This window comes from Hermetia illucens, chromosome 1 (assembly GCF_905115235.1).
Source record: "Hermetia illucens chromosome 1, iHerIll2.2.curated.20191125, whole genome shotgun sequence".
Lineage (NCBI taxonomy): Eukaryota > Metazoa > Arthropoda > Insecta > Diptera > Stratiomyidae > Hermetia > Hermetia illucens.
Genome location: NC_051849.1, coordinates 185,780,439 through 185,902,334, shown reverse-complemented (window position 1 = coordinate 185,902,334; position 121,896 = coordinate 185,780,439). Strand labels below are relative to the sequence as shown.

General features: G+C 39.9%; 4 protein-coding genes across 8 annotated transcripts; 3 read left to right on the top strand and 1 right to left on the bottom strand.

Annotated features, from left to right (window-relative positions):
- Positions 1-3,888: 3,888 nt before the first annotated feature.
- On the top strand, positions 3,889-68,285 carry LOC119661637 (alpha-tocopherol transfer protein-like). 5 transcript variants are annotated; one of them, XM_038071060.1, is made up of 8 exons: positions 3,889-4,098; positions 4,159-4,231; positions 38,387-38,615; positions 66,957-67,048; positions 67,114-67,267; positions 67,377-67,681; positions 67,742-67,892; positions 67,962-68,285. In XM_038071060.1, exons 3-8 carry the CDS (start codon positions 38,417-38,419, stop codon positions 67,997-67,999), a joined length of 939 nt encoding a protein of 312 aa, XP_037926988.1. In that variant the 5' UTR covers positions 3,889-4,098; positions 4,159-4,231; positions 38,387-38,416; the 3' UTR covers positions 68,000-68,285. The 5 variants fall into 5 exon arrangements, with proteins under 5 accessions (XP_037926988.1, XP_037926989.1, XP_037926990.1 ...); XM_038071061.1 differs by lacking the exons at positions 3,889-4,098; positions 4,159-4,231 and adding an exon at positions 4,738-4,882; XM_038071062.1 differs by lacking the exons at positions 3,889-4,098; positions 4,159-4,231 and adding an exon at positions 4,756-4,894.
- On the bottom strand, positions 46,579-47,902 carry LOC119661638. The gene is made up of 2 exons (XM_038071065.1): positions 47,764-47,902; positions 46,579-47,490 (listed from the first exon to the last, which is right to left on the bottom strand). Exons 1-2 carry the CDS (start codon positions 47,803-47,805, stop codon positions 46,747-46,749), a joined length of 786 nt encoding a protein of 261 aa, XP_037926993.1. The 5' UTR covers positions 47,806-47,902; the 3' UTR covers positions 46,579-46,746.
- A 6,510-nt stretch (positions 68,286-74,795) lies between the features above and the next one.
- Positions 74,796-75,904, top strand: LOC119660388. Its single transcript, XM_038068916.1, has 3 exons — positions 74,796-74,926; positions 75,107-75,433; positions 75,605-75,904. The coding sequence occupies exons 2-3, from the start codon at positions 75,308-75,310 to the stop codon at positions 75,818-75,820; spliced, it is 342 nt and encodes a 113-aa protein (XP_037924844.1). The 5' UTR covers positions 74,796-74,926; positions 75,107-75,307; the 3' UTR covers positions 75,821-75,904.
- Positions 75,905-83,777: 7,873 nt separating this feature from the next.
- On the top strand, positions 83,778-93,952 carry LOC119646484 (achaete-scute complex protein T4-like). The gene is made up of 2 exons (XM_038046939.1): positions 83,778-84,007; positions 93,551-93,952. Exons 1-2 carry the CDS (start codon positions 83,857-83,859, stop codon positions 93,850-93,852), a joined length of 453 nt encoding a protein of 150 aa, XP_037902867.1. The 5' UTR covers positions 83,778-83,856; the 3' UTR covers positions 93,853-93,952.
- Positions 93,953-121,896: the final 27,944 nt, after the last annotated feature.

Below are 121,896 nucleotides of genomic sequence, written 5' to 3'. Positions count from 1 at the left end.
AATGGTGGCGATTTCGTGAGAAGAAAGAAGAAACGATCTCACGCGATTACCGACCATTACGAATGTGGAAGAATCATGGAACCAAATGAAAGACACGGTCCACAAAGCTGCCTCTGAAACCCTCGGGGTCACCAAGCCGGGTAAGCGGTACATCAACCGAGATACTAGGCTTTGAAATGATGATGTCGAAATGAAGGTCCTTGAAAAGAAACACCTCTACCACAAATTTATCGACGATAAAATGCTGCCTAATTGGCAAATTAATAAGAATGCCATCCGGGAAGCAAAGAAAGCAGTCGCTGTCACACGAGTGAACCATTACAAAAATGTTTACGATAAACTGGACACTCGGGATGGCTAGAGAGATTTGCAGCAGATTTCAACTGAAGGATTTACTCATCCTCCACTGCCCCATTCATTGCCGACATTTGGACCAGTTCCACCTGTCAGCGCAACCGGGTGCTCAGAGGTGGCGGTGAGGAAGACGGGGCGGCAACCCTGTCGGGCAAACCAAAACCAAGTGGCCGAGCAGAACCTCCATAGTGGTAGCACCGGAAGACGCTATACTCACTTTGGTTTGCCGGCCGTCGCAACTGAAGTCGAACAGGCAATAAAAAGAATGAAATCGGGGAAAGCCACAGGACCTGATGATATTGCATTTGAGGTCTAAAAAGCGAAAGGCTTGGAACCAACAATGTGGCTCAGTGAATTGTTTAATCGAGTTATTCAGGAAGGAAGGAGACCATCTGACTGACAAGAAAATACCACTGTTCCAATATGGAAAAAGAAAGGTAGTCCAACAGAATGTTCAAATTACCGTCCGATCCGGTTACTTTCCCATACCATGAAGATTTTTTGAACGCATTCTTGACAACCGTATTCGCGAAATCGTTGAAATAATCGTGAATCAAGCCGGATTTGTCAAAAACTGCGGAACTACTGACGTAATACACGCTGCGCGGTTACTCATGGAGAAAGCGTTGAGTTCTTCTGGCCACGATCCGAAAAGTAAAGTTCGAAGTATGACGGGTGTATCAAAACCGCTTAGTGTCTCTGTTGCTGTTCTTCAAGGAAACGCCCTCTCACCATTCTTCTTTGTTCTTGTTATGGACATCGTCGCACGGGATATCCAACGTTCAAAATTGATCTCGAGCAACTTGTTCAAAAATGGAATGATCGCCTCATGCAACACGGTCTCAGATTGAATCTAAACAAAACTGAATTTTTGACGACCGATCCGAATGAAACAGACACAATCACTGTCAGCGGCAGATATCTGCCCAGAACTGAGCGATTTAAATACCTCGGATCAACGCTATCAGCCAATGGAGAACTGTGTTATGAAATTGCTTCAAGCATTAACGCAATCTGGATGAAGTGACGTTCCAAACTGGTGTTCTTTTTCAATGTCTCAAATCTAAAATTTACCGCAATGTCGTCTGTCCTGTCGCCCTCTATGGTTCTGAGTGTTGATCAACTATAAAAGACAATGAACGGCATCTTGCGGTAATGGAGACGAAGATGTTGCTTTGGACTAGTGACATGACACGTTTTGATCACATCCGAAATGAGGATATCCGCGATCGTTATGGTGTTGCACCGATCGTGGAAAAATTGCGAGAGTGGCGTCTTCGATGCTATGGTCAAGCAATTCGTGCTAACGAGAATTCACTTTCCAAGATTGGTTTGAACATCGAAGTCGGTGGTAAACGACCAAAAGGCCGGCCGATACAACGGTGGCTTGATACGCTGGATGGGGATTTAAAAGCCTCGAGACTGCACCCAGATGAGACATTCGATAGAGCCAAATGGTGAAACCGATCACGACTTATTGGAAGTGTGGCTAGGCCAACCTACCGAGGCAAGCAGTCCCCCAGAGAGAGCTCTCCGTGTCGAACAATGGATCGTGTGGAAAATTATCTCAATAAAGTGACATGTCTTTAATTAAATGAAATGAGAAACGACCAAAAGGAAGTCCGAGAAAACCAAGCAAAATTTCCGAATATGAAAATCAATATAATGCGCTAAAAGCAAAAAGAAACGTTAAATTCGGTTAAAAAAGCAAATAATGTCATCAGACATTCAAAAAAATAATGAATTCTGAGGACTCTTCTATCCCTGTTCGACACTCTGATCCATTCCCGCAAAACTCATTGATGGCCAAAACCCCAAATTCAAAATTTTGTTTTCATCCTGTGCGTAGAAAAAATCCTGCCCACAGTGTTTTTCAGTGGAGAAACGTCCATCGCCCTGCTCTCCCTTCGCAGAGTATTAGATAAGCAAAATCAAGCAAAAAGGTATCGCATGAATTCAATGTTGCTTGTTTGGATTTCGAAATCAAATGGAGAATAATTCATTGAGGACGAGACGTAACTTCAATCCGACGAAGAAGAAAGAATATTCATTGCAGGCAATCAGCTACGAAACACTAACTTCCAAATATAAACACAAGAAACGTCCAGTTCTTGAGGTATACTACCGAGGATAGGATTGAAAACTCTAGTCTACAAGGTTATAAGGGAAACTGACGCAAAGGAACACTTGCTCCTGGCGAAAAAAACGTGAAACCTAAAACTTGAAAAATGAAGTTAAGTGCACAGCCGAGAACAATGCTGAGAAATTATTGTATTTCTATTCCACAGATCAAAACGAAATTGTGAGCCAGAATAGGCTATCTTCCCCTGGTTCAAATATTCGAAGCAAACCATTGTTTGGCCCCACATTGGGCGCCATTTGTAATGACAAATATAATTGGGCAATGACAATTAGCAATTGTTTATAAATTCAAATTGAATTTTTTCAAATGAAATTCGATCCTTGTGTTTAGGGGAAAGCGACCAATTAGTTAGGTTTTCTTTTAAAAAATCATTAAGTAAGTAAGTAAGTATTTCAAATGTTAAATGTGGGATATAAAGGGATACCGGGATAGGAATTATGGAATTGAAAGGGGTAATTAGAAAACTATGGAGTATTATAATAGGAGAATATTATATATTATTGAATGCACTCTCCTGATAGATTGACCTTGGGAAAGTCGAATGACGTACCATCCATGCCGCAAAGCCGTGGATACTACACATTTACACCAGCTTTGTCTTACATGCGTCTTGTCTGAAACGCACAGTTCTTAAAACTATCCATAGGATTACGACGCCTAGGCGTCGAAAATATCCGTGGGAATAATTTATCGTGTCGTGTTGTGTCAATGTATAAGGCATCACTATGAGGATCTATTGTCGAAGTTGTCCACTGTTCTTCTACTTTCGCATATTATAAATTACTGTGAATTCTCTTCTTCCAAAACGCTGTTAATCTATTCAAATAGTAGCAAATGTACTGAAGAAGGGCGTAAGTTGCTCCTGAAATATATGTATGTGCATAAATAAAAATTTATTTTAGTTAGAGGGCTACGGTTTTATTCACTATTCAAATATAATTGTGTAGTCTAAAACCAATTATTTCTTATATCTTAATCAGATTCTTTCTCTAAATTTTAGTACGCGAACCAGAGGTTACGCGCATTAAAAACAGAGGGAATATGCACACCTTTACCATGTCATTATATCACAAACAGCAGATTTCAAGGTAGGTTAAACTTGAACTGCTTTTGGAGTATTACGACGATTCGAGCTGAGACTGATTTTCGAGGTGATTTTACTTTCAACCCAACCAAGCCATTTACTAGCCAATAGACGAAGCCGGACGGAAGACTACTCTTTGGGAAAAGTCGGCAAGAAACCCGAAAACATGTTTACATTTGAGTTGCTTTCGTGGAATCGCACAACCTGAAAACAATTGCAACCATTTTTACACCAAAACATTTCAAGTCAGTTAGGGGTGACTTGATTTGCGTGTCTTTGTAGGTAGACTCTCGCGGAAGGCCCAGTTGCGTCTAGCCTTGTTTTGCCTTGGATCAAAAGACCACGGCACCAACGGCTTAACAGTCAGTCATTCGCGAGTTACCTCACTGAATTGTTAATATACACAAGTGTGGTACGAGCTGGATCAAATTGTGAAATAAACTTAAGTCCAAACCTAAATCGTCACTTAAACTTTGAGCCGGCGTAACTCGAAACCGCGAAGACTCAGTGAATTTAAGTAATTCTTGTGTACATTATATATTTTCGGACTTTCGACATTTTTTCTGTATCTCATAAGGTTGTGAAATATTTACGGGATTTTCAACATTTTCCCTCAAATTAAGATAATTTTGACGAGGCATTTGTGAATGGTTCGTATTAATTTTATAATCACTTTAGTTTTCTGGTAAAAGATATATGGGTTGAAAGAAATACGGTGTACGGTGAACCTCTGTATATTGAATAATCGTTGAAGTTTGATTTCCCTTACTTATTCACCCTTAATGTGCAAACACCTATATCCTAATGTGGGTAGTAAAGCTGCAAGAATTATTTCTGCTACGTCTTTGTTGCAGAATTGCATGACACTCTATCCAGGAGTGTTGATATCGCTCTTGAAAATATGAGCACATATTTATGGTAATATATGTACATATGCAGCACCAATGAAATTCTTATAAGCATATGGTTTTGCAAAAACAAATTTGATGAGTTGCAAAGTTTTCCAAAGTTTTTATTTCTGGTTTTCTTTCCTTTTATTTCATTTACAAACAAATTCTAGATTGTCATTTCCGCACAAAGCATTGTAGGCGATAAAAATCTTCTTAACGATAGTGATTCGCACAAAGAAAGTGGTGAAGGAAAGATATACGAGCATTTGTACTTGGCAGTGCTCAAGTTTCAGTCAGTTTTTGTTCTCATTCAAATCAGAAAGTATTTAGTAAGCATAATCAGTGACTGACTCAATATTTCCACATTGAGCTAGTAGCCTATACGCCTATACTCGATACCAGCGTTGCATTGTAAGATATCACGTAGGACATAATATCGAATTTATTTATTTATATTTTAAACTGACATTGTAATGCGAGTGAGTATACAATGAATCGAAGACATAACGTGTAAAAAATCAATTGGCCGTGTGCGTGTGTGTTTATTGTATATTTTACCAACTTATTCTTATTATCGACGGTTTTAAATGAGCGCCCTTCGATATAGTCGTTAGTTAATTGATTTTAGAAAATAGAAAATCCACCAGAGGTCATCAAAAAAAGTTCATTGAATTTGTGTTTTTTATTAGCAAAACTACAACATCTTTCAGCAATGGAAACTGACTTTACTTTTTTGTAATAATTACTATTATATATAATATGTATAACGAAAACCTTCAAAGGGGAATATTTATATCAACATTTTCTGAAAACAAATTACGCCTTTCCGAAGTAGATTTGTGACTATATTGCCCCAGCTTATTCCTGATTATTTTATAACTGAAATAAATTGTTCGTAACTAACAATTTTGCAGCTCAAAAGATGCAAACATTCAAATGGGGACAGTTTTATGTAGCGAATTATCTGCATGGAAAAATAGTTAATTAGACGATACACTAAAGGCTAAATAGTTAGTGATGCTATTTACGGAACTTCTCTAATTCCTACCTTCGGCACCATCTTTACGTTCAATTTTCAAAAGCTTTCCAAATATGTGCATCTCAATAAAAACAGTGTGAAAATAATTGTGAAAAACTTGCATAGCCACGGAGACAGAGCCATTTAACTGAAAACTTTATCTCTTTGCGGAAAGCCATATGTACCTGTTTCTTAAAAACCCGTCAAGCCATCGTTACCAATCTTTTTTTCTGTTCTATTTGATATACTTAAATATGTTGATCTATTTTATAAAATTCAGTGCAAAATAAAATCTTAAGTATCCTAGTAAAAATTACATTTATTTGCGAAAAAGAACCTAAAGAGTGTAATAATCCATTTTATATAAAAAAATGTCAAGATACGTAACGATGTTTCCAAGCTTCTTTTCGGGCAAATATGCATAAAGGTGGTAGGTTTCCCCATAAAGATAAAGCCCCTCATCTTAAATAATTCCAATTCCGAAACTATGCAAGTAACCAAAGAAATACCCGATTTTCTTCTAAAATATTCATTCGAGTTTAAACTAAGTTAAAACAGTAGATAAGAAAATAACCAAGAATATCGGAATCTCATAACCCTCCCATCCAAGATAGACCACAATGATTACTCCATTGCATTTAAATCGATCGAGGGTGAAAATGAAAATCAAATAACTTTCCCCTTATAGCTAATAGACAGGTTTTCCTAAACGGTGATTGTTATTCTGGCGGAGCAAGGTGATGCCTAATTCTGTTGTAGAATGAAAATATACTGAATGAAATGCTAGATGGTCCAAGGCCCTACATAATTTTATCCGCTCCACATTCTGAGGAATTGATTTTCAATTTTATCCGACAAGCAAACCGAAGTGACAACTACGATTTTTTAATCTGCTGGCGACCAGAGATGTCCAGTAAAGAATTTGTCGATATTTCTCCGATCATTTCATTTCAAGTGACCTCTTGGGGAATTTCACACAATTTAGTTTCTGAAGTTTGGTATATGGGAATATATGCAACAAAAGCCACATGATTGCTTTTCCGGCCCAACCAGACTGAAGTGCTGCCAAGCTAAACATGGACAAAAGGCAACATCCAAAGTCTTTTAACGTGGGGGGCCGTGCAAAAATATGTTGCTATATCCTCGATTGTCCCGTTCTAGACAGTACAAATTAAAAATTTAAAACAGAGCCCGCTAAGTCAAACTATTCCGAACAGGACTATATGGACTGTAGCATAAACTGCAAGGATGAAAATTTTTTGCATCTCCTATATAGTCCAGCCCTTAGAGTGTCTTCAGGACCCTATGAGAACCTTTCAGGACATTCCGTTTTTGAAATCATAACTTGGAGATTACCAAAGCTCCATGTTTGCTTCATATTACCCACCAATCGGTCTTAGTTCGAGATTTGTTTTCTTATTATAGTTCAAAGGTCCAACAACAGTAATCGATTGTGAAGTGCACTTGTTCTTCCTTGAGAGGTAGAAGTAGAATGGACGTATATCATCAGAACTGTAGGCAAACCAATGTGGTCCTACAATAATTTGACGTAATCATGCTTCAAAGTTCTCAGCGGAGTACACTTACAATATGGATAACAGGTTTCCACAAAGCCATACATTAGGGCTAGGATTTGATGAAGATTCTTACATACCGAGTTACAACGGCAGCACGGAGTATACGTGCTGCTCAACATTATTCAAGCAGATGTTATGGGCTGAATGGTCTCCTCTTCACAATTGCATGGCCTAGCAGCTCTATTGTGCATTTTGTTGTTTAAACAACTACCCCTACTCAGCTGCTGACAAAACAAACTTTAAATCCATGTTACTCCATGGTATGACGAAGGTATTGATTGCAATGATTTTTTATTCTGAATAGCTCAGTTCTCATGAATATCCCGACGATGGTCAAATTGCCCCAGTAACATAGATTTGATAATTGCTGCGGCAGTTGATGTTGCTTGTAACGCCGAGTTATTTGTATGTCGTTCAAATTCATGAATTCAATGGGTGCATTTTCCACATTATCGAGCTACTGAGCTGGACAACGATATGCAGGAAGAAGCGAAGTTGGCTTTCGGCTTTGCCTAATTTAACACCATTATTATTTAGTACACATATCAACCGTCTTTACAGGGCGTACATAACCGCGCTTTTCTCGCCTAATTTGCCTTTCGCAGTTTGTTCTTGATAAATGCAATCATGGAGTTGATCGTATGTCAGTCCTCCTCATATGCTATCATCCTTTGCAGCAGATTTTCTGGTACCAGCACCTCTCTTAGAGTCTCCTCTAGGTTTTCCGTGCGTCCACAAATCTTAGATAGCGGAAGAACACGTGCTCTTCGGAAACTCTATTGCATCCCCGATATCCTCTATAACACGTGAAAACTGGGTAACATTATAATTAATCTCGCCGTGCCGTCTCTTCAAGAACTCATTGGTGGCAGAGATGAATCTGTATGTCCGCCAACCCTTTCCCGATCATTCCCAATGCTCTTGATATCTATTTCGAGGTTTCTTCCTTTCGGCGTTCATCCTTTGTGATAAAGAAAAGGTAGACTTCGCGTTGAATATCTTCGTCATCTCATCTGCCAAGATGTCAATGGACATCATTCCCGAGAAGACGAATGATGCATCGTTTGAGACAGTCCTGGAGGCAGAGCATACGTTTAGGGCTGCTTTTCCGTAGACTGCACTCAGTTTGTTAGTGTTAAACGTGACCTGTATTGCCTTTCCCCAAACTGGAATTGAATAGAGGAGGATCGAACTCCTTACCGATTACCGATCGAACTCATTACTCTAGCTATAAGCAACCTGGAAGCATATCGTGGCCCTTCTTCGTTCGGTATCATCCTTGCCAGGGCCACACTTGCCGTGGATACTTTGTAATAAGTATACTGCACGTGTTGCTTATAACTAAGTGTCGGGCCCGTCGGGAAAGTGGGAGTTCATCGTGATTTACTCTTTCTATGTAGAAGTTTAGGGGAGGTCTCCATATATGCAAAAGGAGGGTGTAAGTTTTTCACCAAATATAGTCTAGGGTATCAAAATTAAATAAAAAGTAGTACGATTAGTACCTTTCAATGCTCTTTAGTTCTGGCATTTAATGTAAAAGGAGGAGGGCGGGGCCAGAAAGTGATAATATAGACTATGATATAAAGCATAATCATACCAAGTTTGGTGGGAATCACACTGCTACTAACAAAGTTATACTAGGTCAAAGTTGTAAAGTGAATATTTTGACATATTATAATATATGCATATATATTAGGCGCTAGGTACAAAAGAAACAAATGTTCACTTACATATTTTTATATAAGAAATACACAAAATCTTCCATACCCTTACGGTTTCCCGACTTGTTCGTGGGGTTGAAGTCGTATTAAACTACGGAACCGTGTCAGCGTCAGTTCAAGCCTTGGCTAGTTAAGCGAATTTAAACAGGGTTATCAGAAAAATGGCGTGCTGGGTTCTACCTTTCATTGTAGGTACGTTTTGTCCAAGCTTTGTTCCCATGATGTATCCACGGATCCTTGGGTGTATCTGCCTTTCCTTTAATATGGATGTGAGCCCTGCTGAAAGTAAGGAAAGATCCACAAATTCAAGAGAACTTAGTAGTTATTCAAACAACAAAAGCAACAGTAGTAATAAAATATGAATATTAACCGCCGGAAATCTAGTTAAACTGCAATTAAAATTCCAATAACTCAAAATAAAAAGCGAACATCGTGAAAATATTATATATGCCGAAAAATAAAATGGAAGCAATATTTAAGATGCAGTGCACTCTCTTAGTGACACGCGGATTTTCAGGATGTTCAAGGGGATGGATTACCTCTTCAGAAATACTATCTTAGTGAAAAATTACCGAAGAACATGCGTGCTCTATTTCGAATTTCGTAATCTATCAGTATCATATGTTCCAATCAACATAACAGTGTAATATCGCTGAATTTTGCACACTCTCCCTCAAAAAGGATTCGATTTCAAGCCGAAAAAACTGACCCCACTTTCGGCAGTCTTCTTTTATGGCTTAATGATATAAGTCGTCTTATCTGACACTAGCCTTCCAAAGGTAAATTCTTGCAATAATATTCTGAAGAATCCTTCGCCAGTTTACCATAATAATAATAATTTAGACCAACAATTTCCTGTTTCCTGTTTATTTTTATGGCCATCCTTTTTCCTGGACCACCCTCTTTCATCTCTTTGCGCCGTCAATTTCATAGCCACCCAACCATCGAACATATTTACTTGTAATCTATTTAATTGGTAATATGTGTTATGTACAGTCACATAGCATAACAACAACAAAAAGTACACATATAGTCTTATTGACAGCAACTGACAAATTAATGTATTTCGGGTGGTAGGTAGGTAAGCTAGCTATCTGTATCCGAGAAGCCCCACCAGTACTGTTGTGCGCAGTTTTGGTGCCACAAACTTCTGAGATCACTACTGTGGTGTTAGCAAGGAGGGCAGGGTTCAGCCGGTTTAGATCTTCCGAGCAAGCCCATAGAATTCAGATGGTAGTAACCAAGTAAACATTTTTGCAGTAAAATTGTTTGACCAAATGATTAAAAAAAGATGAATAACTAAAATTAATTTTGAAATACAAAGTGCAAAGGAAATAAATTTTTAAATTTAAATTTTAAGTTTTTATAATTGTAGACTTAAGAAGGGCGGAAATAAAGAAGGGATGCGGGCCAAAGGAAATCATAAAAAATGTATCTTGTAAGGAAAGAGGAGAATACGGACAATTAGACAGGGGACTCTGAAGTAATGTAATGGTAATATCCTTTGTAGGAAGGTAAAGCGTCCCACAATCCGCATTCAAAGATGATCTCTTTCAACTTCACAATATTCCAACACTCAACTAAAGAAAACTATTTTCTTTTCCATACATTTTTTGTTGATGTTCTTCCATAATTTGGATTTAGAAACATAGAATAAAATTTGGAATTTTAAAAATTGTCCGCGAACTGAGGAAAGGTAAATTTGAAATCTCCTATTTCTATTTGTACATGCATATGTAGCTTTAATTGCAGATATTCTATTCGCAAACATATTGCTACAATCCTTAGTTTTTTCAAGTGTAGAATTTTTAATAACTGTTAACAACTAAAGTAAAATGCAATCAATTAACTCAACTGAAACTAAAATTACACGGCTATGCAGTAGCAACCGAGAAGAAAAGTAAAAAATTCGTTTCGGAACATTATTACAATCAGTTGCCATTGAATATTCAACCGTGAAATACGTAATATCTAAGGTTAAAGTCGAAAATCAGTGTTAAGTTAAAGTCAAAGCCTTGATCGTACCATCTCTTGAATTTTGGGTCTATGTCATTGTTAGGTACATAATTAACTTATTGATCTTGAGATCTATGCGGTTTTTTCAGTCCTCCAGTGTGGAAAAATTTGAAACAAGTTTACTTCAAATTATAAATTCAATCTTGTATGATGCTCATATCTCCTCCGCGGATATGTACGAGTATTTGCAGATCCGGTTTGTTTTGCTGTCTGATTCGGTTGGCAATAAAAACTTCTGAATGAGAAAAACTGGTACTAAAATAAGCTTCGTAACCGTGATGGTGCGCAATGGGGTGAGACATAATTAGCACTGAAGTTGGATGAGGCATCATCGACAGTGGAGTTCTGGAGTAAAGCTTGTTTTCTGATTGTCATTGCTTTGCTTACATTTGCAAAAATTGCAAAATTAAATTAATTCTGAATCTTCTTTTATTGATTTTTTACGTGATTTTATGACATGTCTTCGAGTCATACCGTTTGGTTTTTTGAAAAAAGTAAGCTGGTAATAGAAAATTATCCCCATTTCCTTTAAACCTAGTCTATGTCAATAATAGTCTGATGTCAATGTGGGACGAAAACCTATGAATAATTATCAAAGTTCATCCATGTCTTCAGCCTTTGTCTCGTTCACAAGCGGGGTCGGTTCGTCGTGATCGGTTTCGCCATTTGGCTCTATCGAGTTCCTGATCTGGGTGCAATCTCGAGGTTTTTAAATCCCCATCTAGCGTATCAAGCCATCGTTGTTTGGTCGTTTACCATCGACTTCGATGTCCAAATCAATCTTGACAAGTGAATTCACATTAGCACGCGGATATCCTCATTTCAGATGTGATCAAAACGTGTCACGTCACTAGTCCAACGCAACCTCTTCGTCTCCATTAGCGCAAGAGGCCGTTCATTGTCTTTTATAGTCGGCCAACACTCAGAACCATAGAGGATGACAGGACGGGCGACATTGCGGTAAATTTAAGATTTAAGACGTTCGATGATACGTCGATCACAAAGAACACCAGTTGTAGAACGCCACTTCATCCAGGTTGCGTTAATGCGTGAAGCAATTTCATAACGCAATTCTCCACTGGCTGATAGCGTTGACCCGAGGTATATAAATCGCTCAGTTCTGGGCAGATCACTGCCGCTGACAGTGATTGTGCCTGTTTCATGGGGATCGGTCGTCAAAAATTCAGTTTTGTTTAAATTCAATCTGGGACCGTGTTGCATGAGGCGATCGTTCCAATTTTGGACAACTTGCTCAAGATCATTTTTACTATTAGATGCTAGGAAAACATCATCTGCATAAAGCAGTGTATAGGGAGCTGGACGTTGGATGTACCGGGTGACGGCAGACTCGGGTCTGATCGCCCTGATTGGGCCTTTCGAACATTCGCCTACTGCATCACGGCCGCCAAACCAAAATGAGTACAGCGTCTCCCGGTGCCACCACTATGGAGGTTCTCCTCGGCCACTTGGTTTTGGTTTGGCCGACAGAGTTGCCGCCCCGTCTTCCTCACCGCCACCTCTGAGCACCAGTTGCGCTGACAGGTGGAACTGGTCCAAATGTCGGCAATGATTGTGGAAGTGGAGGATGAGAAAATTCTTCAGTTGAAATCTGCTCGAAGAATTCTCGCCATTTATCCGTTGCGGCTCGACGGTTGGTAAGCAAAGTATAGTTCTTGTCATTAATACAACAGAAGTGTTCGATATCCTGTGTGCGTTCGTGTTGGCTTTTAGCAAGTCGATACAGATCTCTCTCCCCATCCCGAGTGTCCAGTTTATCGTAAAGATTTTTGTAATGGTCCCCTCAGGTGACAGCGACTGCTTTCTTTGCTTCCCGGTTGGCATTCTTATAAATTTGTCAATTGGCGTCGTTATCGTCGAGAAATTTGTGGTGGAAGCGTTTCTTTTCACGGACCTTCATTTCAACATCATCATTCCAAAGCCAAGCATCTCGGTTGATGTACCGCTTACCCGGCTTGGCAAGCAGCTTTGTGGATCGTGTCTTTCATTTGATTCCACGATTCTTTCCTATTCGTAATGGTCGGTAATCGTCTGAGTGAGATCATTTTTTCTTTGTTCTTATGAAAAAATTGCCACCATTTAATGCGCTGTGGGCCAGTGCGTTCCTCACGCTGTTTTATCGGTGGCTTAATTCGCAGGACGGCAATCAAAGGCCGATGTTGAGGTGCGACGGTCTCATAGGGAACGACTTTTCAATCAGTGAGGGTGATAAAATGTCGGCATCTTATGAGAATATAGTCGATGATATAGTCGTCAGCAAATACGTGGCAAGCCTTTTCATCGAGAAGTTGCCAGAAAGCGTCTTTCTCGGCATCAGGTCGACCTGTCTGTGGGGCGTATGCTGTGAAGAATTGAATAGTGCGATCAGCTGATATAATGGTCAGCTTCATCAGTTGATCATCAAATCGTTTGACTTCTTTAATGGTATCACCGAAACCCTTTGAGATGGCAGTGCTGACACCATATTGAGTGTGTGGGCTACCAAAATTGAGAAGTTTGTAGCTATTTTTACCGCGTTCACGTTGAATGTCGCAGCTTTTGGCACCAGTCAGGTTTCTCGCAGAGTGCAGATATCAATGCGCCTTTTTCGAAGGGCTTTTGCAAGTTCCTCGGCCTTTCCAGTTAGGGTGCCAACATTTAGCATGGAGACACGTATTGGTTTGTTCGTTTTGTTCGAACTAACTTGCTTACGTCCCGACGCCGCCCATGCGTCAAGAACCCTTGCCCACTTCTTGACAGGACCGGGGCCCGTCCTGTCGTGTCGACTGAGGTGGACGCCCTAGCATTTTTCCGAGGCTTATCACTCAATCCAATCATCTTGTTTGTAACGACATTGTATGCATTTGCTTGGTCGGCCTGTCGCGGGACCTGTCACCAAGAGAGATCGGGGAGGATTTAGCATAGTGGAATAACTCAAACTATACTCTATTTATTTCTTTCCCTGATCTCAGCATATTTTCGTTTTACTGAAGATAGTACAAAGTACGTTGGCTCAAACCCTCCTTCTTTACCTGGGCTTAGGACCAGCATACTAAGTTAATAGCATGGCGGAGTTGCGTTATCCGGGAAATAATGTATAAATAAAAGCGCTCATGAACTATTTTGTCACCCTAGACTAGAACATTATTTCAAATTTTATATCCAGTTTAGTGAGAAAAAAAAATATGATTTATGTTGACGGAAAAACTTGGAAAATCCGAAAACAGAATGTCCATAAATAATTTAGCCCCACTAAAAACATGTAGCTGCTGAATAATAGAAATTCAACAATCTTAAAAGTAGTTTATGATGACAATCATCATTGTAATGCGTCAAAACACAGAAGACGGAAAATATTGAACTATCAAATTTGAAAACCTCTTGATCTTTTACTGAGGTCAATTCCATATGGTACACCTAATAGAATCCGATAAGTATAGTATATAGAATTGACCTCAGTAAAAGATAAATAGATTTTCAAATTTGGTACTTCTATATTTGTATATTGTACTGTCCGTGTCTGGCAACTTTTTCCTTCAATTCACCAAACATGTTTTTACATATGGTCTAAAAGCTTGTCAAGTAATGGCCAAAGAATTGGTTTTAGAATTACTTATTTGACTTCTTTATAATTCCAAAGATTTGTTGGGATTAAATACATTAAATATCTAAGAAAATGAAACCAAAAATTAATCCGAGAATTGAATGAAGGAAATTATTTTATCTTAACTGATCTGAAAACGAAAAATCCCTAATTTGTATGCAAAGTCTTCCACATGTCATCAACTTCAGTTTAAATTATATCATAATTTTTATCATTTCCATACACGGGGGAATTTTACGTTACCTTAACTTGCGTCATTGGATAAATTAGTTGATCTTTTCTCAGAATAATTGCAAATCATAAAAGGTATCCCGTTTTGAGAGTTTTTTTTTTAAAAAAGCTATCTGTGAACAAATAAAGTTATAATTGAAAAAGGCAAAAGATCATTGCACTACAAAATTTATTCGCATTTCGTTTGAATAAATACTGCGAGTTGTGTATCGTTGAATGGGAATAAACCAGCAGCTGTAAACCAAGTTAACTACTTTTTTTCAAGTCCAATGTTTACAATTACATTGTGTAAAAATTTATGTTAATTGCTATGCTACATGCCCCCTAACAAGGAATTCGTAAAGCAGAAATATAAATAATGACAAGATACTCACCATTCCTAGATTTATTCATATCGTCATTACAGTGAGTAACCATAAGATTAATTTTGTAAATTGCTTGAAATTATATAATGGATTACTTCGAAGGGTAATTTTGAATTCATTGAAATGCAGGATTTTTCCTAGTTGCGTGTTTTATAATCACATCGCTATTAATGAAGAATTGCTAGCTCTGCAAATTATTCAAATTATTCCAAAATTTATTTAAAATGATGTGATTTCTCTTGTTTGAGAGAGAGTAGCCCTTTGTTAAGATAACATTGCATTAGGTAATAAAATAATCACTTCACGGTAACTACACAATTATTCCGAATGCAATAAATCGGAAGCACGATTATATGTTGTCTTTTACAAATCTAAATCAGTAAAAAATAGATTTTTGAGTCATTTTAAGAGCACTTGCAGTGCTTGTAATTTTATGATAAATATAAATAACGCTATCCTTTAAGAGAATCATCAACATTCTTGTCGGGGGCCGAGATTTGAATCCAGGGCTAGAGATCAAGTAGTATCCGTTATGGTTGAATTTATCACTTATGCCCTTTGAAAAGAATCCAATTCGATTCAAGTATTATAGAAGTACAAGTTAGATAAACATTGCAGGTAATTGTTCCGTGATTAAATGATGCTCCAAGAATTACTTCTCCTTGTTTCATTGTCTGTCTGTCTACTGGTAAGTTTCAAAGCCTATCGCTGACTTCTGTCATATGGTTACCTGAGACTTTTACTCGCTAAAAAGACTTCCTTCAGTTGCGAGGTGCGACTCGCATTATTTATCGAGTTAATCCGAAGATCCTCCGTCTTCAATATATTATGAATCGTTTTCATTTGCTATTTCTGGAGTCTTCATAAACGCGCGCGCTTAAAGATTGGGTTAGGTCGTAGCTAACTTCCGTCGTTTAATCCTGTGATTGAAGCCTCCTTTTGGGGGCTCATCTCATATCTTTTGCCTATCTGAAGTAGCTTCAGTCTGTGTTCTTTGTCAACGATAGTTGTCGGACGCGCTGACTGCATATGTTGGGTCATAGAAGCGTCGACTCTTGTTCGCTGATGGGTATCATGCTTGCTAACATACACGGTCGTTAATTTGATGTTTCACATTTAGCGTAGGATGTTCGCAATGCACCTAATCGGTGTGAGCTGATAATGTTTTTCCTATTTGCTTTTTTCCCCAATCTGTGTGTAACAGGGGCAGTACCCCCACCTTCCATTTTCTCAGATCGGAGAACTGTGACTGTGGGAGGAAGTCCTTGTTATCACCCTACTAATCGACAATGGGATTCTTTGGGTGAAGAACTGGAGAGTGTCTGACCACAGATTCTTCTTAGATCACAGTTGGATACTTTTAAGTCTAGATCTCGCCGCAGAGGTCTCCAACCCTTTCAAAGACCCCAGGAGGATCGACTGTAGAAAATTTAGACAAGTAATTAAGAAAAAACTCTACTGTGCGCAAATTGGCAAGACTGGCACGACAGATGAACTGTAGTCAAAGACCGGGACTCCGGAGAAGGTATTCGATACCGCCTTTAAAGTCTCGTACTCTGCTAAATATAGCTAGAAGATCTCTCTAGCCTCACGAAACTAACCAGGGAAATCTTCAACATCTGCTACAGCCATAAATATTGGCAGCCATACAATGACTGCCTGAAGAAGTATAAGTTGGCCATCAAGACCGCCAAGAGGCGGAAAGTATCCTTTCTTAAAAAGTCGGAATGCTCCTGGATGGAATCTTGTGGTGAAGACTTAGAGCTGCTGTTTCAAACGCACTTTCCCGCCAGCGAGGAGGATTGTGATTCAAAGTCTTGCTGGGAGGGTTTGCGACCACCCTAGCCGTGCGTGAGTACCAAATCGGTAATTACCGAGGATAAGATCGGCTGGGTTATAAACAGCTTCTCCGCAAATAAATCTCCGGGTCCAGATGACATAATGGCAGTCATACTACAGAAGCCGACCCCGCTTGTGAAAGGGACAAAGGCTGAAGAAGAAGAAGACTACACAAGCAGTAGGAAAAGGTTGTGCCGTGGCTTGTTGAGATTTACCAGAACTGTATCTCCTTAGGATACGTCCCACAGTCCTGGAGATGAGTCCCACAGTCCTGGAGATGGTTTTCATATCGAAAGCGGCAATGCGCGGTCATGAGTGTACAGAAAACTTTCGACCAATGAGCGTCACCTCTTTCGGGTTAAAGAACCTAGATCGCGACTTGGACATCCAATTAAGGGCGATAATGGAGAGAACGTCTTTCTCTAAGTCCCAGCATGCCTACCTCAAAGACAAATCCACTGAAACTGCTCTCCACGAGGTAATTGGCACGGTTGAGCGGCCACTGCGGTACAAGCAGTATACCCTAGCTGCCTTCGTGGATATAGAGGGAGTATTCAACAACAGTTGTACCAACCAAATTTGCACCCTCTTTTCGAAAGTATTGAGAGCCTGCTTAAACTTAAGACAAAATGGCGCTACTTGCTGTATGTAAAGGGATCCACAGACCACAAGTTTTTAGCAATTTTCGTGACAATTGCGATCTCATTTCCGGTCGCCTTGGATGTTTGTGCTCGTATTCGTGCCGTCCCGTTGCTAAAGGCTTATCACATGCACAGCATTAAGAGTGATGATAATGAAACTGAAACAAAGTGTCATTGAAACCTGAGACTATGTGGATGCCCTATACTCCACAAAGGAGTGATCAGAAGTACAAGGACTTTAGCAAATTTCTCTTTAGTGTGAAAATAACATGATCATGAAATAGGAAATAGGAAAATGGAAGCTTCCATTAGGATGCTTTCACCTTAGAAAGCACATATCGGTTTCTGACAAAGTTGCGATCAACATTCATACTAGTAATCCCACAGCCTATATAACACTTCTATCAGGTAGGCACCATTGTCAGGGAAGTATCCATATTTTTATTTTCAAAACTCAATTCCTGCCAAGCGCTACTAAATCTTCTGCTAGAAACCCAGCATTGAATTTTCCTCCTCCTATTTATATTGATTGTATTTTAGTCGACTTTTTAGGAATACACAATTTCTTCCATTGATAACTCAAGATGGACCACCTCATTCCACAAAATATATTTTATTTAGTTATACTCCAATGTTTAACTGTTTTTTGCTCTTCTGAACTATCTTAAGTTACCAGGATACCTCCAGGGATGGAAAACTTTCCAGTGCCTGTTACTGGGTTGCCAAGAAATGTATGGTCATTTTTGCCAGGACGCACTTGTGTAACCTCATTACTGTAGAATAATTGCACTTCAATTCGATGGTGATCCACAAACTGTTGCTTGTCTAATTAAGAGAATTAGTTACGAGAGCCTCATATAGAAGTTATAATCACTAGCCAACGATGCCAACGCCTTTTTAACGGTTTTGAATTTGATTCTCCTTAGGAATACTAGTCCTTTCTTAGCTTAAAATGCACGGAAATGTTAAACCTTTCCGAAAGGGATCAAGGGGTAGTTTGTCCCATTCTCTGCTGCTTGAAGAATTGAAACTGTTAGACCGTAAATAAGAACACATGGAATCTCGATAAAACTCTTCGTACCTGGAGCGCCCAGGAACATTTACATTTATGTGACTCTTAAAGAAATGTATTTTTATGTGTTACTTAACTATCTGTGAAATTATGTATATATTATATTACATTGTGTTTTCGTCCTTATTGAAGTGCTATAAACCTTTCAACGCCAATGAAGTCTGACTCATATTACTTTCAAGATAACACTCAACTCTGCAAGTGCATTTCACATTTACTCCTGTTAATGCGCATGATTTACATTTGTCATTCTGTGGAATTCCTTCTTCAGTTTCATTCTGTCAAATATACAATATATACTTTTAACAGTTGTGAATGGGAAATTGCAACTGCTTGGAAAAGAGGAAAGGCCATGAGTGGTTATATACGTAACTAATTATATTGTGTTGGTGAAAACCTATAGCTTATACTTTGTAAGTAGCTTATCTATCATATTAATTTTAACTGATGGTGAAGGGATTTTTCTGATTGGGAGTAGATTTTTGCTCCTGAAGTGTTTGATTTGAGTACAAAGTTATATAAACAGCATTGTTAAGATGATTCTTCTCGTTGACTGAATAATTTCATTAGAATTCGATGTATTTCATTAATACAATAATTGAGATCACATGTTAGGAATAGAAGATGAGATAAATATACATAAGCAAATGTAGGCAATCAATTCGATTAAAATAAGGCCACGCCGGCTCAATGCAAAAACTGCACTTTAAATAATACTTCTACTGGAATATTGGCAAGTATTCTCACACGTACGTACAATGCATGTCACATAATAATAACGTCTAAAGCTGAACTTAATTTCATGCAGCATAGATTGCTCCATTCAGGCCTATCGCAGCCATACAGTTGAGTCATTTGATAAGAAATGTTTGTTCTAGTAATTGCTCATCTAGATTATTTTAGCCCTTCGCTAATTTCTGGGTTGGAATTGGGGGTTAATCTTTTGTTTTGTGGCTAGTTTTGAGTGCTTCGACATAAATAATCAGAGACTCGTAAATTCTAGTAAAATACATTTAACGTTGCACAGGAGAAATATTTATATTACTTTGAATTCGAAAAAAAAGTTTTCAGTTTTATAGTAAAAGTAGAAAGTGTTCCTTTTTATAAACCATCGAACTTTATAACTACAGTGAAATTTGCGTAAGATCACTGTTTGAAGAAGTAAAAGAAACTTGTAGTGTGTTCTGAGAAAGTGGATACAATGTGAGATGATGTTCACAGTATTTTAAAATGTGATTTCTGGTTTGAATAGATTCAGATGAGACGTTTTTAGCAAAAGAAATCATCATCTTATTTATGAATATTCCCTATGAATATTTCATATTTTTATTTCACTTCAGTTTTAAACTCCATAAGTACTAACTAAGATAATAGTAGCAACATAAATATGGGAGTACAAACACACAAATTGAAAATTACCGAACCTTGTGTCTAAAATGTGCACACGCTCCTCGACGACGGTAGCGAGGTTCCTCAGAATGTTCGCTTTATACAACTTGAGCGGGAATTCCAACGTTATAGTTTGGACATTCAGGGCCTAAGCAACGTAAAATGGTGTGACTCTGAAAAGTACTCATCTCCCTCTTGCGACGACGTGCTTTTGCACTCTGGAAAGCCCAGCGGTAGCAAGCGCGAATCCGGTGTCGGGTTGCTTTTGAGGGCTACCGCAAGGCGCGCTCTCTTGACTTGGAAGCCAGTTTCTGACAGACCTTTACCTGCAAGATGGCGGTCCAGGTTAAGGAGCAGCACCATTTTACAATTGTGATTGTGATGGATGACCTGAATGCCAAAGAGGGCTCTGAGAACACCTCGACCGGACATGAGATAGGGAAACAGGGTTTTGGAGACCGTAGCGATAGTGATGTGAGGTTATTGGATTTCTGTAACTTCCATCACCTCGTCATTGGTGGTACATTGTTCGAGCACAGAGCCTGCCATAAGGTCAGTTAGGATTCAACTGCTCGATACAGACATAAGTTCGCCCACTTTGCGATCAGCAGTAGATTTATGAGTTGTCTTCTTGATAAGCGTAACAAGAGGGGCGTTGACATCGACCTCGAAAAATATCACTATCTGATGATCGTTTATGTTCGCTTGCGTGTTGGATTCGCCACTTCGCGCAGAGTTAGAGCGCTGCAACCCCTTAAGTTCAACATTGACCGCTGGTATGATCCAGCTGTCGCTCGACAGTTGGAAGGTGATCTTGCTGATCAGACGGCAAATATACGGGGTAACCCGCCTGAGAATATTGATGAACGTCAGGCTGCCATCAAAAATGATCTTTTCTCGGGTACTACACTGGTTGTCGGCCACGTACGGGGAAGTCATAAGATCTAACTGATTGCGGAATCGTGAAAACTGCTCGATAAACGGAAGGGGCTGAAGGCTCTATTGACCGCCGCCCGTGATCGTAGGAGTAACGCGCTCAAACTCCGAAACTGATCAGTGAAACTGCAAAGGAAGCAGAACATGGCGGTGGAAAGAACACTTCACCATAGTTCTTAACGATATCACATCTGGTGAAGTTTTTCCTTTTTTTAATGAAATGGCTAATCACATGCGGATACGGACTGTTACTCCAAGCAGAAGAAAAATCATTTCGACCACCAATGCTCTCAAATGGAATGAAACGGCTGGACTTGACGGTCTCTTCCAGCGTTATTTATCACTGAACCCTTAAGATGGGAGGGGGGGAGAATCCGAGATGTTTCCCAGAGAGTGGAAGAACGGGATGATCGTTAAGGTTCCAAAGAAGGCAGCCCGTTTCGGGAGTGACAATTGCCTCCGCTAACATAATGGTTAAAATAATCCTTTAACATATCAAAAGCTTGATCGACAGAGAGTAGGCCAGTTTCTTTTAGAACAGCGCGCGGACTTTAGATCTTTGCCGCGTCTGCTTTTCATTGACTTCGTGAAAGCTTTTCATACCTATGAATAGGGAGTGTGTCTGGAGTGCTCTACACAAGAGGGGCATTCGAGAGAAACTAATAATGATTATCATAATGCCGCTAAATGTCACGTACTGCACCGAGGTAGAACCTCAGAGGATTTTGAGGTCCAAGCAGAGTCCGTCAGGGCTGCATGCTGTCACCGATATTATTTCTTCTTGTTATCGGTGATGTTCTCCATGATACCTTGTCCGGAAGAAGGGGAGGAATTCAATGGGCTAACTTTTTTGTTGTTTTGTGTGAAGCCTTTAAGCAGAAAGGCAGCGGGTCTTCATTTGACATCCCTATGTAAGTTGGGTTTATAGTTTCAAAAACTTCGCTTTCGCTTTTGGTTTCTACCACGTACGCTATAAGGGTTCATGGATCGACCATTATTTTAGGTACCCCTTGGACTTTGAAAAAAAAATTACGTGGTGTTTTTTTAACTGGGATTGGATTACTCTAAAAATGCATATTTTTGCGTGAGTAGTAACTATTATCCTCTGCAGGTCTTCCTCCCAGCATCTTTTGAATGATTTTTTCAGGAATATTTCTTCATTCCACTTCCATTCTTTTAATTTAATGAGTATCTCCATTTAAGATAAGCTGTAGTTTACAATAATCATCGTTGTGCGGGACACTCCTATTGGATCAGGGCCTTGAAACGTGTTAGGGCACTTCAGTCAAGACCGTAAAGGTACACTACATGACTACAGTACACTATAGGCACTCATTCGCAGTTGAGTCCATTGGTATCGTACATCCAGTTACAATACAAACCCCTCTGCCGTCAGTGAAATTTGAATCACAACCTTCCGCTATGATAGCCTAGCGCCCTAACCACCAAGGTGTGCGGATGTCATTTGCTTTTATATTACTTAGAAAAAAGATAATGTATAGCGTATAGAATTATGGACCTTTTTCGAAATGTTGATTGATTTCCTTCCCCCACTTAACAACAAATGTTCATTTAAGTCCAATTTTTACATAAATTTTACACTCCCGTAAAATCATTACAAACTTGGCCTGGAAGAATTTAATTTTCAAGGTTAAGCCTTATTAAAATCAGCTGCCTATCACGCACATTCCTCAGAAACGGTTACACCTATTGATAGACAATTTCATGAAAAGGTTGTAACTGCGCCTCCCCCCCTTAAGTTTACCCTATAATTATAAAATTTTACAGTAATTAGGCTGTATTATAAAGCATGATACTACGAAGTCTGGTCAATGTTGTCTCTTTTGTATAAAATTATTGTAACACAACATGTTGAATATCTATATCACACAAAAGTGAATAGTAGGACTGATTAACATAAAAATTACGAGCTGCGTACAAATAAAACAGTTGTATTTGAGTGCACAATTGTTTTATTATTCTTACGTAAGAAATACACAAAACCTTTCATGCTTGAAGTACCGAGCTTCCGACTTGCGACTTGTTTATTACTTCCATTAAGTCCATATTTCGATAGACATTTTAATTAGCTCAAATAAAGCAAACAAAAAAGATTCGCTAGAAATATGTTCAATTAAAAGAATGAAGCTATAGAAACTTCGTATGAAGGATTTCACTTCTATATTTCTACATAGAAGCACGAACATACGATTAAATTTATTATCAACTGCACAGTAAAGCTAAAATCTAGTTTTCCTCTGAAAAATAATATTGTCTAGTCTGCGTTGTTGTCTGCTGGTTTTTATACCATTTTATGACATACATATAGTATGTATGTGCATCCAAGCAATAATACTTTATATGAATTAATATTAATGGACACCGGTTAATCCAGTTGGGGAAGTTTTTTAAAAGCATAAAGTTCGCTTGATTGCATTTGGACATGCAGGAAATTTTATATCGAGAACAACAGATATAAGATTTCCTTAATATGTATGGTTACTATTGGAATCTTTATCATTTGCTTTATCGAGAAAACCAGTCTACATTCTCATAAATATTAAACGAAATTTGTCCCGTTCACAAGCGGGGTCGGCTCGTCGTGATCGGCTTCGCCATTTGGCTCTATCGAATGCCTGATCTGGGTGCAATCTCGAGGCTTTCAAATCCCCATCCAGCGTATCAAGCCACCGTTGCTTAGGTCTGCCTTTTGGTCGTTTATCATCGACTTCGATGTTTAGACCAATCTTTGCAAGTGAATTCTCGTTTGCACGAATTGCGTGACCATACCACCGAAGACGCCTCTCTCGCAACTTTTCCACGATCGGTGCAACCCCATAACGATCGCGGATATCCTCATTTCGGATGTGATCTAAACGTGTGACGCCACTAGTCCAACGTAGCATCTTCGTCTCCATTACCGCGAGACGCCGTTCATTGTCTTTTATGGTCGGCCAACACTCAGAACCATAGAGAGCGACTGGACGGACAACATTGCGGTAAATTTTAGATTTGAGACGTTCGTTGATACGTCGATCACAAAGGACACCCGTTGTGGAACGCCATTTCATCCAGGTTGCGTTAATGCGTGAAGCAATTTCATAACGCAGCTCTCCATTGGCTGATAGCGTTGACCCGAGGTATTTAAATCGCTCAGATCTGGGCAGATCACTGCCGCTGACAGTGATTGTGCCTGTTTCATGGGGATCGGTCGTCAAAAATTCAGTTTTGTTTAAATTCAATCTGAGACCGTGTTGCATGAGGCGATCATTCCATTTTTGAACAAGTTGCTCGAGATCATTTTTGCTATCAGATGCAAGGAAAACATCATTTGCATAAAGCAGTGTGTAGGGCGCTGGACGTTGGATATCCCGTGTGACGGTATCCATAACAAGGACAAAGAGGAGTGGTGAGAGGGCACTTCCTTGATGAACTCCAACAGAGACACGAAGCGGTTTTGATACACCCGCCATACTTCGAACTTTACTTTTCGGATCGTGGTAGAGCAATTGAACCCAGCGCACGAGTTCTTCTGGCACGAAGTGTTGTCGTAAAGCATACCAGATGAGTTCGTGTGGTACACGGTCAAACGCTTTCTCTAGATCCAGAAAGGCAATGTAAAGAGGGCGATGCTTCTCACGGTGTTTCTCCATGAGTAACCGCGCAGCGTGTATTGCGTCAGTAGTTCCGCAGTTCTTGACAAATCCGGCTTGATTCACGGTTATTTCAACGATTTCGCGAATACGGTTGTCAAGAATGCGTTCAAAAATCTTCATGGTATGGGAAAGTAACCGGATCGGACGGTAATTTGAACATTCTGCTGGGCTACCTTTCTTTTTCCATATTGGAACAGTGGTACTTTCTTGCCAGTCAGATGGTGTTCTTCCTTCCTGAATAACCCGGTTAAAGAATTCACTCAGCCACGGTGTTGGGTCCCAGCTCTTTGCTTTCCAGAGCTCAGATGCGATGTCGTCAGGTCCTGTAGCTTTCCCCGATTTCATTTGTTTTATTGCCTCCTCGACTTCAGTTGCGCTGACTGGTGGAACTGCTCCAAATGTCGGCAATGATTGTGGAAGTGGAGGATGAGCAAATTCTTCAGTTGAAATCTGCTCGAAGTATTCTCGCCATCTATCCGTCGCGGCTCGACGATCAGTAAGCAAAGTACCGTTCTTGTCATTAACACAACAGAAGTGTTCGATATCCTGTGTGCGTTCATCACGGCTTTTAGCAAGTCGGTACAGATCTTTCTCGCCATCCCGAGTGTCCAGTTTATCGTAAAGATTTTTGAAATGGTTCGCTCGGGTGACAGCGACCGCTTTCTTTGCTTCCCGGTGGGCATTCTTATAAATTTGCCAATTAGCAGGCGTTTTATCGTCGAGAAATTTGTGGTAGAGGCGTTTCTTCTCACGGACCTTCATTTCAACATCATCATTCCAAAGCCAAGTATCTCGGTTGATGTACCGCTTACCCGGCTTGGTGACCCCGAGGGTTGCAGAGGCCGCTTTGTGGATCGTGTCTTTCATTTGGTTCCATGATTCTTCCACATTCGTAATGGTTGGCAATCGTATGAGTGAGACCGTTTCTTCGTTCTTCTCACCAAATCGCCACCATTTAATGCGCGGCGGGCCAGTGCGTTCCTCACGCCGTTTTATCGGTGGCTTAATTCGCAGGACAGCAATCAACGGCCGATGTTGAGGTGCGATGGTCTCATAGGGAACGACTTTGCAATCAGTGACAGTGGCAAAATGTTGACGTCTTATGAGAATATAGTCGATTTGCGTTTTATTGTTCCCACTATAAAATGTGGGAAGATGAGACAATCGTTTGATGAACCATGTATTCATAAGTACAAGGTCATAGGTGTCCGCAAAATCGATTATACGCTCGCCACCTTCGTTGCGCGCTCTGAACCCCCTTCCCCCATGGCACCTGTTACCGTCTGCCTTTTCACCCACATGACCATTAAGGTCGCCGGCAATGATTATGTAATCGTCAGCAGGCACGTGACAAGTCTTTTCATCGAGAAGTTGCCAGAAGGCATCTTTCTCGGCATCAGGTCGGCCTGTCTGTGGTGCATACGCGGTGAAGAAGTGAATAGTGCGATCAGCTGATATAATGGTGAGCTTCATCAGCCGATCATTAAATCGTTCGACTTCTTTAATGGCATCACGGAAACCCTCTGAGATGGCAATGCCAACACCATATTGAGTGTGTGGGTTACCGAAATAGAGAAGTTTGTAGCCATTTTTACCGCGTTCGCGTTCAATGTCGCAGCTTTTGGAACCAGACCATCGGGTTTCTTGCAGAGCGCAGATGTCAATGCACCTTTTCCGAAGGGCTCTTGCGAGTTCCTCGATCTTTCCAGTTAGGGTACCAACATTTAGCGTGCAGACACGTATTTGTTTTGTTCGTTGTGTGCGGACTAACTTGCTTACGTCCTGACGCCATCCATGCATCAAGAACCCTTGCCCATTTCTCGACAGGACCGAGGCCCGTCCTGCCGCGTCGACTGAGGTGGACGCCCTAGCATTTATCCGAGGCCTGTGACTTAATCCGATCATCATGTTTGTAACGACATTCTATGCATTTTCTTGGTCGACCTGTCGCGGGGCCTGTCACCAAGAGAGATCAGGTAGGATTTAGCATAGTAGAATAACTCCAACTATACTCTATTTATCTCTTTCCCTGATCTCAGCATTTTATTTTTGTTTTACTGAGGATAGTACAGAGTACGTTGCCTCAAACCCTCCTCCTTTACCTGGGCTTGGGACCAGCATACTATGTTAATAGCATGGCGGAGTTAACGAAAAAGCTTATTGTGTCCTTAAAATTAATTTGCGGAAATTTCCTAGTCGGAAAAATTATTCTTTATTGTTATCCAGGAAGAACTAATCAACTCAAATATTCAGTTTATATATTCAAATATATAGATATTTGATAGTTCAGATTTATCTCCTTGAATAATATATGCAGGTTGAGCCAAAACTCTCCATTTAACTGCCGCGTTTGAAATTTTGGTAGTGTTCCGCCGAGGCCCAGTGTTTTGTTGTCTCGCAGTCTACCACAAATATCCAGCACTTCTTTCGTCGTCATATCTAGAGGTGTCTGCAAACTGTAACCGCTCGAGCTCTCGTGAGGTAATGGGGAGATCGGGACATGTAATTTACGGATCTACCTGACTTTTGAATCTCCCATTGCAACCCTGTAAGTGCTTCTCCGTGGGTCTATTTCCGCCTCTGCGCATAATTGTTTGAAGCAGTCCCTCTTGCTTCGCTGTATAGATAGCTTCAGGTTTCTTCGAAATTCTTTGTAAACAAGCTCTCTGGTCTGCTCGTCTGGCCCGATGATACTCCGACCGAAGGTTAGACTATTCGGTATTCCGCTAGCAGTTGGACCTTCTGCTAGGGAAAGTATAACATCGCGGCATCGATGAGTCGCATGCGGTCCCGATACACTGCATGATATGGAGGGCTCTCTTCGAGGGAGTGACTGGTATGATATCCTGATCTAACCGCACTTCTAAGAATGTTTGTTTGTCAATGGGTTTCACAAGCCAACCTGACGTTCTCCTCAGTCTTGAACGATCAGGTCTCCAACCGATCGGCTTGGTTTTCAGGTCAAAAGCGATTGCCTGGTGAGCACTGTCGTTGTAGTGCTCACTGACTTTCCAGGACAGCTAATGAAGGACTAACAAAAGTCAGATATACAACCAAACTGGAGTATACTTTCCGGTGAGTATTAACCTGATCACTGTTAGCCAATATGATGTCTAACTGCATAAAAGTCTCCAAAAGACAACAACCTCTTCCATTCGTCACTTCCACATTCTGTCGACCATGAATTAAAGTCACTGGCAATGATTCTTGTTAATCTGTCCAACATGCTTCGAATTCAACCAACGTCAAGCTTGGAGCGGCATATCAGCAATGGCGTATATGCCATATATTTTTACCCATACGAAACTACATGTGGACTACCTCATACATTCCTGTATGGCGTAGGCTCGGCATGCCCACAAAGCTCCCCCACCGATAGGATCGGCTATTCACACATTATTGTCGGGGTTTCGATAGGGTTGTTTTGAGCCTGATATACGAAAGTACGTCTTAAACGACCCCATAGTGATTGAGGTTGATTTTAATCAACCTCATTTTCAAACGCTTCCCCAAGTAAATTTTTTTCTTGGCTGCGGAGACCTTCGACTTTCCTCCTTTCGGATCTCCTCAGCTCCAGGATGGGGTTCGCCTTTCAACTCCTTCGAATCTAACTTACATTTCACCCAAGTCTTTCAGATCAGGGTCCGCTTTCATCTCTCCTAGTATATCTGCGTAAAACATACTACTGTTTGAGATGGTGTTCTCCTCGGGACAGATCCTCATTATCTCCTTCTTTTTTTTTAGGCTTTTTCGGTCCAACCTTAATGCGACTGTCGGGTACCTTTTGATTGGACGTTGGCTCCCTTGGTGGCGCTAGTATTTTAAGCACTATTCTCTGCTCTGCTGATTTCCAAGATGTTCCTCTTCCTTTTCCCGAACCCTGCGTTACCGATGAAAGAGTAATCTTGGGGATCCACTTCGATTTTTTCGCATGTTCCCGCAATTCGTCGCATAGGATCCTGATGGCTCTTACTATTTGCTTGATTGGTTGGTGCACATTCTGTGTACCTTTAATAAATTCCGACAAATCAATAATTTTCGCTGCAAGCAAACTGAAGGATGACTCTTCTAGTTCGGAATTACATATGTTTCATTGCCATTCTTCTTCCCGCACATTTTCCTCCATATAGATTTGCTATTCTGGATGACATTCCCATAGCCATTTTGATCCACGGCTGAGCGGTTTTCTCTACCTACCCGACCTGCACATAAACATGCCCATGTACGCACACCTTCGAATGCGTGCAAATACACGAAGAGACGCGCCCGACGGTAGTTTTGGCAACTCCTCATCTGTATGTTACATGCACTTTTCTCGAAAATGGCTGTGCCGATTGACACAAAATTTGGTGAGAATGTGGGAACTATGAACGGCCCGGCATGCAGTGAGTTACATCGTCCTATGTATGACTTAAGGGGGGCCTCCATACATGGAAATGTGGGGTATGCATTTTTTTTGACCAAATATGATCATGTGAGGTATCAAATGCAAAGTCTGAATTAGTGCTTTTCAATACTGGTCTCAGTTCTGATATTGAATGCAAGAGTGGGGAAGGACTTACCCAACCGAAAAATCTAAAAAACAACGAAGCTGTCACTGTACGGTGCCTAGGCTCGGAAATAAATAAAGTTAATAATAGTGCATTACTAATGCCAAGTCAAGGAGGATTTAGCTCGCTTATAACAAAACCCGATGACGAGAGTTCCTGTGCCAGACGTGTACATATAAGGTTACGACAGGCATTGGACCATAAAGGACCACGCCACCAGGCTCAGCATATCCTACAATTCGCATTACTGAAGCTCTGGAGACGAAGGGGAAACCCTCAGGCGTTTCCTTTGCGATTTCCCGGCTGTAGCTAGAGTAAACCATTCTTTGGGGTCCTCAGAGGGATTTCTAATTGCTGGGTTGGAGAGCTGCTTTTCTTCGTGAATGCTATGACTTGTTTTTTTTTTTTATTTTTTTTTGTCTTGTTCTTGTGGGTTTATTATTTAATTTTTCGAGCTAAATCTTTGATTTGAAGACTCTTTCTTCCACTTCCTCTGCTTGACTCCCACGAAAGAGGCATCCTGGATTTTTATGGCTTGAGGGTGAGAGCCCTAAATACCGCGCCTCTTGAAGATGTGAGGCAGGAGCATCATCAATTGAATTTGCGATTCATTATGGATTTTCCCTTTCGATCATAGTACTCGAGTCTTGAATTTTGAAGTTCCACGCGCGCCGTTGAGGCCGTATTTTATTTTGTTTTCAGTTTAGTTTCGCGTGCATTTTCCTATAGGTTCACGCGATATTCAGTGGAGTTCAATATTTGTAGGCGGATTTCAACGACCAATGTCGCTTTCAGGTTTTCTTCTCCTTCTTCTAGACTTGGGCCAAGCAGGGTGGTTTTCTTTTACTATGGCCCAGTCACATTAGTCATTATATTCTACAGCACAATTCAGATAATTCACATTCTTTACTTGTTCTGCAATTTTACCCACCAGTGCGGATGGAGTAATCGCAGTTTCGACTTGATTTTCTACTCTATTTTCTTCTATTCTCACTCACTCCTGTCAGTATTGTGTTTTAGGGATGCATAATCTATCATATTTCAGAATTTGGTAACTCACTTTACTTAGATTTTCCGTTGGAACGTCACGTAGCCCGGGTTCATGAAAACGATTCCCGTGCATTAATCAATTAATAAAATTATTTCCCCCAATCCAAAGTTCAAAAAAATCTGGAAATTTATTATTAACAAAAGAGCTAGCAAAAATAGAAACCATTCTGATATCTTTTCAAACAAACTATTATAATATTTGCCCATGTTACAGAAACCAGTTCTTCGGTCAAAACGTGTTTTTCGTGGAAAATTACTCCCCAACAAAACGTCAGAAAATAACAATAGAAGAAATATAGATATAGACATTCTCGGTTAGGTGTACACGTATCCAAAACTTCTTTATGTAAGATTAAAAAGAAGCAAAGTGCCAATGCAAATAGAAGCCTTCCCTAGACCCTTTTAACAGCAGCATTCAGATCTTGAATAACCTTATGTTTTGTTGTACATTATAGAATTAAAAATTATAAATCTAAGTATATGGTCTACTAATGCTATAAATGATCGGGCCCCCTTCAAAAAATTTTTTTTTAATATGTATGTCTTCAAATTTCGCTATACGTCGTCGAAGGATGGTAGATAAAATACTACATTTTCCAGGTGAGATGAAGTAAAGGAACTATACCTTCACACGTATCAACAGATGATAGTTCGGTGAACATTCAGAGTGTATTTTAGATGAACAAAAAGCTTTTGTTCAGTTAAAATATTTTTTTGTTGCGTAAAACCTTCAAACATTTTTAAAAAACACCTGTTTTTAAATAATCGCTTACATTAAATAGAGGCTCATAAATCTTTTAAATTCTGATAATAAGGAATTCTTCAAAACTTGTTTATGGAACAAAATAAGCCATTCGAGTTCCGTTGAAAGGCTCTATATAAAATAAATAAATATATCTTTTCCGGAAAAACCGCTTTTGGTGGTATAACAAGCTAAAATTAAACTTAAAAATTTATAATCAAGATTCAAAAAAACAAAATATCAAGTTGTTGTCTGGAATCGGCCGTCAGTTTGTCTTTGAACTAAATCAAGGACAAGATTTCAACTCTTACAAGCACATACCTGCTGCAAACAGACTTGTATAAAAAAGCAAGGGGGAAATGATCGCAGATTGAAAGATATTAATATTTCTGGTTTCTGGTGAATCATAAGTGTTAAGACGGAAAGTTCCAACGGTCACCAACATTTAATTTCTCTGTTTTTATTCCTCAGCAGTATTATAAATGCGCAGCGAAATGAAACCGGCATATAGAACATTCTGCCTCTTGTTAACATATAAGATATTTCTGTTAAAACAGCTCTATAAAATTGTCTTGTAGTTATAATTCCCCATTCGCCCATAAATGCATATACATATATAGGTAGACTGCAATTTGCAAGACACTTTTTGACAAACTAAAATTTAATGAGAGTCACCATATAATAATGCGGGTAACCAAACCCATTATACATAAAAAAGCCAGCGCCATTCAACGATTCACCCTCATATTTGCATATTATATCAACCAACAAACTTGTAGTGAAGCCTAGTTCACGTGTGAACTATCGCTAGAGGCCGATTACCTCTGGTAAATTGTAGCTTTCACTTATGTTTTAAAATGGGTGATTAACCTTGACTCTTGTAGTTTCGATGATATAACTTTTCCGGCGTTATTAATCACGAGTTTTATAATCAAAGAATATCTATGTTTTCGTATGCAAAATCGGAAATTGGACAACTTTGAAATAAAATTTTCTATTGGAAAACATATTTGTCAATTTTATGTCAATATCCGGTCCTAGTTAAATTGCCTTGAAAGTTATACTTTACAAAGCAAATCCAATTCCATTTCATCTTTTCATAAATTAATAACTTAAAACTTCTCTATATCTTAGGAAATGTTCTATAACTAACTAGGAAATGATAGTGAGAAATAAACATTTAAATTGCTTTGTAGGTTTTCCGTTATATGTTTTTCTTCTTACAACATAACAAATAAGTTCACAAGTGTTCCTAAATAAATTTACATAAAAACATACACGTGATGTTAACAACAATCCATTGAATTGTAACCAATTCACCTTTATTGAATGTTCGCCTAATATTTAGGTTGAATTTTATGACATATTAGACAAGGTGTTTGCCCGCTGTGAACATATTTGCCTATATATATGTACCTACATATAGTTGACATTTGCCTATAGTGCAAATTTTGCCGAACAAAAAACGTTGACTGTGTATATTATATCATTACATAGTTTTGTGCTTGAATCAATGTCAAACTTTGACTTTGAGCTCATTAATTCAGTGTGATTTGGATTTGCTGAAAAGAAAAGCGAAAAAGTATTCAAATGCATTAAAAGTTAACATTCGAGGGATTTGTAATAGTATTGCTAAATATAGACTTATTTGAGATGAAAATTGGTCATTTATTCAATAGATATTGTGCTGGATTCCATGATCTAAATCAAGGTTGACTTTGAGTTTGGATAATGACCAAGTCAAATTGGTTTAGATCTTTTCAAAGGGTGAAGATAGTTTTTAATCTCAGCGCGGTCTTTTTGTTGCCAAAAGCATTAAGTTTAGCACTGTCTGAAGCTCATTAGTTTGGCAGCTCTTCTACTAATTTTTGAAATCTTTTGCTAATTAGAAGGTACTTTTCTTTACTATTCCACATTAAGCAGAAAGAAATGAGTGTATGATATTCCCGAATGGACTGAAGGACACTATATAAAGAAAAAAAAATATTTTCCTTTGCAAGCCGTTCGAGTTGATGACAACCGTTTGGAAAGTCCTAAGGATTTCCCATTTCCACTATAATAAGGCAACAGGACCCAGTATCCCGGCACAGGTACGTACACTGGTTGTCTAACTTTGGCTGTACCTATTGCTCGGCGCAATCAGCGTTCACCGGACGGGGCATTTTCCTTGTCGCTGGACGGTGGCGAGGGCCGTGTTGATCAATAAGGACAAAACGACCACTGTGTATGCTTGACACAGCCAGGAAAGTAATTGAAAAGTTTATCGGGAATTGACTCGCTGAAGCAATACGCGCTGCCGCGGACCCAAGGTACTTCAGTTTTAGAAGAGGGAAATCCGCATTGAGTGCTGCCATGGAGGTCGTAGGTGCTTTTCAATGAGATGAGATGCACAGTCACCGACCTCGACCAGCAGTGCTCCTCGCAATGCTTGTCGTTAGAAATGCTAAGCATATACTAAGCACACCAGAAAATTTATTCCACGTGTCGGTCTATTCTTGCCCGTATTAAGGGATTATCTGAGTGACTGCTGCCTGGTCTTTGATAAGCTGGAGGGCTAGAGGGGGATGGGGGTAGTAAAGGAACTGTCCTAATTTCGGACCTCTGGAACACTTGAATAGTCTGATAAAATTGGACATGCCGCCCGGTCGAATGGATATGTATAAAGCACACTTGGCATATTGATGCAACGGTTGAGCGGATGGAAAATTGCAATGGTTTCTTTCAGTCTGGCACTGGAAAAAATCGAAATAGAAATCTTGATTAAAAAGAGAATCCCGACCCTACGTTCGATGTCGATCGGCAAGTTGATTATAGAGTCAAAACCAACGGCTAAGTACCTTGGATTGACACTCGACTGGTAGATGAACCTTTTCGAGCAAATCAAAGTAGCAACGGACAAAGCTGCAACTGTAGGTCCGGCCTCAAGGGGTTATATACAGGCCACGGAAAACGAACAAAAATTCATTGCATATTCTTTAAACATATTAAAAATAAGAACAGAACAACAAATTTCATAACGATCGGAATACGGACGTTATAGCTATTTATAATGCATTACCTCGATTTATGATCTTTTTTTCGCTTGTAGCGATAATGGCTTTTAGCCAGTATCAAATCATTGTTTTGGAGTCTGCAGAGAGAATACGGTATGGCCCTCGACATAATTTTTCTTTCAAAAAATATCTTCTTTAAATACGATAGGAAATTGCTGTAGCTGCAGAGAAGGAAGGGAAACCCTCATGCACTTTCTCTGCGATTGCCCAGTTTTAGCTAAAGTCAGGCTACGAACACCACAGCGCTAATTGGGCTCCTCGAAGCGGCGACTCATACCTACCTACCTACGATATGAAACCGACAGTTTTACTTCTAAAAAAGCAGAGATTTTACTAAAATCGCCGTCATTTTTTAATAATTCGTATTTTGAGAAATCTTTTGTTCTGCGACTGGAAAATACGATATGCTAACGATTTCGACGAGTTATTGTGTCCACTGAAAACCATTCCCATAAAAAAGGACTCTTAAAAAACAGCTGTAGATCCAACATTTTCAAATTTTTTTTCTGGGAAAAAAATATTCTACAAGTACCCAATGTATTACTCGATGCTGCTTAGCGCTTTTTAATAAGTGTTTACTAAGTTGTCGAAGAAAATTGAGAAAATGTCGTCATATCACTCACTGCAACGGCATACAACCTATCGACAGGTAATGTGAAACATTGGGGTCCTACCTCCAGCAGATGCAGAATACGTCTTCTTATGAGGGCAATGCAGCCCATTCTGCCCGCATTCGAACCGGCACCCCAAAACCGGCTATGGTGGTGATCGCGGGAGTGGTTCCCGTTGCCCTCGTCCACCTCCTGCAAATGCATAGGAGACGATGTAATGGATGATTGTTATTCATGAAACGGCAACATATACTGAAAAGGTGACAGATGTTTTGGCAAAACAAGTGAAGAGACAGATGAAGTGCGCGACTCATAGGCAACTGTCCGATGGTTGACACGTCCTCACGGCGGGCTCAGTGGCCCTTGCCATGAAGCCTAAATAAAAGTTAAGTGGTAACATGGAAACCGGAATGGCGCTCTTAGAGTATATGCTCCAGAAAAATTCCTGGAGAATCTACTCTCAGCCCGGTTATTTGCGGCTACAAAGCTAATAATAGTTTATTACTATATTTCTTGGAAATTGACGGGAAACTACCACAGTTTATCGAGCTTGTTGTTTTAAGAACGAATCGCTTTCCCGTAAAACTACATTTTCCTACATCCCATGTTAAAAAGACGTAATTTTCCGACCCGGATAATATTTCTCCGGTTGTCTGTACCGTTTTCGCGGTTTATTTTATAATGAAAAAAAAGACATTTTTTAATGCCAAATAGGGAGTTTTTTATTCCTCATAAACCGGTATTTCGAGGACCAGTTGTCCTTTTGCTCAGTGAGTTTTTGTCTGAACTGCTTATGGTCAAGCTTGTCCTTAAATAGCTAAATCCAAACCGTAATTGCCAGTCAAATCTATTACATAATTAATCCAAAAAGCCAAGTGTTGACGTTTCTTAAATCACTGTTAATTCTTTATTCCTCCCGTATCTTGTGAATGATGAAACTCTCTAATGCGCTCAATTTGCGGAAGCCATTAACCTCCTTAATTACCCTTAGGTTATTCACCGTTTTTGTATATTTCTCTTCGATGATGTGTCTGGCTACCAATGATTTGAGGGCTGATGATATTTTCCACGGTTTTTTTTTTAAGTTTTAACGTTGTAAGTAGAACTCTTCTAAGTCTTAAGGAACTTTAAGTTCAATTCATTTTATCAAAAATCTTGAGTGTTTCTTCCTTCTACAGATCTATTAACTCTGCTAGAAAACATGAGTACTTTCTAAAAGAAAAAATAAATAGTTGAAAAAATGATTTCAAGTTACGAACTCTAAGGTAAATAACTGGGTTCATTAGGTGGAAATCTGTAAAAATTGCATTGCAATCGGACGGTGTATTTTATTGTTATCGGAAAAACTGTCTTGAAGTCTGAAATAATAAAAAACTTGTTTCTTTTTCGTTGGTGTGGATATTTATTCTTGCAAATACCGATATTTCGGGAACCACTTGTTCCCTTCATCAGTGCTAACAAGTTGAAGTGAATATATATACAAAATAAAGCACCCGGCAGTAGCTTCTAAGGATTTTCATTTAGTAGATGTATCGTGTTGAATAAAAGATTATAGCCTTTTTTGGCCGTTTTCCACCTTTGGGTGAGCACCGCAATTCCTCGTTAGTATATGGTCTTTTATTTATTGACGAAAAACTGGAGAAAGTGGTGATTTACTGCCTCATTTGAATTTAACGTCACTTTTCTAAAGCCGTTTCGAAGAGAGCGCAACAAGTAGACGCCCGCTAGACGAGTACATTCGGTAAGAAAATACATTCCATTAAAACTCCAATAATTTTTGACGGGTCATCAAAGATTTCTGTGGTTCCGCATTGTCGTGAAGGAATGAAACTCTTTAATGATTGTCGAGCTCCAAGGGTATCTGGACGAGAGGTGCGTTCAAGCTGCCCAATTGTCGAAGTAACCGTTAGCTTCCCTGGTAAGAGCTCAAAAAATGCTATACCCTTCCAATTCTACCATTTTGAGATAAAAACCTTCCTTTGATGACGAATTGTTTTATAAGTTTGAGACGGACCTTCATGTTGGGACCAAATCGTTTTTGTTGCACATTCTTATAAACAATGCACTTCTTATCACCAGCTATCATCCTTTTCAGAAGAAAATCGTTTTCTTGATTTTTTCAGTAGCGTATTGATACGCGTCAATAAGTCAAATGAACTTCTTTGAGTTCCTGAGAAAACCAAATATCGAGTGTGGTTACGTATCCAATTCCATACAAGTGAACACATTTTTTACTAACCTTTAGTGTTTCTGCAAAGTGTCGGGTGATATAAAATGGGTTTAACCTAACCAATGTCACAATCTTATTATTATTAATCTCGGTGGGCCATCTTGGTTAGGAAGTATCTTTAATATCAAAAATTTCAGTACGGAATTTCTTAAATCAATATTTGCATTGATGGCTTTTTGGAGCATTGTCACTATAACTTCATACAATTTACACGGGCTTCATCCGCGTTTTTCCCTTCCCTTCGTTTACTTCCGAGTAAAATATGATGGAAATGCACACTTTGTTCTTCCGTATTTAACTAGTTTCCAAATCTGTAAAATCTAACCAAATCGCCTAACTTTTTCTAAAGAATGAAAGTTTAACCGTCAGCTGTCAAATAATATATGACAAACATATATATAAATGACCCCGTGGTGCCAATACTATACCAACAGCGTCTATTGTAAAAAACGCAACTACGTGTTACTCAATTGACTATATTTATTTCATTTGTCATTTTTCTTAGATATAAAATACAACGATCACCTTTGAGACTACTGAACAAATGGGTCCATCAAAGAATCCCAGATGTGCAAACTTTAGCAAATATATCCAAAAGTGTAAATTATGTTATGATAGAAAAGCAAGGTTTCGAAAATATACATTTAATATGTGAATACATATAAATATACATGTGTACGTATGTATGACGTATATGATGTTAAACAAATTTGAGTGCTCTCTGATAAAAAGCAAAGTTGACAATATTTGTTGAATCAAGAATGTTTGCGACTTCTGTGATTTTATTTTTATATGTATGCATGCATATTCGGTTAAAAGCTTACAAATATTATTAATGTGCAAATAAACCTAAAAAATTGTGTGCATCCGTAAATATAAATCACTATATCAGTCGCGCGTAAAATTCTAGATAAATATTGATGATAACTTCAAAATCCAAACTTCCCAAAAAGTTAGTCACGAAATTTTAAGTGGAGGTTTATACAGGTATAGTTTATATAGGTATATAGCCAAACATCTACAATTATTTTGAAATGTGGACAACCTTGATGTTTACTTTTTAGTTTTCTTGTTCCAAAAGATTAGCTGCAAAAAATCATTTCTATACGCATATGCATACATTTTGTACATACTCGTACTATTTTTATGAACTAGGAATGATAAGAATTTTACTGTCATATGTATATATCTAAACGCGTCTGCAACCCTACTTTAACTGGAGGTATAGACATAAATTGATATACAAACCGTAGACATTATGTGAGTCATTTGATGCAATACATTCATTGGCGTCGATCGCCTTGCGCCATCGATCAAGGTCGATCTTTCAATTTATGTACAGTTTATTGACGTCCCTAATCTTTAAGGTTGCACAAGGTTTCCATGCTTGGCATCGCACTTTTCTGTACCTTTGTCAACTTTCTTTTCCTATTTATTTTTTAGTCCCTTTTTTCGCTCAGGATAAACCGATTTTGGTAAATTTAGTTTAAATGATATGGGGAAGATTCTTCTAAGGTCAAAAAAGTTCAAAATAAGGCAATAATAAATAAAAATAAATAATAAATAAAAATTTAATTTTAAAAACTTATCCTCTAACGAACTTTTTTCTCATTTCAGCAAACATCAGTAACGACACAATTGTAAACAATGAGTAACGAAATTACCCCACGGAAGACATTGAAGTATGACGAAAATAATCTTCCCTACATTGATCTTGGGAAGTATAAAATGCGACTGGAAAGAGAGGAACCAACCAACGAGGTATTGGAAAAAGCCCGAATTGAATTACGAGAAACACCAGAAATTGTTGAAAAAGCTTTCAAAGAGCTTCGCGAACTTATAAAACGTGAGTTAGACTATTTTTTCAAATTTGTATCTTACACTTAATACTCCACTTAAAAGATTCCCTGATATTTGTGGGTATTACAGTATTAGAATGTGTGAAAAATAAGGCACAAGGTCTGAAGTTATCGTTCAGTTTACTTTTTGCCGAATCGCTTTTGTAAGTTGACCCAGTGAATAACGGAATAACATGTGCAGAAATAATTGGCTAGAACACAATCCAAGAGAGGAATATATGAAGCTCTTCTAAGAACACCTTGATAATACAGTGGAATCCAGATAATGCGTACATCGATTACTAGTATTTCCGGCTAGGTAGGTAGGTAGGTATCAGTGGCCGCTCTGGGGAGCCCAATTAATGCTCTGGTGTGTTATGGGAGCAGGGAGGCAAAGTCTGGCCGGCTCGGATCTTCAGAGCCAGCCCGTAGCATTCACGAAGGAAAGCAGCACTCCCACCCTGCACCTACAAATCTCTCTGAGTTCTCCAAAGAACGGGTTACTCAGTGTCCCTAGCCGGACTCTAGCTAAAGCTGGGCAATCGCAGAGAAAGTGCACGAGAGTCTCCGTTCCTTCTCCGCAGCGTCGGCAATGTGAATTGTAGGGTATGCCGAGCCTGGCGGCATGGTCCCCTATGGGCCAGTGCCCCGTGCAGACCGCCGTAATCTTGAATACATTTGCACACGTCTGGCGTAGGAGCTCTCGTGATCGGGCTATGTTATAAGCGTGCCAAATTCTCCTTGACTTGCCACAGGTCGTAAGCCTTCGCCATCTTGGGCTTTCCCGCTAATCCGTACCCAGAGTTAATTTTCTTTATTTTACACTCCCAATAATTGGTAATCTCGATATTTTATACCAAATCATCAGCTCTTTGACGATATGAATTATCGGGATACTGTACCCTTGACAATGATTCCACTTATCCCTCAGGAAATATTTACATTCTTTCGAAGAGTGGCTCCCATCACTTTTGCAAGCTTTTGATTCCATCGAGTTGCCGCAATTGACACTCTTTTTAGTTCCTTTCAAATCTCTTTGGAATAATTCCATAAATTGATGAACCAGTCCTGACAACCAAGTAGCTACCGTCATTCCTCCGGGTGCATTAAATTTCATCTAGCCGATTAATATGTACCAATTTATTATTAGGTATGAACTCAAATATTATGTACTAAACCTGGCTTATTTTTATTTCCAGAGATTTCTGTTTTGTTAAACCATTTAGCGTGTCTGTTTCCACCTTCAATGATATACATAACTTCGCTTCTTTTGTCCCATGTCGGCCATCAACCTCCTCTCTCTGAGTTATGGCCTGGCAAAATGGTAGAAAAGACTAGAAATAAATAAAAGAGAACATTTCACTAAAATTGATGAGAGATGTAACAAAATTGTTCAATCGATAGAATACTGCCTACCTATATTAATAAATCCATGTTAGTGTCCCAACCATTTGAAATAAGTAACACTTACCTTTTCTATTCGCTAGTAATATTTATTAACCTTGCAAATGCCGATACTTCGTGAACCACTCGTTCCTTTCATCAGTGCTACTTGGTACTGAACTTGTATTATCCCTTATACCATGCCAATGTATTTTTAGGATGAAATTAATTATTATTTCACCCAATATCAGAAATAAGATCAGTTTCTACTGCTAATCGAGCCTTTTCATTTGAAATCCCACATACCACACCATATTCGGTGAAAAAAATTGCACACCCCCATTCCGCATGTATGGGGAGCCCACCTTCAAACACAACACAAAATGACCACACTTTCTTACTAAATTTCGTGACAATTGGTTTAGTCGTTTCCGAGCAAATCGATTGTGACAGACGGACAGACAAACAAGCATTGAATCGATTTTAATAAGGTTATATTTCACACAAAACCTTAAAAATCACAGTTCAGACTACTTTCTTCAAGGTAGCGTACATTGACAACTAAAAAGAAATGAGCCATTTATCGTTTCGGTGACTGAATTCATTTGCAAAGTAGATTTTTGCCAGTAAACTCCCCCTGAAAGTTGCAGAAAGAATCGGTTTTAGGATCTTCACTTTTAATACAATTTTCTACAAACTATCAAAATTCAAGAAGCTTAAGCTGCTGCTTGAACTTCAACTATTTACTGCAACTACGTGGCATAACATCTTTTGCCTCTCACAAACATGGCTAAGTTCTAGAGTTTCTGTCGCTCAGTCCCATTATCGATTTCGAACTCAGTTGATCGGTGATAATGTCGTATAGGATCAATGGTGGAGGTGCCTTCGTTGTATTTAAGCAGGATTCCCAAATTTCGACCATAATTCCCGCATTTCAGTTGTACCAATAATCTTGCTAACTTCATAAGTCCACGCTCTTCTAAAAAAATTCACATACTCAGTATCATTTTCAGTGATAATTTCAGAGGCTGCCTTTCTGAAGATATTTTAATTAATATGTGTTCGCTCCTCTTCCTTACCTCCTGTTTGAGCATCTCTAATTTCTCCAGCACTCTGCCGTGTGTAGGTGCAAACAGTTTACACGTCTTTTTCATGCCCAATGCATAAATAAATAAAATCTTTATGTTTCCCTCCCAGAAGTGCCTTGATCAAAATGTCAGTGATCTCATCCTAGGACGGCGTGCGTTATATTTGGATAACTAGTTCCTTCACAACTTTTCATCGGAAGTTAAACTGTATCATAGCGTGCTTTTTGTGGCGCAGTATGTGAGACCTTCTCACCACTCAGGAATTCAATAAAACCACGGTCCTCCGCTTCTTGGATTTTCAGCTGACTGCAGCTTCTCTTAGTTTGAATGTGTACTCTATGTGTGACTTCAAGTTTTCGAGATTATTTCCCAAGTTCGCGCCGATATACCCAATTTTACCCACCGTCTTTCGTGACGTTCTTTTTAGGTACCTAAGCACTCGCTTTGTGGGACTCCAGTGTTCCAAGTTCTTGTTGAATTGGCTGACTACGCTTACACTATGTGCGATCTCTGTTGTCAATGCCACTGACAAATCATTAGGGAACCGACTAATCCCCGGCGATGCGGGGTTTGACTCGCTTGCGTATTTTGTGGATAACAGTTGCCCATATGAAATTTCTCTAACAGCTCGTCGACATACCTCTTTTGACTTAAACTTATACCAGCCTTTGGAAACAATTCCTGGACAATACTTGACCTCTCAAGTTGCTTCCAAGGAGTTCCAGACTCCTTTTTTAGTTGAATTTTCAATTTCATGACCAGTTGCTCGCGATTTGACGCAATCAACAGGTCGTCTACGTATGCTGTTGATAAGAGAATATTCCTGTCAACCTTCTGTCAGAACAATGCATTGAACCAAAATTGTGGGTTTTAATCCTTAATTTTTTAGTGCGTTACCCAAACGTTAGTAACATCTTTGTCCCAAATGTTTCAAATCTTAGATCACATTATGTAATCTGCAGACCTAACCGCCTGTGTAGATACTCTTCAAATTTTTCGTCGCCCTCGGGAGTATCGAAAAGTCTCGTAGCTCGTTCCGGATTATGTATTCCAAGGCCTCTTTCAACTTCGTGGGAGCTTCTATGTACAGTTCTTCCTCGATATCGCCATCTAAACGTACCGTCGCTTACATACCCGCTGACAGAGCTTCTAGTAATTTAACTATTTCTAGCAAACGTTCCGTTGAAATAGCATATGGGCTACTATATGCGTCGTCCTGCTTCCATTCGCATTGCCTTTACTCTCAAGCCAATTTCCTCCCTTCGGCTTAGTTTACTATCTCCTATCGCATGTATGGGGAACCCACCCACCACCTGATTCTACTATGGCACCCTTACAGTTTAGTAATTTGTACCTTATATTAAAAAAAAGTCAAGCGACGACGGCCTTACGGTTTCTCACCAGGGCAGAAGCAAATCGTCAGACGCTGCCTCACCTCTGCCCTGGAAGCAGCGTGACCGCAGCGGCTCGCAGATGTTGAATGCTCCCTTATATAACTCGTAGAACACAACATGCTTACGAATTATATTGAGCGCAAATCCGCCTTAATGACCAGAGCTTGGCCAGAGCTGAAATATTCGTTTTGCGAATGATGGGGTCCTAAGTCCGCATCAACTTAATGTTGGACCTTATTTTAATTCAGGGCCTTGAAGTGTGTTAGAGCACTCCATTCAAGATCGTAACGGTACACTGCGAGAGGCAATGTGGTCAGCATTGCCCTTGCCCGATATTATTACCATGATTTGACTCAGGTACTCATTCACAGCTGAGTCGACTGGTATCGGACGTCGAATTACGATACAAATCCCACTACCACCAGCGAGATTTAAACCGCGACCTTCCGTACGACAGGTTTGTTCTCTAACCACTCAGCTATTCGAACACCTTAGATAGCTTCTTCAAATTGCACGTTCACTATTAGTACCGATTCGTCGATGAAGTTGACCTCTATGTGTTCTTAGTTATTTCCTGATGCGTCGCCGTCGTCTTGACATTTCTGAAGGTCACTCGCGTCACTTTCCCTCCATGCACGCTTTCCAATTGGCACTAACAAAGCATTAAGAGGTCTTTTCGCGCGTAGCTGATCATCGTTCATTCGTTCAAAAGCATTTTCCTGGTGGTTTTCCTCATGGTACAGTTCCATGCATAATGTTCGGTATAGGTACGTGTTGCTGCAGCTTTCTCGGTCATTCAGGTTTCATAATTCTTTCCGCAGTTCCATTTAATTTTCTTTTCGAACATACTCGTCCTTCTTCTTCTGTTCTGTTCTGTCTTCCCCCGGGTGTGGTTATTCAAAAACTATTTGTACTACGCTTCGTATGTTCATTACTGTTCATCAATAAATAAGGTGTGAATTGCCTCGATTATTTTTCCCATGTGATTTTGCCGGATTCTGTAGGCCTTAGTCGAAGTTGAATATTCGACTAACTTTCCCTCAACGGATTTATTGTCGAATTCCTGTGGAGCTGAAAGTTTATCCAATACAAATGGTTTGGTCTTTAATATAATATTTTTGACTGCTTGAAGGTAGGCAATTTTCCACGCCATAGTTCGTAGGCAGTTGCTCTTCCATAGGTTCCTCTGAAGCAGCAGTTTCTCAGGTAGTTTGCAATGTTTACCCTATCTTCCTAATACATTTGAAGAATCTTGACTTTGTCAATAGGCATCTGGCCAATCGTCCTGTTCATATGATCAGTAACACCATTTTGCGATGATGTGTACAGCATTGTTGAGTGCCTCCTCATGCCCCCGCCTTTTAAGTAAGCACCGAACTGCTTGCTACAATATTCCTGGCAATTATCTGATTTCAAAGCCTTTATCTTTTTTGAGCGCCTGTTTCTCCACTTATTTTTTTAATATTTCAGCTCGCATCAACCATTGAAGCCATTTTTAATTGTTATAAAGTAGCAAAAGTCTGAGTGGACAATCCCGAGCAATCGACAGCATTTACGAGATGTAAACGGCTTTGCCATTAATTTTCTCGGTGGTTTATGTCGCACGATAATCTATCTTCAGATGGCTTGATTCCTATAGCACGGCCATTTGGCTGGTCCTCTACGGCGACCTTATGCAAGTACCCGAACCTTGCATGCCATAGGCTTACTTCCAACGTACACGATCTCTCTGACGTCCCCGTCTTTGTTTGTTTACTGGCTTATATTTCAGGTAATACTAGTACCTTGACCTGACTCCCCTCCTATCCAGATTTATGATGATTGCCTCATATTTCCTAAACAAAGCCTCCATTTATGTTACGGTTGTGTTGTTATGTTGGTCTGCCTCATCGTGCAGTTTCACCCATGATGTCCGGTATGGGTACGTATTGATACAGCTTTCTCAGTCATTCAGGTTTCATAGTTCTTTCCGCAACGCGTCTCTTTGGCAGTCCCATTTAATACTCTTCTCAAACATACTCCACTACTCCATTTATATTAAATGATTTTGTTGTGTTTGTTAGTCCTGAGATCCTTAAGGAAGGATGTGCTTGTAGTTTTAGTTTTACATTACGTCGTTATCCCCACTGTCAAATGTGCATATTTCTCGAATTCGTCATCGTCGACAGTTGGTTAGTCCTATTCAGGGGCGTCATACACTCCTGGATATCTGTAATCATTTCCTTGGTGCACACGTATACGTGGTGCAATTGCTGTTTAGACACCAACTCACTGTCGGTGACACATTTTTCACTTCTTCCGATTTATCCACCTTGATATGCAGTTTCTCCAATGCTGCCACATATATATGTAGCAAGGTTGCTTCAGTTAATATCTTGAGTCGGCCTCTAAGATACCGGTTACCGCAGAGTACGTTATCATTATCAGTTGGCTTGGCAAGGTGCCGGCTCTTATAATTGCTAAAAAATTTTCCGATCTTCTTCACGTAGCTTTTTAAAAGATCTTTTCGTAGCAGAACATCTCGTGCAGGGTCTGCCTCGTCTTCTTTTTCTACCATAGATATTGTCCTTATAGACTTTTCGGGCTGGATTATTCTCATCCATACGGATTAAGTGATCCGCCCACCGTAGCCTATTGAGCCAGATTTTATCTACAACCTGACGGTCATGGTATCGCTCAAAGATTTATGTTTATGTAGGTTACGGAATCGATCGGAATGATAACTGATTACCTCGTAAAAGGATCTCAGCGGAACGTGTGATGGCAAACTTTGACGTAATCTACATTACATCGACGTCCCGAAAAATTGCTGATTTTTGAAGGAATCTTGGGAAAAACTTCAAACGCTTATACCTCCGTTCATATTGAGAATTTCGCAAAAAGGAGCTTAATTCGTGATCACCACTGTTGGGGGAGGGTCTGAGCTTCAAAATGGTATATAGGTTGGGGGGTCTGGGTGCAAGGAAAATTGCCGATTTTTGGAGGAATCTTGGGAAAAATTTTAAACGCTTATAGCTCGGTTAATATTGAAAATTTCCCAAACAGGAGTCTGATTCGTGATCACTGCTATTGGGGGAGGGTCTGAGCTTCAAAATGCTATATAGGCTGGGGGGTCTGGGTGCCAAGAAAATGGCTGATTTTTGGGGGAATCTTGGGAAAAACTTTAAACGCTTATATCTCCGTTAATTTTGAGAATTTCGCAAAAAGAGCTTAACTCGAGATCATTGCTTTTGGGGGAGTCCAGCCGAGCTTTCAAGATAAATGTCTCTATGTATACAACGTTTCTTTTATCAATTCGCTGGTGTTCATTTCATATTCTGCTTCCCTAATCCGGTCCCTTCACTGTAATATTTTGGTTTTCTTGCTATCGAATTAATTCAGAGGAAGTTCATACGTCTTAGCTGCTTTAAAAGCAATCTTAATTATACTAGTTACGGTGTATGCATGTATGTATGATTTTTAATACCGAAAATCTGTGAATGATGTGTGTGTGGCTTTTGTTTTCAACGGCATGATGAGATACGCAGTCTATTTCAATATTTATCACCGCATGCTAGCTTACAGCGTTCGAACTTAAAATATTTTTGAAGTTTTCGCGAAGCCCTTGTGTGAGTTCAACTCGCCTCCACTTTGAATGCTAAGGTGCTAATATCGTCGAAAGGTTGGTCTTCTGACACATCCTGTTTTCTGCATTTTAATAGACCAAGCCGGTAAAGGTGCCTAATATTTATAAGGCCCCAAATTTCATAACCGTGGTTGCAATAACATCTAAGGCCAGAGAAGTTTGTGAGCTGGTCTACGCTAATTCGAAGTGCACGTTTCGAAATGTTATAAATACATTAAAATTGTTCTAAGTCTTTAGCGTTTTCCAGTAGTCTACACATTGCTTATATAGATGATGACCTAGTAGTATGGTCTATGGCTAATAAGTATAAAACAGTAGGAGGTGCACCAATTGCAGTGGGTAGCAGGGTACTCAGAGATTCTCCCTGTCCCCACCTCATAGATACATACAGCCATCACTAAACCAGGATTCGAAACCCACGCTTAGGAAGAAGGGACCGACTACTAAGTCTCCTGGATTTGCATCAATCAAAATAGTGAAATATTAAAAAAAGGTTCATGCATTATTTATTCAGTTAATACAAGTAACATTGAAATTGGTCTTAAAGTAAGTGTTATTAAGTAGCCCTTTTTGTACAGTAAATTAAGCTAAACAAGATCATCTTATTTCCCTAAATATTTTAAACAAAACCTGCACTAATACAATTTGCTTATTTTTGATTCGTGCAAAGCATCTTAATTTTTCCATTTACCTTCTGTACACATTGAACGATGGGGATCATATATTCAAATAGTGATGGTGCTGAGGCAAATCTATTGTTGATCATTTCAATAAAGGCTGGAATTTCACTAACCAATGTTTGTGTACAAACCACTGCTTCTTTTGGATTGCCGGTTAGACATCCCTGCCTACCTTCCACTTGCATGTTCAATTGAGCAAGAACATCACGTACCTCGTCTTGTGTTTTACGTAACTCTACAATCGTATTATGAATCGGTATAAGGGCACACGAAAGAAGGTCATTCGTAACATCAGTAGCTATCATAGGAGTTAAACAACCTCCACCTTTATTCCGGAGTTCATTTGCAGATCGCTTCAGGAAGATTTGGCTCCGTCTGATCTGCTCTCGTAACTCTCCCATTTGGTCCATTTGCTCATGAACAGTGTCTATAACAGGATCAATTGCTTCAACATACGCATTTCGTAACATGATCAACGAAGATCCGACCGCCCTGTTACGAAACCCTACGGTAAGACGCGTGATTGGATTGTTGACTAAGGTATAAAGGGCGTTGCGGAGCAATGACTTCAGTGAATATGAGCACTTTTCGGCTGTATCGAAACTGTTATCCATCAAGTCTGTTGCGGTAGTTATGACTCCCTGGACTATACCTAAAAGTCCTCCCGGTTTGTCAGTGTATTGGCCATTAACGAATAACACCTGCTGATGAACCTGGAACCGGAAATTAGACTTCAATTTTAACTCATTTGGATATTTGGGATAAATCCTGATTAAGTTTTTTTTCACTCAAGTTTTATCCTTCGTTAAGTATATTTTTCATTGCGTTTAAATCCAAGGTGAGTGCATTAAGATAAACCGTGCAAAGCAATAATATATTGGACAATTTTTCACTTGATATTCTGGAATCCACTTCACTTCTTAAATTCGCATTTGACAGTACATTTATTTCCAACATTTTAGAATTCGCCAGCACCTTCCACTTACCAGTGTTAAAAACACAATAATTAGAGCACGCGCTGTGATCATTGTTTCGTTTTTTCTCGTGCGAAGAATTAATTTTCATTACTGAAAGAGAAACTTTCTTGTGACCGTTTTTATATCTTTCCTTTATCATTTAATGAGTAAAATTGCGTTGCCTACTAGCAAAAGATACTAGTCGTAGTATTTTGGTAGAACCTTAACATCTTAATCTGCGAGAATTCAGGTTTCAGTTATAATGAAACTTTTATATTGCCGTTCAGATATTATGTTTGGGAAAATGAACTATATGTTTGGATTTGTTTCGGTATGTACCACAGGTAGCTACCTCAATATACCATCAAGAATCAAGTTCAATAGTTGACCTAGTTAAATTCTTCATTCAATGTTATGCAATTTCCCTGGTTATCATGTTTAATATTCTTTACATGTCGCACTCATCACTCACTTTTAATGCGTATTTCATGAGAAATGTCAACTACGACGCTGAGTATCCAATTATATACAGCAGTAATTCCTGAAAAGTAATTTATCTTTTTTACTGTAAAGTATTGTTATCTACAGCTTTTCCCGATCAGTTTTAAAATCAGGATCCACTTTTTCTGCAAATGACATTATTCGTTTGAAGCATTTATCGAAGAAATCTTAAAAGAAGCGAAATTTGGATTCAATATTAAGATATTGAGGCAAAAGTTCAATCTTGACAATGGGTTAGTAATAAATCCCCGCCTTGTGACGTGACGAAACGACCTATAGATCTTAAGCCATGACAATGCGCCTGCGTACCCTTTGTCAGTTAATGAATGTTATTTCAAAAATCTGATGATTCCCTGCCATTTTTTCTTGTTTCTAAATTAAAATTAATGCTGAAAGAACGCCATTTTGAGACTACTGATGAAGTCAAAGAAAATTCATCACAGCCTTTAAAATCCACTTCAATACGCTACCCCATGAAATGGTCACATCGCTAGAAAAAGTGTGTGACTATGAGATGAGCACTTTAGAGAGGAAAAGGACTAATAATTTGTAAAATTAGCAATAAAATTGAACAAAATGGAAGTCCTCCTTTTGAACTGGACAACTCTCATTGAGGCCAACCAATTATTACTACTACTACCATCGTATCGAGTCAAAAAATGCTCCCCTTTCAAATCTTAGAAAGGTTACATTATCAGATACCTAAGAATAAGAAAAAGTATGAATTTAATGTACTTCTAAAGGGAACCCAATAAGGCATGATGGCTGCGGGGATAGAATGCCAGCCTGTCAGAGTCATGGTCCCAGTTGTCATGGATGTGTATGTCCATCTTTGTTCTTGCCTAGTTGCCTTGGCTAGTTCTTATCAACTGCACAGCATTTAGTGTGATTAAACAAAACTAGAGCACAATTTCACTGAAAATAAAGATGAGGAGAAAGAAAATTAACAGCAAAGGGGCTATGTGCATGCTCTATATTCCATAGAAAAAGAGAAGACATATGTACGTGCAATGAAGCTATTCATATAGAAAATTTTTTCGTCCTTAATGAACTGAGAGATCAATTCGGTTATAGCTTGTCATCAGCTTTACCCAACAAAATCTAGACCCATAGACTCATGCAAAAATCTATGATCTTAAGAGAATTCTATGGTCATTAACACTTTCATTAGTTCTACTATAACTTAAACTAAGTTTTCCATCAATTTCGGTAAATTCCACTACAATTTCGAAACATGGCCCGAAGATCATACAATTTCTGCAGAATTCTATTGATTAACCATTCTTAAAATTTGGGTGAAAAGAAGTCATATCGCGCTTGAATTTACAAATGAACTGTCCCTAATCTACCAAGCATATTCTAGATCGAGTCTTACTTACTGAAATTGAAGCACCACCATCATCAACAATGGTGCGATAACCGGTATCCGGTCTGGACCTGCCGGAATTGTTGGTTCCGGACCCGCCGGTTTTACGCCAAGGTCGTCTAATTCGCTGCTGCTAATAAATTCTCTGCGTTCTGGCATATGCTATCGCTCCACCAAAGTCGTCTCTTACTATAGATATTGCTCTTATAGGCTTAGGCAGAGTCGTTCTTGTCTATTTTGAAGAAGTAACATCACAAAGAACTAATCTAAACATTTCTTGGGGATGTGTACTGAAGCTGACTCTGATCCATGGGGTGGCGCATACAGATCGGTAATGTAATCATTGAAAGGTAAACGCTCCCCACGGATTACTTTTCCTAAGTTGCTGCAGAATGTAGTGGACATTCCCTTCCCAGAGGATGAGAACTATATGAGTCTTTCTGCAGTACATGTAAACTCCGACGAAATACCTATAGTCGTAGTTGAATTCACTGAAAATAAGACGCAAGGGCCGGCTGGAATTCCAAATATCGCCCTGAAAGTAGAAGCCAGAACAGCACCAGGTTTTCTTGTGCAAATTTATGGATTGCCTGAGTGAAAGAGAATTCCCCAAGCAATGAAAGCTCCAACAGTTCATACTCATTCCAAAGCCAATTAAACCATTGGGTGCCTGCTCCTCATATAGACCGATATTTCTGATCAATACCATTGGCGAACTATTTGAAGGAGTAATATATAACAGGCTGCTCGCTGTTGCGAAAAAGAAGGAGGTCTTTCTGACCAGCAATACAGATCAATCGTCGACGCAATCAAAATGGCGACTGGCCTGGCAAGCTGACAAATGCTGCGCAGTGGTGAGTCTCAATGTAAAAAAATGCATTCAAGACTGAACAAGTCGGGAAACCGGAAGCTAGACATTTCTGGTATGAAAGGTTTTGTGTATTTCTTTTATAAAGAGATTTGAGTGTACATTTGTCCCATTATTATCTAGCACGTAATTTATATGCATATATTATATGAAAATATCTACTTTCAAGTAATATTGACATTCAAAATCTTGAATTTGCACAGAAGCGACAACGTTGACCTATTATAACTATAAAGCACTAGTAATAGTGCGATTTTCACCAAATTTGGTAGGATCATGCTCTATGCTGTAGCAAAATTTTTTGCTGCCAATTACTCAAAATTATAGTAATGTACTATTATTAACTTTATTTGAACAGGTATCGGTATGGAAAGGATTTTTGGAGCCTAGGCACCATACAGCTACCTGATTCTTTTCAGGTTTTTCGGTTGGGTACTTTCTGATAATCGGTCCGTTAAAAAATGATCACTTTCAACTCCCCGCATTCCCCACCTCTCTAACAAATGTCAAAACCAAGACCGGCTTCCAAAACTACTAACCGAGACCTTTCATTTGATACCCCACATGACTATAATGTATGTAACTCACTATATGCGTGAGGGTTCACTGTTCCCACCTTTCTACAAAATTTGCTGTCAATCGCTATAACCGTCTCCGAGATGACGGACAGACAGACAGACAATAAACTGATTTTAATAAACACAAAACCTTAAGAATGAACGAAAATCAACATACATTGTACGCATTGTTGTTGAATTTGTTCGTAGGAGAAGATTGAACTGCAACTTGGATAATAGACTGAAATTAATCTCAATAACCTGCGGGGTTCCACAGGGTTCTACTCTATTGGGTGTACAATTTAATTCGGTTCGTTTTTAAGAGATGGCCCTAGTGGACATTAATGTTTCATATTGACAGCTGATTGCAATTATGTGAAAAATTAGATATATGTCAATAATACACCGTGGATATTGTTTTAAGTTTTATGCAAAATACCGATTTTTTTTATGTTAACATTGTCGAATTTTGCAGCAGCTAGGCATCATTTGCGGGTAGTTTGACTTTTCTGCTTCAGTTGAAAAAAAAGTGCAGTTGAAGCGCGTAGAATGCTTGTGGAAGGGATTGTGGTAATACTGCAAAAGATAAATCATGTTGGTAATGGTTTCGACGATTCAAGGGTGGTGATTTTAGCGTTAATGTCAAGTCTCGTCCTGGAAAACCGAAAAAGAACGATGTTGAAGAATTGGATGCATTACTCGATGAAGATGCGAGTTAGACGCAAGATGGGCTTGCAAAATGATTGTGAGTGACACAGATAGCAGTTTTAGTACGATTAAAATCCGTGAGATTGATCCATAAGCAAGGAAACTGGGTACCTTATCAACTTAAACTGAGGGATGTGGAAAGGCGAGTGTGCATTTGCGTATAGTTGCTTCAAAGGCAAATACGAAGGATTTTTTGTATCGTATTGTAACTTGTGATGATTTCGATTACTGGCTGTTCCGACGGATGCAGCACGATTTGGCAGGTCACCGGTTCGCTTCTTTCGAAGAAATCGAAAATTGGCTTCAAACTTGGATCGCTTTCAAAGAAGAGAGATGGGAAAATGTTGGAGCCAACGATGGATAATATTTTGACTAATCCATTTGTTCATCTTGTTTCGAAATAAATGCATTGTTAACACTGAATAAGTCGGGAAACCGGAAGCTAGACGCTTCAGGTATTTCTTTTATAAAGACATTTGAGTGTGCATTTGTCCCATTAGCATGTAGCACGTAAAATATGCATATATTATGTGAAAATAGCCACTTTGAAGTGATATTGACATTCATAGTCTTGAATTTGCAGAGGAGTGACAGCTTTGACCTAGTATAACTTTGTTAATACTAGTGCGATTTTCACCAAATTTGGCAGGATTATGCTCTATGCTGTAGCCTACAATGCTGCAATTTTGTGTTTCTAGGGTGATCTTAAGGAGGGTTTTCCTGTCAATTACTGAAAATTATAGTAATGTACTATTATTAACTTTATTTGAACAGGTATCGGTATGGAGTGTATTTCGGAGCCTAGCCTAGCACCACCATCATCAACAATGGTGCGATAACCGGTATCCGGTCTGGACCTGCCGGAATTGTTGGTTCCGGACCCGCCGGTTTTACGCCAAGGTCGTCTAATTCGCTGCTGCTAATAAATTCTCTGCGTTCTGGCATATGCTATCGCTCCACCAAAGTCGTCTCTTACTATAGATATTGCTCTTATAGGCTTAGGCAGAGTCGTTCTTGTCTATTTTGAAGAAGTAACATCACAAAGAACTAATCTAAACATTTCTTGGGGATGTGTACTGAAGCTGACTCTGATCCATGGGGTGGCGCATACAGATCGGTAATGTAATCATTGAAAGGTAAACGCTCCCCACGGATTACTTTTCCTAAGTTGCTGCAGAATGTAGTGGACATTCCCTTCCCAGAGGATGAGAACTATATGAGTCTTTCTGCAGTACATGTAAACTCCGACGAAATACCTATAGTCGTAGTTGAATTCACTGAAAATAAGACGCAAGGGCCGGCTGGAATTCCAAATATCGCCCTGAAAGTAGAAGCCAGAACAGCACCAGGTTTTCTTGTGCAAATTTATGGATTGCCTGAGTGAAAGAGAATTCCCCAAGCAATGAAAGCTCCAACAGTTCATACTCATTCCAAAGCCAATTAAACCATTGGGTGCCTGCTCCTCATATAGACCGATATTTCTGATCAATACCATTGGCGAACTATTTGAAGGAGTAATATATAACAGGCTGCTCGCTGTTGCGAAAAAGAAGGAGGTCTTTCTGACCAGCAATACAGATCAATCGTCGACGCAATCAAAATGGCGACTGGCCTGGCAAGCTGACAAATGCTGCGCAGTGGTGAGTCTCAATGTAAAAAAATGCATTCAAGACTGAACAAGTCGGGAAACCGGAAGCTAGACATTTCTGGTATGAAAGGTTTTGTGTATTTCTTTTATAAAGAGATTTGAGTGTACATTTGTCCCATTATTATCTAGCACGTAATTTATATGCATATATTATATGAAAATATCTACTTTCAAGTAATATTGACATTCAAAATCTTGAATTTGCACAGAAGCGACAACGTTGACCTATTATAACTATAAAGCACTAGTAATAGTGCGATTTTCACCAAATTTGGTAGGATCATGCTCTATGCTGTAGCAAAATTTTTTGCTGCCAATTACTCAAAATTATAGTAATGTACTATTATTAACTTTATTTGAACAGGTATCGGTATGGAAAGGATTTTTGGAGCCTAGGCACCATACAGCTACCTGATTCTTTTCAGGTTTTTCGGTTGGGTACTTTCTGATAATCGGTCCGTTAAAAAATGATCACTTTCAACTCCCCGCATTCCCCACCTCTCTAACAAATGTCAAAACCAAGACCGGCTTCCAAAACTACTAACCGAGACCTTTCATTTGATACCCCACATGACTATAATGTATGTAACTCACTATATGCGTGAGGGTTCACTGTTCCCACCTTTCTACAAAATTTGCTGTCAATCGCTATAACCGTCTCCGAGATGACGGACAGACAGACAGACAATAAACTGATTTTAATAAACACAAAACCTTAAGAATGAACGAAAATCAACATACATTGTACGCATTGTTGTTGAATTTGTTCGTAGGAGAAGATTGAACTGCAACTTGGATAATAGACTGAAATTAATCTCAATAACCTGCGGGGTTCCACAGGGTTCTACTCTATTGGGTGTACAATTTAATTCGGTTCGTTTTTAAGAGATGGCCCTAGTGGACATTAATGTTTCATATTGACAGCTGATTGCAATTATGTGAAAAATTAGATATATGTCAATAATACACCGTGGATATTGTTTTAAGTTTTATGCAAAATACCGATTTTTTTTATGTTAACATTGTCGAATTTTGCAGCAGCTAGGCATCATTTGCGGGTAGTTTGACTTTTCTGCTTCAGTTGAAAAAAAAGTGCAGTTGAAGCGCGTAGAATGCTTGTGGAAGGGATTGTGGTAATACTGCAAAAGATAAATCATGTTGGTAATGGTTTCGACGATTCAAGGGTGGTGATTTTAGCGTTAATGTCAAGTCTCGTCCTGGAAAACCGAAAAAGAACGATGTTGAAGAATTGGATGCATTACTCGATGAAGATGCGAGTTAGACGCAAGATGGGCTTGCAAAATGATTGTGAGTGACACAGATAGCAGTTTTAGTACGATTAAAATCCGTGAGATTGATCCATAAGCAAGGAAACTGGGTACCTTATCAACTTAAACTGAGGGATGTGGAAAGGCGAGTGTGCATTTGCGTATAGTTGCTTCAAAGGCAAATACGAAGGATTTTTTGTATCGTATTGTAACTTGTGATGATTTCGATTACTGGCTGTTCCGACGGATGCAGCACGATTTGGCAGGTCACCGGTTCGCTTCTTTCGAAGAAATCGAAAATTGGCTTCAAACTTGGATCGCTTTCAAAGAAGAGAGATGGGAAAATGTTGGAGCCAACGATGGATAATATTTTGACTAATCCATTTGTTCATCTTGTTTCGAAATAAATGCATTGTTAACACTGAATAAGTCGGGAAACCGGAAGCTAGACGCTTCAGGTATTTCTTTTATAAAGACATTTGAGTGTGCATTTGTCCCATTAGCATGTAGCACGTAAAATATGCATATATTATGTGAAAATAGCCACTTTGAAGTGATATTGACATTCATAGTCTTGAATTTGCAGAGGAGTGACAGCTTTGACCTAGTATAACTTTGTTAATACTAGTGCGATTTTCACCAAATTTGGCAGGATTATGCTCTATGCTGTAGCCTACAATGCTGCAATTTTGTGTTTCTAGGGTGATCTTAAGGAGGGTTTTCCTGTCAATTACTGAAAATTATAGTAATGTACTATTATTAACTTTATTTGAACAGGTATCGGTATGGAGTGTATTTCGGAGCCTAGGCACCATATAGTGGCAGCCCCCTGATTTTTTTCAGATTTTTCGGTTAGGTAGTTCCTGAGAATGGGTTCGTTAAGAAAATGCTTCGGCTTCGAAAAGTACTAAGCGAGACCTTTAATTTGATACCCCACATGACTATATTTGATGAAAAAAAAATTTACACCCCCCTTTTGCATGGGGGGACCCCCCCTTAAATTCGTCGTAAAAAGATGTAACTCACTATATGCATGAGCGTTCACAGTTCCCACCTTTCTACCAAATTTGGTGTCAATCGTTATAACCGTCTCCGAGGAAAATGCGTGTGACGGCCAGACAGACAGACAGACAGACGGACAGACAGACAGACAGTAAACCGATTTTAATAAGGTTTTGTGTTTACACAAAACCTTAAAAAAAGGGACCGAATTCATTTGTGCTCCCAATTGTGGTTAATTATGTACGATTCACTGTTGACGCTACGCCTTCCCAACGATATGTGAGATCAATTTCTAATTGAAAAATTCGTGCCAAAGATAGTCGGGGTCTTCCTATTTCAAGGGCAATTAGTTCCGTGCTAACCTACGTAGCTCCAGTTTGGGCAACCGTTATCGAAAACCAATTAAACTGCGGAAAACTAGGAATGAATGAAAACTGTAGAAAACTAGGAATGAAGCGGTATATGTGCTAACAGGGATCGTCCCCATGGACATATTGGCAAATGAAGGTCGGTGTCTTTACGAAAAAACGTATGTAATTACTAAATAAACAAGGAGGTTATCGCGTTTAACTGCATTGATTTGATCACGATAAGTCACCATGCTACCAAAGACGTGGTAACGTGCCCAAGAATGCGGAGCATGTTTTATTTGATTGCCCGAGGTTTACGGTGAATCGAAGTAGATTGAATGCAGGCTTAGACAGGCGCTCAATACTTGAAAATATTGTGGAGTTCATGCTGGAGTCATCGAAGGACGGGACGGCAAGAATTGCGAAGAAAACAAGAATGGTCACAGTTAAGAGCTGATCTAACCCCGCGATGTAATGCTTTATAGCAGTCTTGTGGGAAGAGTGGAAGGTCAAATAGGTGGTTTTAATGAGTAAAAATCTCTCCTAATTGCATGGCACACCCTAGCAGCAGGTTTTGAACCTTTCCACCTTCCAACGATGAAAAAAACTCATTACATTTAATACTTCGTAACTCCAACGATCAGGTATACTGGGAATGGAATTTCTCATCATTGTTTTTAAATCAAAGTCGTTTTACCATAATCTTTTTGCACTGATACACATTGTGTTTCAGATAAGCCTAACAATTCTCTTTCGGGTTTAAGTCGGCAAATTTGACAGGAAAAGCAGTGGATCCAGATCCAGTGAATTTAAATAATTGATGCTAGTTCTGGACATATAAAAAGGTGCGCCGCGCCGTCTACCATGAAGTTATATTCTGTACACGAAAGCTGCAGATTATTGATATCTGGCACAAAGACGTTTAGTGTCGCCCCAACCTAGATAGTAGAAAAATGAAGGTGATAAAGTACTTTTATTTTTTCTCACAATCAAAAAGACAATGATATAGTAAATTTTCTCAAAATAGTTCATCGTTCATCATTCGATGGACAGGTATGAATATGCTTGAGACGATAAACACCTCTCATCTGCCATCTACCATCTACTATTATTTTCCAAGAGTATGTCCTATTTACTCTCCAAAATAAGGAGGCAGTCAATAAACCAATTTATTGAACTTTGAATAACAAAGACGAAGTAAACAGTTTCAAAAACAAAAAAAAATCTGTAAAATCTTCAAAATTTTACTCAATAAGTTTTGCGGGAAGGTTATTCTGAAAAATGGAACTATTTAATAACAACATAAATACACTTCAGTTTTAGTGCCTAAGACTAACGACCGCTAAGTATAGAAAACCAACTTCGAAAATATAAATAACCAATATTGGTATTCAAGTTTCAGAAGTAATTATCAGTAGTGCTAGTAGGAGTAGTAGACCATGCAAAAAATATTGAACTTTCTTATAGTAAACTTCATGTATGTTCATATGTACTTCATCGACTAGATTTTAAGAAAAATAAGCTAAATATGCAGAGTCATATTGTAAAGCGCAAAGAAAATTTTAGGGAAAAAAGAACCAAGACCGAATTTAAATAATAGTACGCCAATAATTATCATCGTTAAGTATTATGTGTTTGTTAGTCAATCTAAATGTAATCCACAGAAAAAAGTTTCTTTTTTGGCAACAAACAATTTTTATTGAATTGCCGTGTTTCGGGAGCAATTTGCTTTCTTCTTTAGTGGAAGATACTTTTGTCAGGTAGATGAAGAGAAAGCGTTGCATTTTTAGCTATTAATCGAATTAATGTCCGGATGGCTCAAGTGGTTAGAGCGTTGGGCTATCGTAGCGGAAGGTCGCGGTTCAAATCTCGCTGGGGGGCAGAGGAATTTGTTATCGTGATTGGATGTTGGACACCAGTCGACTCAGCTGTGAATGAGTACCTGAGTCAAATCAGGGTAATAATCTCGGGCGAGCGCGATGCTGACCACATTGCCTCCCACAGTGTACTGTGGTGTACCGTTACGGTCTTGAATGAAGTGCTCTAACACACTTCAAGGCCTTGATCCAACATGGATTGTTGCGCCGACGATTATTATTATCATTATTATTAATCGAAGCATTAGTTGGAATAAAAATTGTCAACTCTTTAACGAACGAAAAAAAACTGATCATCATCCAAAATCTGGGATTACCTTTAGAAGCCGAAACATTTTAATTACGAATCATCATTTTATGCCCAAGGTACGGAAACTGCTTCAACTTTTTGCTAAAACGCGTCACTTCATATAACTACTTCTGGGTATTTTGAAGTCCTGCGAAAAAGTCTGAAGTTATATATGTAAGTTTTCCAAGTCTGATTGAGGATTTTCTAAACCAAATTCATCATTTTTCAAACTAACCGATGATCATAATTAAATTCATAATTTTTCAAATCATTTTCGGAATTTTGCATTTGAAGTTCAGACTTTAGTTCATTCATTCGTCTAAGCTGCCTATCATTTTTAAGGTTTTGTGTAAACCAGAGTGAAATTATGCGGTGTTTCCAACGATTAATTAATTGAAATAATAAAAACTTGTTGTTTCTTATTGCAAACAAGTTTGCACTGATGAAGGGAACAAGTGGTTCCCAAAATATCGGTATTTGCAAGAATAAATACCCACACCAACGAATAAGAAACAACAAGTTTTTATTATTTCAATTTGTGTAAACGCAAAACCTTATTAAAATCGGTTTTTTGTCTGTCTGTCTGTCCGTCTTTTTTTCTGATGAAAGATGAAAAGCTTCAAAAGCTACCGTAGGCTCCTGTCACACGGTTATGTGGGACTCTTACCCTCTAAAACCACCTCCTTCTCCTTCAACTCTCCCCGCGGGACTCCCATTTGGTATTACATCGTGGGGCTGGATCAGAATTTATTCTGCGCTCATGTTCATATTCGTGTTCCTCTCGTGTCCATTCTTTCGGATGACTTCTTCCTGCCTAAGCTTCTTTCCGATGGCTGCAATCACTTTTTTGACTTCAGTCCATATCCCCTTTGCTTTCATCATAAGTTCCATTATATTTTCGGATCTAAAGTACTCCCCGGTTGTAGCTTCTAATGTAACCGTTTGGGCTTCGAATCTAGGGCAATGAAAGAAGACGTGTTCTGCGTCCTCTGCAACATTTAGGCACTTTGGGCAATATCGCGAATCATCACGCCCAAATCGTTACAGATATGCTCGATAGCCTCCGTGTCCGCTCAAGAATTGAGTTAGGTCGAAACCTAATTCGCCGTGGGGTCGATCGATCCATTTCCGGATATCTCATATGATTTTGTGAGTCCAGCGGCCTTTTTCTGACTCGTCCCACTTCTCTTGCCATTCCGCGACAGTTTCAGTTCGTGCGAACTGTCACCGACGGGCAGGAGATTCTCCGGTAAGATACGTTCGATCGTAAGGTCGTTGTATTTCTTTCGCCAGAATCTCAGTCGGGACCATTCCTGCCATCACGCAAGCTGCTTCATTGGATATTGTTCTGTAAGCGCAACATGTTCAGAGTACACTTATGCGATACGCAGCTCCTATCTTTTTCTTATTTGCTATATTTTTCAGTGCATCGATCGAACTGACCACCTTTGAAATAAGGTGTCGACAGCTCGGCCTTGGGCCACCTATATTTGGTAGCATTTTCGCAACCAGCGCTCCGATGTTATATGCCTTGGTTGTTGCACCCTCCACATGCAATCTGAAATTTAACCTCTGGTCACTCATTACACCTAAGTACTTAAGTGCAGGCTTGGAATGAATTGTTTACTTCGATCTTCATGGAAGTGCACTTTCTCCGCTTGGTAATAAATACTACTTTCGGCTTATGCTCTGCGAGCTGTAGACCAGCATTTTCTAACCAGGATTTAATCTCAAACACCGCTTCATTTGCATAAAGCTCGACTTCTTCGAGAAGGCGTTTAACAAACAATACACCAATATCGTCCGCGAAACCAATGGAGGGCACACCAGTAGGAAGGTCTAGCGTCAGTACTCCGTTATACATAATAATCCACAAGAGTGGCCCTAGGACTGACCCTTGTGGAACTCCGCATGTTGTCCGTCTGTATGTCTGTCTGTCTGTCCGACACACGCATTTTTCTCGGAGACGGTCATAGCGATTGGCACCAAATTTGGTACAAAGGTGGGAACTGTGAACGTTCACACATACAGGGAGTTACATCAGTTTACTTCGAATTTAAGGGGGGGTCCCCATACCTGCAAAAGGGGGCCGTACAATTTGTTTAGATCAAATATAGTAATGTGGGGTATCAAATTAAAAATCTCGGTTAGTACTTTTCGAGGCCGGTCTTAGTTTTGACATTTGTGCGGGGGTTACAAGTGATCATTTCTTTAAGGGGGCTATTCTCAGAAACTACCAAGCTACCAACTACCTGCGAAACACCTTCCATACCGATATCTGTTCAAATAAAGTTAATAATAGTATATTACTGCAATTTTTGTAATTTACTGGAAAACCTCCCCTCTTAAGCTCATCCTAACACCACGAAATTTTTCAGTGGTGTAGGCTATAATGTAGAGCATGATCTTGCCCAGTTTGGTGGAAATCGCGCTATTACTAACAAAGTTATAATACGTCAAAATTGTTGCTTCTTTGAAAATTGGAGACTATGAATGTCAATATCACCCAAAAGTGGATACTCTCACATAATATATGCATGCTACGTACTAAGAAATACACAAAACTTTCGTACCTGAAGCGTCTAGCTTTCAGTTTCCTGCCTTGTTTATCATTATTTGCTTTAATGAACCCATGTATTCTGTTTGGAAATATACGGTCCAATGGCGTCCTCTGGGGTGTTATTAGTCTTTTCGATTTTCTTTATAATGCAATATGCCTTTTTCGGATTCGACCCCGAAATTGCGGCCGCCTCCTTCAGCTTACGTAATTAAATAAGTTTTAGGGGAAAGACAATTTCAGTAGAAAATATTTTAATGAATTAATGAAAGCAGTTGAGGTGGCTTCTCACTTGCCCTGGGTAAGTATCTCAAAGTAATTAGAAACGCCACAATTTAAACTACTTAATACTTGGAAAGTTGTCTCGATTGGCAGTGGACATTAATTCCGTTTTATATGGAATGGCAGAAAAGGGGGGATTACATCATATTCCCAGACAGAATAATGACAGAAATTTGATGGGCGGGGCGGAGATTTTTTTCTAAAGAATTCCAGTTCGCCCCTTATTCAATGGTACTCGTAAGAAGTCCGTATCAAGCTTTATAATACAACATTGGAAAAAGTTCTGAATTTGAAATGGAAAATTCTGAATTTCATATGCTAGAATGAAAACAGCACTACAATTTTCAAAACAATCGTTAAATATTCACTTTCCTTGTCTATGTGTGGAGAATTCATTACCTTAACAATCTTATTTGATGGGCTTTTACAAAGTTCAGAACATCTGACTATGTCAATAAGATGCCTCTTTGTTTCCATTTATCCTTAATGATTTTTTTGTTTACGTGCGTATATTTAATTCCAACTTTAATCAAGTTTTGTTGGCCAAATTGAAAACCATTCTCAATTTTATTTTTAATATTCATTATCCAGCACGGCAGTTCATTAACATCATCATTTTCCGCTTCTCCTTATCTTTCCGTGGATATAGTTGTCACCTCAACACTATCAGCTATATCTTTTTAAGCTTTGAAGGATTAGTAACCTTAATACTCAATGCCTGTTCTGGAACACCTCAGAGAAGGTATGCATTGGTCTTTCTTCCTATTCCGGAATAATAACGGAAGCTAAAAATGAATAGACAAACGGCAATTATTGGGAAAACTGTTATTATCCTACATCATTTCCCAGCAAAGAGAAACTCGTCACAATTAGATACAAACATAAAATATTTCTATTTGCCTAGGTCAAGTTGAATTTTCTAATCAGTTTATAAATTCTCATTTTCAACTTAATGGCCTCCCAAAAATTTCAAAAGCTTTATAGTATACAAAGTTGAAAATTATTACCATTTACATATTTTGTTGTTGAAAATACTCATATTATCTGGATTTGAGTGGAGTATAAAATGTTTAACACTCAGGAGGGCGCTCACAATTGTAGCATCTTTCTGAACTTACATATGTAGATTCGCAAGAAAGAGTAATGAGAAACAATTTGTGCATGCTAGTATCTAGGTTGCACTCGTGATAAAGTTCATTATGTGAAACTATCTCGAGTATCTAATATTTTTATCTATGTATGCTTTTATTAGTAGGAGTTGCAGAAGAATGAGAGCTTTGTCGTTGATAAAAAAGTACTTTGGAATTAAATTGTAAAGAGGTCAATGCTTTTATATTTTGAAAATATTTAATTGAGCTGAATATATAAATGTAATCCCTTTTATATAATGATTAGTCTTTGCAAAAGAGCGGAAATAGTGATTACCAATTTTGTTCCTTTCGACTACTTTTTGAAAAACCTTTCTGAACTTTAGAAAATCAAATTGAAGGCGAAATTACTTCTTAAAGGGCGGTTTGCAGGAGGCGACAAATACGATATAGGGAGACCATTATAAAATTTCAAAATTAGATCAAAGCTTTCTTTGGCAACGAAAAACAAAACGGCCGACAATGATGAGTGATGATCATGTGGACATATTTTTAATGAATGAATGAATATTTTTATCTTATTCAAATCATGAGACCTCATAGCTTTCTAGTGCAAGAGTCGTGGGTTCTGTGTCCTAATATAAAACCAAAAATTGTTAAAAGCAAGCAACCAACCGAGATTCTTAGCCAGGACATAGCTGCAGTTATCTTACTATACCGGATAATAGTAAAAGCAAGAGCAACCCACTTAGGCAACGACGACCCTTTTCTCTTTGTCCTGGACCAACGCAAGAACTAAGCCATCTGGTAATGTATGCGTGTCCTCGAACAATTAATGGAGTGTTATGCAAACGGTTAACATATCTACCATATTTGTTGGGAAATTAGCGAATACAATGTAAGTGGATGGAAACTGTTTGATTTCATTACTTCAGTTGGTCTCACAACTGCGAGCGTGGGGTGTGCCAAGAAAAAGTCAAGTAATTGACCTAACAGTCCATAAGACGTTGATTGTCAGACCAGCATTACTTAGAATTTAGTCTAATTATTGTAGTTGAACATGCTGAACTACAATTCCGAGGAAGAAGGATTGTTATAGCTCGATGAGCTTTTCGCTAATAAAGTGCAGAAGATCAATTGGAGACTCTGAAGAACACATTCTTAGAATGCTTTCAAAAGGATTTTAGAGTGCTTTGAAAATAATTTTACCTTTACTTGAGAGAAATGTAGAATGGTTCCCTGGAAATAAAAATTACAAAAATTCAGGAAAACAATCAAACCACTTCTCCATTGTGTTTGCAAAAGCAATAATAGCAATAATACTCGTAATAGAACTCACGACGTGAATATAAGAGTCTCGTAAGCAGTTTGACACGAGCCTCCTTTGAAACATACTGCGAATGTGAAAGTATTACAAAAAAGCTGGAACACTAGGAGAACGGTAGTAACCAATGAAAAAACATGACCTGCTATACTGAAACGGATGCCTTTCATCAAGTATCGTTAAAGGAGGGTATAGAGCAGCTGCAGCAATTTCTAAAACACATTTTCCTAGCATGCCTTGCTATGGGCTACGTACCCACTCTTTGGCAGAAGATTAAGTTTTTTTTATGATGATGCCAAAGCTCAGGGGATGCCCTTTGATACTATAAAGCTATAGCACAGCCTTGGCGAGGAGAAAGGAAGTTAGGGGTTGGAATGGGGAAAGGGTTAAGCGTGAAGGAAGTGGCGATGCACTACTTGCCTAAACATATGTATGTATGACGGGGCAACAGAAGATGGTAGTCTGTTTCACATTCGTATAGTTCGAGATAAGAAGGATTCGTGGTATTTCATGGTGCGGCTAGCACTGACCGCTAGAGTATGGGATGGGAGTGGCTATTTAGTCCGGTATTGCGTTTGGGAGAGACATCCAACTTTTGTAATACGTTTGCTTTCGGATCGTGGTCAATAATTTCGCCTGTAGTGGGGACAAGAGCACTTCCGATGGCGACCGTCCTTTTCGAGGCTGATGTCAGCACCTCTTTTGTTACACACATTCAGAAGACAACCTAAAAATAAGGCTGTGGAAGTTTCTGAAGTGTGCAAACCGTTTACCATGTAGCTGCTTATAGAAAGCACGTTTCTGCACTATATCAGATATTTTCTCTGGTGAGTAGCACTGTACAATTGTGATGCTCCTTAACCTGCACCAGAATCATGCAGCCAAGATCCTTTGAGAATGCTATTTCAAAAGAACGCGCCGTGTGGTAGCCGTCAGTAACAATGTGACATCAGGTTCGCTTCTGGTACCATTTTATTTTCCCGAGTACAAAAGCACACACAAAAAGGAAAAAGTGCTCTTTGGAGCTCTTTGGAACAGTGGCTAGAGAATTCGGGCGAATTAAAGCAAAAACGGTCACGTTATGTTTGCTCTGAACCCGAAAACATGCCCGCCCAATTCGTTAAATGGAATCTATATCCCACAAACTGACAATGTCAGATATCTCGGCTTCTACCTCGATCGACGTGTTACTTGGAGAAGACATATCGAAGCTAAACGAATCCAAGTGAGACCTAAAGTAAAAAGTATCCACTGGTTAATTAATTGAAATTCTAGTTTGTCATTATATAAACAGTTACTTTTGTAAACGTCATTAATTAATCATACCTAGACCTACGAAATTCTATTATGGGGTGCACCTAAAATTTCGAACATCCAACTGCTCCAACAAAACTAGTCGAAGACCCTACGAATAATAGCAAATTCCCCTTGGATCACCAAGAATATTAGCCTACATCGAGATCCAAATACTCCCCCTGTAGATGACGAAATATTTGACCACCCAAATATTCTTGCAGAAATTTATTAAATAATTATTGTTGAAAGTGTCAAAATTAGTTAGTCATTCACCTTAGAATACTGCTAAAGCTAATCAGAAATTCTAGATGCTATGGAAAAATTTGTGCTTTTTTAGTCACTAAGTTCTTAGCAAAAGAAATGCGGACCGTTGGCCGCGTTCGAGAGAAGACCCCTCCGAATAATTTTTGGCCCCCTAAATGAAGATAGACTATTCCGTAGCCTACATAAGGAAGAAATCTATGAGCGATACCATGACCGGCTAGTTGGGGATAAAACCCAACTCAACAGGTTGCGGTGGGGGGGTCACTTAATCCGTATGGATGAGGATGATCCAGCCTGGAAAGTCTGTAAGGGTAATATTTATGGTAGAAAAAGAAGACGACGCAGACCCTTCCTGAGATGGAGCGATGGCGAAGGTCAGGCCGCCAGACCGCTTTTAGGGATATCGAACTGGTGGACCTCGGCGCAAATCTGGGAGGTCTGGAGTTCATTATTAAGGCAGGCCTAGACCGGATACCGGTTGTTGCGCCGTTGATGATGATGAAGATTCAATTACATGTAGTTAATTCTGCAAAAAATGGAAAATACTATAATAAATGAAGTTGAAAATGAAAAAGAATTTCGTTAGCTTACATAGCTGGAATTCTCGATCAAGTTGGAGAAAGTGAGCATTCTGGGTGTGTGCATATTGCAGAAACTAATTATAGTCCGTTTTCGATAGCCAAAGATCGTAGATATGAGGTCAGTCCCTCTCTGCCGCATTGATGACGTGTCGGTAGCAATAAAGTTTTGAAATTTGCAGATTGCTAACCCACAAATTTGTATCAGCTTTGGTCACTTTTTACAACAACTCCCAAGGATCAATAAACAAATTTATAGTGGATCAAAATTGCCTTTTTTGTGTGAAGTTGCTGTAACCCAAAACAGTATAAAATGTCAGTACCTCACTAAACTGTCGTACACAAAAATATATTTAGATATGAAACATATAAAATCTTTGAAATTCCGGGTTCCGGCTTGTTTAAACTTTCTTTTTAATTAAAATAAACTAAAACAGATATTTTCTTCCAAAGTCTGTTATCTAACAAGGCCCCGCCACATTCTTAGTAAACAATAATAAAAAGTTCATGAGAAAATTGTCTGGGAATGTTGAAGCCTTGTCATCTAACATAAACTAGACATTGCATCTTATCCATTTACGATGTGTCTAAGAATTCAAATGTTTATTCAAACAAATAGTTTTTATAAGTATATGGGTTCCTAGTATTATCTTTTGCCAAAATCACGGCCAAACTAATGAGAAGTATGGTATGTTCAGATAAATTCAAGCTTATTTTGTTGAAATATATACGTTAATTTTAGATGTCAATGAACATTTTCAAAGGAAAAGTAATTTTTCATAAATTTATAAACACAGCGTCAGCTGAACAGTTGCTCTACTGATATATCATGAGAATATTTCCGAAATTGGAGAAACAAATCAAATCTCTTCCGAACTCTTCTTCTTCTCCAATTCAGTAGCAGGATCGGCCTGTCTACATCGTATTCGTCATTTTTCTCAGTAAACTGCGTTATGTAATTGCTTCACGCATCCGTACAACTTGGATGAAGTGGTATTCCACCGCAGGAGTTTAATGTAATCGACTTATCAACGAACTTCTCAAATCCAAAATTTACCGTGTCATTCTCCCTGTCGTTCTCTGCGGTTCTGACTGTTGGCCGACTATAAAAGATAATGAACAACGCCTCGCGGCAATGATGACGAAAATATTGCGACCGATCAAGACGAGCCGACCCCGCTTTCTAACGGGACAAAGGCTGATGAGAAAGAAGAAGAAAAGGAAAATGTAATTATCTTTCCAAAATTATCTAGTCTTATTTTTCTCCTCTGTGTTAGTGAAATTTAATAACCGCAGTATGACTTATAACTGTATTTAGAAAATATGCACATACATACATAGAAAAAGAGGTTAACAAAACAAAACAATACAAACTAAATAAATTTTATTTTTCGTTTCAGAGGAGAAACATCTTCATTTACCCACTGAAGATGAATACATGCGGATGTTCTTAAGACCATGCAAATATTATCCGGAAAGTGCAATGGATAGGGTAAAATTCTTCAAAAAATATTTATTTCTTGCTCTAAATTATATGATATTTGCCATATATTACAGATAAAACATTTCTACAACTTGAGCTTGAAATATGGAAAAGTATGTGAAAATATCGTACCATCAACTTTGAGACATGTTTTCGAGCAAGAGATCTTCACATTGTTACCCGTTCGAGACCAGGATGGTCGTCGAATGATTATTTTAGATGTTGGAAGTAAGGAAGAAATTTTTTAGAAATTAATATTTATTTAGTTGAATTAGGCTACAATAAGCAACTTCTCAAAAAATATAATTTCATTTAATTTTCTTTAACTCTTCTTTAGAAAAATGGAAACCATCGAAATGCCCCCTGAACGATTCATTCCGAGCAGTTCAATTAGCAGTATTATCTTCAATGGCCGAACCTACATCTCAAATCAATGGAAACGTTGTCATTTTCGATATGGATGGCTTGCCACTAGCTAATGTAATGCAATTTACGCCATCGTTTGCCAATATGTTGTTGGACTACGTTCAAGATTGTTTATGTATTCGTCTGAAGGCTGTACATATTGTCTTCAACTCGTATATCTTCAATATGCTGTTCGCCATTTTCAAACCTTTCATCAAGGACAAGCTCAGGAAGCGAGTAAGCTATTATTATTACATCCTTTTTCATAAAAGAGAAAACTATAACTATCCTTTGCAGATTTTCTTCCATGGAAAAAATATGGACTCGCTTCATCAGCACATTAACAAAGAGTGCTTGCCAGCGAAATATGGAGGCACTTTAGATTGTGAATTACCCCCAGGATATCTAGTTGCTGACTTATTCGAAGCTTATAAGAAGGACTTTGAAAGTAAAATTTAATACAATCTAGTGTGAGGTGTTATTATTAACTTGTTTTCTGTCTTTTTTCTATTTACAGTGGCAAATAGCTACGGGTACACAAATGAATTGAAATAGAGCCAACATCAGCTGTTCAACTATCTTTTTGTGTGATAAATCCTTTAAATAAATTACGAATGTTAAATAGACTATCAGCTTCTTATAAGTATGCTTTAAGGATTTTTAGGTTTCTCGTTTTTTAAGTAAATTTGTAACTTTAATGAAAAGTTCACTTTGATTACGTACAAGGATGAGGTTTATTCAGCAAAGACTTAATATGATGTAAAAACTTGTTAAGGTTTTGCCTTTATTAGTACCTTAATATAATTATATTTTTGATAAACAACTTCTGAGAAACGTAAAATTTGTTTTCATTATCGTAAATGGGTGTTTTGAAAATCCCATTCGTCCTATCTTCTTGATTTAACTTATTTTTATAATATAACTAGCGAAACGGAGGTTAAAAATGGCAAGAATCCTTTGAAGAACTTCTTAAGGGGAAAAAAAAGAACAAAATTAGGTAAACCACATACACGCCTACCAAAACTAACAAAGTTACCATCAGAAAAAAACCTAACCACTCACACTTGGGAAAGTAAGGAGAGCCCTACGATTATTTAAAAATAACAAAATTCCATTGAAAGAAGACATGCTCCCTGATCTTTTCAATATGGTTCTCATGGAAATAAATAAAGCATCGCAAGAAATTGGGCCACCTGTAAATTTAGATAAAAAAAAACTTCGCTCCAAAGAAAGAGAAATCAATATGCATTAGATCGAGAACCTCTCGTTGGTGTTTAGAATTTCAAAGTTATAAAGTCATCTAAATATCTGGACCCCATCCTAACAACCGGTAATGATCAGCGGTATGAAAAGAAAACTTCGATGATGAAATTTAAAGACGTCTGTAGGGAAACCAAGAATACATTGAAAAATTTATGATGAACATAGTTTGCTATGGCAATAAATCATTAATACTTGCGAAAAAACGTGGCAGACGGTGGATAGCTTCGAAGGAAAGATTCTTAGAAGAATATATCGCCCCGTCAAAATGTAAAACCCACTTAACAAACCTACAACAAAGTAAATATGAATACAAAGTTAATACGCTTAAGATGGACTGGTCACGCAGAAAGATGCCGAGGTCTCTGGACGCAATGGCTGGATACTAGAGATGGATAGGTGATGTATGTAATATTACAAAAGTGATATCACCTTAAAGTGTAATATCATTTGCAATCAACGATCGTGATCAAAACATCACCAAACATTACAACATCAGCTAGCATTACCGCATTACCGTGGCATCACCTGACAACAGCTCATTTCCTTTAAATACAATTGATCCGTAATGTTATGATCGGTAATGTTCGGCTGCTTATTGATGTATATATGTTGCTGGCGCTAGATCACATGTATCATATGCTTGATTCATCATCATCATCAACGGCGCAACAACCGGTATTCGGTCTAGGCCTGCCTTAGCAAGGAACTCCAGACATCCCGGTTTTGCGCCAAAGTCCACCAATTCGATATCCCTAAAAGCTGTCTGGCGTCCTGCCGCCATCAAGCATGGACGAGATGGTCCGTGCAATTCAATGGCTTAAAAATCAAAAGTTGCTAGGAGCCGATAGAATTTCAGCCGAATTAGTTAAATATGGAGACGACCAACTACACCAAGCGTTTCATTAAGTGATGTTCATGGTGTGGGATAGCGAATCAGTGCCTGACGACTGCCAACGAAGCATGCTGCAATTATAGAGGTGTCACGTTGCTTAGTACCATCTATAAGATATTTTCCACTATCTTCCTAGAGCGAATAGCCCTATACGCTCAGAACACCATTGGCCCATACCAAAATGGTTTCACTCCAAGCAAATCAGGAATGGATTAGATTTTCCCTGTGCGGCAAGTGATGGAAAAACTGATGGAATATGGCCATCAGTTGCACCATCTTTTCATCCACTTTAAAGCAGTTTATGACAGCATAGCCAGAGTAAAACTGTTCATGGCCATGAAAGAATTCGATGTCCCGACGATTTGACGAATTGATAAGACTGACTAGGCTGACCTTGTGCGAGGTCAGATAAAAGCAACAGGATCACTCTCGAGACAATTTAAAACAACAACGGTCTAAGACAAGGGGATGTCTTATCATGCGTCCTCTTTAACCTGGCCCTGGAGAAAGTGATTCGCGATGCAAATCTGAACTCTTCAATTTCAGCCAACCACTAGCCTACGCTGACGATATTGACATTATGGGAAGAACAGCTCAAAATGTATTGTCTACCTTCATCCAAATGGAGCAGGCGCGTAGGATCTCGGGCTGGACATAATGAAGGCAAGACGAAGTACATGGTGGAACGTCAGCACCAAAGAACGAACAACATCGAATCGCACTGGTCAAACGAAAACAATAAAGATCGGAGACTACAACTTTGAGAGCGTTGAAAATTTCTCCTATCTTGAGTCAAAAATCACAACCGATAGTCGCATGGCGCATGGTTCTTAGCTGCTACTTCAGCTTCCAAAAAAAACTGGTTCTCTCGAAACCTCTCACCATAGGGTCAAAACTCTTATTGTATAAACTATGATCTTGCCAGTCCTCATGTATTCCTCAGATACCTGTGTTCTTAGCAAGAAAAATTGCCGTAGCTGGCACACACCTCCAAACCATAACACCACTTCTTCCGTGCTTAACCGTTAGAACAAGGTTTTCTTTATTAGGCGCTATTCCTTTCTTCCGCCAAACTAACTTCTTTCCTTTTATTCCAAAAATGCGGAACTTTGGTCTTGCTTTGGTCGGAAAATAGGACCTGCTTATAATTCTTGAGCCCTTTTGAAGGTTTTGTGTAAACATAAAACCTTATTAGAATCGAGTCGATGTCTGTCTGTCTGTTCGTCACATTCGATTTATTCGGAAACGGCTAGACCGATTGTTAGGAAAACGTGTGATCTGTTGTTTCCTTTACATACAGCAAATGCCGCCAACGTGTTAAGTTTAAGGGGGCTCCCCATACATGTGAATAGAATGTGCAAATTTTTTTTCATGAAAAGTGGTCATGTGGGCTATCAAATTAAAGGGCTCAATTAGTACTTTTCGAAACTGGACCTATATAACATATCGAGTGAAACATAGGGGAGTGATGGCTCAAAATATGACCATCAAAAAGTGCAACAGGTCTCGTTTTCAGAATCTATCCAACCGAAAAATCTGCAAAAATTGCAGTGGTGTATCTAAACGAAATCTTAGGCTCTTAAGTACATGCTAGAATTAAAAATTTATGTAAAGGATGACATAAGGCATAATTTGGTCAAGCTTGAAGAAAATCCAACTATCATTAACAAAGTTATAGAAGGTGAAACTTTGCCATTTGCTGTGAATTTCGTGTATTCTACAGCGTGTATGACGTCATCATCCCATATCAATTCGTCAATACCACAACAAAGCCAGCTAATATGAATGGGAGGTCACAGAGAAACATTTTACTGATGAGCGGCATGTTCGTGACTTGGGCAAAATAGAACCAGCGGATTGAAATTGTTTAATAATGTTCTGGATGGAAGAGTGGCTTCTACCAATATTTTTCGAAATTTCACCTAAAGATTTTCCTTTACTGCGTAATTTTCGGATCAACCCTCGCTCATCAGGACCAAGTTCTGTTTTCTCAGGACTCATCACGATTTTCAATCCGGAGCAAACTATCACCGAGGCAAAACAATTTAATTCAAGCGTGGGGTTCCTCGAAATGTATACATATGTACGAATACTTTTTCTGGTAATAAAGTTAAACAGAATGATGAGTACGGATAATCTTCCCGAATACATTCACAAGTCCGGTCCATTGAGTGTGGGTACTGCCTGTTAGATATACTGTGCCCCTTTGCAAGGCTCGCGAGCGTTCAAAACTTTAAACAGAATTCAGCTAAGATGAACACCAAACCATTATACCGGAAGTGCCCAGCTTCCGGTATTTCGACTTGTTCTCTCTTGTTTCAAAAGGCCTCTGGGGTTTACTACCGTTTCACCGAATTCCAATGTTTTTCGTTATTCAGGTTTGTTGGAAACTTCATATGGTTGTGCGGATGATATGACGCGAACACTGCATAAGGGAACCCTTTAAAAAAACAGAATGCATTTTACTTTTTCATCGGACCACCACCTCTACCCCTTGTGCCAACTGATAAGTTGTTTCTTTTTAAACTAGGTTTTGATCGTATATTCCCTAAAACCGATCGGTTCATAGATTGGGTATGTGTGACAGTTTTTGTAATACATAATGGATGATAGATGGGAGCAACGTTTTAACGTGAAACGTGAATCTTCTCAATTCCCAGGAATTTTCGTATGAACATGAAGTCTCTCAAGATCAGACAGTCACAGCAGGCTATTATATGTAAAAATTTTTAACCACCATGTTGGGTGCTTAGCTTTTGCGAAAAGGATCCGGCATAGACCTCATTTTCACTCCATGAAGATTTCTTGTAACATTAGATGCCAAAGTTTCCCACTACTGACGTACTACGTTCACTGGATATCAATGGCCGAGAGCCCGCTCTTCCACTCCTAAAAACCGCCGGTGCTGGATTTCCGAAGCCCTGCACCGTAAAAAAAAACTACCAAATTGTTCAATAAGTTTCCCGGTTATTAGCCTTCATGTGAACATATGTGCAGTTTCATTTCAATCTCTCAATTCATTCTTTGTTTACAAGCCATTTAGTATCGCCGTGTTACCTTATTTTTTTACAATGGGAAAAACCAAGTATCGTGCTGTGATTGTATTTTTATTTTTGGAAGGTTTAAAAGCAAAGGAAATTTATGAACGAATGTTGAAAGTGTATAAGGGCTCTTCGCGTTCAATTTGTACAATAGAAAGATGGGTTACTGAATTTAAACGAGGTCGTATAAGCTTTGAAGACAATCCACGTTAAGGACGTTCAAAACCAACAACAACACTAGAAATCGTAGAAAGAATACAGGATATCGTATTGGAAAATCGTCGAGTGACTGAAAGAGATTTGTGTGAGCTGAACAAAAACACATTCGAATGCGACTTTTTCAACAACATTTAGAACGTTTTCGAAAGGATAAAGTGGATTTTGTGCGTCGATTCACCACTATGGGGGAATCTTGGGTCTAATTACCATGATCCTGAATCACAACAAGGGGGTAAAGAATGATGTGAGCCTAGTTCTTCGGGTCCGAAACGACGTCTAGAAATCGACCAAGAAGGTGTTAAACATCAGTTTGTTTGGGATGCGAAAGGAATTTGGAACTTAAACATAACTATATTCGGTGAAAAAAAAATTTTACACTCCCCTTTCATATGTATGGAGACCCCCTAAATCTCAACTTAGAAGGATATCACTCACCGCATGCCTTGCAGTGGGCAGTGTGACAGACAGACAGGCAGACATTGAACCGATTTTAATAAGGTTCTGTTTTGCAAACAAAACCTTAAGTGTTTTTCATTAAATGATGGGGTCCTAAAAGCTGTGGAAACGTATTTTTCAGCCCTTTCAGGTTTTCACATCAGGGATGGAATTCTTAAATTGGAACAAGTGGATTAATGTTCACGGAGATTATACTCAATCATAAAATGTATTTTAAAACATAAAATTGTGTTTTTCTTATTGAACCGCAAAACTTATTGAACAACCTAGTACCCTCCTCGTACTCCATGTTTGGTTTGATTTCTGGGTGTCCTTTTGATAGCCAATTCTTATCCACGGGTGGGCGTTTACTTTCCACCTACCCGGTCTGCGCATAAGCATGTCAATGCATGCACATCTCCTGATGCATACATGGGCATGCCCATAACGCATCCACCGATTGTTCCCTTATCCGCACGAAGAGACGCGCCTGATGGGAGATTTGGCAGCTTCACACAGGGTAGCTTATATATCAAAAAGGCTGTCATCCTGTTGATCTTCTACAATATATTATTATAGAAATTTGACCCCAGAAGAATTTGTACTTCGCTTCGTCTCATGTACAATCCCTTCTTGAATATAAAAGAATGGGTAGACTGTCTGGCCCCATTCGATTTATTCATGCTGATTCAACAGTGCACCACTAAAAGAAACCATTAGTAACATCGTTGTCCCAAGCATTAGCTTGTGCTGGACAACTCATTCCGAGACACTATTGTAACTTGCTTTGGATGCGAATTTCTGACTCTCTGGGATTCTTCTACGTGCATTAGCGACAAAGTGACATGAAATCCGCTGCACCATCTGGGTGTTGAGAAAAAGTTCAATATTCGCTTTGATATATTAGTATCAAACGATATGGATTGCCCTGTTATGAAAATATGTTCTGAAGGATGTAAGGTTGCCAGTAGTGGAACTGCTAAATGGGGCTGACATGCTAAATGGATTCCATTGATACCAAAGTATGCTGGTCGGTCCTGAAAAACCTAACAGCTATCAGCATTTTTTCCTGAAAATGTATTCTATGTAGTACTTAGGCACTGATCCATTTCATTGGATTTTGATTCTATTCAATGTGAAGAGAGCTTTTTGATACAATAAAAAGATGACTATAACTAGCTATGTGTCCCTATCCTATTCTTCAAACTATCGTGTAATGATAGTAGCTCGGGGCAGTTCGAATATTTCAATTCTCTTAGTTGTGTCAAGTTGAGCTTGTGGTTACTGAATTGAAACTTGTGAAAAGTTATTTATAATAGCTTCAGTCAAATTACATTAGCAAAATAAGGCAGCGATTGCATCAAAATATTGTTCATGATGAATATAAATGTGGATATTTATTTTATTATCATTGTCAACAGCTTTTTATCCACGTCGATTTGAATAGATTTCAATAACAATCAATCAAATGCTGTCTACGAATTACCACGCCTTCAGAGTTAGAATATGCATCAGTGCATGTACTACGCGCGTACACTCAAATCACTGGTTGTGTAAATATTTATTCTCAGTCACAAAATCTCAGGTGATTTCGATGAATGGATACAATTCCGCGGTAAAAACGCAATTTTTGTAAGAATCTCTCCAACAAATCAGAATCTGTTCACAGTATATGCATGAGTAATAGTTTTGGACACTTGGGAATCCATTGCTTTCTTGGGTTCATCAGCGCGGATATACGTCATCACCATCAATGACGTAAATACGCGATACTGTGTGTTATCTAACCCATGCAATATTTTATATTTGCAGAGTAAAATCATAATTGTTTGTTAAATTTTAATCAATTTGGGGTATTTGTTACAAGAGTGTGGTTTTTGTGGTTTCCATAATTTTCGAACGATTATTGATTGGAAGGAAGCTATAAATACCTAAATCCAGAGCCAAATCACAGTATTCGTGAAAATCCAAGGGAACAACCAATTAGCATTGGAGAATTGTGCCGTTGTGAAAATGAATCTGAGTTCAATAGTTTTCGGGTTAGTGTTGGTGGCCTTACTGCAAGTTGTCAAAAGTGAAAGTTTTGACTTTGAAGGAGATGACATGTGGGAGAGCCTGAAAGGAGTAGAGAATGAAGCGGTAAGTAATGTTTCCAACATTACTCTAATTTACTTATTTTACATCCCCAGTGATTAAATAGAACAGAGTAGAAATTAGAATATAGTAGAACCTTAAAAATTCCACCACATACTCCAAACTACATTTTAAAATAGTGCATCACAAATAAAGTAAAAATTTGTATATTTGCAGGATTACGATAATTTTGTTAAGGATCTCGGTACACGCTCTTCGGGCGTAAATGAAAGATCTGCCAGTGATTATGAGAACCGGGCTGGGAAGCATCCAAAATTTAGACCCAGATTCGAAAGACAATTCCGTGAAATATTTCCAGATAGAGATTTCGAAGGAAATTGTCCCCCAGGATACCGTTCTGATAGAACAGGACTCTGCCGCGAAATTTGGTGAATTTGATGGAAATATGTAGGAAATCAAAGAATCTCTAATAAAATTTAAATGGATCTAATAAATCAAAATGTATTGTAAGAGGAATCTGTTTTTAAATCAAAACATTTGGAAGAGCATAACACACTGGTAAATAATATCCAGTGGTTTGCATTCACAAGGTGGCGCAGAAACCCGAATTAATTGAAAGGATCAACAAACTGAAACATTGCTACTGAAAGAAGAGTTTTGCATTAATTTGATATTACTGAATCTAACATCTTTTTAATGTGACTGCAACTACTAGGATTTGAACCCCATAAATAAAAGTAACTCTTTTCACGAAAAAACACAAGTCATCGAGAAGCTATTAAAAATCCGTAAATTGAAACAAAATTATAATTATAAAAAGCTAATGGAATGCTCAAAATTTGTAAGATTTTCACAATTTTTTTACCCGCATTTTATGTAGCATTTAAAGCATAAGCAGAACTGGACTGGAACCGTGAATGCCACTGAATGCTCTCTGAAGTCTCCCTCACGGCACCAGAAGATATTTCAACATATGGATGAACTTTTTCGCTTTACACTGATACTATTACATATCCAGTAATTTAGGCAAATTTTTGCGTACTAATAGCATATAGACGTTGTGCAACCGACAAATTCCGTAGCAAATTTTGCAGAGACTTATGTGATTGGTCGATGGTCAAAAGACCATTATGAGTGACCGGAGTCGACCAATAGGGGGAAAGCTGTCCCAAAAATCTAAAAGGTTTGCAATATTGACCGTGAAGGTCCGCCCGCAAATTCTGATGCTCCATCGAAGTGTTCCATCGCCTCTTGTTTCCTCTATACTAGCCAAACTCGGGAATGTGGAGAGTTCCTTTGAACACCTTAATCCCTCACGTGTCATTCTACAAAACTTCATATGTCCTTGAAAAATAAGCAATCGTCGGAAAATCGCTTGAATCTAATGGAAGATAAACACTTAAGTTAAATTCAAAAATTAAAACAAAAAATAACAGCTCGACGGCGCGCGCTGGGTCATGAAATTCCAGACCCGATTGCCGCGATCGATGGCGGATCGCATCCCACTCTGCCTTGGCATCTTCAAGGTCCATGCAGATTAATTCATAAACTTAAAAAATAATAAAAACAAGTAGGGAAATCAGAACCCGAACGCTTCAGTTATAAAACGTTTTGTATATTTCATACATACAAATATTTGAGTGGACATATACGATATAGATACGATAAATGATTTTATCAGTAAAAGTGCGACTTCTATCAGGCCTGGCAGGATCATGCTTTATATGTATTATAGTCTATATTACAGCATGTTTCATACTTCTAGGAGGGATTTTATAGTCAATTCATCATCATCATCATCAACGCGCAATATCCGGTATCCGGTCTAGGCCTGCCTTAATAACGAATTCCAAACATCCCGATTTTGCGACGAGGTCCCCCAATTCGATATCCCTAAAAGTTGTCTGGTATCCTGACCAACGCCATCGCTCCATCTTAGGCAGGGTCTGCCTCGTCTTCTTTTTCTACCATAGATATTGCCCTTACGGACTTTCCGGGTGGGATCATCATCATGCATACGGATTAAGTGACCCGCCCACCGTAGCCTATTCAGCCGGATTTTATCCACAACCTGACGGTCATGGTATCGGTCATAGATTTCGTCGTTATGTAGGCTACGGAATCGTCCATCCTCATGTAGGAGGCCAAAAATTCTTGGGGGGGTTCTTCTCTTCGAACGCGGCCAAGAGTTCGCAATTTTTCTTGCTAAGAACCCAAGTCTCCGAGGAATACATGAGGACTGGCAAGGTCATTCAACAAAATCATTGTCTTATACAGTAAGAGCTTTGACCCTATGGTGAGACGGTGCACGATTTCATCGTCGTAGCTGTTATCGGTTGTGATTTTCGACGCCAGATAGAAGAAATTATTATATTATTATAGTCGATTACTAAGAATTATAGTAACATTCTATATTTCGGTATTTAAATATTTCGGAACACCATATAGTTGCAACTTTATCATTTTTTCAGATTTTTCAATTGGATATTCTGAGAATGGGTACATGAAAGAAATGATTACCTTGTAGCCCCACCCTCTTCCCTTTGGAATTAAATGTCAGAACTGAGCGGCGTTGAAAAGCACTAATCGGCACCTTTCATTTGATACCCTACATGACTATATTTGGAAAAGAAAAAAATTCGCCCGCCCCCCTTTGCATGAATGAAGGCTCCCCTTAAGTTCCACATGGAATGATGTAACTCACTGCCTGTGTTCACAGTTCACAACTTTCTACCAAATTTGATGTGAACCGATACAACAAAGAGACAGACCGACGGACAGTAAACCGGGTTTAATGAGATTTTGTTTATACAACCTCATCCAATCAAAAGATAAAATCACATAAATTGTAAAAAAAATTAAACGTTAAAAAATTAAAGGTTAAAACATTTTGTAACTAAAAAAAAACCAAAAGAAAATAAAGTGTAAATTCTTAAATAAGAAGTAAACGATAAATAATAACAAAATTAAAGAAAGAAATTAAAATTTTCAATATACATTTGAAAATAGAACAAGTCGGGAAATTGGAAGCTGGACGCTTCAAGTTCAAAGGTTTTGTGTATTTCCTTTATAAAGACATTTGAGTGTGTATTTGTCCCACTAGTACGTAACACGTAATATACGCATATATTATGTGAGAATATCCACTTTCGGGTGATATTGACATTCGAAATCTTGAATTTCCAAAAACGCGACAACTTTGACCTATTATAACTTTGTTAGTAATAGTGCGATTTCTACCAAACTTGGTACGATCACGCTATTATAACCTACATTACTACAAAATTGCGTGGTGCTAGGATGAACTTAAGGGGGTTTTACAGCCAATTACTAAAAATTATGGTAATATAGTATTATTAACTTTATTTAAACAAATATTGGTATGGAAGGTATTTCGCAGCCCCGGCACCATATCGTGGCAGCCTCCTTATTTTTTTCAGATTTTTCGGTTTGGTAGTTTCTGAGAATGGCCTTCTTAAAGAAATTATCACTTTCGATTATCATGCGCGACCCCCGGCTTCGAAAAGTATTAACCGAGACCTTTAATTTGATACCCCTCTTTTTCCACGTATGGGAACCCCCCCCCCCCCTAAAATTCGACGTAAAAGGATGTAACTCACTGTATGTGTGAGCGTTCACAATTCCCCCCCCCCCACCCCTCCTTCTACCAAACTTAGTGTCAATCGCTATAACCGTCTGTGACGGACAAACAGAGAGACAGATAGACAGACGGACAGACAGAGCCAGAACACGTGACACGTCCATGCCTAGGAGGTGCTCATTCCCCAATAGAAGACCAAACTACTGGTGGAATACTGAACTGGCCAGCCTTCGATCAGCCTGTCACCGAGAAAAAAGAGCGGCTCAGAGAGCGGTAGGCAAAATCGACCAGGGGCAAAAAAAGCGCGCCTATTAGGAAGCCCGGAAAACACTCAAGCTCGTCATCCAACGGAGCAAGAGCGAAAGCTTTAAGGAGCTCTGTTGAGAAGTGGACGTGAACCCGTGGGGGAGCGCCTATAGAATCGTGAGGCCGATCATCTCCGCAGATCACGTGCCCTTCACTCTTGTTAAAAATTATCCAGGGGTTAATCCCACAGCAAGAGGAGGGCATAGACAGCTTCCAGCGACGTCTGAACAACTCAGCAATACCGCCAGTCACCAGTGACTAGCTGCTGGAGATCTGCGCTAGGATAGGAGATAACAAAGCTCCGGGACTGGATAGTGTTCCGAATAGGGCCCTTAAGCTTGCCGTGAATTCCAGAGCGGACATGCTCGCTGAATTGTTCGAAGCGTGCATGTCCGAGGGGATATTTCCTGCATCATGGAAACGACAGAAGTTGGTGCTACTGCCCAAGGTTGGCAAACCTCCAGGTGAGCCAACCTCCTACAGACCAATTTGTCTTTTGAACATTCCCGGTTGTTGAGAGCCAGGGAGGAGGTCTCTCGGATCGGCAGTATGGGTTCCGTAAAGCCAGATCAACCATTGATGCCATCAAAATGGTTATTGGCTTGGCCGAAGATACAATCCACGGAAAGGGCAGTACTAGCAAATATTGCATAATGGTGATCTTGGATGTGAGAAATGCATTCAAGTCGACAAATTGGAACCTAATACGGGAATCTCTGGTTAAGATTGGTATTCCCGCTTATCTTGCTACTCCGTACTGGGCCCACTGCTGTGGAACATCATGTACAACGATGTACTTAATCACGGTGGTGGGCTACGCCGACGATATAGCGCTGGTTGTGGTCACAAAGCACCTCGAAGATGCTGAGTTATACTCATGCGAAGCGATCAGTGCTATTAAGGGTTGGCTAGAGAGTTCTGTCTGACACTTGCGGAGGAAAAAACGGAAGCGGTCCTCATCACCAAGCGCCGTAAAAGAAATTTTTCCCTTATTCAAATTGGGAATCATATCATCACTTTTAAGCCTGCCATCAAATACTTAGGAGTGATTATAGACGGGAAGCTTAGCTATAAGCAACACGTGCAGTATGTTTATGATAAAGCTACACTGCCCTGGGAAGGATGATGCCGAACGTGGGAGGGCCACCCCATGCTTCCAGGTTGCTTCTAGCTTGGGAAGTATGTTTGATCCTGCTCTATGCAGCTCCAGTTTGGGGAAAGGCATTGCAGGTTGCATTTAACGCTAACAAACTGAGTTCAGTCTACAGAAGAACAGCCCGAAGGGTGTGCTCGGCATTCAGGACTGTTTCAGATGATGCAGCATTCGTCATCTCCGGAATGATGCCCATTGATATTTCGGGGGTGGTTTTAGTGGGTAAGAATCCCACACGCTGGCGTGTCCAGGCCAGTGTCTTTTGAAGATTTCTACTCTTTCAAAAAAAAAACAGACGGACAGACAGATAGACAGACAGACAGACAGTAAACCGATTTTCATAAGGTTTTGTTTTATACAAAACCTTAAAAAACCCTCCCCTCTAGAGCTCTAAGTGTTAGATTCAGAGGGACAAATCCTATAAAAGGTAATTGTACCAGTCTTGAAGCACCACCTCGCGCGGGACTATTCGAATGATCAAGTAAAAGAAGGCGATTGTAGCGAGGCTCAATATTACACCTTCTTATTATGAAGTGATACCCACTTTCGTTGAGATCTAACAAAATCCAAAAGAATGGCAGCGGCCAAATCATTACGAGTTATGCTTTTATTTAGTTTCCGCCGATAAGCGCCTCCGCTTTTCTCACTAATGATGATGACGAACTCGAGCAAGACGAACTGGAGAATTACACTAACAATCAATTAGCATACACTTACCGGAAAATTGTCTTTTGGCTCTTTAAATAGTGGGTGTAGTGTAGTGCTCAATTTCAATTGACGGCTCATATACACAGAAGGAACAATAAAAAGATGATTGGATGGAAAACATTTTCTTCCGACCGCGCTGAAATATACAACAATTCGGGAAACCGGAAGCTCGGCGCTTCAGGTATGAATAGTTTTGTTTGCTTCTTCTATGAGTATATTTGAGTGCAAAACTATCCCATTTGTACGTAGCCCGTTATGTAACGCATTTGGCATGTCAGACAACTCACTTTAGTGTGATGTTGATAGTTGCAGTATATTTACACGGTAAAGTCAATTTTGAGCTACTGTAACTTTGTTAGTAATAGTATGATCTTGATCAAACTTGGGGATAACATGCTCCATATTATATTCTATACTATTACAAACTTTTATAGCTCTAGGATAAACTTGAGGGGGGTTTTTACTCAATTTCCCCAAAAATACGATAATATACTATTATTAACTTAATTTGAGCAGATATCGATATAGCGAGTATTTTGAGACCTGGACACCATATAGAAGCTGCTTCATGATTTTTTTCAGATTTTTTGGTTTGGTGGTTTCTAAAAATGGATCCGCTAAAGAAATCATCACTTTCCACCCCTTCCACCCCCCGCCTTTCTAACAAATGTCAAAACTAAGACCGGCTTCGAAAAGTACTAATTGGGACCTTTCATTTGATATCCACCATGACTATATTCGGTGAAAAAAATTTACACCCCCCTTTTGCATGTATGGGCACCCGCCCTAAATCTCAACATACAAAGATATCACTCACTGCATGTCTGGGCGTTAACAGATCCCACCCTTTCAGCAAATTTTGTCTCAATCGGTATAGCTGTTTCTGAGAAAAGTGCGTGTGACAGACAGATAAACATTGAACCGATTTTAACAAGGTTTTGTTTTGCAAACAAAACCTTAAAAAGCATTCGAGAGTTTTCCTTATTTTTCACAAAGCGATTCTAAATTATCGACTTATTTTTTTAATACCATTTAAAAATTCAAGTATTTTTCATTAGCTGGTAGCCGGATGGTTGCCGTCTGTGAGCCTCCATATGCCTTTCTAAGGCTTACAATGGATGCTTCCTACAAGTCGTGCAGCATGAACTTCCCCGCTAAGGCAGTGCAGATTTCCGTCTTAGACGTGACCTCATCTAGGTCCTTGCACTGCATAGCGATCTCATGCTTGTGAGTTCGCAACGCAGCCCTTTCTCCAAGCCAATTTTTAACTTGGCTGCGGAAGCCTTGGGCTTTGCTCTCTTCGGACCTTTTCGGTTCCAGCATCAGATCTCTCTTTTGGTTCCTACGGATGTATTTCCCCTTTCTTAGTATGTCTGCATAGGACATGCTACCCGTGCTTGAAATGGGGGTCCTCATTCTCTTCTTCTTCTTTTTTGGCTTTTTTGGTCCAAATTTTTACCTGGATGAGACATCGGTTTCCTTTCCTGTTCCCCGCCTACCGAGGTTTTAAGCCCCTTCTTCAAAGCTGGTGATACGTGCTTTTGTTTGTTGGAAACCTGCTGATTTCCTGCATGTTCGTCCTCCTTCTCCCGATCCCTCTTTTTACTCTGCCCTTCCACGAGTATACGGTTGGGTGTCCCCTGCGTTGACTGCATCACCGTCGAAGAAGTAATTCTATGGCCCTCCTTCGAATGTTTCCCATCTTCCCGCGATTCGTTATGTAAAACCGTGATGGTTTTCACATATACTTGATTGCTTGGTGCACGTTGTGTTTATCTTTGATGAATTCCGATAACTCAACAATTTTCGCACTCAGCAAAATTGTCGGACTCCTGTTTCAAAGCCTCCATTCTTCTTTCCGCACATTTTCTGTCATTAACGGGGCTGCTTTGGCCCAGGTTCCTTTCCGTCACGGCTATTGGAGGAGATCTAATCGCTGAGTTTCTCCTAAACGGATCCGGCTCTCGATCCTGAGGAGCCTCTCCGCTTTTCACACTCACCGTTCCCCTTGATCACATCCTTTTGCGCTTTTGTTATGAATGTTCCATGGAGCGATGTGCTCGATTTAAACACCTTCTTGTCTAAACGGCTTGTAGCATTAGATGCCACGATGGCCAAGCTGTCCACCATCGAGGCCAGAAGTTAATAAAATCAATTAAAGTTGGCTTATTCTTTAATAAACAATAAAATAAAGTTAATTTGCAAGCAAATGCTTAACGGGCTCCCACTTTGAAGAGGGTATGCCGGTGATTACGTTATAATCGTTAATTGACTCATGACATTGTCAAGGGTAACTCAAGTTCACACTTACTATCTCCGCGACCGTCCGGAGCTCTTGAAATATAGTATTAGGTTTTTGGAATTCATGTGTGTTCTAAAGTTCTTGTTCATTACCAGTTTTTGATAAAATTTTACACGAGTAGAACAAATTAACTTCTCTTTGCCTATTGTTCATATGCCACAAGCCGATCGTCATAGTCCACCCGCATCATCATTGCTATCATTCCTTTTTTGTGTCCTAAGGGTAGACGCCATCAATTCATTGTGTGACTCTCTTTCACGTCATAATCAAAAGTCAAAGGTGTTCTGGACAGTTCACCGCCAAACCTTTTCCAATTAACACGTGCCTTACCTCGTGGGCTGTCCGCGGCTCAATTGCATTAAGTCTGACTTTCAGTTTTCCATTATGTTTGAGAAATAATGGAATCAAGGTATAGTTCCAGAGATTTTTCCAAAGTGAAGAAAAAGTGCAAAGTCTGTTTGAATAATGGAGAAAAAGTAGATACAAAGTGGCAGGACAACCGAAACGACATTGAATCTTATGATAACAAAGTGCTCAGTAATTGTAAAGGTAATAATGAATTATCGAGTTTTGTGGCCGTTTTTGAATTTAAAAAGGGTGACAGGGAAAGCAACCGCAAACTATGTACAATAAAAATGTATTGAACTTGTAACTACTATACATTACCCTGATTCGCATCAGTTTTAAACATGAACTTTAGCAATATATGTATCCGTCCACAATGTGTGCCCATTCGTTAATTATCTCAATCTTTTTCGATATTGTAATATTACCAGTTGATTGCGTACTATCGCTATTAAGGGATCATGGACATAGATTTATATAAGATACAAATTTGGAGTCTTCGCATCGCAACTAAATGTTGTTCTAAATTTTTTGAAATCTAAACTGATAAAAAAGAGATTTTTAACTGGCGATCTATCAAATGAACGAATTGAAGTTGAATAAGGCAGATGATACCTCTCGATGTTCATGGACAAATATGGAAATCATCTGATTATATACTCAAGGGCAGTCAACACCACGGATTTTGACTCCACTAGTGTTGATATACGTTCAAATATGTAGTGTACAGATTTGCCTCCGGGGTTTGTTTTCTGGGTTTCACACACTTCTGAATCGTCGTTTTCGAAATGACCCTGGGTCTTGCTTTCTGGCAATCAATCTGGATGACTATATTGTGTATGCTTCCCATTGTGCATCTTTAAAACTTATGAAACTTTAGATGTTCACACATGAAACGAGTTTTGATTTCCTAAGTCCATCTGGCTGCGTTAGACACAAAATTCATATAGTGAACATAACCCTCGTACATAGATAGTCTGTCCGGCAACCATCGGTCTGGAGCCTTATCCCACTAACGTGCCGGGTTGCTTGAAATCCCTTTAGATCAGGTAGCTGCCTGAGAATCGTTCTTCAATCGATTACCATCTGTCTGTACAGTCGGAATTGACAAACCAGTCGGACGACTCCACATACGTTTCGGTCACCTGTCTTGTTCCAGCGTAACTGACATGCTTGCCGACGGCTTATGACTGACTTAAGACTTCAGTATTCAACTATTTTTTTATTTTGACAGTACGAAAGACAAACCTTGGTAGAATATATTTTTTGAATTCGTCGTTGGTGAAAAGTCGGGAGAATATGCTGGATGAGGAAGAATCCTCCATTAGAATTCGCTTAATTTCTCGATGGACCAAGAGCAGAGCTACCTCAAAAATCAACCAAAGTGGGGAAAGTTGATTGTGGAAGTTCGCCATCAGCTAAGTACACCTTGCGTCGACACGCGCTCGCATTCCTATATACCAACTAAGCTTGATCACGTGAGAGGGTCCTTTTGGGCACTTTACTTTCTCTCAGGTGTCTTACACATGGTGTATTGGAATCGTACCAGAACGAATATAAAATTTAAAATTGCATGGAAACTCTGCGCAAAGGTAAGTAAATGGATACAATATAAGTTGATAACAAAAATAACGACTTGAATGTGTGAAAGACGACAAACTGCAGACCCGTATACAGCGATTGGCGAGGAAAGATCTATCCCGGGTCGTATTTTCAAGTGATGTTTCTTTTACCTCAAGTGTCCTTGAATGCCCATCTTACAAATGTAGGTCCTACGAGGAATTAGGAGGCGTCGAAAAGTATGAGAAACCGAAAGCAATCCGGAAGATACTTTCAAAATGTGACATTGTGATCGTGATGGGTAATCTGAATACCAAGTTGGGCTCCCGCGAAACCTTGGTCGGACATGTGTAGTGGAAGCACGGTCTTGGAGACCGCAATGATAATGGTGGGAGATTTGTGGATTTCTGCAGCTCCCTTGTCATTGGTGACATATTATTCGAGCAGAGAGCTTGCCATAAGGTCAGTTGCGTTTCAACTGAACGATACCCTACAAGTATTCAAATTGATTGATTTGCTATCAAGAGTAGCGTCTTCTGAATGTGACGTAGGCCTCAAAAGGGAGTATCATCTAACGGTCACTTGCTTGCGATTGCGTGCTACGTGCGCCATTTCTCGCAGGGTTGTAGACTACGACCCCCAAGTTCAACGTCGGGCAATTGTATGATGCTGCTGTTGCTCGACCGTGGGTGAGCTATGTTGCTAATTAAACGACAGATGCCATCAAAAATTCCGACTGAAGTATTTATGAGCAATCAACTACCGCTAAAACCGCTTTTTCCACGGACGATGATTAAAAATCTGGCTCTGGTAGCCGAATCATGGAAGCGGATCGATGAAGGATTTGAAAGTGCTGTTCAAGAAAGCATTGATTTCAGAACCTTATAACGCATAACGAAGAAACTTGCATGTGGTCGCAAATCTTTCAATGGCCGAACCTTGATGACTATATTGCGTATGCTTCCGATTCTGCATCTTCTCTTTCCATCGCTATACCCATCTCCGACATCAAAATCACCATTTTTGTCGTTATGACCACTGGTCATATGCGCTTTCGTTAATAATACCATCACTTTTGGGCAGACCTCAACTACAGATTGCTTCATATTGAAACAGAAGATAAAAGTCTCGTGAAAAAGACGAAAATTTTTCATGTAAACTGACATTTTCAGTCGTGAATAAGCCTATGATGCAGACCCAAGGCGCCTAATGCTCCTTTGGAAATATTTTGACAAATGGCCAAGCTTATTGTTACCGCTACTGATATCTATTCGAAAATGGCAAAAGGAAGTTGTACCCCAATATTAACGAAAACACCGATTTGTACTCGTCCAATGCAATGTTCTGGCATTGATAAAAAATTGCAAAATATGTTCAAAACAAGTCGGGAAACCGGAAGCTGGGCGCTTCAGGTACGAAAGGTTTTGAGTATTTGTGTGTATTACGTAGCACGTAATACATCCATATAATATAAAATACTATTATTAACTTTATTTAAATATAAATCGGTATGGAAGGTATTTCGGACCCCAGGCACCATATGCCACTATGCCTCCTGATTTTTTTCAGATTTTTCGGTTGGGTAGTTTCTGAGAATGGCCCCCTTAAAGAAGTGATCACTTTCAACCCCCCGTACCCCCCACTTTTTCAACAAATGTCAAAACTAAGATCGGCTTTGAAAAGTACTAATCACGACCTTTAATTTGATACCCCACATGACTAAATTTGATGAAAAAACATTTTACACCCCCCTTTTGCATGTATGGGGATCCCCGTTAAATTCAACGTAAAAAAATGTAATTCACTGTATGCGTGAGCGTTCACAGTTCCCACCTTTCTACCAAATTTGGTGTCAATCGCTATAACCGTCTCCGAGAAAAATGGGTATGACGGACAGACAGACAGACAGACGGACAGACAGACTTCGGAGGAAGCCACAGTGGTGGGTTACGCTGACGACATAGCACTGGTTGTTGTCGCAAAGCATCTTGAAGATGCTGAGTTATACTCAAGCGGGGCAATCAGTACTGTCAAATGCTGGTTGGAGAGCTCTGGTTTGACGCTTGCGGAGGAAAAAACAGAAGCGGTCCTCATAACGAAGCGCCGGAAGAGAAATTACGCCTGTGTTAGAATCGGGAATCATATCATCACTTCCAAGCCGACCATCAAATACTTGGAGGTGGTGATAGAGAGGAAGTTCAGCTATAAGCAACACGAACAGTATGTTTGTGATAAATCATCCACTGCCAGTATGGCCCTGGCGAAGATGATGCCGAACGTGGGAGGGCCACGGCATACCTCTAGGTTGCTTATAGCCAGAGTGGTGACCTCAATCATGCTCTATGCGGCCCCAGTTTGGAACGAGGCATTGCGGATGCGAGTTAACACTAGCAATCTGAATGCAGTCTACAGGAGGACAGCTCTGAAGGTATGCTCTGCCTTCAGGACTGTCTCAGATGACGCAGCATTCGTCAGCTATGGAATGATGCCGATTGACATCTTGGCAGATGAGATGGCGAATATATACCATGCGAAGCCAATCTCTCTCTTATCGCAGACGAAGAACGCTGAGAGGAAGAAATCCATAAATAGATGGCAAAAGCGGTGGGAACGCTCGGGGAAGGGTCGGTGAACTCACAGGCTCATGGAGGATATCTCCAATACCTTCACAGGTTTAAATTGGAGACCTCACCCGACTGTCCAAATTGTGATGGAGTCCCAGAGGACCCAGAGCATGTATTCTTCCACTGTCCGAGATTTGTGGAAGAAAGGAGGAATTTAGAGCAGACTCTAGGAGAGGTACTGGTACCAGAAAATCTGGTGCCGGAAATGCTAGCACATCAAGAGAATTGGGATGCGGTCAACTCCATGATCGTATCTATTCAAGATAAATTGCGAAAGGCAGAGGAAAGGAGAAAAGCGCGGTCGCGTGCGCCGCGTATAGAAGAAAGGGGATTAAGCTAGAGTGAGCTGGCTCCGCCCCGTGATGTAATACCTTATGGTGGTTCCGCGGGGCAGGGAGGGAGTCGGGGGTGGTTTTAGTGGCTAAAAATCCCACACGCTGGTGTGTCCAGACCAGTGTCTTTTGAAGATTTCCACCTCCTCTAAACAAAAAAAAAAAGACGGACAGACAGACAGACAGACAGTAAACCGATTTTAATAAGGTTTTGTGTTTACACAAAGCCTTAAAAAGAAGGTCGATAGTGAAAAGTGGTCGTTCTAAAACAAACTACGGAAGAATCGGATTTAGATTTGATAATATCTAAGTCTCATCCAATCTATGACCATGCATGAAATTTGAAGCACTTTATTATGTTAGAAGAAAGAAGTCAACTTATGCTCAACGTTTGAGATAGTGAATCAATACCTGATGACTGGCAACGGAGCCATACAGAAACAAGTCGAAAATTAGAAGCTCGGCGCTTTAATTTTGTGTATTTCTTATTAGCAATTATTCGGAAGCGTCTCAGAGAAAAGTAGAATTGCGGTACTCCTCATAACTTGGTGCTGGATCATCTGAAATCAAAAAATCAAAGTTCTTTCATGATGATCGCTTTTCCCAGGTAACGCTGGGAGGGTTTTCCAAAATTTGAATTTTTCACTTTCTGGGTGTACTTTAAAGTGAAAAACGGGATTTTACGAAAAAGAACGGATCATTTATTATTCCAAATGAAAAATATTAAGGGAACTCTCCACCGTAAGTTATACACAAAAGAGTGTTGAAAATTTCAAAAGGATCGGGGCTGTAATTTCGAAATTACAAATGAGGGCACCGACTTTAAAGACGTAAGTTGTGGAAAAAACACGTTGAAGTTTTGAACACTAAACAATTTGAATATAAGGTTCATAAGCGAGTTCTATCGGTTTAGCTCACACTGAACCATCAATGCTAGCTCCTACTACGCGCGAATTCAGCCTTCTTTACTTTATTTTTCAGCTCCTTGCTCCGCTCCTCTTATCACGCCCATTCATGGGTGTTTGGTACACTACTGATTCTCATGCCTTGCATGAAGGTTAGCCAAGCAAAAGAACCCTTCGCTGAGGTTTTCCAAATAAGTTGGTTCGAACTCTCATTGATGTCCTGCGTAAAACCTCCGAAACAATGCTCCAGGAGGATATCTTTGCTCAGACCTTCGTAGATATGCTTGATGGCATCCCAAACATCCTTGGGAATAGTACTATATATGTGTTTGAACGAATGCAATTCATTAACAGCTGCAGCTTTTTGCCATTCGAAGCACGAGTCCGCGCTGAGTTATTTATGTGGTTGCTTAAACCACTGTAACTTCCTTAGTTTTGTTCCAATTCATCTCAAATTTACATTCATCTCTCCCAATATTCTTGAAAGATTCTCCATGCAGAAAATCAAATAAAAACAAGTGGGAAACCGGAAGCTCGACGCTTCAGGTATGGAGGTTTTGTTGATCTTTCATGTAATAATATTCGGGTACACGATGGTTTCCTTATATAGCTCGTAGTATATATCCGTTGAACATACCTGACATCCAATTCGATGTGGTGCTGACATTTTATTCCTTAGAGAGCACCAATTTGATGCAAAAGAGGCTACTTTGACCTAACTTTGTTAATAACAGTGGAATTTCCACCACTTTCCAGTCGACTGCTCCATATTAGAGCCTAGGGATAGGTTCATATTTTTTTCGGATTTTTTCGTGGGGTAGTTTCTGAGAATAGGCTCGTGAAACAAGTGACCACTCAATACAGTAATTTTAGAGGTATTACGTTGCTGCGTACCATGAGTAAGAAATTAGATTTTTGTCTGCTACTTGTAGTCTAGCCTTAAATAATAAACAAGGAGTAGCTTCCTCCAAACAACAGCTTTTAGTTTTATATTCAATTTGGAGGAAGCTACTCCTTATCTATCAATTTTACGATCTGTAAGATATTCTCCACTATTTTGCTAGGGTCGATAACCTCATACGCTTAGAAGATGATGGGCCCGTACCAAAGAGGCTTCATTTTAGGCAGATCAGATTTTCCTTCTGCGGTAGGCGATGGAAAACCTTTTGGAATATGGCTATCAATTATACCATCTTTCATCGACATCAAAGCTACCTATGATAACATATTATGGTCAGTCAGAATACCAAGAATAGCTCTTTAAGTTTTCCTCTTTCTCGACAGGATAAACTTTGTTGCATGTTTGTTTGATTTTGTCAGGAAACGTTTGATGTGTCTAGCAGCACTAAGATTCTGCCACATGTCATTATGAGGAGCTTGTTCCCCGCTTTTGATAGCTGTATTAGCCAATGCTGTTGGCACTCCGATTGCCCTTTACACCACAATGATCAGGTACCTGTAGTAGTTCCACCGTATTGAATCTAGAAATAGAGTTCAATCGATTTCTATATTAACGAACGATTTTTCAAGTAATCAATGGAATGTTCAGATCTTTACATATTGTCCTAAAAGAAAAGACCACTTCCCGTTTTGATTCAAAGAGGTGACTCCTTCTCCAGAATCTTGTTATTTTTTTTGAGCCATTGGTGTAGAAGACCTCATATATCCCGCCACGCATTCATCTGGGGCTTTCCAATTCTCTCTACGTTTCAGGATAACTTCATATCTTCTACCAAACAGTTGTATGGGGATCCGAGAATCAGAAGGCATTACAAAAGCTAGATTCAGTTCTACCAGTAACGCGTCTAATGTTCTGTGTCCCCCACGTTCATTGTTTCCCCATAGGTTTAATCGAATTAGAGTATGAGCTGCTCTCATTGCAGTACTCTGAATAAACAAATCCAAGGTAGCAAATTGAGTAATGCATTCAGAGCTGCGGCGAATAGCAACGTACACACGTACCTGAGGCCTAAGTCCCCATGTCGAGGCAAAGGTCCGCCTCACACACATAAGCTGTAAGAACTCGTTTCATCTTTACCTTTACATGTTTGTTCCGAAGAAACTTTTTAGAGTGACTCCCAGATATTTCACTTCTTCGGAGAGTTGAAGGATTGGACCTCTCATTTGGGGAAGGCAAAGACCATTCAGTTTCCTCGTTTTTGTAGTTTTATTTGGATTAACTGAAAGTCCATGCCTGAGGCACCAACTGTCAATCAATTCAAAGACACGTTGAATATTTCTACATATCCTTCGAAGATCACGACCAATAACTATAATAGCACAGCCATGTCATCTGCATAAGCTTGAGCGTTTTTTAACAGATTTTGCAGTTCACATAGTAGTTATTCGATTACCATACTCCCACAGGAGTGGCGATAGCACACTTCCTTGGGGGCAGCCTTTCGTTGCTTCTATTGTTAGGTAGCGATCGACACCCACTGCAACATACAGCAATAGATCCACTTAAATAAAGTTTCATCAACATCATGCGCTCTGGCGGTATCACAAAGTTTTTGCAACGCCCATCGTGTACTCATGATTCAGAGTTGCATCCTCTATCTTTGAAACTAAAGAATAAAGAGCAGACTCACAGGACTTTCCACTTTGGTAAGCATGTAGCTTTTCATTGATGAGTTTGAAGTAGAAACCTCCAATTCTCTCTTTCCCATTTCTCCCGCCTGGTCCCCCGGATGGTATACTTCCAAGAGGGTTTGTACTGATTCCAGTTTGGAGTTCCTGAAAGTACCATTCGATTTTCTAAGAAAGTCCAACTTGAGCGACTTATCCTCACTTAACGAGCCTTTTTCATTTTTTTGCTTTTAAAAGCACGGTTCAGAAGTCACCTGGTTAATTTCCTGAGTTTTGCAGTTCTTGTTTCCAACAAGGAACCGTTTTACCGCTTTAGCCTTGGGAAATTGGACAAGTCACCACTAGCTTACTGGGCATGGGAGATAACCCAGATACCTTCATATATTAAAACTGAGCAGATCACCTAATTGTCCTAGCCAGGAGGGTGGATAATGACACAATGCGATTGTGAATGACATCCTGAGTGGACAGCCAGGAGGCGAACGCTATCCTAAAACCTGAAAATCAAAAGAAACTTGGTGAAATTGTGAAGGTCAGCCCGTAAATACTGCACCTATGCTAGACAGGTGCGGGGGGCGTTCTTTGAAAACTGCGATCCCTCACGTGTCATTTTACAAAACTTCATGTGTCTCTTAACCAATCCATGGGTCCGCATCGGAACCTGAATAACAAAAGAACAAGGAAATTCGCGTGAACCCAATGAAAATGTCGGGATATGGATGAATGGTATCTAACGGAAGTAAACACAGAAGTTATACTTGAATATGAAGCAAAGAAAAATAATGGCTTGACCGCGAGAATGAAGCCATAAAGCTCGAGAAGGAAAATCCAGAACACTGGTGAACATTTTAATTTAAAAAATATCGTGGTCGGTTATTTAGGATGAAGCGATTAGGATAAGCTAGGGTGTGCTGATTACTATTGAGAAAGGAATACTCTTCGCGCTTTTCTCCCAAAGAGCCATAATTGTTTTTATTACAAAACGACAAAGCTCGAGCGAGCAGCCTCCTTACTTCGAATTTTCGGCTCGTCAAGAGTAGCGGTAGGGTGAACCAAAACGCGATCTTTTACATAACCGCATAAAAACAATCTCAAGGGGATGGCCTAGACTTCCGAAGCAAAGCGTGTGCAAAAAAAGGCAGGAAACTCCATCATTGATGGGATTATGTGCGCAGTTGCACTGTCTGTGGACCACAAATGGGTGGCGGACTCAAGACTCGCTCAAGCCCCAGACAAAAATTAAGTTCTGCTTCGGCCGACTAAGGTCTGAATTGATTAGTTGGTTTTCGTTCAAAATAATTCGCCCCCATGTCGTTATTTATGAATTTCACTTAACAATCACTTCGAACACGTTGCTCCCAGGATAGAGGTCGGGCTGCGGTTGATGCCCTGAACGAAACCGAAAGTCGTCACTATCTTGTTGTAATCCACATTATCGACTATCTCCGTCTTAATGATGGCGATGAATGCGTTTCCAGAAATTGCCCGGTTCGCCCCTATTGTCCCCATCGTAGCAAGAAAATCCGGGCCTGGCTGAAAATCACGGGGACTCCTCCCAAATTGCACAATAAACATAACTTTGCTTAAAAAAAATATTCCCCAACGTCTAATGCCCGACCTGAATCATTTGAATTGTTTACTTTGTGGTTGTTTTGTATTAATTTAACCCAAATTTAGCAAACATGTTTATATTTTGACAATTTGTTGTTGATTGTGATATTTGAAATTTATTTTCAGTTCAACCAATAACTTCATATGGGTTCATGTCTTCAGAGAGAGTAACCGAGATACAAACGAATGCACATCCCAAACGTCAGCCAATCTCTATCAAAAATAATCATCGTGTTTCAATTCAAATGAGAAACGCTCGGGAACGGAACAGGGTTCGAGCAGTAAATGAGGCTTTCGCCCGACTCCGAACAGTTATTCCATACACAGCGAATCGGACCAAACGCGTGTCTAAGGTGAAAACGCTCCGAAAAGCTCTGGAATACATAACTGAACTTCAGATCTTGCTAATAGGTAACTGTATTCGCTAAATTTGGAATGTAGTAAGCGAACAACTATTTCGAATATTTGATAGTCAAATCTGAAAAGAAAATTCAATCTAGTCATTCAAATAAACGTTTTAAGACATTTCTTTCAATTAAACAGAAAATAAATATGATATATTTTTACTCAAAGTGACAAACGAGGTACACGTTTGTTGAGAAAACAAGGAAAGACAATCATGAAAATCCTACCACCAAATATTTTTGTCAGGAAATCATTTTTTATCGTGACATGTGTTAGCTGTACCAGATCTTCTGAATAAAATATATTCTTTCAAGATATTCTGTTGCTTGTATTATTTGTCATCAATTCATTCGTAAATATTTTTTGTTTTGCGTTGATTATGTGGTGTTTTTTTTTTAATTTTAACTTCAGTTTCCGAAACAAGTTGTTTCTTCCGAGAAAATAAATGATTGTTTTCAGGCCACCTCAATTCATGTGAATCTGATTAATGGACGGAATTCACAATGCCTTATTGCAGATCTGTAAAACATGTTTTCTGTTCAGACAGTTTTCCCCATCGAAGATAGTCTGTAATGCTATAAAGTCTGAAACTCTGAGTAAGATTTTCAAAAATTAAGGGAAAATGGGAAATATTATTTCATGCCAGCTCCGAAATTTATTCAAATGAAGGGAGCCTGTGTTTAATTCAGCAGTCACTTAAGGGGGAAAACCATATTAGGTGGCTTTTTTCATGTACTTTTATTGAGATTTTTTTAGTGGAGAGGATTAATTGGAACTCAAAAAAATTTGAACATTACATTGTATTAGTCATATTTCGAATAATTTTGAGAATTCTTTTTGTATAATTAAGTAAGAGAAAGAACAAAGTTACGTGACATTACTCGGGTGAAGTTCGTAATTAGAGTTTTCTAACAGGAGGTTGAACAAAAAATTTACGCCTTTCGAAAATGAAGACATTTGTCATTCTCAATTACAAACAAAATATAATTTCAGCAAACACAAAATCACTTGTTGAAAGGGTTGACGTCAAGTAATTATAAATACACTATTTATGTACTTAGTGCCGCAAAATTACATAAAGGCCGACTACCTCTTGGGCGTTAGTTTGCAAATATTTTCATAAGAAGTGACGATAACTTTTAGCGATCAAAGGGTAGTATAGGTCCCAGGGCCAAACGTGGATTGGTACCCACGATGGAGCATAAAACCTGGGAAACACCTGCTGAACCAACACCAACAGTTCTACTACCAAAACCTATCTCCACCTCATTGTGGTGACCACTGGGAGCTGCGCGGGATGAAGGCGAGTCTTCCGCGCGGGACAAATTATACCAACATCACTACACGGAAAACAACTTGTTACGAAGCCACAACAGGAGCCTCGGACTGGACGGATAACACAACGACGAACCCGGAAACGACAAAGGAATAACGATTTGCGCATTTTCTCATGGAACGTGCGCTCCCTTTGCAGAGATGCTGCCAAGCAGCTAGCCGATACCCTGTCCCAATATAGGGCTGATGTAACAGCGCTGCAGTAGATGCGCTTGACAGGAATTGGTTTCCTGTAGAAGAGTCATTACACCATATGTTATAATGAAATCTGCTGTTATCGGCTTTGAAAACATAAGCGAACAGCTATGCACTCTGCGCTTCCGAGGCAAATTTAGAAATATAAGCCTAATTAACGTTCACACCCCTACAGAGGAGACTGAAGAGTCGGAGAAGGACACCTTCTATGAGGCAGTTGAACGGAGCTTCCAAGCCTGCCCCAAGTATGATATCAAAATCATACTTGAAGATTTCAATAGTCAAGTAGGGCCTCTCCAGACTGGATCAGAACATATAGGATCAGAACATATAGGGGGCCAGTATAGACTCGGACCACTATTTCGTTGACATAGTTCTCCGGGCTCGAATTACGACACCACCTACAATCCCCTCTGACAATCAGATGAGAGTGAATACTGAAGCCATCCACAACACAGCCCTCCGCAACACCTATAAGGGCGAAATGGATGCCGCAATAACCGCAGCTAACAGAAATCCTGGATATGAAGCATCAACAAATGATCTTCACAACCACCTGAACAACGTTATCGTTGATACGGCCACAAAGATACCTGGTCGTAGCCGCAAAAAAAGTCGGAACGGCTGGTTTGGCGATGAATGTAAGTTAGCTACGGAGCGGCAGAATGCCGTATACCGAGTAATGTTGCATTGTCAAAGAACGTGGGCACGCGCGGACACTTATCAAGAACTCCGGCGAGCTGAGAAGGGACTTTAGAGACGGAAAAGGAAAGCCTGAGAGAACCAACAGGTCTGAGAACTCGAAAAGTACAGGGAACAACCGCTTCAAGCGCGCCAGTTTTATCAACAAGTCAACAGGATGAAGCCTTACAAAGAGAGAAATCTGATTTGCGACGATTGGAGCGATGAATTGAGTACTTTGATGAACTATTGGACAATCAGAACATCGGCTAATTGGAGCTCCCGCCAACTGAAGACAATGGACAAATACTGCCACCACCAAGTATAGAACAAACAGTCCGTGCAATTCATCGGCTTAAAAATCATGAATCATGAATTATAGCCGAATTGGTTAAATATGGAGTCGACCAATTACACCAAGTGGTTCATCAACTTGTGCTCAAGCTGTGGGGCAGCAAATCAATGCCTGACGATTGGCAAAGAGGCATTATTTTTATCATACATAAAATGGGAGATATCACACAGTACAGCAATTATAGAGATATCACGTTGCTGAGTGCTATCTATAAGATATTTTCCGCTATCCTGCTAGGCCGGATAGCCCATACGCTCCGAACATCATTGGCCCATACCAAAGAGGCTTCACTCCAGGCAAATCAGCAACAGATCAGATTTTCTCTGTGCGGCAAACGATGGAAAAGCTGTTGAAATATGGACATCAGTTGCACCATCTCTTCATCGACTTTAAAGCCGCCTATGATAGCAAAGCCAGAGTGAAACTGTACACGGCCATGAGAGATGTGGTTTACTTTTCAATGAACGTCTTAAGATTTACCACAGTGCTGTAAGCCCATCGCATTCTATGATTCTGAGTATTAGCCGACTATAAGAGACAAATAAACGTCCCTCCTGATAGTGTGGACGAAGATGTCGCTTGGGACTAGTAACGTAATACGCCATGATCATATCCGAAATGTGAATATGGGGTTACATCGATCAAGAGCTCTCTTACGAAGATGGATTTGAACACCATTTGAACAAATCGATGAGAAATGAGCAAAAAGTCGGCCGAAACAAGGACTTGATAATTACTTTTTCTTCAGCCTTTGTCCCGTTCACAAGAAGTGTCGGCTTGTCGTGATCGGTTTCGCCATTTTATTTTATCATATGCCTGATCTGGATGCAATCTCGAGACTTTTAAATCCCCATCCAGCCTATCAAGCCACCGTTGATTCGGCCGGCCTTTTGGTTGTTTACCATCGACTTCGATGTTCAGATCAATCTTGGCAAATTAATTCTTGTTAGTGCGAATTACTTGACCATACCATCGAAGACGTCCGTCTCGCAGTTTTTCCACGATCGGTGCAGCCCCATATCGATCGCGGATATCCTCATTTCAAACCTGATCAAAACGTGTGACGCCACTAGTCCAACGCAACATCTCGTCTTAGGACGGACGACATTGCGGTAAATTTTAGATTTTAGGCGTTCGTTGATACGTCGATCACAAGGAATACCAGTTGAAGAACGCCACTTCATCCGCCACACTTCGAACTTTACTTTTCGGAACCTGGTAGAACAATTGAACCCAGCGCACAAGTTCCTCTGGCACTAAGTGTTGCCGTAGAGCATACCAGATGAGTTCGTGTGGTACAGGACCAAACGCTTTCTCTGCATCATCATCTTGTTTCTAACGACATTGGATGCATTTTATTGGTCGGCCGGTCGCGGTGCCTGTCACCAAGAGAGATCAAAGGATTGTAACTCTCTAAGTTGTAAGAAGTCACAGACTAAGACTCCACCCGCGACCTTGAGAAATCAGGTTGTGGCCGTGGCACGGATTTTGAGGCCTCTCCAGACTCATGTTCTCCCACAGAGAAATCTGTGGAAGACAGTTTCTCCACTTCAGTGGAAAACCTACACCAGGTGTCTACGCGCGGTCAGCCAAAAAGGGTAGTACAGCAACTCTTTCAATGAGAGGAACTGGAAATCTGACAGTGACAGTGTTGCCTAACTCTTCTAAAATACGGGGGAGGAAGGTTCGGCAGAAGAAAACTTCAATCGCAAAGGAGAAGGGACTACAGGCTTGCCACTCAGAACCTACTCCTCCGCGTGTACCTGGAAAAACGATAGAAAGGGAAGTTGGTAATGTGGACGCAACTGGTCTAACGCCGGTATGTGAAAACAGATCCATGCAGCCCGGACTCCGTGAACCTGGGAGGACTTCTAGCCGATGACAATGGAAGGCGAAAGAAGTTGAAGTTTCTTGAGAATGAGGACATGGAGGTTACTACACCACCAAGTGTGCGTTATCGAGAGAAATCGGACGCAAGAAAGCGGAACTTTCGGCGGAAGTTGAGGACAAGCTGATAACCTCTGTGAGATCTACACTGAACGCAGCAGACTTTTCAGTTAGCGGCGGTTTTCACATTAGACTGTACTTATGGCTACAAACATAAGAGTTAGTCAAGTTAACCTGCAGCATGCCAAAGCCTCTTCCTGTCTAGTAGCGGCAAAGCTGGCAAAGTTGCAGGACTGTCCTTATATATTTCTGGTTCAAGAGACATGGGTTCGTTTTAACAGAATCTGTGGTATTGGATCAGTCAAGAGGACCAGGATCTTCTTCGATGAAAGGTTCTCGAGTCCGAGGGCTTGCGTTCTGATGTCGAAATTGTTAGAGGCAACAATGCTAAGACAATTCTGTTCCCAAGACCTTGTTGCGGTCAACTTACAATACCAGGTTAATGGTAAGAGGAGAAGCGTCATAGTTGCCTCTACTTACTTACCCTATGATTCTTTGTGCCCTCCGCCAACGCAAGAACTAAGGGATCTGATAGTGTACGCGGAATCAAGTAGCCTTGAAGTCTTAATAGGTTGTGATACGGACGCTCAGCATATTTGTTAAGGCAGTAGAAAATGCAATCCTAGAGGAGAGAAACTGTTTGATTTTATCAGTTCAGCTGGTCTCATGACCCTACGTTTGTGGAGCCAAGAAGAGTGAATTGACCTAACAATCTGAACTTCAAAGTTGCTGGAGTTGATTAGTGACTGACGAGTGGAAACTTTTTCAACACAAAGAAAAGGCGAGAGCTACTATACATGGATGGCATCTACACAGCCATAACTAGGGTATAAAGCATTTAGAGCGACTTCTAAGAAATATTTTTCGTGAGTGTCTTGCTCTGGGTTACGTGGCTTCCTCTTGGCAGAAGGTTTAGGTGGTCTTCATACCTAAGCCTGGGAAAGATGAATATTCAAATCCAAAGAACTTCAGGCAAATCAGCTTAACCTCATTTTCGCTGAAATGTCTGGATAATCTGGTTGAGCGGGAAGGTGTGAAGGTCGTTCCCACTAAATGAAAATCAACATGCTTACCAACATGGCAAGTCCTGTAAGTCTGCTTTGCACTCTTTGGTTTCAAAGATAGAGGACGCAACTCTGAAAGGTACAATACACGATGGGGGGAGTTCTTGGACATTGAAGGGGCATTTGATTGTGCGCCCTTCCAAAAACTCTCTGATGCCGGCAGAGAGCACGGTCTTGATGAAACTTTGATAAAGTGGATCTTAGCTATGCTAACGTAGAAACTGCTGTGCTGAAGTGGGTGTTGATCGCTATCGATCGCCATTTCTGTGAAGTATGTTGATCGACTCACTACTATGCAAACTGCAAAATCTGCTAATACACTTTTGTTGAGGATGCTGGGAGTCCTGATTCCGCACCCACTTGGTGACGGACCGGACCACTTGGGAAGCAACTTACTTCCTCTTTTGTAGTCCACGGACTTCCCTCTTTTTTAAGTTAAACAAAAGTGTCGTTGCTTTCAGTCACGCTACTCCCAGGGGAGAGGGGTCTGATGAGTTGCCTCTGCCCTGGATGAAACCGTCATTCAGCTTTTTCGTTCTTTTCTGCTAATACAAGTTCAAGCTTATGCGGATCACGTGGCTGTGCTAGTTGTTAGTCGAGATCTCGGAACAGTGTTTAGGAACAGATAACGCGACAGTTGGTGCCTGAGGCATGGACTTTCACTAGATCCAAATAAAAGGAACAATGGTCATTGCCTTCCAGAGATGAGGGGTACATCCATTCAACTCTCCAACAAAGTGAAATATCTGGGAGTTATTCTAAACAAGAAGTTTCTATGGAACAAACATGCAGAGATGAAGGTGAAACGAGCTCTCACAGCTTATGGGTTGTGTAGGCGGACCTTTGCATCGACATGGGGACTTTGCCCTCCCTTAGTAATGTGGATATATGTTGCTATAATTAGTCGATGCTCGCTTATGCATCCGTTGTGTGGTGGCCTAAGATGAAAAACAAGAGTTTTTTCTGTAAACAAGCCAGACTGCAACGAACTGTTGGTTTAGATTTCACCGGTGCCATGAGCACAACATCTGGCACAGCTCTGAATGCAATACTCAATTTGCAGCCACTGGATTTGCTTATTCAGAGCACTGCAATGAGAGTAGCTCCTAGACTAATTCGGTTCGATCTATGGGGAAATAATGAACATGGGAGGTACAGAACATTGGAAGAGTTATTGGGAGAACTGAATCCAGTTTGGTAGAAGATATGAAGTTATCTTGAAACGAAGGAAAACTGTGACGAATCAGAAGCATGCGTGTCAGGATATGCTGACGTGTTCTACACCGATGGCTCAGAAACAGAACAGGGTTTTGGAGCAGGATTCTAACTCTCGAATAAAAGAGAGGGGTGGGCTTTTCCTTTGGGACAATATACAACGGTCTGCAAAGCTAAAGTGTATGCAAACCTGAAGGTGGCAACCTGGAAGATTGACGAGCGGCTGAAAGGGCATCACAATCAGTAGCGATAGTGAAGCTGTAATGAGGGCGTTGAGCAGTCATTTGATCACTTCAAAAATCATTCAGGAACGTAGAGATCGATTGTATTCTGTTTCTAGATTCAATATGGTGAAACTACTTGGGTACCCGGCCATTGTGGGGTAGAGGAAAATGAAATCTCGGATGCTTTAGCAAAAGAGGGTTCAATTTCCCTCATGCTCAGACCTGAACCAGCAATTGGAGTGCCAGTAGCATTGGCTTATGCTGCAATCAAAAACTGCGAATAAGCTTCGCCTAACGACAGGTGGCTGAGCTAAACTTTTCCTGTCAGAACCAACCAAACATACTGTAAAGTTAATTTTGTCGAAAAACAGGAAGACAAAAGAAGCAAAAGTATTGTGGGTGTTCTAACTGGCCATAATTCACTAGCTGGGTATATGTTTAGAGTAGGAATTCTCGAAGATGATACGTGTTTTTCCTGTGATGAAGAAGCGGAATGGACGGAACATTTTTTATGTGAGTGCCTCGCCTAGGGTCTGAGTGCTCAGAGGCCTCGCCTCTCCCCCACCTCAAACACAGATACATACATCTAAATTATAAAATATAATCGATAAATGATTTTCCTTATTGCTCATCTCATGCATTGAAATCATCTCATCATAAGCGTCAGTAATTTGCCAAATGCAAATTGAAATTGAAGAGAATTGAAGCCATATTCATCCAATATATTTAAATATTCAAAAAGTAACATCTCTTGACATCACATAAAAGTTGGAAGGTTCAAAGTAAACTGCATTAGAACTTCTTGTTTTTGAGAGCACCTGTTCGTTTTTCACTAAGTATTTCATCTTCCGAAACGTCCAAAACTCACTTTTCTCACGACGAAATGCCTCCCGCATTCATATCATAAACAACATAGTTTTTCATCAACTTTTCTGAGCCAGAATTAGATGCAGACATGTTGGATGAAAAAAATTCAAATATGGAAAAAAATCAACCTGTTGGTCTCAAATCCGGAGCTAATTTAGAAACATTTCCTTTGCCCTCAGTTCACTTACTCCTAAGCTGTGGTTTTCCGATTATACCACTCAAAGGAAGAAAATGCATGCACTCGATATTTTCCTAATGTCCATATTCCATAATTTCGGGAAATAAAAGATGCAGAATTGTGTAGAAGCCAGAGAATACTATTCGGAAGCGGTGGAACTAAGGGACCATGTCACTAGGGTGCTACCAAAGTGAATTTGGTAAGACTGAAATTTGCAATTGAATGCAATTCGTTAGTTTGATAGTAATGAAGACGTTGCTTCCATTGACGGAAGATACAAAAATATAAAGATACAAGGATGTCTGCAGAACAGATGGTATTTCTGTTTCTGCATTCGAGGGATTCGCAAACAAGTACTTTGTATGTACATATAATGTTTGTTTCTGCTACTTGATCTCAATCCGAAACTAGTTTAAATAACTTCTCGTTTGTTCTGGAAATGTAATGAATTCATTCATAACGAGATCAAATACCTACCTACCTAGTTCAATTCCCTACCTTGCACCTTACAGATAAACAATTACCGAGTCTTTTTCTAGTGACTTTGACCAGGTTCTTGGTTATCTTCTCTTGGAAAAGGAATGCATCTCCTTAAGTCAGACTGGGTCAAATGCATGGCATCACGGCGCGGTGCGGCGTCGCGTTTTTCTACCATCATCTTTCCAAGAATGTGCACTATATGCACTTGTGGCTGGTGCAGCTCCAATTCCATCCAGCATCCGACAAGACATATTGAACTGTACCGCTACTAGAGATCTTGGTCTCCGTTAAATGATTCCAGATGTGTTTTTATGATGACATGCCATCTCATTGGTCTCTGCATGGGATGTCTTTAATTTGACTTCTTGGTGACGTTCAGATTTGTCTTTTTATTGCTTTACTTTTGTCCTTTTTTGTGTAGGAGTCGCGTTTTTCATGGGCCATATTAAGGTTTCCGAGGGTGAGTTTAAGTTTGTTAATGGCTACTTTGTTTGATAAATATTTGTCACTTTATTTGGAAACAAGTGTTTGATTGCTGAATGATTTTCAGATGGTTTTGTGTAATTGATATTATTTCTTGGTATTTCAGATTGAATCATTATGCCATGCTTAGTTAGGAATCGCAATATAATAGAGTCATCAATCAAATGTAAGCAAGCAATCATACCTCAATTCTTCCACAGCAAACTTTATGAAAACTTCTGGTAAATATGAAGGTTTCTTGTCATTTTCCTAGTTTCTACCAACCATCTCATTTATTGGCTTGATAAACTTGTAGTGAATTATGTGGGTAGAATGATCAGATCGATCATCCTAAGTGGCCGATAACGACCTAGAGGGCAGAGCTATCCCAGAAACCTAAACAAATTGGCTAAGTTGACCGTGAAAGTCCGCCCGCAAAGATTGAAGCTCCATCAAAGTGCTCGGTCGACACGTTCTTGCACGTCTCTGTGCTAGCCAGGCTCGGGAATGTGGGGGGGGGTCCTTTGAGCGCTTTGATCCCTCACGCTTCATTACTACCAAAAATCAACGTGTCTATTCCGATGCGTGGGTCCGCACCGGATTCCAAAATAAACAAGACTAGGGAATTCGCGACGGCCTATCGAATAGCAACCAGAACGCGAACTAAAATTGGAAAATAAAAAAAAAGGCTCGACCGCGCGCGTGGAGCCGTAAGCCTCCGGACCCGAGTGCTGCGGTCAAGGAGGGGAAGATGCACGACGGATCACAACCACAATTATTGCCTCTTCCGCCTCAGATCTCGAATAAGGCGCGGCCCCCGAGGCTCCCACCCTTCCTTAACATCCTCAGGCCAGTTTGTCATTTTTGAGGATGTCCCTTACGATAGAGGTTCTGCGGGAGCAAGAAGGAAAAGAGAGGGAGGAAGTCCTCAAATTACGCTAGAGTTATTCACAATTCATAATGTATTAAAGAAAAAAAACAAATTATAAATATATAATAAAGACAAAAATAGAAAAAAAAAATTAACTTAAATTAAAGAAATACAAAGAAAAAAAACTAAAAGAAAAAAAAACAAAGAAAATTTTTAAAAACAAAAAAAACTTACTTAAGCCGTCACTCCGAGTTCGAAGGATGCTGCTGTATTAATACGAAATTCATTACAGAAGAATATGAATGATATGCTAGAATCTGACCTTTGTCCGGAACAGAGACGACAAAGGGTTCGTGCCGTTCACGTCCCCGCCAACAGTTCACAAAAAAAAACAGCCTTCCTGGTCTTAGGCCTCTCCTTTTTGCTTTAAATCACTGTGCACTTATAATTTGTTACTCTTGTCAACGATTTGAACTTATTCTCGGAATCTTTCGGTTAAAATACACTTGAGTTATCACATGACATTATCTGAGTAACTTGCACATGAGAGAATCACAAATTCAATATTCTTCTATTCTGATTATTGATGTACACTTTCTCCCCTTCTTTAATTCTTCACTCAATCCGAATTTTTAATTTCGTTCTAGCTCCCATAAGTAACATTTATTCTTCTTCCGAAAATTTTCACACCTTTTGCAACGATTCCCATTTCGCTCCAAAAAAACTCACTTCCTTTCTTCTCCAAAACAAAACCAACGGTCCTCCTCTTTTTTCCCGCACCGCTTTATTTGCCGCTACATTGCCTTGAACTCTGTCTAGTCAATGTTGCGGCAACATGCACATGCGTCTGTGGATGCGGCAAATCCTTCGCCTCTGTCAAGATCAATTCGCCCGAATGCATTCAATAATGTGCAATCTGCGGCGAACATTAGGGTAATTGCAACTTTATTAAATGCATTATTTAAGCAAATTAATTACGAAAGAGCTCAATGAGATTCCGCTCCCGTCGCGCAGCCGCGGTCACTACAAACTAGTATCTGTGCATTCATCACCCCTTCTGGGGATAGAAGTCCATAAAAGGTCAACACATGGTACACTACGGTCCTGCTTCCTGATATTGCCCAGTTTTTCAATCCCCATATCCCATACCCTAGTGTCTAGCAATTTGCCTAAACATGGAATAATCATCTCATGAAACACGGTCTCTGAATAATTCTGAATAAAACAGAATAGTTGACGACTGACCTCAATGGAAATAGCAAATCGGCACTCGTTTTGAGTTTTATAATTGGGTGCTCCCAGCTGTTGCAAGGATAATAGCTAAAATAATCCTGGAACGCATCACATCGCCAAAGCTTGATTGACAGAATGCCGGTTGGTTTTCGCTCCGGATCCGCCTGAATTGATCGCACCAACAACTTACGGTTTATTTTGGAACAATGCATGGAATTTAGGTCATCGCTTCACCTGCTTTTCATTGATTTCGAGAAAGCTTTCGATATCGACAGCAGGGATTGGAATGCTCTACAAAGCAGGGAGCAGAGAAACTAATAGCTGTTATCAGAGCGACATATAATGGTGCAAAATGTGTCGTGCTGCACTGAGGAAGTCAACCGCGGTTGCATGTTGTAATCAATATTATTTCTTTTTATTATCGGTGACGTTCTTCATGCTGCTTTGTCCGAAGGACGTGGAGGACTGGACTGTGACATCTTTCCGCAATCACCTCAAATACGCTGATGACATCTACTTGCTCCCTCATCGGGTCGTGGACTTTGGCCAAATGGCTCTGGATTTGGAAGGAGAGGCAAGTAGAGTTGGATTGAAAATAAACAATAACAAAACTATGGCTCTCAGTCTGAAGCGCCAACGCACTCTCCTTGTCTGAATTAATGGGCAGAGCATCCGAAACGTTTATCAGTTTCTTTATCTAGGAAGTATGGTTTTGCCAACAGTTGCGCTGAACTGGGTGCCGACCGACGCATTAACACCACTTAATCCATTTTCGTTGCCTTATCTAAAATCTCGAAATGCAATTATATTAAAACCAGGATCAAGTTGAGACTGTTCTGCACCAGTGTCTTTCTATGTTGCCATATGAGAGTAGTACACGGAAAGTAACCCTCACTGGCACTCCAAAGCCTCAAATATTCATAAACAGTAAGTCTGCGACTTATCATCCGAGTATGCTGGTCTTTGCTGGCTACGCCACGCACTGGAAGATGGGCGACGGGTGGGTCGCCCCAAGAGCACTTGGCGCAGAACTGTTGAGGAGGAGTGCGAGCATATCAGAAAGTCCTGGGTAAAGCTGAGGCGCATTTCAGTAAACCGTGAAAGATGGCGCGTAGGTGTGGCTATATAATATATAAAGCGATAATGCAATAGACGGCCATCGCCGTGTGGAAGCGGTAAACTTCACCCGGTGGTGTATTGTTTCACCGATGCAATTTCTTCTTATTCTCGGTGACGGCCTTTGGTTAAGGTTTACAGTTTGAAAGGTCATGGCACTCCTATTATTTCAATTTGTATATCTTGAAAGCGCTGCGCCTTCTGACGGGGATACTAAACTCGATGTCGCTCGAAGAATTCGCAGTACTAAATCCGCATTCGCTGTTTTATCTAGAACTTAGTAGTCTAACTATCTCAACACCATAAATTGAAAACTTTTTAGTTTCAACGGTTTCGTTGCTATGCAGTGAAATCCACAATCCGACGATGACGAAGAATAGGTCGCTCTACATGGCCCAGAACATGAGAAGAAGAGTGCAAGTTGCTGGGGAAGTCATGCGGGGAGTTGAATACATTTTGGCGAACCGATAGCAATAGAAATTAGGTGTGGTGCGTTGGCGAATGGGGTGGAATTGAAAAATAGATAGGTGTACTTAGCCATGAGTTGATCAGATGGCATTAGACGGGCATTGCTCTGAAGGAGGGTTTAGTCAAGGTTCTGTAATAGACATCTGTTTTCCGAGTAGGCGAAGAAAGTGCAATATTTAGAAAAGACACTTGATGCTAGTTTAGCTGGAAAAGATACATTATTAAAAGGCAGAGTTGAATGCTAGAAACAAACAAATGTACTGTTTGTTGAAGCCCAGTTCATTTTCGACTGGTAAATTTGAAATTGGGATCTGTGTAGGACCTTATGAATACAGACGGTTATTGAAGGATCTTTTGCTCTTGAAGTTCTGCCTAGCCACTGATGTGGCTGTTTTATAGCGAAACCTGCTGCCCAAAACTTCTGCGCCCTTTTACGAATTAAGTTTGCTGTATTGGGGACAAAGCTGCCAACCACCGCAGTATCGCGTATGGCGAAACCCCACGAAATATGAACCTTACGTTCAGCTCTGACAAGAGCGGAGAGGAAATGGGGTTGATTTTTCTTGGGCACGGCGATTTCTCGGGAGAATAAAAACGTTAGCAAAATTAGATAGGTGTTTTGGTAATATACGGTTCTGCTCATGTAGCAATATTTCACGAAAGCATGTAAAAAGGTTGTAGTGAGCCTGGTCGATGTGAAATTTGTGATGATACAAGGCACACTGGTAAAGAGTGCGACCCAATGCTGTGGAGTAAAGGAAGATTTTCATAACAGCCACATTACTACTAACGTCAAATACTAAGATATGGGTTAACTAGAACCGGAAAATAAAATTAATTCGACCTAAGTTTCTGGAGAGTCATCCAGGATTGACATTCCTGGACAACTTCGGATGCAAAGGGATGTAAAAGTGTAGTTAAATCAGGTACCCACACAAAACGGGTTTCTACAGAACAAAAGGCAACCCAATCTTGAGATTAAGTGAACTTCTGATGGAATATGATACTTAACTGTCTAATTTTCCCTGGGGTCGCAATTGAGGTAAACAATTGGTCAAAGGGTGATAAGTAAAACTTGTTAAAAAGGAAAGAACAAGCTTATAAGGAAGAAACCTCAAGTTAGTTGTTTAGGAAAGCAAATTAGTTGTTTAGGAGAAAGAACCCTCTGGGACGTATACAAGCTTTGTTGGGTTTAAATAATGGATTAGGTGCATTCATTTCAACATCGTCAATCCGAGTAAATCTACTGTGTATAAGGAAATAAAGATTTGGGCCAAGAAAAGCTTAGACACGTTTCCCAAGTTGTGTAGAGCAAGCATTACATAGGAGATTTTCTAGCATTATGCGAATGGCAAAAAAGTTGTTTTGGTACCTAAAGCTTGTAAGCCTCCACGCAGGCCATCCCTTTATTGCCCCACACATCTTTTAAGTACAATGGAGAAATTGCCCAAGTAGGTAATGTCTGCTCTAATACGTTACTGCCCTTGAAACCAGTAAGTGGCAGTCTGATTCCTGCGAAGTGATCTCCATATAAAAAACCCTAAAATTTGTTGTGTGGAAACCAGAATGCATCAAATTTGGAACATCTGTTAATGGCGATAACATCGAAAAGTGAAGGAAATTGGGCCTAAAATCTCGATGTTGGTATTAAAGAGATAGCAGAGACCTTCAAAATATCTTAAGCATCAATTCTGCACTTTGTGGTTGACGCTTTGAATATCAAGTTCATCGTCGCCACACTTGTACGGAAAAATCAAAATTTTTTCCAAAAAGAAGTTAAAAAAAGTCGAGACCCAATATTCATTGAAGGCATTATTATTGAGACGCTAATTAATGAAAATGACGTCAACACTGCCCAACAATCTACCCAGTGGAGCACCAAAAATTAGCCAAAACCAAAAAACAGAAATTCACAAAAAGAACTAAAGGCCATCCCAGTCGAGGCATATAAGGTTCGATGAAAAATTGGATTAACGATTGGCATGCTTGTGTTGACTCAAAAGAAGGAGGAGATAATAAAGAATTGTATTAAAATATATAACAAGTCAGGAAATCGGAAGTTGGACGCTTCAGGTATGAAAGGCTCTGTGTATTTCTATTATCGAAACATTTGAGTGGACATTTGTCCCACTAGTATCTATTGCGTAATATATGCGTTTATTGTGTGAGAATATCCACTTTTCCGTGATACTGACATTCAAAGTCTTAAATTTGCACAGAAGCGACAAATTTGACTTTTTACAATATTGTTAGTAATAGTGCGATTTTCCCCAAACTTGGTAGGATTGTTATCTACACTATAGCCTATATGGCTGCAATATTCTAGGATAAACTTGCAGTCAATTACTAAAAATTATAGCAATATATATACTATTATTAACTTTATTTGAATAAATATCGATACGGAAGGTATTGCGGAGCCTAGGCACTATATGGTGGCAGCTTCTTGATTTTATTCAGATTTTTTGGTTGGGTAGTTTCTCAGAACTAGTCCGTGAAAGAAATGATCACTTTTGACCCCCCGCACTCCCCCCTTTCCAACAAATGTCAAAACTAAGACTTTGAATGTCAGTATCACGGAAAAGTGGATATTCTCACACAATAAACGCATATATTACGCAATAGATACTAGTGGGACAAATGTCCACTCAAATGTTTCGATAATAGAAATACACAGAGCCTTTCATACCTGAAGCGTCCAACTTCCGATTTCCTGACTTGTTATATATTTTAATACAATTCTTTATTATCTCCTCCTTCTTTTGAGTCAACACAAGCATGCCAATCGTTAATCCAATTTTTCATCGAACCTTATATGCCTCGACTGGGATGGCCTTTAGTTCTTTTTGTGAATTTCTGTTTTTTGGTTTTGGCTAATTTTTGGTGCTCCACTGGGTAGATTGTTGGGCAGTGTTGACGTCATTTTCATTAATTAGCGTCTCAATAATAATGCCTTCAATGAATATTGGGTCTCGACTTTTTTTAACTTCTTTTTGGAAAAAATTTTGATTTTTCCGTACAAGTGTGGCGACGATGAACTTGATATTCAAAGCGTCAACCACAAAGTGCAGAATTGATGCTTAAGATATTTTGAAGGTCTCTGCTATCTCTTTAATACCAACATCGAGATTTTAGGCCCAATTTCCTTCACTTTTCGATGTTATCGCCATTAACAGATGTTCCAAATTTGATGCATTCTGGTTTCCACACAACAAATTTTAGGGTTTTTTATATGGAGATCACTTCGCAGGAATCAGACTGCCACTTACTGGTTTCAAGGGCAGTAACGTATTAGAGCAGACATTACCTACTTGGGCAATTTCTCCATTGTACTTAAAAGATGTGTGGGGCAATAAAGGGATGGCCTGCGTGGAGGCTTACAAGCTTTAGGTACCAAAACAACTTTTTTGCCATTCGCATAATGCTAGAAAATCTCCTATGTAATGCTTGCTCTACACAACTTGGGAAACGTGTCTAAGCTTTTCTTGGCCCAAATCTTTATTTCCTTATACACAGTAGATTTACTCGGATTGACGATGTTGAAATGAATGCACCTAATCCATTATTTAAACCCAACAAAGCTTGTATACGTCCCAGAGGGTTCTTTCTCCTAATATCTTTGAACCTCACTGCTTCGTCCGACATGATTTTATGTCCTTTGGCTGCTCCATTCTCCTGTTCTCTATAACACTAACCAGTATAGCTTGAACGCCATGCGTGTAGTGTTCACTAACTCGCCAGATAATTCACTGTTTACGATGGGTAATATCTACCACTGAACCTATCCTCCCTTCCAAAAAGCTAGAGGTATTTACGATGTTAGTAAGAACAATGTCCAGCGAAGAAAAGGCTTGCCGCAATATGAGCCTCCTGTTATTAGGAACCTTGCTTCCCCACTCGGTAAACCATGCGTTGAAGTCTTCCGCGATGACAAAAGGGGGTCGTACACTTGCGTCTAACGCCAGATCATGCAACATTCGCTCATATTCCACGCTTGTTGCACTCCCTTCATTACTGGTTCTTGGGACCCTCGGGTTTTCTTTGGTGTTGGAAGCATTATACCAGTATCCTCTATTCTTTCTTTGCTCCTCTTTAGGCCCTCTACTACTTTCCACTTTGGACTTGTTTAAGTGGCTGGCTCCATTCTGTTGGTAGCAATACCTGCCACAATAGGGTCACCGTAAGAGTTTGTAATTGTCCTGATTTGACAAACCTAAGTCACCCATAGTCTTTTCGCAGGTGTCTTCAACGTTTCGAACAACCATCTTAATATAGCGATGAACATGTTCAAGGTTTACCCATCTCCTTCAGGTAATTCTCCACCCTGAGTACTCTTGCTAGCACTGCATCAATTCTCTCGTCGTTGGCCCTTGCTTGGCCCGGTACAGTCTTTGCCATAGTCAATCCCTGGTCGTACATCAGTCTTCACGCGTAACATTTTACCACTTCGCTTAAAGGGATCCAGGTTACTTGTTGCAATATCTACTAGTAATAGTAATAGTTCCCTTTGCGCATCTCCCGAGTTAGCTGGATTAACTCAGGTGTTTCTCCTAGTATGGGCATGCCACCTCCTTTAAACCACGGTTAACTCGTCTCGGGATTGTGCGCGTTGGACTCCGAAATCCGCCAGAAACATTCACCTCAATCGAACAGTCAACCCTACCCGGGTAGCCGTATCGCGCATGCGGGGAAGAACATGGTCGCCCCATTGACACGTGCTAGTGGGAGGAAGATGGTTACTGTACCAGCTTGCGTCAGTAACTGACGCGTGATTATGTGGCTGGGACGCAGTGCAGTGCCAACCACATGCCAACAACTTTTGATTTTCCGTTCTGGGTATCCTTCCCATAGCTATTTTTGTGCCATATTGGGCATTTTCCCAGACCTACCTGACCTGCGCATAAACATGCACGCACACCTCCAAATGCGTACAAGTGCATGTTCGTACACCATCGAGAATTCCCACGAAGGAACACGCCTAATGAAAGATCTGGCAATTCCTCACAGGTCTCTGTCCGTCTGTATATCTGCCTGTCACACGCATTTTTCTCGGAAACGGTTACAGAGATTTTCACCTAATTTGGGGGAAAGGTGGGAACTGTGGACGCTCATGCATACAGTGAGTTGCATCATTCCATGTCGAATTTAAGTGGGGGTCCCCATACATACAAAAGGGGGATGTACATTTTTACACCAAATATAGTTATGTGGGGTATCACATGAAAAACATCGGTTAGTACTTTCCGAAGCCGGTCTTAGTTTTGACATTTGTTGGAAAGGGGGGAGTGCGGGGGGTCAAAAGTGATCATTTCTTTCACGGACTAGTTCTGAGAAACTACCCAACCAAAAAATCTGAATAAAATCAAGAAGCTGCCACCATATAGTGCCTAGGCTCCGCAATACCTTCCGTATCGATATTTATTCAAATAAAGTTAATAATAGTATATATATTGCTATAATTTTTAGTAATTGACTGCAAGTTTATCCTAGAATATTGCAGCCATATAGGCTATAGTGTAGATAACAATCCTACCAAGTTTGGGGAAAATCGCACTATTACTAACACTTTGAAGATACTGGTATAATGCTTCCAACACCAAAGAAAACCCGAGGGTCCCAAGAACCAGTAATGAAGGGAGTGCAACAAGCGTGGAATATGAGCGAATGTTGCATGATCTGGCGTTAGACGCAAGTGTACGACCCCCTTTTGTCATCGCGGAAGACTTCAACGCATGGTTTACCGAGTGGGGAAGCAAGGTTCCTAATAACAGGAGGCTCATATTGCGGCAAGCCTTTTCTTCGCTGGACATTGTTCTTACTAACATCGTAAATACCTCTAGCTTTTTGGAAGGGAGGATAGGTTCAGTGGTAGATATTACCCATCGTAAACAGTGAATTATCTGGCGAGTTAGTGAACACTACACGCATGGCGTTCAAGCTATACTGGTTAGTGTTATAGAGAACAGGAGAATGGAGCAGCCAAAGGACATAAAATCATGTCGGACGAAGCAGTGAGGTTCAAAGATATTTGACGCGGAAATGTTCATTGAGACATTTGAGGTTGATTCCACACCAACAGGTGCAGTGAGCAAAAAAATCTGAGCAAATTGGCAGAAATATGGTCACAGGCTTGGATGTGTCTATGCCAAGGCGCAGAAATAACGCTCACACATTACCGAAACCGTGGTGGAATGACGAAATCAGACAACTGCGTACCGTATACCTGCAAGTGAGAGGAAATTACCAACGCGCGAATGATAAGTAGGAAATTGTGCGGAGAAAGTCGAACTACAAAACTAGTCAAAGAGGGCTGCGGAAGGTGATCCCTAATTCCTTTAAAGAACTCTGCGAAGAGGGCGACATTAATCCGTGGGGAGGGGCCTATCGAGCGGTAATGGCTAAGTTGAGAGGAAGCAGGGCCCCACAGATAAAGTGCCCAGTTTTATTACGAATAATAGTGATCACTCTATTTCTATAGCAAAGCAAATGCACTATTGCAGTCGGAAGAGAGCATCCCACATAGGGTATCCCAAATATAACAGAAGATGAGTTTACCCTTGCCTGTGAAAAGATCGGGGTTAAAAAAGCACCCGGACAGGGCCGAATACTGCACGTGGCTTTGAAGGCGGCGATAAAACCAAGTCCGGAGTGGTTCACTTCTGCTTTTAATACCTGGTTGGAAGAGAGCACCTTCCCGACTCAGTGGAAAAGGAAAATGCTGGTGCTGTTACCAAACAGTGGTAAACTACCTAGAGAGCCATCGTTGTATCGTCCTATTTGAACGTTGGGCAGTAAAGCAAAGTTGCTGGAGCGCATTATATGCATCAGGCTGCCCCCAATTATAGAGGAAGTAGGAGGCGTGTCCATACGACAATACGGGTTTCGCACCGGCCGAGCAACGGCCAATTGCCCACGTATATTCAGCTAACCATCAGGAGTTATTTCGTAGATATCTCCTCTATGACACGGAGTCGCTAGCGCATTCCGAACAACGTCAGATGAAGCAGCTTTTGTAGTTGCGGTAATGGTGCCCATTTATATTTTGGCTGAGGAAATGCGAACACTATACAATTCGAAAGCCCGCAATCAGGGGGTGACAGGAACGTTGGGATAATTCTCACGAGGGGAGGTGGATACATAGGCTGATTTCAAAGATCCTGCGTTGGATGATGCGTAACCATGGAGATGTCCTGTCCTGAGTTTATAAATGAATACGGGGACCCGGGGCACATACTCCTCGAATGTCCGAGATTTGCAAATTAGAGGGAACAGCTTCAACTTCTCTTGACAATACCCTTACAAGTGTAGACGATCATTCTGCAAACGCTCGAATCCTAAGAAGTGTGGAATGCAATTAGTAACACCATAATCTGTATTCAGGAGGAGCTTCGAATGTTAGAGCGCTTACGAAAAACGACAGGTAGGGAATAATTCTCACCGTAGGAATGAACCGCACAACGATGTAATGTCTCTAGATAGTTCCGTGGGCATATCGGATGAGGAAAGGTGGTTTTAGTGGGTTAAAGTTCCACTCTGTGGCTTTCAATGCTTTCCACCTCTAAAAAAAAACCGAAAAACAGTAAACCGACTAATAAGGTTTTGTTTTACATAAAATTTCGTTTTTTAACGCGACTCGGGCAGATGATACACGCCGAATTAATAGCTTAGCTTTCCTCTCTACCTCGAGTTTGAGATTTTGATGTATCAAAAAAGTGGACGAAAAGTCCATACACTGTCATAACTAGCTGTAAACGACAAACCTCTAGTACTCTGAAAGGAAAAGTTTTCGATTGAAATTAAGGAATCATCATTACGTCTTGAGAAAAAGTTTCTTGGAGTACCAAAGTCCTTCAAATAGAAAGCATTTGTTCAGGAAAGTGGAGTAGTATCAAAAAGCTGGAGAAAAATGTGTATGTAGGAAATTGATGATTGTCATGGAAAGGAATAGCAAGTAGTAACAACGATCCTTATTTTCATACCGGTAGTGCCAGCACTCTAATAGGGCTTTTGATATTGCAAATATCGGGCACCAATTCATAGATTTAGAATCACTTAATCATTATTATCAAACTATCATTATCTATTTCGCAACAGTTAATAACGATATTATCTATCAATCATTCGCGTTGAATGGAATCCCAACATCCTAACAAGATCATTAAAAACAGGAAATGGCAAATAATTTACAACAGGTATCGACACGGTACAAAAGGATAATTTCAAAATTCCATTGAAGCTCAAGAGGTTGGTAGTTTTCTGTTATACTCTTCGTTTTCGTTCCTTTTCTCTGTTTCTTAAAATCTTTGCTCGCTATTCATTCTTCATTTTTCGACAAATGACCAAATCATGTATGTAAATCTTCAACAGACAATATACCAGCATGACTTCGAGTAGGATCATCATGCGCAGTAGACACACCGGTTTTAGAAAATTGCCCACCTGAAAGGGTCCTTTTTCGAGAGGCTATTCATTGTCTGTCCTTCCTATATTGTGGACAAAGACGAGATTTCTACGTAATCGAAAAAAGGCAATATAAACCACAGCGTGTGTCTGAATGGACCAGCAGATCTGCTTTTTCCATTTTGCCGTATGCAGTGTGTCCTTATCGATCCCGAAACCATTCATATCCTGTCTATCAGTCATTTTGCACCTTCAGCTCTTCGACACTTGCACCATTGTCTTCGAAGTTTATAGACATTTCTCGTGCATTGAGTGAAAGGCATTGTGTCGGTCTCTTCAGAGAGTGACAATTCTTGATGGCTTTTGGTTTAGAGATTGGACCGCCATGACTTTGGCTACTATTGTTGTAATGGCCTAGAACCAAGATAGGGTATAAAATCGGATTTAGGGCTTGGTCAATTGGACTACCTGAGTTGAACTGTTTTGTCATAAAATATGAGTATTTTGCTTATGTTATTATTTGACAAATTCCTAATTGTCTTTCCAACTAATCATGTTCAAGTGTTTTCACTTAGAACACTAAGAAAGCATGAAGGTTTAAACATTCTCACCCAATGGTATATTATGGTGAGTTTTTCCAGATCAATTAGAAGCCAAATTAAATTAATTAAAATTGTCGGATAGTTAGCGGCAAGCTTGTTAAGGATCGAAAAGTGCAATCCACTGTTGTCATATTTGTACAACATACATCTGGCGAGATTCAAATTGCTGATGAGGAAATTATCAAAAGGTAATGAATAGCTTTGCGGATACATATTGGATTGAAAACCACTAAACGCGTTACTTGAACGTAAATTTCAAAGTATTTAAACTCCTTTTAAATAATTATTTCTTACCTTAAATCTTCCTTGCAAACGATGGATGGATAGCTCAGATACTTTTCTCGTCCGAATCCTGTGGGCAAATAAGTTGCAGTCCTTTCTGAATCATGCAGCTTGCAGTAATTAGTGCATTATCTCACTGGAATACGAGATAGCATGGGGTAAATTATGAACATTCTATATCTGCTCATAGTTACGCATCCATTTTCTTGAATTACCTAATCATTGTCTAATGACAATCCAATTTGTTATGATTTCTTTGACTCATTCTAATTATCAAATACCACAGAAATTAGTAAGACAATTTAATGGGGCTAACTGGTCCGGTGACAACATTATTTTAATAAGTGCATTGAATGAATTGTTTCTCTGCATCAAGGTAATATCTAAAGCCGAAAAGAACATAATTTGGTTATAAATGGGCAGCTTCAAAAATATTAAATCAAATAATACATTTTGGGTTAATCAACACTGTGTCTGAGCTGCCGCTTACTTGATCTGTAAATTAAATCTCCAGCTCGTGCTGAACTAAATCTATAAGACAGCGTATAACAAAGTCGCAACTCGTCAACATCACCTATCATTGCAACGCCTATCATGACTAAAGGTTTTTGGATGCAATAAAGCTGCTTCATAAAAAGTCCATGACCTTGGTCGGTATTTAGCGCATCGATGGAGCTTCTTCATTGGTATCGCAGCCGTTTGGTATCATTTTGCCTGCGGCATCAACTATTCCAACTGCTACTACTGCTTCAGCTGTTTCATCATTTCCTTGTGTTCAAGCCGTCACAACTAAGTTCGGCAGTTTAACACACTTACCAAATACTGTGGACAAAAGTGAATCCTAACATTAGTGCGTTACCCAATCGACGTAATTTTGAGGTATGCCGAACGAAGGCTGGAATATTTGCTATCTCCTCTCGTCCGTACTAAATTCATAAAGGAGAACACCCCTAGCCGATTTACAGCGTCCTTTAAAATTGCTTATCCGTATGATCTAGAAGGGTTGAAACCAACATAATTTTGGCCTCCAAGGAATATTAATATGGTTGCCATTCACTCCTTGGCGGGCAGTACCTCGTCAACCACACCTACGTGCCATAGTTCGCGGTTACCTGACATGTGCTTCAGCACCCTCCACGACTTCCCCAAACATTCGCACTCCTCCGCTACTGCTCTGCGCCAAGTGCCCTTGGCGTAAACCACTCGTTGACCATCTTGGGAGAGTGAATTCCACTGCATGGTGTAGCCCGTAATGCAATTGTCGCCCCTCCTTAAGGTAAGACCCAACCACTGCCTTCTGATCACAGTTCGTACGAGTGACAAGCTTGTGTGTCGAAAAAGTTCTTCATTTGAGATAGTGTCAAGCCAACGTACTCCGATAATACGACCCAGCAGGTATTGACGAAAGTTTGGGGCTTTTGGGCAACAGAAGAGTTCACTTTCAATGTGCTACTCCCACATAGTAACACAGAATGAACATTAGCACAGATCAGTCTTACCTTGATCCTGGTGTTCAGATAATTGCATTTCCAGATTTTAGACAGGGCAGCGAAAGCGGATCTTGTGCTGTTAATGCTTCAGGCAACGTTCAGGTTGGTGCCATTGTCGGTAAAAACCACGCATCCTAGATATAGAAATTTATCGATGCTTTCCATGCACTGCCCATTAATGCACATAGGCAAAGTGCGACCAACCGTCAGACTGAGAACCCAGGTTTAATTCGTATTTATTGTCAATCCAACCCTACTTGTCTCTCTTTCCAAATCCAGAGCTATTTGGGCAACGTCACCAATAAAAAGAAAAATTATTGTCGGACCTCAAAATCCTTCGAGATTTTACCTCGGTGGAGCGCGTGACATTTTGCCTCATTATATGTCGCTCTGACAATAGCTATTAATTTCTCCGGAATGCAATTCCAGTGTAGAGCACTTCAGACACAAACCTTGTTCACGCAATCGAAAGTTTTCTCGAAATCAATGAAGAGTAGGTACAACGAAGATATGGACTCTGTGCACTGTTCCAAAATGATCCGTAGGTTGTCGATGTGGTAAATGCTGGAGGATCCGCATCAGAAACCACGCTGCTGTCTGTCGATCAAGCCTTCGAAATGTTCTTTGATGCATTCTAGGAATATTTTAGCTATACCTCTCCAATTCTCACACTCAAACGAGTGCCCTTCTTTGCGATCTTGACGATCATCCCTTTATTGTACTCTCTGGAAAATTGTCAAGCCCAGCGACTTCACTCCGTTTGAGTGCATTGATGGCCGAAATGATTTTTCTTCTGCTTGGAGGAGCAATCGGTATTCGCATGTTACATCGAAAGATTTACGACCACATGCAAGCTCTTTCGTGATGCGGTATACAACTTTGAAACTGAGACTGTGGCATTTTCTGCTTTCCTGATCAGCGGAATAGCAAATTCTCTTTTATCACGGCGTACACTAGAATGCACTTCTCGGGAGTTCTCTCGGTATCGGAATTCGCGAGCGTGACGCCACCATCACTTACAGCGGTCAGTAGATCCTTCAACCCCTTACGTTCATTGGTCCGCTTCCACGAATCCGCAATCAAGCAGATCATATGACACCCATTTCGGACGTTACCGGCGACTTGTGCAGCATCCTAGAAAAGAGCATTTTTGATTGTGCCAGGAGATCTGCCGTTTGATCAGAAAGATAGCTCTCCCACTGTCGAAAGCGGTCGTACAGGCGGTCGATATTGAATTTAGCAGGTAGCAGCTCTCCAACACTGCGAGAGTGACGGGCGAATCACGCAACCGAACGTATGCAACCATCAGATTGTGATCCCTTTCGAGGTCGACATCAGTGCCTCTCTTGTTACGCACATCCAGTAGACAACTCCTAAATCTACTGCTGATCGCCAAGTGGTCGATTTGATCTCTCGTACGGCGTCGGCCAGTTGAAACCCAACCCGACCTTATGGCAGGCTCGAACAATGTACCACAAATGACAAGGTGGTGGAAGTTACAGAAATCCACGAACCTCCCACCATTATCGTTGCGATCGCCAAGATCGTGTTTCCTCATAATATAAGCGAGCAAAGTGTTGTCAGATCCCACCTTGGCATTCAGATCACTCATCACAATCACAATGTCACCTTAAGGAAGCCTCCCCTGGAGTACCTTTAATTGCTCGTAGAAAGCATCCTTCACCACTGTATCGGAAGTCTTCGTTGGTGCATAGTATTATACAATTGTGATGCTCCTTAACCTGGGCCTAAATTTTGTAGTTAGTAGTTTCCAGGTCAAGAGAGCGTACCTCGTGCTGCTAAATCGTATGTACATTGAAAAGAAAAAATCTGAAAAATTGTTTTTAAAATGAAGTGGGCGTGGTTGGCTGAGTGTCCCAAAATGCTGGCCGACAGTCCAAAGTAGCAAACGGTCATAGTTTTGGGGGTAGTCAAAAACGGGTGCCCCCATTGCGGACCAATTCGATCCAGCCAAACAAACTGCAGCTGATTCTGACGCCATTCTGCACTGGGTCATTCGTAACTTTTTGCTAATTCAAGTTCAACATAGTAACCAACTTTCTACTTTCTAACCATGGATGTTTAGCTCATTGGGTTGAATATAAACTTTATAGTTGGTCCTGCAAGTGAGAAATAGTTCAACCAATATAATTCACAAATAGTGTCCTCTAAGAAATCAGGTTGCACTACCCTCACAGTCCTCATTTCCTTAATCAGTTCTTCTATACGGACAGGCAGTCATGCCAGTGAAACCACAATAGTGGGACCCGATAAGTTAGTATCTAGATAAATCATCCTACTTATTAGTGTCCTCCTAAGAAACCATTGCCTTAATTAAAACCACGTTCCCTCTAACACTACACCAACTCTTTGACCCAAATAACCTCTCCATTGTCAGACTCCTCTGTGCAAAGCATCCTCGTAAAACTGCAAATCGTGGTTTTATTATTAGGGGGTGACTTTATCGACAGATATACCTCATAGTATGACTCCTGTGTAAACAACAATGTCATTAATTATACGACTGGGTAACATCAAGTCCTGTTGCATGAAATACCAACCATTTTAGCCGGTACTCCCTGTCGGTACTCACACAAGGAATCCACTTTTACTGTGACCACTTCCTAATTAACAGCAACATCAATAAAAATGTGAACCCAAATACTTTCCATTCCTTAGAAAAACTCCTAGCATCAGAGACCACTATGCTATTTTTCCTGGGCATAAGAGGAGTGTCTTAAGGAAAGACGCCACTGTATCACCTTACCAGGGGAAAATGGTACAAGGTATATATCAAACCACGGTTAGTTGCTCTCCATTTGGTCCGGCCCGACATCAAGGGCATGCGGCCTTACGATAATTCAATCCTCAAACAAAAAAAACAGACCCCCTACGATTCTTCAGATACTTGGTGAAATTTCTGGGAATGCGCCACTCACACTGATAGTTGTCCAGTAGTTGGTTATTGAAATCGGCAATTTCTACAAGAACTATTTTCCGTAAATCATCGTTCACTATGACAGTGCTAACACTCTCTCAATAAGGAAGAATTACTAGTCTCCTACACTGGCCACCACCCCTATTCGCAATATACCCAATGAGCCAAACAAAAGGGCTAACGCCGTTCCTAATTCTCTTATTTTCTCGTCGCCTTTTGCATCCTTTCTACTTTCTCCAATATCCTGCCTTAAAATAAACAGTCCACAGCGAAAGGAAGTTTCTGTAATTTTTCCTCCAGGGGATCACCAGTCAACAATATCCTGAAATTTTGATAGTTTAAGCTTTATACTTATAACCTAAGAATAAGTCACCTGCTCGTCATCAATTTTGAGAGGTAAAATCTCTTATTTGAAGTCAGAAAAAACGAAGAATATTAACGCTTTCGTCCAGGGCAGATCAGATACCGCGGGAGAAACGTGACCGAAAACGGTTGGAAAAGAAAAACAAACAACAATTTCTAAAAACAAAAATTTATTATAACTAACTTAGGGATTACCTTAACAGTTAAACTTAACCTAAGTTAGTTTAACCTAACTTATCACTAAAGAAATATATGTGGGGAAATATTTAACAAAGCCATTTTGGAGGAAAAGTCGAAAAAAACCTCCACTCGTTGAGCATATTTAAAAACAGGGTGGAGGAGGGAAAAAGGAATGGAGTAGGATGGGTGATGTGCAGGAGAGGGATAGGAATAGAAAGCTAGGAGGGGTGTTAATGATGGGTAGGTTTAAAAAGTGAGAGTCGGAGAAATTGCGTGTGTAAAAGACTACTCTACTTTGGGGATCGAAAAGACGGTTCTGTGATTTGAAGGATAGGATGATCTGGGGAAACAGATGATTCCGAAAAAGGCTATCTTCAACGATCTCGATCGGCATGGTTTTGGAGACAAGAGGAATGGGATGGGATTGACACTTGACCAGGAGGTTGAGGGCATGACGGGCAAGGAAGGCATCGACACATGGGGTTTGGCAGGACTCGTAGAGGATCTGGTTGGAAATGTACTTGAAGCGGTCTTCGTTTTTAAAAATGTTGGCGTAGTGGCGAAAGATCTTGTGCTCCTTAAGGCGGAGTCGGCCCATTTGGGATGGGGAGCAATCAGACCAGAAAATGAAGCCGAAAATGAGGAGTGGACGGATAAGCTGCTTATAACAAAACGGCTTAATCCTTTTTGAAGTAGGAATATTATATTTAAGGATAGGATACAACAAAATGAAACCACCAGTTGCACGGCTTGGTGCCTTCGTTATATGAGGTAAGTAACTTCTTTTACAGTAGGAATGGAATCGTCGTGGATTGTAAGTGACAAAGATCTAATGTCATTCCACATTTTCGGCATCATTCTCATGTTTCCATGGAAGCCAATGGTCTCGCATTTCCTGAGATTTAAGGAGAGTTTCCAACGGGTGAAATAATGGTAAAGTTCGTCTAAACAAGAATTCAGACGCGTTTCATCGTGTCAGATGTCTTTGGTGGCGATATAAAGGATTAGATCATCCGCGTATTTAAGGATCCAGATAGGACACGGGTGAGGAGTTGGTTTAGGGATGTCTGCGGTGAACAGGGTGAAAAGGGTTGTAGAAAGGACTGAACCCACCGAAAATG

Coding starts and splice junctions, on each gene's coding strand:
- LOC119661638 (XM_038071065.1), bottom strand. CDS start 47,805: ATGATCACAGCGCGTGCTCTAATTATTGTGTTTTTAACACTG. Junction 47,491..47,763: donor TTATTGTGTTTTTAACACTG/GTAAGTGGAAGG, acceptor TTCCGGTTCCAG/GTTCATCAGCAGGTGTTATT.
- LOC119660388 (XM_038068916.1), top strand. CDS start 75,308: ATGAATCTGAGTTCAATAGTTTTCGGGTTAGTGTTGGTGGCCTTACTG. Junction 75,434..75,604: donor AAGGAGTAGAGAATGAAGCG/GTAAGTAATGTT, acceptor GTATATTTGCAG/GATTACGATAATTTTGTTAA.
- LOC119661637 (XM_038071060.1), top strand. CDS start 38,417: ATGAGTAACGAAATTACCCCACGGAAGACATTGAAGTATGACGAAAAT. Junction 67,049..67,113: donor CGGAAAGTGCAATGGATAGG/GTAAAATTCTTC, acceptor CATATATTACAG/ATAAAACATTTCTACAACTT. Junction 67,682..67,741: donor AGGACAAGCTCAGGAAGCGA/GTAAGCTATTAT, acceptor TATCCTTTGCAG/ATTTTCTTCCATGGAAAAAA.
- LOC119646484 (XM_038046939.1), top strand. CDS start 83,857: ATGGAATCAAGGTATAGTTCCAGAGATTTTTCCAAAGTGAAGAAAAAG. Junction 84,008..93,550: donor AGTGCTCAGTAATTGTAAAG/GTAATAATGAAT, acceptor ATTTATTTTCAG/TTCAACCAATAACTTCATAT.